The sequence below is a fragment of the Haliotis rubra genome, unplaced genomic scaffold (genome assembly GCF_003918875.1).
Source record: "Haliotis rubra isolate DU_JTF1 unplaced genomic scaffold, ASM391887v1 Scf156, whole genome shotgun sequence".
Classification (NCBI taxonomy): Eukaryota; Metazoa; Mollusca; class Gastropoda; order Lepetellida; family Haliotidae; genus Haliotis; species Haliotis rubra.
The window spans coordinates 1,081,202-1,225,380 of NW_025765514.1; the positions used below are offsets into that span (position 1 = coordinate 1,081,202).

Below are 144,179 nucleotides of genomic sequence, written 5' to 3' on the forward strand. Positions count from 1 at the left end.
ATTTTCATATTTTAAAAGTTTTGATATGACTCACTTTAACACAAATGTATGAAGACTGAAATATAATTATTTTTGCCATTTTAATTTTCTTCCTAAACGAATTCCTACAAAGTCCCTCACGATATGCAATACAACGTAGCATTCTTGAGTAGGCGTAAGAGGAGAGGTCAAGGCCACCGCCTAGACACAATCCTCGCTCCAACGTCATTGTTTTGACTGAATACAGTTGTGTGACGCTGTATTGGAAAACACCTATATTAACCCTTTGTCTCGCAGTTTCCATATTCTCCATGCATAATACTCATTTTATACATTCCGACCAGCTTGACGGGTTAATGGAGCTTATGCTAAGACATATTACTCGTAGACACAGATGACCTTACGGCATCATAGAGGGTGAGGATGCCGATGAATGAGTATGTGCTCTACAAGCATGTTATATATATACTGGCGTCATATGTACTTTAAATCCAGAAATATTGTACGTGGTATTTGGTGTTTTAGACGAGTTATTTTTTAGTGTCTTTACACAGGACACCAAAAATTCCTGGGTTTTTTTCAGGACAGGTTATTTTTGTTTGTTTGTTCGCTTTTAACGCCGCACTCATCTAATTTATATTCCGGCTATATGTCGGCGTTCTGTAATAATCACGTTTTGTCCCAATTCCAGGGACTGACATGAGCATCGTTCTACGCAATTCGGATACTATGACATACATCATCCTCTTACAACAAGAATGTGTTGTAGGGTAAATTCCAGCCAAGATCTTCACCATTACACTGAGGCGTTGGGTACAATTTTGTTATATTATAAATGCCCTGAGGACATCTGCTGACCTGGACATACATCTCCACAATGGGTACAATGTGTAAAGCCCATTCTTGGATTCAACATATGTTCCAGGGATGGGAGTTGAGTCCCATCCCAGATTAGAACCTCTCAGAGTAAGACACCTTATCGCCAGCACACAAAGGTATTGTATATACATTCTTGGATGTCAAGAATATTTACGATTGCTGAAACCGACGCTTAAGTATACTCACTCACTCATTGGGGACAGAAGGACATATTCTACGTGAATGCGTTCTAGACCAAATTTGTAGTTTTCCTCTGAACAATATTATTTCTAAACACGGCGTAAAAAGCGAACACGCTCAATAGAGAAACAAGTATGTACACTGGCAAGCTCTGCATGGTACACGCCCCACGTTACAGAAAGGCGGTACTGTGACGGAATGTGCGGTGACGCGGGGCTACACAGATGGGTTATCATTGTAGGTCTTGGGGGTGCAAGAAGAAACAATCATAACTGATTCTTCGAAAATGAAGGTTTAAGGTTTCCAAGTTGGAAAACATCTCTGTGTCATGGATGGTGGGCTGTTGTGGTCGTTACCGCCATTTTGGTCACGACCCTCTTGGAATCGAAGAAGATAAGAGGTGTTGGGTTGCTTCTAGCAGTGTGGGTGCTGCTGGTGAGGCTCTACATGGGGTGGCACTACACGCAGAAACAATACATAGTTCCGGACCATTCAACATGACTTAAGATGTGCGCTCCATTTGATTATTTCATGTTTCTGTGCCTTAACAAGCACTGTGTGTAGCTTATGTATAATATAAGTATTTGTGTACGGTTGCTAGTTTGTTTTCTACACCACACTCATCAATATTACAGCTATATGACAGATGTCGGTAAATAATTGCACATTCCATTAACTGATATCTGGATGTGATACGACATGCACTACGTCAGGGAGTCTGACCACCCGGTCCCGATTGGGGCATTACGAGAACCATAGGTTGCTAAAGGCAACTCAGAGCATATATTATGTGTTTAGTGACATTTGGTAGAAAATTGTTGTTTTGATACCATTTACACTGAAACCGAACATAAGCGCCATGTTCAAATGTTTCAGATTATCTATAATTCTGTCCATAAATATGAAACTGCTACAGGAGATATAGGAAAACGAAAGGGAATGTCTCAGGTGTTAGCTCGTGAATCTCGTCGGTGTAGTCTGGTGTTTTGAATAGGATGCGGATCAGAAATAAGACATTACCAATATATAAGATTCGTGTCGCCAAAACACCACCTGAAAGAATATTGATGTATAATCACTCACCATCTCATATGATTCGTAATGTCTCAGCATGTATGCAACCGCCTCCGTGGTGTAGTGGTTAGAGCGTCCGCCCGGAGAGCGGAAGGTCGCGGGTTCGATCCCCGACCTCGTCATACCAAAAGACGTTAAAATATGGTACTTGTTGGTCCCTGCCTGGCGCTCGGCATTAATGGGTACAACAAGGACTGGTCGGCTCGGAGTCAGTATAATGTATCTGAGTGGGTTATTCATGCTTCACTGCGGCATGGTATCTCAGTGGGCTAGCACTATAAAACCAGCTTCAGTCTGGGCTAGTACAAGCAGCCGCACATACACATACACACGCATGCACGTCGTCATATGAGCGAAATATTCTCAAGCATGACGTTAAACCCAATTTCACCTAATAATGAGAACTGTGTACAGCAGATACATCGTGTAAGTGACTGGAACGTCTCGAGCTCCTGTGTAGGCGTCTTGCACTTAAACTTAAGTTTAAAGTTTAAAACACATCCGATTTCCATAAAAGAGCATCACTTCACACAAATATAACACATCATCTTATAGACTAACGCTTAGTCTCTGAATATATGTAATTTGCATGGAAACAAATAATTACATTAAAGTTGAAAGGAGCCCCAGTGACATGGGAGAGTCAGAACCTGAGTAAATCTAGACTTCCTTCAGTTAGACTTTAGGGTTGCGGAAATGGCTGGCAGAAGGTAAAATAACGGGGCTCAGGGTCCGTGAGACAGGCTAATAATCATCATATGGAAAGTGAGAAATGTTCAAGATTTACGAATCAATCTAAACTATGTCATACACTCCCTGATAGCACGTGCAATTTACGTAAACACCAAGCTTATGGTTTGGCTGTAACCGTCGGGATTACCTCTCACACCATCATCTGTGTTTCGCCTCCCCAGGATCCCCGACAAGGCTGTACGGACCCCCCTTCAAGAGCCCTTCCCACAAACACGGCAAATTAGTTTGGTTTTCACAGTTCTCAAGACAGTAAGCAACAGTGAGGAATCTTCAAGTTAGCAAGTTTTTCTCTACCTCCACGATGAAGGACTTCCTTCTCGTCAGTCTCGTCTTGACCGCGTACATCTTATCGGATTCAGTGGGACAGTCAGGTAACAGAATATTGTTTAATATTTCCTAATATTCAGAAGGGTTACTGAGGAGTTCCTAATGTTCCTGACCTATTTCTCGCGTTGTTTTTCAAAAATTCCTCAGATGGTTCTCACATTGGTGTTCTACACTGTTCGACTTTTGTCCAACTCCTTGATTGATTAATTAGTAGAAACATGGCGTGTCAGTGAAACTTTTGAAGAACTCTACATCACATTCATTAAAACGGGTTGTTTTATTAGTCGAAGACTTACATTCATTTGAACAGAGACCATAAAATATTTATTATATGGTCTCTGATTTGAACAACGGAATTCCAAGTTTTCGCAACCTTTTGGTGATACTCTTAATGATTAGTTGTAATACTGATATTTCTTCTAAGAAAACATACAAATTTGTGGATAAGATTTTCTTGTATATTTTTTCTTCATCGTATCGTGACATTGTTTGTAGTTTGTTGGTCGCGGGTTTTCTCACTCGCTCTAGCTGTGTCGTGTTTTATGCAGATAAGATGGTTCTGCATTGTTTCAGTAGCTGATAATTTCACATTGTTAGGAATTTATTGTTCTGCCTGTAGAAGTGTTAGCATATTCCGAGATGTTTACCAAACAGTCTCTACTTACAGACTCGTCTTGTATTTATCGTCCAAGTGTGGGTGGGGTAATTGGATCTATATTGCGTTATCGTTGCCGGGGGGCTGGGGATAGGGGGTGAAGCTCGGTACTGGAGTGTTTACGTTGAGGGGAACCCGGTGTAGTGTGGTGTTGAATGACGCAGACTCGCAGGCAGCCGGGAACATCGGGACAGAACCGAGGGGGAAGAGGCGTTATCAGCTGGTAGAAATTAGTGTTGACAACTCGCACATCTGTTGTCTTGTTGTGGTGTTTCGTGCGTGGTATAGACTAACAAGTAGTCTGTCATACAAACCCATAAATAAATATATTCAAGAAAGTCCATGCAAGTCTAGATTATGTGGCAAGATTTCCACAGTTTCAGTCTGAAACTGAAGAAAATCTCTGGGCTCCTTTTTATTATATTTTGTGATCATAATTTAGGAACTGTTTTATTCTGTAAAATATGTACTAATTAACTAGCTTAGTCTCTGAATATATTCAAGTTTGATAGAAACAAATAATTCCTATAAACCTGAAATCCGGCACGGAGCAGGGCAACCGTCTTGAACGCGACGTTAAACACCGTTTCATCCCATCTCACTATTTGAGTCTGGACAAACGGTTAGTTTCTGAGTATATATAAGTCTGATAGAAACAAATAATTCTAGTTTATTGAAAAGTAACCCGAGGCAATCTAAATAAAGGATTTAGAATTGCAGAAAGGGATGGGCGGAAGGGAAAATAATGTAGTTCAGTGACTGTGAGACTATTTTCGAGGCCGACTCTTCCTCTTACGGCCTAACCCCTTATGTGGAGTCATCAATGACAAATTCTAAAACTGGGTACATTTCCGTTTTTAGGGAACTCTTTTGTTAAGAACGTGCTTCATGATTGTTCCAGATAATGAAGATGGCGCGGGGATACAGATGAGCTATACAATAGCCAACGGCGACAGCAACTCCGCGGACCCCGAACCGGCCGTCAACACATCCTCAAGGGCCCACACGAATGTAGGGGTGTGGAGGGCGAGATACAGAGGGTCACAGCATGGCCGCGATGAGACAGGCCGGGGAGGCGCAATACGACGGCACCGTCTGCGGATGCACCGGAGACGACGACCACGACTGAACCTAACGGCGTCAGCACATCCAGATAATCACCGCAGCCGCCCACAACGTCTCGGAAACGTCCAAAGACGCGCTCAGCAGCTTCGTAGACAGGGTGGAACGCGACGTCTTGTTGCGACAGGGTCTCACTCTCTTGCGACTGGAACTAGAACAAACACCGGGGGCGTAGACCCTTTCACAGCACTCCAGAATGGACACAGACAAACCGGGCCCTTCCAGGATAGACAGACAGCCTACGACTTCCTCAGCAATGGCGGAAACAGTTTCAGAGTCCGTAACGAGCACCAACGAGAACGCCGCGACGAGAACGCGCGAATGGCTTCCGTCATGTGCGGTGTGTTCGGGAAACAGTTCGTCCCAAGCGCGATTGGTGGCAGGTGCGTGGATCCGGCCTAGATACCACGTATCATGAATGCACACTTATGTATATATAATTAGCTTCTTGTTAATTGTGTACAGGTGGTGAGAGAGCTCAAATACACGAGTTTGGAGGACGTGATGGCAGGAACGAAATATCTTCATGCATAATGAAGCATAATGTGTATATTTTGCTTAATACAGGCAATTTTATATAACTTAAACGTGTTTATGGACAATAACTTCGTCTGTTGAATGTAATACTTATTACTGAAGAACACATGTTTGCATCATAAACTTTATTGGATATGTTGCTCAATTTATGGTGCACGATACCTGATTTTCATTGTTTATGACTTTATGTCACAGATGTTAATTTTGTGCCCAAGCAGTTGTAATAGGATCCTCTCCACATTGAACTTTTATATGAAACGAATGACGCTCGAACACAGATGGCAAACCTTTACATCTAACCAGGTCTTGTCAATAGGCAAAGTTGACTGATTTTTATCCATTATGCATTAAGTCTTTAAACTACATGGAGTAAATCTATGTACATACAAATTTGAGGACCACCCAATCAGGATATTGCGTGACAAAACCAGTAGTATGAACTTTTTTTAGTAGTATACTAACATGTAAAGGTCGTGATGGAAACTGAACTCCGTCTAGTGACGTTAGGATGCAGTTTTTCTATGGTGGTAGTACTTGCAGCGAAAAGTTTTAACGTGTAAATAATAACGTCATGTATACACTAATGCATTACTGAATTAGGTAAATTTACTTCTTCTTTTTTTTGTATCGTCATTCTGTTCACACGTACATAGTTACAACTTATTCATACTAAATATACCTCATCTATTAAAACGTTTACACTGACCGCCATTTTTGTGTTATTTTGGGACCTTCTTTTCACAGGGGCTTGTAACGCTAAAAACTGACATCAAGGTATATACTGTCACTGACGAGGTGTTAGTACTATATAAAGGATCATTTTATATAATACTAAGACCCCGTCAGTGACAGTATATACCTTGATGGCAGTTTTTAGCGTTACAAGCCCCTGTGCTTCTTTTTAAAAAAGCAGGTATGTAGACAGCTGGTGTACGCGTTTTGTAAACTCGGATGTTATTGAGGAGGGGGAGGGATAGGGTTATATAGAATTGTGTCTCTAGGTATTCGTTTGGAAAATGAAGTAATGAAAAACAAATTGTATTCTCCCTTGAATCGTGGGCGGTGGGGTAGGCTAATGGTAAAAGCGTTCTCTCGTGACGTCGAAGACGCGGGTCTATTCCCCACATGGGCACAATGTGTGAAGCCCATTTCTGGTGTCCCCCGCCGTGATATTGCTGGAATATTGCTAAAAGCGGAGTAAAACTAAACTCAGTCACTGCTTCGAATCGGTCATATCACAATAGACTTCAAGAAGAATACGTTATAACGTACTACTTACAAAAGTAACTGTCATTTCTCATTTGGGGCACAGATTCGTTACAGGATCTGATTAAGTGTGAAATATGTTCGTCACCTCACATCGGCGACACAGCGAGAAAGAAATAAGCGACAGCTACCATTAGTTCCGTGTTAAAGTACACAAGCTGTGACATGGCCGATGGTTAGGTACTTGAGTATACCAGCCCATAGAACCGGCGGGTTGCCTACCAGTTGGCATTGTTCCAGTATGTTTCTCAATGACGCGTTGCCAGAAGAAAACAGCAGAATACAGGCTCCCGCCATACATTTCAACCAATTGTTCGTTGATTGTATTTCGTGTGCTCTCTGAAGCGACACTTAATTTGATTTCTGGATGCTAGTCAAAACGACTTGTGTACAGACGTCTTTAACGTAACAAATAGGTGAGGAAAAGTTTCTTCATCAAAGAATGATGCGTATCCAGTATTTCACTAAAAGCGAGACAGTAAGGTTTTACGCCGCTTTTAGTAATATTCCAAGGGGCACACCAGGTAAAGGCTCCTTCACATGCTGTACCAAAGTGGGGAATCGAACCCGGGTTCGTGGAAGTAGTCAAGTTTGATTAAGAGTCACAACCACTCACATCAAACCTTCATCTGCTTTTTTCCCTCTCTTACAACACCTATGTTGCCGGTCTCCTCTTCCGTCACACCGGAAGTTACTAAGACATGGCGTTAGACTGGTTTTCAACAAGACAAAACTGCCGATTACCCTCAGATGGTCAGGCTCGCTGACTTGGTGGATACATGACACAGCTGGGATGTGACTGTGTCAAACGGTGTCCTCCCATTTGTGAGACACATTAATTAATGGTTCAGTGCACATAGGTGGCGTTTCCACATCCCCACAATAAAAGTGGGATCAGCCCAGTTGTTGAAGAGTACCCACAGGAGGCATAGTTCATTGACGAGTTGATTAATGAAATAGATTATCAAAGATTTTATTTACAAAGAAGAAATAGTTCATTAAATATTGTATTTATTCAGAAGAATATGTAATTATGATAACACATTTTTATTGACTATGGTGAAGTTTGAAAGTCATTTTGGTTTAAACATATTTTATTATCATTATCAAAGTTTAATTTTTAAGGACATTTACTGGAGTATGTTAATCAATTTATCTTATAAAGTTTCATTAAGTTACCTCCACAAGATTCAGTTACATAGCAAATCAGTAATTAGCTAGGGTTAATCCATTCTATCAGGCTGGGGAGTATGGTGTGTTTTCGTTGTTAATTACCTACTCCACTGTCTCATAACTGGGAGTCTCACAATTGGGAGTAGACCTGTCAAACAACAAATGAACGAATAAACACTGAGACACGGTCTTCATGACACTGATCACAAAGATAAGTCTCTTTAACTCATTTACTGACATAATACAAATAAAGAACCCATATCGAATGGAATCAAACATTATCGTATATACGATTAAAACAAAGTAGGGGATATTCCATTTTGCAAGCATACCACTAGCATATTAATATATATCCTTACAGATGAAACGTTTCCAAAGGAATGGAATTGATTGTCACATTTTCCCTTAATTTCTCTTCATCATTTGCATTTTATCAATCTTGTAAATCCAATATCCCCTACGGTTTTTTTAATGGTATACTATCAATCTACCCAAGCCGGGCCCTTAATCTGTATTTCCCACGGGAGCTGGAGCCTGGTAAACCGACAGTAATAGCACGTTTGATTACAATCACTCTTAACTCTGTTATGTTTACCAGTCCATTAACACACGAATTACAGAGACACCTTGTCACTCTTGTATCCGTGGAACTGGTTTGGGACCAACTTGCACAAAGCAAGTTCAGCCCGCTGACCACTGCCTTCCTATACCTACCCCCAAGTGAAGATCCGGGTTAGAATTGGTCTTCAGCAACCCATGCTTGTCGTTGGAGGTGACTAACGGGATCGGGTGGTCAGGCTCCTTGACTCCGTTGACACGTCATCGTAACCCAATTGCTCAGATCGGTGCACATGATGTTGATCATTGGATTGTCTGGTCCAGACTCGATTATGTACGGACCGCCGCCATATAGCTGGAATATTGCTGAATGCTGCGTTAAACAACCAACCAACCTTCCTCCAAGCTGGCTGCCCTTGGGCAACAGGCCATAGGACGGCGGGGCCCCTATACAACCTGAACTTCATTATCAATACAACACCAAAGTAAAACCAAGCAAAGGTCCTGTTGTCCATCATTTATTTACACTGTACAGTACAAGCAGTGGCAAAGGTATATGGACTTTTGGAGAGAGTCAGAGAGACATGGAGAGAGGGGGAACAGCCCAATGGCTGCCACTCTCAGCATACTGTGCAGAGCAGTGACCATTCCCAAAACGTGCCAACAAACAATTGTTCTCTACAGTTAAGCAGTAAGTTTGAACATATCTGTATAATCATCTTGTGATAAATTACCATTATATCCACACAAATGTCTTGGACTACGCAGGGAGATTACCTCGGATAACCTCTGCCTGCAGTCTCCCTAATGACCTGTTGATACTGTAACAACAAGTGAATCAAACATTTACCCCACATCATGGAAACTAGAAGTCCTTACATGACATCATGGATGCATCTGTGCAAGTCAAACTGGACTTTTTCTAAAACATTAAGCACAGTCCTTTGTCAAAGAAAAGAATGAAACGGAAAACATGCTATATTTGTGATTGAGTAACAAAAGAAAAACAGCATTACCTTAGCAAGCTGGGCCCGTTTCACAAAGCTCTCGTAGGCCTAAGATCTCGTAACTTTTCTCGTAGGATTCGTACCTCCTATACTGTGCTACTAGAAAAGTTACGAGATCTTAGGCTTACGAGAGATTGTGAAACGGGGCCCTGGACCACAGAGGAGATTGGATCCCATTCCAGCTAAAGTATGGGAGTTACGATCACCTTACCTCTATGCTCGTGTTGTGGAACGGGACCCTGGTTATTAACTCTAGGGGTGGACATAAATTTTACATCCCTGAGCAGTGAAGAAACAAGACCCATCTAGAAAACATTTTCTGCTTATATTATTTTAAAAGTAAATTGACTGTCCCCTCCCCTAAAATTTCAAGACTATCTCTGAATATTATACTGATCAGCCTCCCCTGAAGATCTCTACACCCACTCACTTGTTCCATAACCTACAATATACTGTTTGGCTTGAAAACATGTGCTGGTCATGAATGCTGCATGCTCCTAATTAAAGACCACCTGCTTGAAGACCGCTATCTCTTAAAGGGCAATCTCATAGTACAAGGTGACAGAACCCAAATGGATTCTGGCTATATACGTGGGTGATTCTGTATCAACAAGGAAATGATTGGAAAAGCAAACATGGTAAAATGTTCTCCCAGAATGAAATTGATTACTCAGTTTGGATTTTATAATTCATTCAAATAAGTGTTTGATATACACACTTACATCAAGTGTAACATTGGCACAATATATTAGCACTACTTGTACAAAATCTCATGAAACGAACAGGATAAAATATATGTTTAAAAAATGTACTCTGACAAATCCTGAAACCTGTGTGTTATTGTCATTGGCTCACACAAGCTTTTGATCTTTACAAACACTTTATTAACACAACTATTAAATCTTCACAAGACCATAACCTAATCTGAATTATTAAAATAGTCTGTGATAGTCAACATACATATAATTGGCTTGAGATTTACAATTTTCTAAAAAGGCCAATCCTCTGAATTTCACACAAAACATCTAGAAAATAAAACCCTGAAACATTTACACAAAAGACATAATTTTGACTTAAGTTAGAAAAATCATATAAACCCAATTTCTAACTGAGAACAAATTGATGTAATATTGAAAGCATGCAATTAACACTCCGGAAACCAATACATACACACTGAATCTTGTTTCAACCACGGAAGTCAACAGGCCATCACTTAAGGACATCACGCAGTCACATGTGTATTACCATCAGCCATACCACCTTGACTCTGGGCATTCAAGCAATACTGGGCCCTGTTCCTCAAAGTGATCGTAGCGCAATGACAGTCGTAAGTCTATGCCAAAGGATGGGAGTTACGATCATCTTAGCACTACGACAGTCGTAAGTCTATGCCAAAGTATGGGAGTTACGATCATCTTAACGCTACGACAGTCGTAAGTCTATGCCAAAGTATGGGAGTTACGATCATCTTAGCGCTACGACAGTCGTAAGTCTATGCCAAAGTATGGGAGTTCACGATCATCTTAGCCAGCCACGACAGTAAATAAGTCTATGCCAAAGTATGGGAGTTACGATCATCTTAACGCTACGACAGTCGTAAGTCTATGCCAAAGTATGGGAGTTACGATCATCTTAGCGCTACGACAGTCGTAAGTCTATGCCAAAGTATGGGAGTTACGATCATCTTAGCCTTCGACAGTCGTAAGTCTATGCCAAAGTATGGGAGTTACGATCATCTTAGGCTACGACAGTCGTAAGTCTATGCCAAAGTATGGGAGATCATCTTAAGCTCGACAGTCATCTTAAAGCCCTCGATCATCTTAGCCCTCGAAGTCTATGCCAAAGTATGGGAGTTACGATCATCTTAGCCCTACGACAGTCGTAAGTCTATGCCAAAGTATGGGAGTTACGATCATCTTAGCGCTATGACAGTCGTAAGTCTATGCTAAAGTATGGGAGTTACGATCATCTTAGCGCTACGATCGTTTTGTGGAACGGGGCCCTGGTAAATCATATGTTGATGTGATTTGTTTGATTTGAAAGTCTGCATCATGCGTACCTGGATTGTGACCTAGATATAATTTTCTGTTCATTTGCATTGCATATAATCTATATACCGTATGTCCTCTTCATTAGCACTGTAATTTCAATTGACACTGACCTCCAATAAACGCTGGGTATGAAGCAGTGTACAACACAATAGTGCTGGGTCTCTCATAATCTCTGGGTAAGTTAGATATAGATTATTGATCTCAGGAAAGAATAAAACATGGAAACTAAGGGTCCTGTTTTAGACAGGGATGAGAACGGGTATGAGTGAAAAACGAGGAAAATGAGCCGGGGTGCCAGGTCTCCTTGCCAGATCCAAGATGGACGATTCACAAGAATGACCCCAGTGTGATCAAATTTAGGATACGCGGAAAAGTCTCATCCCTGTTTAGAGCTTCCCAGTGTCATTTGTCAGTAACAGGGGCTAAAGCAACACTGCACTTAAAAACACTGGGTCTCTACTTCCTAATAAGCCTCTATAGCTCACAAGGTGTAGAATCTTGTACAGAGAAGGCGCTGGGGTAATTCATTGAGGAAACATGGTAAATAATCTTTAGAGTAGTGGTACACTTGTGCAGTTCAGTCTCAGTAAACTTGTCTTATCATATAGTGTGCAGAGATTCGGAGCACACTTTCCAGCTATAGTGTAAGTGATGCATCATCTATTTCCTGGTCTGTTTGTGAGACAGGCATAACCGTGCCATCATGTACAGAGTGCTAACCTGTTTAAATACTTCAGTCTTTGAGCATACACTTTTCATAGATGGTGTAAGATTTTATTGCAGGTTTTTATTTTCATGGTGTAACCTTTCATAATGGTAGCAGTATCGTCATGGTGTATCATTACACAATAAACATGGTATAATATCACACAGTAAGAATGGCATAATTTTACACTTTGAGGATGGTGTAACATTACACTATAAACATTGTATAACATTACACTATAAGCATGGTGCAATATTGACACTGTAAGAATGGTGTAACATTACACTATAAGCATGGTATAACATTACACAATAAGAATGGTGCAATATTGCACTGTAAGTATGGTGTAACATTACACTATAAGCATGATATAACATTACACTATAAGCATGGTATAACATTACACTATAAGCATGGTATAACATTACACTATAAGCATGGTATAACATTACACTATAAGAACTGTGCAATATTGCACTGTAAGTATGGTGTAATGCTACACACAATCGTCACGAGCAGCCACAAAGTACCACTCTACTAGTGATGACGACGACAAGATTTTGTGAACACAGTTTGCATTTGCCCCTCTTGAGTATCAAAAAGAAATTATCAAAATCCATTCACTATGACAATATTGAACATTTTTCATACAGGTATGTTAATATGTAGAAAAAAACAAGTACAACACTGCAAGGTATGTATCGATACTGTGTGCTCAGATGAGGCAGACTACCATGATCAGGTTTGTGTTCCTCTGACGTCTCACACACACAGATGTCCCTCTCCTAGACCCTAGAAAGCATATAGTAAAAATAGTCCTACTCAAGTCTGGAATGATTTGGCACAACTGAATTTCAGGATTGTTTTGAGATCCACTGGAACTGACTCTTTATTTTGGGAATTTTAATGCAACAACTATATTCCTGGGACTACATGTTTGCCAAATTTTGTTTTTCTCAAACCTGCGTCAGCAGAATCAGCACCTTTGTCAATGTTATAAAGATAGCATGTTGATAGCATGTCAGCTATCACTGACAGGGAAAGTATCAATGGTTAGTGCCCCTCTATGATCTCACTGTCGTGTAGAAGAACCAGCCCCAAATTGGTCGGGAGCTGAAGATCTCTTCCTCAGTCATATGATAGCTCTCAGCAAGGTTTACAATAAACCAAACTGACAACAGTCGGTGAGATTAGATGAAGACATGGAGGACAGCAGCTGACTGTTGTCCTGGTTACATACAACCTATCCCGGGACACTATCTACATGTTATACCTGTTGTGTCAGTGAGGCAGGATGGGAGGAACAAACACAAGCGAAGGATCTGTGCAGCTGACTGTTGCCCTGGTTACATACAACCTATCCCGGGACACTATCTACATGTTATACCTGCTGTGTCAGTGATGCAGGTGTGGGAGGGACAAACAACACAAGCGAAGGATCTGTGCAGCTGACTGTTGCCCTGGTTACATACAACCTATCCCGGGACACTATCTACATGTTATACCTGTTGTGTCAGTGAGGCAGGTGTCGGAGGAACAAACAACACAAGCGAAGGATCTGTGCAGCTGACTGTTGCCCTGGTTACATACAACCTATCCCGGGACACTATCTACATGTTATACCTGTTGTGTCAGTGAGGCAGGTGTGGGAGGAACAAACACAAGCGAAGGATCTGTGCAGCTGACTGTTGCCCTGGTTACATACAATCTATCCCGGGACACTATCTACATGTTATACCTGTTGTGTCAGTGAGGCAGGTGTGGGAGGAACAAACACAAGCAAAGGATCTGTGCAGCTGACTGTTGCCCTGGTTACATACAACCTATCCCGGGACAGTGAGGCAGGTGTGGGAGGAACAAACACAAGCAAAGGATCTGTGCAGCTGAACTGTTGCCCTGGTTACATACAACATCCCGGGACAGTGAGGCAGGTGTGGGAGGAACAAACACAAGCAAAGGATCTGTGCAGCTGACTGTTGCCCTGGTTACATACAACCTATCCCGGGACACTATCTACATGTTATACCTGTTGTGTCAGTGAGGCAGGTGTGGGAGGAACAAACACAAGCAAAGGATCTGTGCAGCTGACTGTTGCCCTGGTTACATACAACCTATCCCGGGACAGTGAGGCAGGTGTGGGAGTAACAAACACAAGCAAAGGATCTGTGCAGCTGACTGTTGCCCTGGTTACATACAACCTATCCCGGGACACTATCTACATGTTATACCTGTTGTGTCAGTGAGGCAGGTGTGGGAGGAACAAACACAAGCAAAGGATCTGTGCAGCTGACTGTTGCCCTGGTTACATACAACCTATCCCGGGACAGTGAGGCAGGTGTGGGAGGAACAAACAACACAAGTGAAGGATCTGTGCAGCTCTGTGACAAAACATTATCAGCTTTTGGAATTTCTGATGTTGAATACACCTCTGAGGTGAAGACAACTCTTAGTCAGGGATTATAGGTCTTAGTTGGGGAATATAAATCTCTCATTCAGAGAATATAGCTCTTAGTTCGGGAATACCAATCTCACTAAGGGACTATAGCTCTACGCTGAGGAACAGAAAACCATTCTGGTAATATGGCCCACTGTCGGGAAATACAAATGTCGATCAGGCAATGGAGCTCTTCATCAGGGAACACAAATCTGATCATGGACAATGACCTGCACGGCAACATAAGGGTCTTGATGTACAACACTATACAGTTTTGTGCATAAACATGCTAAGGAATTCATGCATAAGTATTGATAGTCACATGAGCACTTATCTGGGAGGTCCAGGTCGATGAGAGCAGAACCATGATACTTATTGCTTTCTATGTACAAATATTCACAAGTCTAAAATCCAACTTATATATTACAGATAGATGAAATATACAGTTTGATTTGTCTATAATATAAATAACAACAACAGTCCATTCCACTTTATTAGGATAGTCAGGAAATGTTAGTACAGCAGGTCCACAGACCGGGGGAGACACACTGCCCCTCCTACATGGGCTGACCGCCCCTCCTGCATGGACTGACCACCCCTCCTACATGGACTGACCATCCCTCTGACCGCCCCTCCTACATGGACTGACCACCCCTCTGACCACCCCTCCTACATGGACTGACCACCCCTCCTACATGGACTGACCATCCCTCCTACATTGACTGACCACCCCTCCTGCATGGACTGACCACCCCACCTACATGGACTGACCGCCCCTCCTACATGGTCTGACCACCCCACCTACATGGACTGACCGCATGGACTGACCGCATGGACTGACCACCCCTCCTACGTGGACTGACCACCCCTCCCTGACCGCATGGACTGACCACCCCACCTACATGGTCTGACCACACCACCAACATGGACTGACCACCCCACCTACATGGTCTGACCACACCACCAACATGGACTGACCACCCCACCTACATGGTCTGACCACACCACCAACATGGACTGACTGCATGGACTGACCACCCCACCTACATGGACTGACCACCCCTCCTACATGGTCTGACCACCCCACTTACATGGTCTGACCACACCACCTACATGGACTGACCACACCACCTACATGGACTGACCACCCCACCTACATGAACTGAGCACCCCACCTACATGGACTGACCACCCCTCCTACATGGTCTGACCACACCACCTACATGGACTGACCACCTGACACCATCCCCATATAGATGAAAAACATACAAAATGACCGGGTCACCTTAGGTCACCTCAGTCCGCCTTCTACCCAAATGAAGCTGACCCTTGACCTTGCACACTTACTACCATTTCTTTGGTTTGGCTACTGACAACTCACAGCAAAACCTGTTATGAAATGTATAACATCTGCATTGCCAGATACACGTGACTGTTCAATGTATGAAGTGGATCAAGGAAGAAAGATCTACAACAGATTCCTGATATGTAAACTGTGTCTCCCCCAATCTGTGGCCTATCATCAAATATGTTCTCGAAGACCTTCCTGAGTAAGTTACTGTAACAAGGGAATCAACTTTTCGGGATATAACGTGACAATAACTTTCAATAATAACTTTAACAGAATGAGACTAAGTTGAGTAATCCTCAGAGATTCTGCCACTCAATGGCAGTGAAGTTGCTGTTGAACTCCAGGTTGTGTGCGATGGTTTCCGGGATGGCGTGCGAGAACCACAGTTTCTGCAGACCTCGGTACTTCTCCTCACACAGCCGTAGAGGGTTCCCACGCCTGCAACAAACATGTTACTTCTCATGGTGACGTATGATTGTCAGTACAGTCTGCACACATATTTACTATTAGCTCAGCCTATGTGCTGACCCATACCAACAAGCATCAATACAAATCATTCTCTCTCATGTAGAACTGCTTGAAACAACTGCCAGGTATTATCCAGCTCTCAACAAAGCTTCAACTCGCTCAAACTATAATTTGTATTTTATATGATAGTCTGGTCACAAAAGCCTGATGATAGTTCTGTAGGGGAGAAAGAGGGTCGGGGGAGTGAAGACATGGGTGGGTGTACTTTATTGTCTTAGTTTCACTTTCAACTACATAAACTTTAACTGGAGATTCACTATATAAGTTATCACATCGTGTCGAGGGAAATACGGGGTTTGATCAGTCCCGAGTAAGGTTGTCGAGGGGAATACAACCTTACGAGGGACTGATAAAACCCCGTATTTCCCTCGACACGATGTGATAACGCATTTATCTAGCCGAATGTTTTTACTAAATCAAAAGAAAACAATACCCATCGAATCGACTTGTTTTTATTTAAGCGAGATGTGGCAAAACGTTTCCTTGCTGCCATGTTGACAACAGCTGATCGAGTGACCTCAATGCAGCGCACGTTACTAAAGGCTTGGCAATGCCCGCTTTTCTCACTTCGCGTGGTCACTGAGGCGTGGCGGGATAATCTGACTTTTTTACTCCCTGCTCGCGGATCGTGACGGGTGTACATGCTATTTTATCAGAGTCATGTGAACCAATAAAAACTCGACATTCTGACATGAGGCTGGATAATTGGATTTACGCAACAATATAAATTGACTTCATACGAGCTGATTTAGAAAATGCACTTGCATTTGAAAAGAATGTGCAAGGCTAAATAATGACCATCTCTCTATAGATGCTTTGAAAATTTAGACTCTTGGATTATTTTTGGTGCCGACTGACATTTTTGTATGAATTAAGTAAGACAAAGTCTTGTCATAAATTAGTTGCCAATTCATAACGAATACAAAAAAAATCAGAATGGCTGGCAGCTCTGCTGAACAATGCTGACAGTGTAGTGAGTTGACACTGATACCTGCACCCATGGCAAGATTCCACAATCAGCTGACACCATCTATTATAACATGTGACAGACTGTAGAACAAATACAAAATACTGAGGAATTAGGACGGGATCATCTTTTTTCTACCCTCATAGACATAACTATGTCTCGAATACATCGATAAGACAAATTTATTACTTGGTCCCCAGCGATTCGACTCATCAGGATTTGACTGTATATGAATTATGGAGACTTACCTGAGGCCTTGATCTGTCTCCCCGTAGTTGTCCAGATACGGGGGTGCTATGAAGCAGCCTTTGGTTTTACCTGCCAGCAGCAGTATCTGACAGTCCCGCACCCTGTAACAACAAGCAGCTGAAATAATACTGTGCATATCATAATTTGTCATATCCTAAATGTGCTCTGAGTGCCACATTTTTACCCCGTTCAGTGTGTCTGCACATTCAATCTCAGTTACATGGCCAACATACAAACCATGTTCCCTGGGAAGTGGTAGAAAGTTACCACCTCGTACTACCAGGTACCCTTTCAGAGCTGCATAAACAGTCACATTACCACCTCGTACTACTGGGTACCCTTTCACTGGCGCATGAACAGTCATATTACCACCTCGTACTACTGGGTACCCTTTCACTGGCGCACAAACAGTCATATTACCACCTCGTATTACTCGGTACCCATTCACTGGTGCACAAACAGTCATATCACCACCGCGTACTACCGGGTACCCTTTCACTGGTGCACGAACAGTCATATTACCACCTCATACTACCGGGTACCCTGTCACTGGTGCACAAACACAGTCACTTGCTTAAGAGTAAGTGAGTGAGTGAGTATGGTTTTACGTCACTTTTGGCAATATTCCAGCAATATCACGGCGAGGGACACCAGGCACGGGCTTCACACATTGTACCCATGTGGGGAATTGAACCCAGGTCAGCGTGATGAGTGAACGCTTTAACCATTAGGCTACATGCCTCTTAAGACATTGTGAGCTGTTAAGCACATGTCCTAACGTGAACTACCCATTGTTTGGGTTACTTGCTGACTTACCGCAGGAAGATGCCGATACCAGCTCCACACTTTGCGGCATGTTCCGTGGCAGCTCCGACCGACAGTCCATCCAGATCAGTCTGACAACAGTAGCTCTGTGAACACAGCATCCGGCCACATGCCAGGCACATTGTCGGGGCACGGCTGTCATCTCCATCTGACTTGGGGCACCTGTAACCAACAACATGTCTTACATCTCACTGTCAGACATCAGATATACTCATTACTGGCTGTCACTCACAAACATTATCAAGCTGGTGTATTGGGTGAAAAACAATGAATCGACACAGTGTGGTGGAACATTATATTAGAAAAGTGTTATGGTTACAAGGGAGTTAAACTAGCTTTCTGTGATTTTTTTGGACACACCTCATTAAATGTAAACAATTATACTATGGCACTGTAGACACTTAACAAAAGTTCCCTGCTGGGCCTTTCAAATAATCAATGTGGCCAAATATATTAACATAACGTGAAACAAGTAAACATATTTCCATAAACAGGTTCATGGGAACAAGCCAATGAAATATCAGCATCATTAGTCAAGAGGATTTTGAGGAAATGAAGTACACATGTGCCACATTTCACAACATTAACTTTGATCAATGAGAGTAATGGCTACAAACAGCCTTCAAACAGGTCGTTCCATATGCCGCTTGACTCCATGGCGTGAACGAGGTGTGTCCAAGGAATGTTTCGGGGTTGTGATGTGAAGATGGTTGGAACTGATGTGAGGGTACTCACGTGAAGGTGGACACCTGGTTGATGAGTTCGCTGAAGTCCTGGGGTAGCTCCACCAGGGTGTTCACCTGAAGGGGGTAGTGGACCAGCTGGACGCTGCTGGCCGACAGGCGTTCCTTCAACTTCCGACTGCAGCACCAACTGCGGTACACAAGAGCAACCAACATCATACACCAGTCAAACATTCATACTACACTCTCCCTATCTTCATTTGTGGTGGTGGTGGAATTGGGTTTAACGTCGTGCTTGAGAATATTTCGCTCATATGACGACGTGCATGCGTGTGTATGTGTATGTGCAGCTGCTTGTACTAGCCCAGACTGAAGCTGGTTTTATAGTGCTAGCCCACTGAGATACCAAGCCGCAGTGAAGCATGAATACCCCACTCAGACACATTATACTGACTCCTAGCCGACCAGTCCTTGTTGTACCCATTAATGCCAAACGCCAGGCAGGGACCAACAAGTACCATATTTTAACGGTTTTTGGTATGACGCGGTCTGGGATCGAACCCTTGACCTTCCGCACTCCGGGCGGACGCTCTAACCACTACACCACGGAGGTGGTCTATCTTCATTTGTGGATGAGACACTTCAACATACTGCAAGTAGGTCTATGCTTATTGCTGTTCAAATCATGAAAAGACATCTTGCCTCTGGATAAGAGTGCTTGTGATCTCTCCTTGCTTCTCAAACAACTCAGACATGGAGACTGGTAGAGCCAGGTACCGACACAGAATCTCAAACTCATGGGTCTTCTTTCCTGAAAGATACAAATTCTAAGTTGAATGTGTCCATTGTAGGAATCCTGTACCCTGCAAAGACTGACCTTGACACAAAGACGGACATCGGCCTTAATCCTTTAATGTATTCACATTAGTGGTGTTCCGATTAATTGAAATAATCGAAGATTGGTCAAAGTGACCAAACGACCAAGCAATCGATCACATTTTCTCATAATCGAACATAAACGATTTTGGAACTACTGTTTTAGTCTTTGCAACACTTGACAATGGAACATATCTCAGAAGTTGTCAGGGCCTGAAAACGTGTTTAACTTTTAGAAAACTGACTTCACTAACTGAAAAGTCATGACTGAATATTTCTCTAAGACTCCAGGAAGTTTATGTTCATGATATATTAGTCATCACTTTAAAGTAGCAAGTTGCATCATGTTATACATATCTGCAATAACAACCTGGATAGGAAAATCTGAAAAATGACGCTAACCAATTTTTTTGGATGATTGTTCGTTGGTAATGAAGCAATCATCAATTGTGAAATTTCAACCAATTCCCAACACTAATTCACATTACTATTTCATATACACTAGTTGAGTTATATTAATCTGACTTGCAAACATATACATAACTAGTGAACGGTTCTTGAGATATCTTGCTGACAAGAGTAAAACGTTAAAGTCCCCTTGTGACCTTGAAATGAAGGTCAAGGTCACCAAACCTGACTAGGACCTTTCTTATACTGTGATGAACTTAGGTACCAGATATGAAAAAAATCTAGTCAACGGATCTTAAGATATTCCAATTCGTACGGACGGAGCCTAATACTATATCCCCCGCTTCGCACTAAACGCGCAGCGGGGGATAATCAAACAACATTTGACTAAGTGGGAGACAGAAGAGAATATAATCCATACGGAAATATAGTTCTCAGAGACAGCAATACAAAGCTCTTCTTAATGTTAGTTGGTTGTTTGGTTGGTTGTTTAACGCCGCACTCAGCAATATTCCAGCTATATGGCGGCAGTCTGTAAATGATTGAGTCATGTCCAGACAATCCAGTGATCAACAGAATTTGTATCGATCTACGCAATTGGGATACAATGACATGTGTCAACCAAGACAGCATGCCGATCCCGTTAGTCGCCTCTTACGACAAGTCTGGGTTACTGAAGACCAATTCACACAGATCTTCATGGGTCTCTTAGTGTTGGACTGATTAGGGTTGAAGCATTGGATAAGTCCACTGTGACATACAAATATCAGTAACAGATAGATGAGGAGGTAAACTGTGTTGGCTGCTCACCCTCAATGTAGAGATCCTCTGGTGCGATGACGCCAGTGACATAGTGGTAGAGGATCGCGGCACAGCGGAGGAAGGGGAGAGCAGCACGGTGGATGTACTGCAGAAGCTGGTGGGGAGATGGAGACTGGTCCATCTTCGTGCTAGCAGATGACAAAAACACACATCACTGTCATGAACAACACGTAACGGAAAGTTAAACAATGCACAAGAAACGTACTACTCAAACGAGTTAAGGACCACACGATACTTTCATATTACTTTAGTTCATGCCATGCCAGATTATACAATAGCAATGAGAAAGAATCGAGTAGTCCTTCACAGTAGTATGGAACCATGCATATTTCTGTTGATACTTCTATAAATAGTTGGAAAAAAGTACTAAAACACCCAAATTATTATCAAAATATAATCTGTGATTCATTCTTAGCATTAGAGTCAGCGAATGAGAGAAGTTGTTTTATTGCTGCTTTTCTTTTAACAGTACTGGTTTATACCACAGTGTATCAGTTTTATGTGTGACTAAGCCTGTAGTGCTGCAGGCCTAAGATGTCTACCATGACTAAAGCCTGTAGTGCTACAGGTCTAAGATGTTTACCATGACTAAAGCCTGTAGTGCTGCAGGTCTAAGATCTTTACCATGACTAAAGCCTGTAGTGCTGCAGGTCTAAGATGTTTACCATGACTAAAGCCTGTAGTGCTGCAGGCCTAAGATGTCTACCATGACTAAAGCCTGTAGTGCTACAGGTCTAAGATGTTTACCATGACTAAAGCCTGTAGTGCTGCAGGTCTAAGATCTTTACCATGACTAAAGCCTGTAGTGCTGCAGGTGTAAGATGTTTACCATGACTAAAGCCTGTAGTGCTGCAGGCCTAAGATGTCTACCATGACTAAAGCCTGTAGTGCTACTGGTCTAAGATGTTTACCATGACTAAAGCCTGTAGTGCTGCAGGTCTAAGATCTTTACCATGACTAAAGCCTGTAGTGCTGAAGGTCTAAGATGTTTACCATGACTAAAGCCTGTAGTGCTACTGGTCTAAGATGTTTACCATGACTAAAGCCTGTAGTGCTGCAGGTCTAAGATGTTTACCATGACTAAAGCCTGTAGTGCTGCAGGCCTAAGATGTCTACCATGACTAAAGCCTGTAGTGCTACCGGTCTAAGATCTTTACCATGACTAAAGCCTGTAGTGCTGCAGGTCTAAGATGTTTACCATGACTAAAGCCTGTAGTGCTACAGGTCTAAGATCTTTACCATGACTAAAGCCTGTAGTGCTGAAGGTCTAAGATGTTTACACCATGACTAAAGCCTGTATGCTACAGGTCTAAGATGTTTACTATGACTAAAGCCTGTAGTACTACAGGTCTAAGATGTTTACCATGACTAAAGCCTGTAGTGCTACAGGTCTAAGATGCTTTACCATGACTAAAGCCTGTAGTGCTACAGGTCTAAGATGTTAACCATGACTAAAGCCCGGGATAGTGCAGGCCTGTAGTGCAGGTCTAAGGCTGCAGTCTAAGATGCTACTGGTCTAAGATGTTTACCATGACTAAAGCCTGTAGTGCTGCAGGTCTAAGATGTTTACCATGACTAAAGCCTGTAGTGCTGCAGGTCTAAGATGTTTACCATGACTGCAGGTAAACTAAAGCCTGTAGTGCTGCCTAGGTCTAAGACTAAAGCCTTACTACATGACTAAAGCCTGTAGTGCTGCAGGTCTAAGATGTTTACCATGACTAAAGCCTGTAGTGCTGCAGGTCTAAGATGTTTACCATGACTAAAGCCCAGTGCGTGCTACTGGTCTAAGATCTTTACCATGACTAAAGCCTGTAGTGCTACAGGTCTAAGATGTTTACCATGACTAAAGCCTGTAGTGCTACTGGTCTAAGATGTTTACCATGACTAAAGCCTGTAGTGCTGCAGGTCTAAGATGTTTACCATAACTAAAGCCTGTAGTGCTGCAGGTCTAAGATGTTAACCATGACTAAAGCCAGTAGTGCTACTGGTCTAAGATGTTTACCATGACTAAAGCCTGTAGTGCTGCAGGTCTAAGATGTTTACCATGACTAAAGCCTGTAGTGCTGCAGGTCTAAGATGTTTACCATGACTAAAGCCTGTAGTGCTGCAGGTCTAAGACGTTTACCATGACTAAAGCCTGTAGTGCTACAGGTCTAAGATGTTTACCATGACTAAAGCCTGTAGTGCTGCAGGTCTAAGATCTTTACCATAACTAAAGCCTGTAGTGCTGCAGGTCTAAGATGTTTACCATGACTAAAGCCTGTAGTGCTGCAGGTCTAAGATGTCTACCATGACTAAAGCCTGTAGTGCTGCAGGTCTAAGACGTTTATCATGACTAAAGCCTGTAGTGCTGCAGGTCTAAGATGTTTACCATGACTAAAGCCTGTAGTGCTACAGGTCTAAGACGTTTACCATGACTAAAGCCTGTAGTGCTGCAGGTCTAAGATGTTTACCATGACTAAAGCCTGTAGTGCTGCAGGTCTAAGACGTTTACCATGAGAAACTCATGAGCAGACTATGGCGTTGACAAACCTGGAAACATATGTCTGAACATTATGATATATCTAGGTGTGAAAGCAGTGACAACTTACCCAGCACACTCCCGCAGCTTGTTGTACACCCGGACCAATGACTGGCCCTCCATCTCTCCTTCAACTTCCATGGGGTCTGAAATGTCCACATGGCCCACATTATCAAATATTAACAATCATAAATACAAACCTCGGGGCCAATATACAGCCTCAAGTCTCCAGCAAATGTAGTCCTATATTAGAACAAAACATTTCCCAGCTCACTATGTTAAGGATAAAGTTAATGGTTTGCTGTGGAGGTGACTTGTATAAAATGGATAACAGTTCAAACATAGAGAAAACATATTTAATGCTTAGTTGAACAATATTCCATTGAATGAAATAACATTCAATGCTAAAATGCCTCAGAAATGAGAAAAAGAAACATTTGAACAATGTTATAAGTGGATTATACTAGACATACAGAATACATAGGGCAAATTTGTTACCATATTGAATTATGAAATGTTGCAACACAGGACTACGTCATCTAACTTGTGTGTTCATTAAATTGTATCTGTTAAAGGTCACAAGCAACGTAAAACACAACTTTGCAGATTCTGATACCTTTCGCTATGGACTTACCGAAACAAATCGTCAAAAATGCAAATTCAACTTATAAAGTTGAAAAATAACGCGATGAAAAAAAACGCCAAATCGAGAGTTCAAACGCTTTTACCAATTTTCCCACACTTTCTGGGGAATACGGGTTTCAACAGCTGGCTAAGCGCCATAGCACGGCGCAGTGAAATAGGTTCGCGCAAGAACTTGGAAGCCGGGCTGTCTGGTGAATACTTCGTGAAGGCTTTGGTGTGAGCTATTTTCATAATGTTTTGTTGATATCTCACAGGCCGAGCTTTTTTATATGTTATGACAGTAAATAAACTGTTTACATAATCTCATTTGTCTATTTCACCACACGTTCTTCTTACCGAGTCGCTTTCTCAGTTCGATACTTAAAAGCAATGTCATTATTTAGCGTTGACAGAATTTCTAACTGTGATATAGATATGTCGCTGTCACTGACAAAACTCAATGTCTTGTTTTATTGACACCTGTGTGTCTGCCTGCCTGTCTGCTAATGACAATATTCAATACACAACTGTGATCACTGACCACATGCAATTTGAACTTAACACCAATCAGGCTATATATACACCATAAACAAAACGCATTGATTTATGGCCCGAGTTCGGTCTCTGTCACATTATGTAATTACACAGACAAGCAGGTGTGATACTTGAACACATGACATGTTATGATGTCTGTTGATTGCAAAATGTTATACACAAAAAATGAGCATGTATTTACAAAACCCAACATCTCTATATATACACACACAATGAGCCGTGAAGGCGGCATCTGCAAATGAACCAGCGGTTACACTTGAGTGCACACCCACCCGCTCTGACTGGGTTCGGTATCCCGGCTGCTTCGTTTCGAGGGAGGTAAACCCAAGTACAAAATATTGCACTTTTGATTTGCGATTATACGCTTATAATTTTGTTTATTTGTTTTTTCATAATCAGCAATGCATATTATATGTCATGAAGAAGTGATAATTGTGTTTTAATTATGTTTGATTTTTTGGTTGCATGTGACCTTTAAAGTTTCATCCTCAGTTCATCTTCATCTAGCCTGTCACAACATACCTTGTGGCTGCTCGTCAAATGAAAGCATCAGCTGCGTGATGTGAGCTGTGAGAACCAGCTGCAGGGCATGTTTGTTGTTGAGACCACCCGTCGGCAGTGTCGAGATAGACTTCAGCTGCTCAGCATACAGTGTCGGCAGGGTCATGGTCAAGGTCACCAGATAGTGGAAGAGGTCAAGGTCAAGTAGACATGGCGATTCTCTGTTCCTCTTCTCCATTTCATTTGGTATCAAGGCTGAACACAAATCAATTACTTGATCATTAATCTGAATCATCACGTGGAAGTTACAAGTATATTCCGACATCAAAACATATGGAATATGACATGGGGAAAGGGGCCTCGCTGATGCACATTACATTAAGGTCAATGTAGTCTTCATCCCTTTTCAAAGGAGGGGGTTCAAACCTCCTGAAACCCCCCAATCCGTCAATGATAAAACTGAGTTCCAGCTAGATGTTTTAATGCAATACAAGACAAAACATAATCTGAAGGGCATACCTAACTATGCCTCATAATACAACCATTGAACCATTAGATCACATCTCACTTCTTGCTCCTGCGAAACAAAGATCTGACGACATAAAATTACCAGTCAAGACAGAACCCCCTTTTGTTTGACCAATCAATGCCTCGCTTACCAGACCAGGAATGTGATAGTTGGAATGGGATTTCTAATCATGCAACCTTGTAAAGGTCAACATGTGGTATTCAGAATGACAGTCCCAGGCTGTACAACTCAATCCATCAAAATCATTATTGTTTGTTTAGACTGGTGAAACAAATATACAGAAAGACTTTGTACAGGTAACAGTAAGAACTGCTTTAAAATCGTGTCTATCTATTACACATTCCAAACAATTTCTTAGTTCACTTTTCATGTTTTGAATTCAGAACTGTGCCCAAACTTCAAGGCAGAGTCTGGAATGAAAGTGGCCAGTTGGATTGATTGATTGATTGATTGAAGTTTTGCACTACTTGTAGGAATATTAGGTCGGGGTACACCAGAAATGGGCTTCACACATTGTACCCTTGTGGGGAATTGAACCTGGGTCTTCTGCGTAACGAGCGAACGCTTTAACCACTGGGCTTCTCCATCGCCCCTGTCCAGTTTGAAACGAGGGTCATACAGTCTGAGAGAGTCGCTTTCTGATACACTCATGTCAACTTCTTGTTAGTTATTTATATGGTCGCTCCAAAATGTCATTCTCATGTGACATCTAATGGGATGTCTTCTGGTGTACCCCACTGTGATATTACTGGAATATTACTAAAAGCGGCATAAAACCATACTCACTCACTCACTCACTAATGGGATGTCCCAGATCTTTGTTTAGCGTAAACAAGAACTAAAATCTCAATGTAATGAGAATGCGAGGGACAAGCTTATCAATAGATCTGCTTCCCACTCAACTTGATGGGCATTACACGTACAAACCAGAACTCATCAAGGGATGGGAAGCACATAAGTACAAATGTGATGTGAGCTCAACTGAAGTACAGCTACCTACCTGAGAGCAGCCTGACACACTGTTGCCGCACCTGGTCAGGGGACATCACTTGACTCACCACCGCCCCGAATCTCACCAGCGACCCCAGCAAGTCTGACTGCCGATTCGGCAGCGATCCAAACAGGCTCTTGTCTTCTGACTGAAGTACTTGCTCTGAACATACAATTGGGACGTTTATTTAAGCTGTTTCACACAATATTTCATAAACAGACACACACAGACTCATAATGTAATATGTCAAACATCGCTATATTTATCTTAAATTAATGTTTGTGATAAAATGAGTAATGGGTAAAATGATATGCAAGTAAAGGAATAAGGACACAACTGCCTTACTGTAGAGTTGTGGCCATTAGATAAGAGAGAACGCTGACTGTTTCCAGGTTTCAACACCTGTGGGTTTAACAAGAGTGATAAGCATGCAAGACCAGTATCACTTGAAGAAATGTCTCTGTATGACAACTGACTACCTACCTATAGCTTGTATAGTGAAGGCACATGTGCTCCACGCCATCACAGACACTCGTGGGTTTTCATCATCAGGATCCACATTCAGTCCAAACTGTAAACAGAAGTCACATTTGGCAACACGACCCGCCACAAGAAACTGATTGGCTAATAGAAATTTTCTGTCTAGAAATTTCAATCAACTGAAAAAGACTCTTCGTCAAAATCATAACTATTATTTGCAGTTCTTTTCTAAGCTGTTTTCACAAAGATAAGGAAACAATTTGTAAGAGCCATTTTGAAATTGAGGATTTCAGATTGGAGTGATAACCAGCATTGTGACAATGTATGACTTTACAGCCAGGAGTACATCTAATCATGGAGCCACACAACCAGCACTGTGTGACACATACTTCTACAGTAGTACATCTAATCATGGAGCCACACAACCAGTACTGTCATGACACATAGCACTCACATACTTCTACAGTAGTACATCTAATCATGGAGCCACACAACCAGCACTGTGTACATCTAATCATGGAGCACATACTCCTACAGTAGTACATCTAATCATGGAGCCACACAACCAGCACTGTGACATATACTCCTACAGTAGTACATCTAATCATGGAGCCACACAACCAGCACTGTGATATATACTCCTACAGTAGTACATCTAATCATGGAGCCACACAACCAGCACTGTGATATATACTCCTACAGTAGTACATCTAATCATGGAGCCACACAACCAGCACTGTGATACATACTCCTACAGTAGTACATCTAATCATGGAGCCACACAACCAGCACTGTGACACATACTCCTACAGTAGTACATCTAATCATGGAGCCACACAACCAGCACTGTGATATATACTTCTACAGTAGTACATCTAATCATGGAGCCACACAACCAGTCACTACTCCTACACAGTGACATAATCATGGAGAGCACACAACCAGCACTGTGACTCCTACAGTAGTACATCTAATCATGGAGCCACACAACCAGCACTGTGACACATACTCCTACAGTAGTACATCTAATCATGGAGCCACACAACCAGCACTGTGATATATACTACAGTAGTACATCTAATCATGGAGCCACACAACCAGCACTGTGATATATACTCCTACAGTAGTACATCTAATCATGGAGCCACACAACCAGCACTGTCCTACATACTTCCTACAGTAGTACATCTAATCATGGAGCCACACAACCAGCACTGTCACATACTCCTACAGTAGTACATCTAATCATGGAGTACCTAATCACAACCAGCACTGTCACATACTCCTACAGTAGTACATCTAATCATGGAGCCACACAACCAGCACTGTCATATATACTTCTACAGTAGTACATCTAATCATGGAGCCACACAACCAGCACTGTCACATACTCCTACAGTAGTACATCTAATCATGGAGCCACACAACCAGCACTGTCACATACTCCTACAGTAGTACATCTAATCATGGAGCCACACAACCAGCACTGTGATATATTACTCTACAGTAGTACATCTAATCATGGAGCCACACAACCAGTACTGACACATACTCCTACAGTAGTACATCTAATCATGGAGCAACACAACCAGCACTGTACATCTAATCATGGATATATACTCCTACAGTAGTACATCTAATCATGGAGCCACACAACCAGCACTGTGATACATACTCCTACAGTAGTACATCTAATCATGGAGCCACACAACCAGCACTGTGATATATACTCCTACAGTAGTACATCTAATCATGGAGCCACACAACCAGCACTGTGACATATACTCCTACAGTAGTACATCTAATCATGGAGCCACACAACCAGCACTGTCACATACTCCTACAGTAGTACATCTAATCATGGAGCCACACAACCAGCACTGTGACACATACTCCTACAGTAGTACATCTAATCATGGAGCCACACAACCAGCACTGTGATATATACTCCTACAGTAGTACATCTAATCATGGAGCCACACAACCAGCACTGACACATACTCCTACAGTAGTACATCTAATCATGGAGCCACACAACCAGCACTGTCACATATACCCCTACTGTAATATATCTAATCATGGAGCTACATCTAACAGACGTGTCGACATACCTGGCATCATCATACACATACTCCCAGAGCAGCTGGAAGTTCTTGGCGACACTCTCGGCCATCATGCGCGTGATGGTGGAGATCGGACATGGCTGGAACAGGGGGAAGTCTTCTACAACAGAAACACTTCATCACACATTCACATCACACAGATAGCCAAGATACATGTACTTGGTGAAGGAAGTGCTTACTACTAGTGTAGAAGTGCTCCATATGGAAGTTGTAGAGTATTTTGTGTTACGCTGTTGTCGGCAATATTCAAACTTTAACACAACCACATGTTCATAACCAAATACGGGCCAGGATGAATATATGTTTGAAAGGTCACATGCAACGTAAAACACAACTTTGCAGATTCTGATACCTTTCGCATGGACTTACCAAAACAAATCGTCAAAATGCAAATTCAACTTATAAAGTTAAAAATAACGCTGATGAAAAAAAAACGCGCGAAATCGAGTTCAAACGTTTCACTAATTTTCCCCGACTTTTCTGGGGAAAACGGGTTTCAACAGTTGGGCTGCGCCTCATAGCACGTGCACAGTGAAATAGGTTCGCGCAGCTTGGAAGCGGGTTGTCGGGTGAATACTCGGTGAAGGCTTTGGTGTGAGCTTATTTTTCTAATGTTTTGTTGATATCTCACAGGCGAGCTTTTATATGTTATGACATTAAATTAAGTGTTTATATAATTTCATTTGTCTATTTCACCACACGCTCTTCTTACCGAGTCACTTTCTCAGTTCGATACTTAAAAGCAATGTCATTATTTAGCTTGACAGAATTTCTAACTGTGATATAGATATGTCGCTGTCACAGACAAAACTCAATGTCTTGTTTTATTGACACCTGTGTGTCTGCCTGCCTGTCTGACAATATTCAATACACAGCTGCTATCACTGACCACATGCAATTTGAACTTAACACCAATCAGGCTATGCACCATAAACAAAATGCATTGATTTATGGCCCGAGTTTGGTCTCTGTCACATTATGTAATTACACAGACAGGCAGGTGTGATACTTTGTACACATGACATGTTATGATGTCTGTTGATTGCAAAATGTTATACACCAAAATGAGCATGTATTTACAAAACCCAACATCTCTATATATACACACACAATGAGCCGTGGAAGGCATCTGCAAATGAACCATCCGTTACACTTGAGTGCACACCAACCCGCTCTGACTGGGTTCAGTATCCCGCTGCTTCATTTCTAGGGAAGTAAACCGAAGTACACAATTTTGCACTTTTGATTTGCGATTGTACGCTTATAATTTTGTTTATATGTTTTTCATTACCACCACTGTATATTATATGTCATGAATAAGTGATAATTGTGTTTTAATTATGTTTGATTTTTGGTTGCATGTGACCTTTAAGCAAATGTTAACAGACTGGTGAAAATGACACACTTTGTTGTTTAATGCCAATATTCCATCTGTATGATGTCTGTCAGTAAATAACCAAGTCTGGATCAGACAATCCAGTGATTGACATCATGGGTACTGATCTATACGGGTACATGGAACATTGGTACATGACATTCATCAACCAAGTCAGAGAGCCTGACAACTCAATTCAGTTAGTCACCTCTTACCACTAACCTAGGTCTTCACGTGGGATACTTTTGTACAAAGCCAGTTAGCATTACGGTGACCATAACTTCCATATCTAACACAGACTTACAATATCCTTAGCACCAAGGTTGTTTTGTATGACAGAACCCTGGTCGCATAGTGCAACCAACTCAACCTTATTGACCAGCTAGTACAACAAGCATGGGAAGTAGGGGGCCAGATGAGGGACCATACGACTTCAGGAACACACAGTATTATGAAATAAGGTGACACCTGTTCTACCTTCAGACTCCTTGTCCTTGGTTTCCTGGATGCTATTCTGTACAGTCTTCTGGATGCCATCTAGCCAGTCATCATACTTTAGGTCCACCTCTTGCTCCCTGTACACAGCATATGAAATGAGGATGAACAGTGAGTGAGTTAAGATTTAAAGTCACATCGGCAATATTTCAGCCATATCGTGACTAAAACTAGATCTAAATTTATAATACATACATATAATATATAAAACCCTGTCAACGAAGGACAGTAAAACCACTAGATTATCACAGATTGAGTTAAAACTAGCTAGCATATATCTTTAAAAGTAGAAAATTATTTCTGGACAATACAATGTAAAAATGGGCTATAGATCGCCAACAACTGAAGGTAGATCACCATACTAGGGACCATGGGGACTTACAGTACCTTTGATACCTGCATGGACCCTAGTTGGATTTACACCATCCCTTCAGCTGCTGGCGATTGTAGGACAAGTTTAGCCGAAATTTAAAGGAACAAATATACTACGTTTAAAAATCGGGTAGGATGAACAGTGACCTACATGAGACAACACTGCCCTTCCAGGGGGTACAGTATGAACTGCTAGTGCATCAGCAACACATCAGCAACACCATGGCAGGGGAGCTTTGAAAGGACTTTTAAAATAATGCGGAAAGTGGAACAAGGCTGCTTGACAACAGTACATACATAGCACCGGGTTACATCAAGTGTCTAAAATAGCTGCCAAGTCTGTTGTGACAGGTTACATATATTCAAGTTAGTGTACATGTACTCAGTCAAAAAAACTTTTGCTTTGCTGGGAATATTGAGCAATTGTTGTCCTGCCTATTTGTTGTTCATTTTTGTTGTTGAGTGCGGCACTCAGCAATATTCCAGCTATTTGATGGCGTTTCACTTTGCAACTAGTAAAATCTAGATATTTTTATGCCCCCGCCCCATATATGGCTGGGGGCATATAGGGTTACCAACCGTCCGCATCTCCGTCCGTCGTACTTTCCACAGGGAATATACATTTGCTGAATTTCTATGATGATAGTGTAATAGGGATGAAGTCTATCCACTTCTCCACAAAAGCTGCTCAACAGAATTGAATGAACTTCTACATGTCTTCTTCGTAGGGACTCTAAAGGTGTGCATTTCATAATTTTTATGCAATTTCTTAATTTTGTCACTTTAACAGATGTTTTAACTTACTGTAAATGTACTTATTTTCGCTAAGTGGGTAATTTTTCGAATTGACAGTTTAGACTACATCGCTGTCAATTATTCCCGCCAATCAGTAATTGCCGGAACTGCCAGCTGTCTCTTTGGCTCGCAACTAATAGCAGTGAAAACAAACAGAGTGGCTTAACCTGTCAGGGCGTAGCGCTTATTGCTTACTCACAGGAAATCCCTATCTGTGCGATATACTAGTACACAGTAATCCGCTTACTCACGGAAGAGATGAAAACACATCAGTCTTATGTTCGAATTTGACGATCTGATCTAATTAACTCTACTACTGTATATGAAGCTCTTTTGTGATTTCAAACAAGCCAGGTTGTTGTGAATGAGATGATTGAGTGTGAAGTGACTATTCGCTTCATGATGTACTGGTAAATAAAATCTTAATGAATAAATAAAATACTGCTGTATTATTTCTTTCCGAAGTCGCTTCATGGTAATCTGTTTTTGTATCAAACCATCTGTCATGTGACCAATTTCCATGGCGGCCACAACAAACATTGCTGTTTTCGCTAATTCGCGATGGGATTTGGCTCATTATTTAATTATGTTTTGGGAAATACATTACAGCGACAGTTAAGTATGATTCTTTATGCTACTATCAGTCATTTTAAGATTCCCGTAGATTTCTGTCTTCAAACTTGATGTTTATGGTAACAACTCAGGGGCTTAGCGTGCTAGACTGACTGAATGACAGGTTTATTCAAGGGTGTATAAATTTTCGCTAAAATGTTTCTCTTGTGAAAATAAAACCCTGCGCCAAATATAATACGCTTACAGTAGTTGAATTTTGTTCTATTCAGCCTGTTCGTTACATCCAACAGGGGTGTATGTTATCCACTTCTCAAAACTACTTTATGGAATTCATTTAGTTTACACATGTGCTTTATAGGGACTCTAAAGGCGCATCCTCATATTTTTGATTTTGTATTTTATTTATTTTCCTCATTTTAATGCCGTTTGAACTTACATAAACTTTGTTGAATTTCTCTCTGAATATAGTGTTATAGGGGATGAAGTCTATCCACTTCTCCACAAAAGCTGCTCAACAGAATTGATTGAACTTCTACGTGTGTTTCATTGGGACTCTAAAGGTGTGCATCTCATCCAATTTCGTAATTTTGTCACTTCTACAGATGTTTGAACTTAGTTCTATTCATCCTGTTCGTCCCATACAACAGGGGGTGTACTTTATCCACTTCTCCTCAAAAACCACTGCACAAAACTCATTTAGCTTACATATGTCTTTTATAGAGACTCTAAAGGTGTGCACCTCATATTTTGTTTTTGTATTTTATAGTTTTTTGTATGTTTAGAGACATTTGAACTTCGATAAATTTTGTTGAATTTCTCTCTGATGATAGTGAAATAGGATATATTTATTTTATAATCAACCTTGATATTTATTTAGTAGAAATTAATCACCAGAGCACACTCAGTGTAGGGAACTCTTCCTACAGCAGCGGGGGCATCCGTGTCCCTGGACACAATTTTTTCTTGTTTATATTTGTATACTTATCCTGCATTACTCCTTAATGCATTTACTGCTTTCCTTTGACAAGACGAAGCTGTGCGATGGAATCATCGAAGAGAAGTTGTTCCAACTCAGCGAGGCGCCATACTGCCATCGCACTGCGACCACGTGACCCAAAAAGTGCTGACGTCACGTATTTTCACATTATTGCTGGATCGTAACATCTGAAGAAAACCATCATGAGGAGGTAGCACAGCGATGGGCGGGCAACGACACTCAGTAATGCAGGATAAGTACACAAATATAATGAGAATTACTCATGAGAAAAAGAAACCTCTCACATCGCAGGAGATAATCCGTCAGTAGTCGTGGTCGAAGAATCCAAGAGAGGGTGAGGAATGGAAGGCGCCCAGGTAGGATAGCAGTAAAACAGAAGCAAACGCTACAATCTGAAACTGACCTACCGAGCAAATGCAAACATCATGTAACCTGCTCGTCTAGGGTGACATACACCAAGAGAGTCACAAGGCTCGCTCAGGACTGGCGTGGAGTTAATGGTGATCGGGATTGGTAACCTGCTGTGCCACCACCAGGGGACCAAAACTGTGTACGCCCTCTACAACGTCCCTCAAGTAGTGACTGGCGAAAACTGTATCGGATTTCCAAAAGCATCCTTTCATGATGGAGTTAATGGAACAATTACTATGTTGGGCCATCGTGGAGGCTACCGCTCTGATCTCATGAGGGTTGTTAGCCCGCGGAGGGTCCAAGTCGGCAGCTTCATAAGCCTGGAGAATGGTGGCTCGCAACCATAACGCCAACGTGTTACGACTAACTTCAGCTTTGGATGTCTTGGAGACAGGAATAAAGAGCCGTTTCCTTGCACCACGATGAGCCTTAGACTGACAAACAAAACACCAAAGTGCACAAACCGGGCATAAATGAAGTTCTACGTCATCATCAAATCCCACAATCGAAGAGAGAGAGGTGGAATCGTGAAGATCTGTCAGGCTGTCCTGGGAGTTGATTTTTTGCAATGAAGTCCCAGCACAGTCCCAGGTGGACGACTCCATGAAAGGTCCGTTTAAATCGAACACGGGTGACATCGAGAGCATGCAGCACACTCACCCAAGTTGCCGTGGCCAACGCATGGAGAAAAAATCGTCTTCTTTGTGAGGTCGTAAAAATATGTGAGAGGTGGTGAGTCGCTCTGACCTTTTGAAGGGCCCTGGGTAGAAGTACCGGTGGTGGAAAAGCGTATGCGCTAAGGTTTTCCCAAGGAACGCTGACAGCGTCCCCAGCCCACGCTTGTGGATCCGGAACCAGAGATATGTAGGTTCGAATCTTGAAGTTCTGACTGGTGGCAAACAAGTCTTTGTTGGGACGGCCGAGAAGGCAACAAATGATGTCGAATGCCTCCGGGTGTAGCTTCCATTCTGTGGGCGCTATCCTGTCCAGTCTGGAAAGGTCTTCCGCAAGAATGTTTCTGCAACCCAGAATATGCTGGACGATGAACTTCAAGTCCAGGCGATCGACAAGATGAAAAAATCGAAATGCCCAGAGACGACGTCTCCCTCAAATGGGCTCCCCAGCCCTGGAGAGACGACCTCTCCCTCAAATGGGCTCCCCAGCCCCGGAGAGACGCGTCTACGGAACAGGCATAGAGTAGGTGTTAGCACAGTCAAGGAGACGCCTCCTGAGACTTTCGACTCTATCGTCCACCACCATAGGTACATCTTGAGGTGAAACAGTAGTGTGATGGAGACCGACTGATCCTGGTGCCTGATGAATGGGCTAAGAAAATTTGGATCGGACGTAGCTGAAGGCGACCTCTGGTTGTCAAAACCTGAGCTGACGTTAGTAACCCCAGAAGTACTTGCCACTACGAGATTGATGCAGCGCTGGATAAAGATGCTGCAGAATCTTGAGCCAGCGGTCCCTTGTAAAGGATAAGAGCTTCAGAGTGTCTGGAACAATCCCCCTATGAACTGTAGCGTGCAAGAGGGAGTGAGTTCCGACTTCTGCTTGTTGACAATCCATCCCAGCTGATGAAGCAGGCGTCTGGTGAAATCCCTGTGAAAGACAAGAGTTGACGGGTCCTGCTGATTGCGGAGACTGTTGTCGTTGTAAGACTCGAATGGAATGTTCCTCAGGTGTAGATAGGCTGCTATTGGCTTGGCTATTCGTGTGAAAAGCCACAGGGCCGAAGAAATTCCAAACGGGAGTACTGCCCATTGGTAATGGATACCATTGAAAATAAACCTGAGGAAACGCCTGTAGCTGGGGTGGATTGGCACATGCAAATACGCGTCATGCAAGTCGAGACAGGTAGTCGTGAGCGCTGATTCCGGTCCTGAGCAGTCTCAACGTTGTCATTTGGAAGTGAGGCGGGGGTTCCAGATAACGTTCGTTAAACCGAGATAGATTGTGGATCATTCTGAACTTGTCGGTGTCCAAGTCAGCCCCTGCACTATCTCTATGGCTTTCTTGTGTAACAAAATGTTTATATTGTCCAACAAGATGTGATGTTGGTTTGCGGGGGGGAAGTATGACGGCTCGCTTAGTTGGAACAACTTCTCTTTCATGATTCCATCTCACAGCTTCGTCTTGTCAAAGGAAAGCAGTAAATGCATTAAGGAGTAATGCAGGATAAGGTAAAAAATAGATTCAACTCTTGACCATTCAGTCCAGTGATTTATATTGTGAGCAGACAAAGTCACTCACCTGATTCATATAGTCAGATACATGACATAAATCAAATCATATTTGCCTCTTACAGCGAGGGACCTGTATTCCTACCTCCAATACCTGCAGGTCGAATGTTACAAGACATGTGACAAGTGTACGTACGTGTCTGCCAGCATGGAGACGAGAGGAGGGACGATGGGTATCACAGTGTTGCTGAGGCCCTCACAGAGGGGACATAAATATTCCATCTTGTCTATGTCGTAGCTGTAGCTGTGGCGGAAACGTAGAGGCCGCCGCCGCTCCTTGTTCATCACATTGTCAAAGTACCTGGGAATAAATTGCAAAATGTCAAGCAAACAAGTTTTCAAGATTTACTCTCAGTATTTAAAGCTTTATAACAGTGACAAAACATGAGTTGCTAAACCAGTACATACCTATTGTCACATCATCTGGATGACTACAGTGATGTTTATAGAACAATCCCAGTTCGTAAACCTTTTGGATTTGGATCCTAAAACCAGGCTTGTGCCAAGTAAATGCTGTCATACTTTCACTCGGATATAATGCTACATTATTCCAAAGAGTTAAACCTAAGGTGAAGAATTCAAAATGACTGTTTCATTCTGAGTGGGTTTACTGAGATTTCATAAACAGTTTGTCCAATCAGTATCGAGTAATTTCCAATTCAACGTGGAATATTGCATTGGATCCATCAAAATAACAAACAGTCAGGTGAGTTCTCCAAACAAATCAGACTTTGAGGTCATGTGAAAATACATCTTTGTAAACCAACTACTGATGAGTAAGTGAGTGAATCTTGTTTGCAGCCAAATTAAGCAATATACCAGAGAGGTTAACCAGTGACAGTGGCAACAAGATACATGCCCTCAGCACATGACAGCAGGCAATCATCAAAGATATTGATCAACTGATAGCACTTAACAGCTTTTCACAGCCAGGAGCTGGGGATCTAACTAACCCAGGTTCTGACTAATGATCCCAAACAATACTGAAGGGAAAGGGTATTATGTTCCTACCTCTGCCAGCAGTCATGGTGCATCACATGGCCACAGGAGCTGGTGTAGGTGCCGACGAGGAGGTCAGGGAGCATAAACATGGGGTCAAAGTCTTCCTTGTTCTCCGCACTCTTGCCCCGACACTGCGACAACACAGTGGATCTGAAACAGGTTCACACGTCACATGATACGCTAATACACATTACAAGATTCACATGTATACACAGAACTTGTAGTGACAGTACACACGGTACCATTCACCTTTTACTAGACTTTAAGACATTAAAAATCGGCAAAACGATCTGACATCACATTTTCTGACAATTTTTAGGCAGTGAGTATGGTATGGCCAATCTGGGGAAGAAATACAAGAAGTAACACTTCATACACTGTAAGGTAAAGAAGCAGCTGAGGATTGAACAAATATACCACAACATCAGTCTTGACTCGAGAACCCTATTACAGTGCAAAATAAGTGTGAACACCTTTTTTTTAAACATACCTCTGTACAAAAGCCGCAAGGACCATGGCTTTGCCGCTACATGTGACTTCCTGTTCCTCCTGACACAGGATACATGTGGCGTGGATGGGCGCCGTGACGACCGCACTGCTGCGACAGCTGCCCAGGGCTACAGGGAAGCCGACAGGAAGACTCTCACTGGAACAGAGGCGGCCCATGTGACAATTTATGTGTGAGTGAGGGAGCTGACACCTGCATAATGATTTGTGAGTGTTTGACTGTGCGTGTGTGAGACTCTCTCTCTCTCTCTCTCTCTCTGTGAGTGACTGTGTGTGTGAGTGACTGTGTGATACTCTCTCTGTCTCTCTCTGTGAGTGTGAGTGACTGTGTGTCAGAGAGAGTGAGAGAGTGAGTTATATGAATGCATTCATGGGTGGGTTGTGCTAAACGTACTAAGCAATATTTCACTTATATGAAAGGTATGATGTAAACAACCAAGTTTGAACCAGATGATCCAGTGACTGCTATTTATGCAATATTCTAAGATGCTTCAGTGAAAGATCAAAGGCGCCGACAGTACTTTATCAGACGATAATGTGCACTTTTTACATTAAGTCACATTGTAATACCATTCTATTCTGCCCCTCGTAATCGAACAAGTTTGCATTACGTCACAATGTAAAGCGATGTCACGATGCATGTCAGTTGCCATCCCCTCCTACAGTAAACTACTCCGTTGCATCCCGTTTCTTGGTTTGCAGTTGCTTCACCCAGCTAATATCACTGGTGGAAACATTGTGTTTATGGTTTCCGACGTTTTAAATGTCTCAATTTGACTCACAAGTTTTCAGCGACACGGTAACGTTCGCAATGTTTACATTCCCACAATGCAATCCTGGAATGTCGCGTGACTACTCAGCTTCATCTGAATGTACAGATGTAAACTTACTTTGGTAGTAGAAATGCGACGTTCATATTGCCCCATGTGGTTTACGTTAATCACAGATCTAATTAAAGTAATTTAGAGAAGATATTTAATCCGAACGTAAACCGACATCAAACTGTTTATCATTTGTATTTTTGGGAACATTCGTCTTAATGTGGGGGGGGAAAGACAAGGGGGCAAGACACATCAATGGAACAACGCGCCAGTTAGCCCTGTGCGAGGATTCTTAATTTAGGTCACCGACACCGTCGTTTGTTTTCTGCCTTAGATTAATCGTAATTATCCTGAGAAAGTATTAAATTTAGCATCTTAGAAAAGAATACCACCATGTATAGTGTAATAAAGCACACTTTCGCCCTGAACTATTATAGTTAAAGACGCGTGCTTTAGGCTACTACAGTGATGGTCTTGGCTACTACAGTGATGGTCATGAAGTCACGTGTCACTACCAGCACAGTGTGGTAGGAACCCATAGCGTTTGGCTACTACAGTGCGTCATCAACGTGATGGTCATGAAGTCACGTGTCACTACCAGCACAGTGTGGTAGGAACCCATAGCGTTTGCCTACTACAGTGCGTCATCAACGTGATGGTCATGAAGTCACGTGTCACTACCAGCACAGTGTGGTAGGAACCCATAGCATTTGGCTACTACAGTGCGTCATCAACGTGATGGTCATGAAGTCATGTGTCACTACCAGCACAGTGTGGTAGGAACCCATAGCGTTTGGCTACTACAATGCGTCATCAACGTGATGGTCATGAAGTCACGTGTCACTACCAGCACAGTGTGGTAGGAACCCATAGCGTTTGGCTACTACAGTGCGTCATCAACGTGATGGTCATGAAGTCACGTGTCACTACCAGCACAGTGTGGTAGGAACCCATAGCGTTTGGCTACTACAGTGCGTCATCAACGTGATGGTCATGAAGTCACGTGTCACTACCAGCACAGTGTGGTAGGAACCCATAGCGTTTAGCTACTACAGTGCGTCATCAACGTGATGGTCAGGAAGTCACATGTCACTACCAGCACAGTGTGGTAGGAACCCATAGCGTTTGGCTACTACAGTGCGTCATCAACGTGATGGTCAAGAAGTCATGTGTCACTACCAGCACAGTGTGGTAGGAACCCATAGCGTTTGGCTACTACAGTGCGTCATCAACGTGATGGTCATGAAGTCATGTGTCACTACCAGCACAGTTTGGTAGGAACTAAATTCCAGATTCACCAAGTGGACTTTATTTCTGTAGCTGAAGTTTGTGAGGTGAGGTGAAATGAGGTTTAACGTTGAACTTAACAATATTGAGGAAATGTTGCTTTATGCCTTAACATTATCAAAGTAGTCACAGTGATCAGGAATAAAATGTTAAAGAGAATTATATTTCCATGTCATCCCTGTAATGAAACCTAGCATATTCATCCAGCAAAACTAGAGATGTCCAAGTTCACTGCAGGCACAAAAGACTTTTGCGAAAATCACATCCTTATTGTATAGAGCATGTTACACATAGATAAACACATCTAGGGTGGTTTCCCTCAAGACTTTTAAACCATGGCACTTAATAGTGACCATTGGATGACACAAAGAACTTAATGAGATATGATCAAAGTGGTATAATCCCTGTTATCCTTTAATTCCATCCACTTACCTCAGATCCATATCAGAAGTGGCAGCCTTCAGGTCTGTGCTGGTGTTTTCAAACAGATCAGCATTCTCTGCAATAAAGTTCCTCTGCATCTTGGACATCTGAGCCATGACCCTTGCCCTGCGTTTCGCTGCCCGCTCGGCTTTCCTCTTCTTCTCTGCCTCTGTCTTGTGGTCCCGGCCACTGGCGATGTTCCCCAGCGTCCCCACATCCACAGAACTGTCCTTCCGGGTGCAGATCTCGGCAAATTGCTGCACAAAACATTCTGGAATAAGTACCTGCACCAGGGCCATGTATTTATGATGACCATAACCTTCACCCTTGAACATAGGCTTACAACAATCATGGTGATACCATTGCTTGAAAACTGGACACAGAAACTACATCTATCTGGCTTAAGTGAAGCCAATGTCATTTCCCAGGAATGGTCACATTAATTGTCATGAATCTGAGGCAGTTTTCTGGACAAAACACTGATCAGTTCGGCATCCTCAACACTTCACAAGCAAGTATTACATGATAATCTCTTACGGTCACAGCAAGCTTCCTTCAACACAAATTGTAAATGTTTCTATTTCAAGTCATCATTTTTTATCATTTCAAATACCCCCTAGATATTGAAAACACCAAATGTAATAGTAAAATGGGCACATTTGATCACATTTGTATTCTGGGTCACAGTTCATTACTGATCAAAATTACGGAAACAAATTGGAGTGACCACAAGTATCGTTTAATTGAGTGAGTTACTGAATACAGTACTACTCTGCCCTAAAAAAATTTGCAGCTTATCACAACAGAGAATACCAAATATTCTCTTTACGCTTGGTACCCATGTGGCATCCAATAATCAATCAGATTATCTGACACAATGAATATTTAACCACAAGGCTACCCGACTGCCCATTATCTACAGCATCCTACAGATTATGTCCAGTGTGACGCACCTTCAGCATCCAAGTAAGTAGGTCTTTCACCGGATCCTGGCTGACGTTCTGGTTGCCCACCAGGGTCTGCAGCAGCGACAACAAGCCATTGTCTGTAAACACAACAGTAACCTTAAACTTGTGTCACACAACACAGGCCAGTGACACAACAAGCCATTGTCTGTAAACACAACAGTAACCTTAAACTTGTGTCACACAACACAGGCCAGTGTCACAACAAGCCATTGTCTGTAAACACAACACAGTCACCTTAAACTTGTGTCACACAACACAGGCAAGTGTCACAACAAGCCATTGTCTGTAAACACAACACAACAGTCACCTTAAACTTGTGTCACACAACACAGGCCAGTGTCACAACAAGCCGTTGTCTGTAAACACAACAGTAACCTTAAACTTGTGTCACACAACACAGGCCAGTGTCACAACAAGCCATTGTCTGTAAACACAACAGTAACCTTAAACTTGTGTCACACAACACAGGCCAGTGTCACAACAAGCCATTGTCTGTAAACACAACAGTAACCTTAAAGGTCACATGCAACGTAAAACACAACTTTGCAGATTCTGATACCTTTCGGTATGGACTTACCGAAACAAATCATCAAAAATGCAAATTCAAGTTATAAAGTTAAAAAATAACGCGATGAAAAAAACCGCGCGAAATCGGAGTTCAAACGTTTCACTAAATTTCCCCAGACTTTTCTGGGGAAACCGGGTTTCAACAGCTGGGCTGCGCTCATAGCATGTGCGCAGTGAAATAGGTTCGCGCAACTTGGAAGCGGGCTGTCTGGTGAATACTTCGGTGAAGGCTTTGGTGTGAGCTATTTTCATAATGTTTTGTTGATATCTCACAGGCGCGAGCTTTTATATGTTATGACAGTAAATAAACTGTTCATATAATTTCATTTGTCTATTTCACCACACGTTCTTCTTACCGAGTCACTTTCTCAGTTCGATACTTAAAAGCAATGTCATTATTTAGCGTTGACACAATTTCTAACTGTGATATAGATATGTCGTTGTCACAGACAAAACTCAATGTCTTGTTTTATTGACACCTGTGTGTCTGCCTGCCTGTCTGCTAATGACAATATTCAGTACACAACTGCGATCACTGACCACATGCAATTTGAACTTAACACCAATCAGGCTATACACCATAAACAAAACGCATTGATTTATGGCCCGAGTTCGGTCTCTGTCACATTATGTAATTACACAGACAGGCAGGTGTGATACTTGAACACATGACATGTTATGATGTCTGTTGATTGCAAAATGTTATACACAAAAACTGATCATGTATTTACAAAACCCAACATCTCTATATATATACACACAATAAGCCGTGGAGGCAGCATCTGCAAATGAACCAGCCGTTACGCTTGAGTGCACACCCACCCGCTCTGACTGGGTTCGGTATCCCGCCTACTTCATTTCGAGGGAGGTAAACCCAAGTACAAAATATTGCACTTTTGATTTGCGATTATACGCTTATAATTTTGTTCATTTGTTTTTTCATAATCAGCAATGCATATTATATGTCATGAAGAAGTGATAATTGTGTTTTAATTATGTTTGATTTTTTGGTTGCATGTGACCTTTAAACTTGTGTCACACAACACAGGCCAGTGTCACAACAAGCCGTTGTCTGTAAACACAACACAACAGTCACCTTAAACTTGTGTCACACAACACAGGCCAGTGTCACAACAAGCCATTGTCTGTAAACACAACAGTAACCTTAAACTTGTGTCACACAACACAGGCCAGTGTCACAACAAGCCATTGTCTGTAAACACAACAGTAACCTTAAACTTGTGTCACAACAACTGACAAATCACACACACACAGTCCCTTTAAACTTGTGTCACAACAAGCCTGACATTGTCTGTAAACACAACAACAGTAACCTTAAACTTGTGTCACACAACACAGGCCAGTGTCACAACAAGCCATTGTCTGTAAACACAACAGTAACCTTAAACTTGTGTCACACAACACAGGCCAGTGTCACAACAAGCCGTTGTCTGTAAACACAACACAACAGTCACCTTAAACTTGTGTCACACAACACAGGCAACTGACACAACAAGACATTCTCTGCAATTTTGACACGGGTACAAATCTTTTTTGTATAGTCACCATAAACTTGTGTTAAGTTACACTGTCCTGGATAAAACACTTGCATATACTCTGGTTCTTGCACAGATTGGCCAACCGGTTGTGATTATATTTATTAGTGTTCTAATCTTTAGGACATCAGTCAATGTAGAGGTTCTTGAGGTCATTACTGTATCAATCTAACTGTGACAAAACAAAAAGATAGAGTCTTGAAATTACCTTTCACAGCCTTATTGAGGAAATCAAAGCTTGTGTTGTTCATGTCAATTGCTCTGCGCTGCTCATGGAGAGCTATTCCAATGATATATAGAATCTGAAAACAATAAACTACATGTTAAGATGGCTAACTGCGGCAACTGTGGTGGTGTGTGGTCCTGTGCATAGAGCTCAGGTCACAATCAGTTGAATATAAGCAATATTGGGCGTGTATAGTCTGTGGATGGGTGACCAGGTTTGGCAGCTTGACTCATGAGAGTTTCTAGGACTTCAGTCCTGCCCCACAACAAAGTACATGTGATACATGTTGTCTCACCTTAGGCAAGTGAGTTTGTTCAAAATCGCCTCTGTTCACCCAGTAGAAAATGGGTACCCAGTGGGATAAGTCATGTGACTATAACCTTCTAGCGTCTAACAGGCAGCTTTGATTATCCGGGGTAATAATATGCTGGGCTTTGATTGTTAGTGCTATGAACATTCACCTAGTGAATGGAGTTTAGTGCATTATAAATGCACTTATTATTTATTATTAACTAAGGCATAGACTACACATCATTCAACAATCAGTTGTCCTGCAAGGATAATATGTAGAGTAACACTTGACCAGCATTTCATCCTTACCCTCTCAAACTGGGCTTCTGACCATGACCTTGACCTTTGTGCAGCTGTGCGTGTGAGAACAACTCGCATGATATGCAGCATGACGTCACACTGTAGGATGTTGACCAGTGGCTGGAACTGTGAGGTTAAGGACGGAGGTACTGGAGGGGGAAGAGCTGCAACACAAGATGTCATGCTCAGTTTGTGTTTGTAGCTTAACGCCACACTCAACCATATTCCATCTATATGGCGGCGGTCTGTAAATAATCGAGTCTGGACCAGACAATCCAGTGATCAACAGCATGAGCATCGATCTGTGCAATTGGGAACCGATGACATGTGTCAACCAAGTCAGCGAGCCTGACCACCCGATCCTGTTAGTCGCCTTTTTACGACAAGCATGGGTTGCTGAAGACCTATTCTACCCCGGATCTTCACGGGTCTAATTGGGATATGATGACATGTATCCTGTTAGTCGCCTCTTACAACAAGCAGTGGTTTCTGCTGGATCTCCACGGGTCTCAAGCTCAGCAGATTGAAAACAGCATTAGTCACCTTCATTACATGGAGATATTTATAATCTAACTGATAATTCAGAATGGCAGAAACAGCATAACAACTGATTTTAGAATGAGGCAAATAGCGAAAGGACATTTGCATCATTTTATGAAGTTTTGAAAGGACATTCTACAGCACTACTAAACTTGAATAAGAAGTGGGGGTACTTGAGAATACAATCAGTTGATGTCCAAAAATGTGCCATTCTGAAATAACTGTACATATATATATATAACATTAGAAATCCTCCATTTACTTAACTCTTTGACTAATCAATGCTTATTAAACATAGAAAACATAATGTGTCCAGACAGACAAATATTTCCCACTTATTTTTCATAAAGAGTTTAAACAAACTAAACACATGTTCCAAACAAACACACATTAGACAAAATGCAGCATTTTAACACTTTATTTCTTGTTAAAATCACTCGAGTAAATCTGTATCCAAAAGTGGTTTGCCTAAAGAAAACACTGAACATGCCATGTTAGAGGCATGAACAGCAAACCTGACAAGTGGACATCTAGCACTCTCATCTCCCCCAGTACAGGCATCTTAAGTGTGAATTATCAAACACTCTTTGTCCTATGTGAGACTTGCGACTGATAAGAATACAGTCAAATCCTGACGAGTCGAATCGCTGGGGACCAAGTAATAAATTCAACTTATCGATGTATTCGAGACATAGGTATGTCTATGAGGGTAGAAAAAAAAGATGATCCAGTCCTAATTCTTCCGCCTAAGCATTTGTTTATCTAATGATTTCCATATCACTAATAGGGACACCTTATCAGTTCCAGTCTGATAAGCACAGACAGTGATTTCAGTAAAATCACTGATCTGCCTTTTGAACTCACCCATCAGTGGCGGAAAGGTGTGAGCCGCGCTGGTTTGTTAATTGGATCAGTTTGCTACACCAATCAACTTCTCATTGACTGACTTCGGCTTATGTATACAAGATTGCTGTTGTTTGAATCTCATGGGACCAAATTTCCTTCTCGAGTCATCGTGTGTATTTATGAGACGAATTCGTGTAACCGGTATTCAAATGATGACAACTATAACAGGGAATGGTCGGGACCGACAGGTACTTCGAGTTATGCATAATATTCGAGACACCGCATTCGACTCATCGGGATTTGACTGTAATTCATGTTATCAGTAAGTGGACACTCGACAATCCCTGTTTTTATCAAGTGTAAAGTTACAAACCTTGATCCTCATCTTGTTGCTTCTTCCTTTTTCTTTGGGTTTCTTCAGACTGAGGAGGAGGAAAAACAAAGTCAGTTAGAATTCCTGGATTTTTCTTGACACAGGTCAAACAAATCCACACAATGTGCTTGAAATATTCACCTCTCATCTTTAATAGTATCTCACACTCAAACCCCTGACTACAAAAACTGCCTGTAAAGTTGTCAGCGACACTTAAACTGATTAATGTACTGCTGGTTGACTTTAGTCCTCTCAGTTGTGTTACTTGAGAAGATCACTGGAAGCAGTCTATTGGGTACAACTGTCATTTTTTATTTATTGGATGGAATTTAAAAAGACATGAAACATGAAAAAATCCAAAAACATTTAAAAAACCCAAACAGTTGAGCACTTGATTGAATCTGTATATTTTAACAATATTAATATCAGAACTTGGGGTGTATCTTTTCAATGAAAGACCATACCTTGGACTGGTCTGTCTTGGTGTAGTGGTAAAAGTATGGGCAATACTGGCTGTAGAACTCCTCCTTCAACTCATACTTCCCCTTGTCAGTAGAGGACGGCTTCCTGTGGAGCAATACACACACACAATGACAGCGAGTATGGAGCTACAGAACTTGGAGTAGTATTGCATCATGAATTGTGATAATGCATAGAACTGGTCCCAGAGCCCTTAAAACAAATGGTTTGTAGAGGCAGGCAAAGCATGTAAACAAGACTACTTCAACATAACAGAGCCAACATAACATGACAAAAGTGTTGAAATCAATACTCTGGTTGTAACATATGTTATATTTGGGATTACACTTTCTTCATGAAGTACAAATTCTAGTACTTTTGTGGGGTTGAGTCCCATTCGGGATTCGAACCTACACCCTCAGAGTCAGGCACAAAGTCAGCTGCCTAATCCACTCTTCCACGTGGAAGTTGCGGTGGCTAAGTTAGTTAGGCGGCTGTATTTTATTAAGAAAGTGTAATCCCAAATATAACATATGATACATTTGACCACTTTCTAAAATGGCATCGTGTTATCATATTCTGGTTATGTTGGAAAATAAGCACAGTATTGGTACTGAGCTTACAAGGAGCATTTCTCACAGATTCAGACTGTGACTGTCAGTTAACAATCGATAAGTCTGCCTTAACTCATCATGAAATTTATGAGATTCTTGCAGAATTTATAAACATTTTCTGAGGAACACTGAAAGTCTGGCTGCAGAATTCAGCAGGGACAGATCTTACAGCAGTCATGGAATCAGCATACTGATGTCTGAGAGGAGTATCCATGATAAACAGAGACAAAGAATCTCTGCCGGCAGTAGCTCAAACTGGCGTAAGTCACACACAAGGCTATGCATGATGAAATGTAAGTAAAAGAATCCACAACGTCGTGTTAAACCCTATCTTGCTTTACCCATCTACATCATTGGTTTGACTGGCTGGTCAAATGAAGATGGAATCATGCTATCTCAGATAATTACAACAAATGGAAGAAAAGGGTGAAAACATCACCAGGAATAAACGAGGCTGTACACTGCCTGTTCTATCAATCTGAAAGTGAGTTTAGTTTTATGCCACTTTTAGTAATATTCCACTATTACCAAGGGGTAAGGCAAAAGGCTGACTGAGTTTGGTTTTATACGCCGCTTTTAGCAATATTCCAGCAACATCACGGCAGGGGACACCAGAAATGGGCTTCACACATTGTCCCCATGTGGGGATTCGAACCCGGGTCTTCGGCGTGACGAGCCAACACTTTAACCATTAGGCTACCCAACCGCCCTGGTAAGGCAAAAGAAAAGGGCTTCAAACAATGTAGCCATGTAGGGAACTGAACCCTGGCTTTGACGTGGTAAGTGAACACTTTAACCACAAGGCTACACTACATCCCCTTTTTCAAACTGAAACAGGACTTGTCCCCTACCTGAAGTTGGCAACCTCGCTGACAACATCTTCAACACCTGTCTCATTGTTGTGCTGTAAATATATATCACACAGTCATCTAGGATGGCAAAACATAACACCAATAAAACCATCTAGGTCCTGATGGCAAAACACTATACCTCAGAAACATTCTAGATCACTGAATGTAAACAATCAAAAGGTTAGGTGTCAAATATCAGCTGATGCTACTTGATAAAATCATTTAAGTTTGCTTCTATAGTCCTACCAGTATAAACATAGAGGCCTCAAAACCTCTACTACTTCTACAATCATCCATTATTTCATCATGTTAATAACTTTCCGAGTAAAATCTGTTGACTGATGCCTGCGGCAAGCAGCAAATATCTTCATGACCTTATTTTCTTCCAAACTGCTATTACTTATTATCAGGCTTGTGCATTCATCACATTCATTTCATATTTTGTAAAGGATATTATTCTTCATATGCGTCATTCAATCAGTATAACGTGCAAGATGTATACACTCACATCTTCTGGTAATGCCTTGACAAGTTCACTATGGGCCATCGGTGCTATACACAACTGATGGATTATCTCCCTTTTCACTACATCCTGCTGAGTGATCTCCCCTATGCCAGGCACATAGCGCTCCTCTGTGGACAGAAACCAAACGTATGTGAGGACCGATAATGACATGAGGCAAGTTAAATCCAACAGGACAGGCCAACTCAACACAGAATCCCTCCACTCACAATTAAGAACTGACTCCATTACAATCATACACTCACCACATACTGACCCATAGATGTCTGGGCCTAGATTTTCGTAGTTCTCTTAGCGCTAAGATAGTCGTAAGTTAATGTTAATGTATGTCACTTACGACTATCTTACTCTTAGCTCTAAGAGAGCTTCGAAAATCTAGGCCCTGGGCTGGAGTTGGTCTCCGGCAAACTCAAAAGCGGACCGATGAATTGCAATCTAACTCGAAAACTAATAAACATAAAATACTCAATGAAACGCTGATCATAATCAAAACATCATACCCACTCTGTGAGGGTTTTGCAGAATTTTTGTCCTAAAAATAAAAAAGTTGTTTAACAATCTATCATTAAAATATTGACACAGTTCACTATTTGTTACGAGGGAGGAGTGCAGAGAAAGAGACAGCCAGGTGTTCGAGAACGGATGGAGACGGCACAGCACAGGTTAATGAATAAATAACTTTGTCTGTGAACGTGCTTCTCGCACACCTGGCTGTCCCTTTCTCTGCACTCCTCCCTCGCAACAAACAGTGAACTGTGTCAATATTTTTATGAAAGTTTCTTAAAGAACTTTTTTATTTTTAGGACAAACATTCTGCAAAACACTTACAGCTGGAGTATTGCGGAATGTGGCATTAACCATGAAATACTAAGAATAGATATAGACAATTCGTCTCAAATGGACATCGTAATGATAATCTAGAGCTGAACCTCTGACATTCAGTAAATGCTGGAAGCACTATGCCAGCCAGCAGCTGTAGCGACTCACCCAGGACGATGATGAGGAGGTTGAGGAACTCCTCCGCTAGCATGACTGTCTGCCGTACAGAGTCCTCCTGCCCACCCGGGACATCATACTCAGGTCTACAAGGGGAAGCACCTCATGTTAGCACAGGACATGCATTTCCAACATATACAACTCCCGGGAATTAATTCAAGATTTAATCATTAAATTTTTCAAAATCATTCAAAATGTCAAATTCATAGACTTGGAAAAAAGCTGGAATAACTTGTTGCCAACTTACGTATCTCCAATGATCTACTGGATCTTCGATGCTGTCAGATTCTGGCTTCTTAATATTCACATTTCCTGTTGCACTTAAACGGTCAGGTTCAGCCACAAGGTCTTTCTCACAAACTGATTGTGTCAGAAGATTTATCTAAGATTCTACAGATCCATTCAAACTAGTTCCAATCAAAACTTTGCTTTCAGTACAATAGAGTAAAACTAATGTCGGCAGTATTGATCCTTCTATCAGTGACATACAAGTTACCTCGACACAGTCTTACCATTGGACATAACTTTTTTAACATGACGTAGGCCATTTGTAATGCCAATCTGGAAAACTAGCCCAAATAATCATGTTGCTTTACCACAATGTAAGTCAGAGTTCAACAATCTGCCTGTATTACCTGGCCCAGTGGAGTAGATTGAACTTATGCAGGAGAGACACAATGAAGTCGTCCGGGTTCATCTGTGAAGCACCAATCTACAACAAACACATTGGGACAGGTTGGCTTGTAGCAAATAGGATGTAACACATCATGGATGAGGAAACATAATTCTTTGGTTCTAATACACACACTGCTATAAAGATCCTCAGAGGGTTTTCTGACAAATGGAGTCGTCCAGTGTCCTGACACATGAATGGGTCCAGTGTCCTGACAAATGGGGCCCAGTGTCCTGACAAATGGGGTCCAGTGTCCTGACAAATGGGGTCCAGTGTCCTGACACATGGGGCCCAGTGTCCTGACAAATGGGGTCCAGTGTCCTGACACATGGGGTCCAGTGTCCTGACACATGGGGCCCAGTGTCCTGACACATGTGGGTCCAGTGTACTGACACATGAGGCCCAGTGTCCTGACAAATGGGGTCCAGTGTCCTGACACATTGGGTCCAGTGTACTGACAAATGGGGTCCAGTGTCCTGACACATGTGGGTCCAGTGTACTGACACATGAGGCCCAGTGTCCTGACACATGTGGGTCCAGTGTACTGACACATGAGGCCCAGTGTCCTGACAAATGGGGTCCAGTGTCCTGACACATTGGGTCCAGTGTCCTGACACATGAGGCCCAGTGTCCTGACAAATGGGGTCCAGTGTCCTGACACATGGGGTCCAGTGTCCTGACACATGGGGCCCAGTGTCCTGACAAATGGAGTCCAGTGTCCTGACAAATGGGGTCCAGTGTCCTGACAAATGGGGTCCAGTGTCCTGACAAATGGGGTCCAGTGTCCTGACAAATGGGGTCCAGTGTCCTGACACATGGGGTCCAGTGTCCTGACACATGGGGCCCAGTGTCCTGACAAATGGGGTCCAGTGTCCTGACACATGGGGTCCAGTGTCCTGACACATGGGGCCCAGTGTCCTGACAAATGGGGTCCAGTGTCCTGACAAATGGGGTCCAGTGTCCTGACACATGGGGTCCAGTGTCCTGACACATGGGGCCCAGTGTCCTGACACATGGGGTCCAGTGTCCTGACACATGGGGTCCAGTGTCCTGACAAATGGGGTCCAGTGTCCTGACACATGTGGGTCCAGTGTACTGACACATGAGGCCCAGTGTCCTGACACATGTGGGTCCAGTGTACTGACACATGAGGCCCAGTGTCCTGACACATGAGGCCCAGTGTCCTGACAAATGGGGTCCAGTGTCCTGACACATGTGGGTCCAGTGTACTGACACATGAGGTCCAGTGTCCTGACACATGTGGGTCCAGTGTACTGACACATGTGGGTCCAGTGTACTGACACATGAGGCCCAGTGTCCTGACAAATGGAGTCCAGTGTCCTGACAAATGGGGTCCAGTGTCCTGACAAATGGGGTCCAGTGTCCTGACAAATGGGGTCCAGTGTCCTGACACATGGGGTCCAGTGTCCTGACACATGGGGCCCAGTGTCCTGACAAATGGGGTCCAGTGTCCTGACACATTGGGTCCAGTGTCCTGACACATGAGGCCCAGTGTCCTGACAAAATGGGGTCCAGTGTCCTGACACATTGGGTCCAGTGTCCTGACAAATGGGGTCCAGTGTCCTGACACATGGGGTCCAGTGTCCTGACACATGGGGCCCAGTGTCCTGACACATGGGGTCCAGTGTCCTGACACATGGGGTCCAGTGTCCTGACAAATGGGGTCCAGTGTCCTGACACATGGGGTCCAGTGTCCTGACACATGGGGCCCAGTGTCCTGACACATGGGGTCCAGTGTCCTGACACATGGGGCCCAGTGTCCTGACACATGGGGTCCAGTGTCCTGACACATGGGGCCCAGTGTCCTGACAAATGGGGTCCAGTGTCCTGACACATGGGGTCCAGTGTCCTGACAAATGGGGTCCAGTGTCCTGACACATGGGGTCCAGTGTCCTGACACATGGGGCCAGTGTCCTGACACATGGGGTCCAGTGTCCTGACAAATGGGGCCCAGTGTCCTGACACATGGGGTCCAGGGTCCTGACACATGGGGCCCAGTGTCCTGCACAAAGTTGTAGTTTCCTGACTAATGCTGTGTAGTTTCCTGACTACCTGGGTCTGGTTTCCTGAACAATAAGATCCAGTTTCCACACTACCAGGATCTACACTAACAAGGTTTCAGTGTTCAGGAGTCAACTAGTTTCACTATAGCTGTTTGGGTCTACTGCCTATTTCCTTGGCAGATCAGTATGTGTCATTTTCTCATTCTCACCTGAAGCATTGCTATATCCCTGTCATACATCTCACCACGACATCGCACATTATGATAAAAGAAAATCTGAAAGAAAAACACAAGCAAATATTAATCTAATGGAATCAACACATTCATCTGGTTGCAATGTTGCTACATCAAGACACATCAATGGACTCCTGGTATGAGTTCTGCGTGCCCTACAGTGAGTGACCAGAGCTTCACCTGAATCAGCAGTTTCCTCCAGCTGTGCAACTCCTGCCTCACAATCCAGCACAGTGAGGACTCTGCATTGCATCACTGACACAAGTTCATTTGCATATCACATGACCAGACTTTTTTTCTGATTATATATAAACAAACACTCTCATACTAAAATCAGTTATCATTTTACAGTGATCTAGAATACTAGGTTTACGGAAAGGAACTCTAGGCAGGAGAGTGTCAGCCATTACCTGATTCAGTAGAGCGAATCCGTTCCTCCTCCACATCCCCGCCTGTGTCTGGGCTATCATCACCTGAGTTCGCAGCGGAGCTTCCATCAGCTCCATCGGCTCCAGACGTTTCTACAAGAGTAGTTCAACATGTGACACAGACACTGAAGTGTAAATATAGCCATTTACTTCAGGCAACTGTTCTAAAATAAATTTTGCAAAATATTCCATACTGATTAAAGGTACTGCTTACACATGAACTGATGTATTGTAAAACAAGCAGTTGACACTAAGGTGACATAATCCCCTGCCGCAAATTATCAAATCCAACTTGAAGAGTAATTTAAGTGAAGGTCGCAGGTTAAGATGAAGTTAAATGTCAACAAAAACATGACCAGTCAACCTCTCTTGATATCTTGCTCTGCTCTGTAGCTGTTCAAACACACAAATATTTTCAATACTGACTTTGACCTTGCCATGAATGTCATGGTGTATGAAATATGCAAACAAAGGTAATAGATAAACTGCTTATCAAAAAACATTCAAGAGAAGTCTTGAAAGTCTACAAAGAAGAAATCCAGAGAACCGTTCTTGAGATATCTTGCCGACAATCTTAACATACTGAAATCTTCAAAGTGTCGCCAAGACCTTGAAAATTAAGTGAAGGTCACCAAACTCAACTGAGCCCTGCACCTTCCCTCTATGAAGCCTGGTGTCAAATATGATGAAAATCCAGTGATCGGTACTTGAGGTATCTCGCTGACAAGCCTAACATGCAGGTTAACATGCTGAAATCTTCAAAGTATCGCTGTGACCTTGACAATTTAGTGAAGGTCACCAAAATCAACTGGGCCCTGCGCCTTCCTTATATGAAGCCTGGTGTCAAACATGAAGAAAATCCAGTTATTGATTCTTGAGCTAACTCGCTGACACGCTTAACATGCAGGTTAACATGCTGAAATCTTCAAAGTGTCGCTGTGATCTTGCAAATTTCGTGATGGTCACCAACATCTACTGGGCCCTGCACCTTTGCCAATATGAAGCTTAGTGTCAAACATGAAGAAAATCCAGGGAACAGTTCTTGAGATATCTCGCTGACAAGAGTAAAATGGTTAAAGTCCCCTTGTGACCTTGAAATGAAGGTAAAGGTCACCAAACCTGACTGGGACCTTTCTTATGCTGTGATGAACCTAAGTACCAAGTAGGAAAAGAATCCAGTCAATGGTTCTTAAGAGATTCGTACGTACGTATGGACGGCGCCAAATACTATAACGGGTTACGTGCTAAACAGGTTACGTGCGGCAGGGGATAACAAATTTGTGACGTTGAAAAAGATTATTGAGTTCAATAAATTATAAAAATCAGTGAAAATTGGCGAATTCTTCACAAAAATTTACACCAAAATGCAGCTGTACAATGCTTTTCAGCAATTTGATGCATGATCCTCGTGCAATTGTTCTGCAAAAGGTTTGCTCATGGTAAAAAAGGGCATTAACTCTCCCTTGACAGACATGAAGGCAGTCCTGTGATTGTAATTTATTCCACCCCAGACCATGACACTCCCACCACCCAAAGGTCTGTCTGAGCCACACACTCATCAGCATAACGTTCACCACGTCTACGCCAAACACGTAATCGGCCGTCAGCAGTACGTAGATGAAGACGTGACTTATCAGTGACTACCACACCATGCCATTGTTGTAACCTTTACTGAAAATGCCTGCTAGCCCATTGCATACACTCATTATGGTGTCTGTCAGTCAGAATTGGTCTAACTTAAGGACGTCGAGCATGGAGCCCTGTAGGGTGTAGACGGCATTGCATGGAGTCAGCGCTGATGACCCCTACGTCAACCTTGAACTAGTGCAGCAGTCCTGGCACTCAGCAGTGTTCAATCACTGATATGGACAAGGTTAATATGGCGATCCTCATGGAGCGTCGTAACACATTGTTGCCATGGTCATTGAAGGTCACGGGTGCTGCCTGTCTACTGATGTCGTCTATGAAGCCTAACGATGGTGGAGTGGCCAAGTCCAAGTTGTTGAGCAATACCTGAATCATGCCTAGTGCACGTTCTCTTTCGTGAGGTGTTAACCTCGGCATCTCTGTCCTTGTTTCACAATCGTTAGTGAAGCAATGAGAATCGGTTCTCATTTACACCTGCTTTTAATGTCACAGTCAGTATGATTTCAGAATGAATTTCACGTTTTTTTATGGCGTGGCTGCATGTTGATGCATTTTGGAATTAAGAGTCATACTGTGGACAGGAAGTTATTTCTAAAGCATTTTTTCAACTGGACATGCCCTTCGACTTCATGTTAGTTATATTCATTGATCATTGTCATGCTCAAATCCATCTTGATGAAAATATGGACAAGTTTAGACTGGTGCGTTTTCAATGATGTTCAGTATATATACATAACATATAGTGAGTGTTTTAAGTGAGTCTGAACTTTAGAAAGGAAGTATAGTAAGCCCTTACCTTTGTACTAAGCTCTGGAGCGTTGAATGAAAGTCCAAACTTGCCAAGGTGTAAGTGCAAAGCTGAAAAAAGAAGATAATTTCTTCTGAAAATGTTCCAGTAAATGTGAGAACCTCTATATTTATTCTGCCTTGTGCTAGGGAACATAACATCTTTTTTAGCTCCCACCATGTTTCTGGAAAAAGTGAACTGTAGCTAAATATACAGCATGTCATCAACAGTCTGTCCCTAAAGGAGTCGATCCCATGTCATATACTCGGTGCCCAAGAGTTCACATGAGTCAAGGTAACAGGGTGAAAGTAAATTCTCTAGATCCTCTACCATCAGTAGTTTATTAAGGGCTCACTGATATTGACATCTAAAAGCCAAAAATCAATCCCCTAGTACTATTATCTTCTCTTTCAAAATAAAAAAAACACCCAACAGCATATCATTGCTGAATCTCAAAACAAACTAAACAGTTGATCACTGATGCATCGACGCTGAGAGATGTTCCTACCTGACAGGAACCTTGTGAGGGGTAGATGTATAGACGTGGGCTGACTCGACACATCATACTTGACACATTTGGTGTTGTAGCCAGCAGCTGGAAGGACACACAGGGGTTCATACAAAGATACAGTCCACACACCACAATCATATATTGCTAGCCACTGATGACACACAAAGATACAGTCCACTGTTCATACAAAGATACAGTCCACACACCACAATCATATATTGAGTGAGTGGAGTGAGTTTGGTTTTGATGACACACAGCTTTTAGCAATATTCCAGCAACATCATTGCTAGCCACTGATGACACACAGGTGTTCAGAAATGGGCAGTTCACACACAATCATGTACCCATGTGATGATTCAAACCCATACAAAGATACAGTCCACACACCACAATCATATATTGCTAGCCACCGATGACACACAGGTGTTCATACAAGGATACAGTCCACACACCACAATCATATATTGCTAGCCACTGATGACACACAACTGTTCTTACACTGACAGAATTGAAGCTATATCATGGATCATGTGTTGACCACACGAACCACTGCTTGCAACAAATGCAGGGCCTATCCACCTGGGCCTCGTTCCACAAAGTGATAGAAGATGATCGCAACTCCCATACTTTAACACAGACTTACGAAGGTCGTGATGCGATCGAGATCGCTTTGAGGAACGGGGCCCTGGTCATGATGAAAAACACTCAGATATTGTGCCAATGTTATCTATAGATTGACACATTCTTACGACAAGCATTGGGACATTGGCATCTATTCTGCCCTGGAAATGTGTGGAATACCCCAGTGGGAAAGATGACATGTGATCAAGATTTACTGGCACTGACGCTGAAGCAATCCCTGTTGTGACCTGTTGGAAAACACAAGGCCTGAAACAGGTAAGATTTCACTACTAGTTCCCTGTAAACACAAAGTGTGGGAATCAGAGGACTGGTCTTACCCTCGCACTTCTCCCGTTTCGCTGAGTCCCTACACTGGTACAGAGCCTCTAGTGTTTCCTTATATGCTACTGTCAGAATATGTTTCTGAAATCAAAATTATTTCTGTTTGTACCATCAGCAGAACAGATTGTATTCTCCAGACAACACATTACAAGCATGACACAGCCGGGATTACTTTCTCCAACTTTGCACAAAGTTCACATTCTAGGGATGAGTGAAAACAACTGGAAGTATGATTTCCAAATTAAATTGCTCTTACAATTCCACATACACATGGTAAAGGAAATCATGAACAGTCAAACAAGGACATTATTTACTAATAACTTCTTTTACACCTTATTCAAAGGAGATTTTACTCAAAGTATGATATCCATATCTCACTGGAAAAAAATATTTGTTTATGGAGACAAAAGTAATGCTGGAACAATATAACAAACTCAGATTGTTTTAACAAATATTTACAAACTAAAGTTTGGGAAACAGCATTAAAAATGCTTTAGACAAATATCTTGATCTGCAATAGAGAGGAATGGGCAGTTTAGTTGTCTATAAATGTGTGTTCAGAGTTGTGTCCCTTAGTTTTGCCAGGATCCATTTCTGTTGACTTTGATGAGTCACTTGGGGGTCTCCTTTCACAATATACTGACACTCTATGACTGGACTATTAAACTCAGGCTGGTAAAAACCAAACAAGCCTATTTCAGACTTGGGCAGAATGAAAGTATCTCGATATTAGAGTTCTGTCAAAGTATACTCACATCCTCAGCACACCAGCTGGCAAACAGTTTGAGATCATCCTCCAGCTTCAGCTGCAGATTAAAGGCCCCCTCCCACTCCGGCTCGAACTCCAGGTGCTGTCCAGTCTGTCTCGTCACAGCATCCATCCCCTGTCACACAAAACACATTCAAGTCTTAACATATTAGGCACTGGGAATTCTCATTATACTATAGGTGAGGTGAAATTGGGTTTATCGTCGTGCTTGAGAATATTTCGCTCATATGACGACGCATGCATGCACAGCATCCTGCTTGTATCCCAGACTGAAGCTGGTTTTATAGTGCACCCACTGAGATACCATGCACATTGAATAAGTCAGACACATTATACTGACTCCGACTGACACCAGTCCTTGTTGTACCCATTAATGCGCAGACAGGGACCAACAAGTACTCATATTTTAACGTCTTTTTGGTATGACGCTGTCGATCGAACCGCGGACCTTCCGCTTTCCGGCGGAACAACCACTACACCCTGGAGGTGGTCATTATACTATAACAAGGATCACATGATTGTGCATGATCAGGTGTTGAGTTTCAGCAACAAAAAACGTCTGAATCAAATGCTTGTGAATCAGTCAAAGAATATATGTGGAATGTCATGGCACTACAGTCTCCTGTCTCATGATACATTGTTATCGATACAGATTGTATCACTAAACTCATTTCACAACAAATTTAAGCGGATATTTTTATTTCAAAGGCCTTAAACAATAATAATAAAGTTTCCTGAATGTCTAGTCTCATCTTATTCAATAATGTTTTGTAGAGAAAAACAGCAGTGTCAACAAAACTTCGAAAAAGACTACAACAGAGGCTTTTCATAACCAAAGGTTAGAACATCATATAATCAGGATCATTTACTTGTTCTCCAAATGAACGTGTTCGAATCAATTTATGCCCAGAGTGGCCCTTCCCACAGTGACCCCTGAGTTTTCATGCCTTGTTAACGACCCTTCCCAGAGTGACCCCTGAGTTTTCATGCCTTGTTAACGACCCTTCCCAGAGTGGCCCCTGAGTTTTCATGCCTTGTTAACGACCCTTCCCACAGTGGCCCCTGAGTTTTCATGCCTTGTTAACGACCCTTCCCACAGTGGCCCCTGAGTTTTCACGCCTTGTTAACGACCCTTCCCAGAGTGGCCCCTGAGTTTTCATGCCTTGTTAACGACCCTTCCCACAGTGGCCCCTGAGTTTTCATGCCTTGTTAAAGACCCTTCCCAGAGTGGCCCTGAGTTTTCACGCCTTGTTAACGACCCTTCCCAGAGTGGCCCCTGAGTTTTCATGCCTTGTTAACGACCCTTCCCAGAGTGGCCCCTGAGTTTTCATGCCCTTGTTAACGACCCTTCCCACAGTGGCCCCTGAGTTTTCACGCCTTGTTAACGACCCTTCCCACAGTGGCCCTGAGTTTTCATGCCTTGTTAACGACCCTTCCCACAGTGGCCCCTGAGTTTTCATGCCTTGTTAACGACCCTTCCCAGAGTGGCCCTGAGTTTTCATGCCTTGTTAACGACCCTTCCCACAGTGGCCCCTGAGTTTTCACGCCTTGTTAACGACCCTCCCTACAGTGGCCCCTGAGTTTTCACGCCTTGTTAACGACCCTTCCCACAGTGGCCCCTGAGTTTTCACGCCTTGTTAACGACCCTTCCCACAGTGGCCCCTGAGTTTTCATGCCTTGTCAACGACCCTTCCCACAGTGGTCCATGAGTTTTCATGCCTTGTTAACGACCCTTCCCACAGTGGCCCCTGAGTTTTCATGCCTTGTTAACGACCCTTCCCACAGTGGCCCCTGAGTTTTCCTTGTCAGTTTTCCTACAGTGGCCCTGAGTTTTCATGCCTTGTCAACGACCCTTCCCACAGTGGCCCCTGAGTTTTCACGCCTTGTTAACGACCCTTCCCACAGTGGCCCCTGAGTTTTCATGCCTTGTTAACGACCCTTCCCAGAATGGCCCTGAGTTTTCCGCAGACCCTTCCCAGAGTGGCCCCTGAGTTTTCATGCCTTGTTAACGACCCTTCCCACAGTGGCCCCTGAGTTTTCACACCTTGTTAACGACCCTTCCCAGAGTGGCCCCTGAGTTTTCACGCCTTGTTAACGACCCTTCCCAGAGTGGCCCCTGAGTTTTCACACCTTGGTAACGACCCTTCCTAGAGTGGCCCCTGAGTTTTCACGCCTTGTTAACGACCCTTCCCAGAGTGGCCCCAGAACACTTAAGTGTTCCCACACTGGCCTCTCTTAATCCAATCAGCTTAATTACCAGCAGTGCAAAAAATCTTGGGGCAGGTCTTGAAGGTACCATGGAAATGGTATTGCTCTTGCACAGCCATTGCAGGTTATCAACAGTAGCAAAACAAGAATGCTACTACTTCAGAAAGTCATCACCAGAAAAAGGTCTCTGTCCATTCACCATCTAGCTGGATATCTTCACCATCTAGCTGGATATCTGTTGCTGCTTGCTGTATCTGTGGAACTTTCTTATCACATTGTCTGTACAAACTCGACTTCACACTGTGAAAGAGCTTAAGATTTGTAGCAACTTCTAGTGGTGTTGCATCTGCTGAACCTGTGGCCCCGGAATTTGGTTGTTACGTAATAGACAGGGCGGGCCACTCTGGGAATACACCGTTCGAATCGATGATACAGGATCTAAATCAGGTCGATGTGAATTGTTTATTGTATCATGTAAGAATATTACTGATACCCTGATGTATTGCTGTCTATATTCCCTATTGACTGACAGCGATTAGTGTTCCAAATGTGAAGATCAGTTGCCCTGATTTAACATTCTGCTGCAGAAGAAGAATAGAGCATCAACCTGAATTGTAAGTTTCTCTCACTATAACTGACTGACTAAGTTTGGTTTTACGCTGCTTTAAGCAATATTCCAGCAACATCACGGCGGGGGACACCAGAAATGGGCTTCACACATTGTACCCATGTGGAGATTCGAACCCAGGTCTTCGGCGTGACAAGCGAAGACTTTAACCACTAGGCTACCCCACCACCCCCTCTCTATAAAACTTGTCACAAAGGTCAATACATCTTACCTGCATAATCTTTAACAAGTCCAGCAAGGCCACCACTCCATTGAGAAAGTTTGTGCGTAGTCCATCTGACCATTCTTCAGGACTGGTTGGCTTCGCAAGGAGTGCATATCTGGATAAAACAATGTCAGTGTAATGGAAGGGTCTCATCTGCACTGCCGTAACACTGTCAGTACATCCAGGACTGCTCCAACTACAACGTGTTGCAGAGTGGCCCAGTCATTTAAACTACTGAAAATCGTGGTGCAGGAACCTATGATTGTGGGTACATATTCAGGATGAACGGTAATATATTTCTGGGTCAGCAAGAAACTCATGCTTCATGATTTCACCAAAGTCACAAAGCTCTAATACTGGCATCACTGACTGACTGACTGAGTATGGTTTTACGCCGCTTTTAGCAATATTCCAGCAACATCACAGCGGGGGACACCAGAAATGGGCTTCACACATTGTACCCATGTGGGGATTCGAACCCGGGTCTTCGGCGTGACGAGCCAACGCTTTAACCACTAGGCTACCCCACCGTCCCTGGCATCACTGAGCCATCTTACTGTTACAAAACTGGAATAATGTCCAAAGTAGAGTTAAAAATTCATTTCGCTCACTCTGACTCTGAAATACTAGTTGAACTTTCTACAGATAACGGTAGTCCTCTATCAAATACCCAAAGCAAGTTTTCCATCATGGTGTTATTTGTTACCATTAATCCTAAGGTTTTGTCCAGTAGAACTTGAATATAGTTTCCCCATAATCTTTAACTTGTAACACTGTGTTCATTACAAGATCCTCTTGACTTTATTAATGAATTAATATTTTACTGTCACAATGTCCAGTCTAATCAATCTGACCTCGACTGACCCAACTTACTTGAGATCATACAGCATGTACCATGCCCTCTTATATACTGGATTGCGATCATTCCGGTCAAAACAAAGTTTACCATCTTCTGAAAAGGAGACACAAATGAACACCTTCAGAATAAAATATCATGATTATAATAACACTACACACTTTAAATAAAGTTAAAAAATTCACTATAGTAAAACAATGTAATTTTTATGATAATTTTTTTATTTTCATACTTATCCTGACTCATGATTATTGCTTATCTCCCTTCTCCTTCGACGGTCAAGTGGAAACCTTGAATCCTATTCAAATTCACTGAAGTGTCCGTACAATCACTCACCCTGAGTTACCTCCCTTATTCCTGCCAAAACTGGTCCCACGTGACCTGAGACTAGCTCTTATCATTCTCTCCTTTATCGCCCTTGCGACGGTCGGGCCGTCCTTACGGGTCCTATTTGCGGCAGATATCCTTTCATTTCGGCCTTATATTATAAATTTGTGGCTGCAGATTGTATTTAGATCCATATCAGATGTATCTAATAATAAATAAGTAGACTGACTTACTGTTTTTCTTGTTTTCACAAGGCCTGAGAAATGACTTTAGAATGACACTGAGTAGATCATACTCCACGATGAGGGACCGAGCCTGCAATATGGAGGTAAATGGTCAAGTTCACATACAACATGCAGCAAGGAACAGTTAGGATGACCATCTACTCATGGTCAGCTGGTTATACACGGGTTAACAGGAGATTCGGGACAAATATACTACCCATCAAAAGTTTAGACTCACTAGTGTAAATGTAGCCATTTACTTCAGTCAACTGTTCTAAACTAGATTTTGCAAAATATTCCATACTGTTTAAAGGTACAGTTTACACATGAACTGATATATTGTAAAACAAATTTGTAACGTTGAAAAGATTATTGTCATGAGTTCAATAAATGATGAAACTCAGTGATAATTGGCGAATTCTTAACAAAACTTTACACCAAAACGCAGCTGTTCACATGCACGATATTTGCACATGATTTTCAGCAATTTGATGCATGATCCTCATGCATTTCATCTGCATAAGGTTTACAGTTGGTTCCCCCAAGTTAGGGGAGAAATTCATCTTCGCTGTAACCACATATGTATACATAACATATAGTGAGTGCTTTAAGTGAGTCTAAACTTTTGATGGGTAGTATAGGGTGCTTCACAGTGTCACAAATATAGTCAAACATTTCAATTGTATCAATATTAAAAATAATTACAAATTTTGACAAAACTATCAATACATTTCAGATTTCATGTTTAAATATTCATGAAAATAATCAGTCACTACATTTTGAATTAAATAGCATAATTCAATAAAAACAGATGCCAAAATGTCTTAGGCATAAACTCGTTTCCAAAAAATGGAAGATCAAATGGAAAAGACTGTCTGTGTATCTGAACCACTGCTCTTCTAAAAAATGTACAACCTAAAATGTTGAAATAAGAAACATAAACCTCGAACATGTAAAAAAACGTGTGCCTTGTACACATGAACTGATAATAACAATAAAATATGACAAGTTTATGGAATTTTGTGCCATTAACATACTTAAAACATCTTATTAGACCTGAAAGGTGAATAGTAAGTTACGTTTGATGTTTTTAAAAATGAACATTAACAAACATTATTTTGATAAAAAATGAAATGAAGGACAATTCAGAACCAAATGTATGTTGAAAGTATTAGTACAAATGTAATCAACACAAACCTGCAATTCCAGATTGTAGATATCATGTCAGAGGTGACAATAAAGCGACATACGTACAGTGAAATCTTGTGAACTCAGTGCTGTTTGGATACCTAGTATTTATGGAATATTACAAGAAGCAGATTACAATCAGGACATACAGGTAAAACACAAACTACACAATGGTGTATGAGTTCTTGTATGATGCACAGCAAAAACTAATGTTAACAAATCCTTGAAAATCAGAAGTAGCCTCAACAGTCTTGTCTTCTCTTCAAAACAACAAGCCTTAATCAGTTAATGTACCACCATCTACTTACAGTCAAAACAGGGCATTACTTTCAGTCCTTGACCTTATTCAAGACAAATTCTTAAGATTCAACCATTTCCCCATGCTTGGGGAATTGTACCATTAAAGGTATTGTGCAATGAATGACACAACATTCCAAATATCTTCAGAGATGACCTTGACCTTTGATGGACATTAGACTCAGCAGGACCTTCACCTTTGTCTTATTTTGACCTAAACTCTTTCAGTGCCCCATCCTAAAGATCGTACATACTAAATTTATTGATACATGCATTAAAATTTTAAGAACACCAAGGTTTTGAGTGACATTTTGCTATTACGTGACCCAACAATTTCATGGGTGTGCAAATACTAGGGCTGCGCAATATAACCGGTTTACCGGTATTTACCGGTTCAGACATGAAAACGATACGTATTGCGATACGCTGATCGAAAAACGGTATTTTGACATGCATTCGGAAAATTTCGTAACACTCGGAAATCTTCGGATATTTCCGTTTATTAAAGTGTTCCTTTGCCTGTTTCATTAGTGCCAAATGTTACTTACATTTTTATTTTGTCATGAATAAAAGTTTTTATAAAAGGTTAATCAATCATAGTGATTTTGTTGTGTTTTTGCTTTATAATCAAGCATTAACTCGATTATAAGTAGTTTTTGTTAAAAAACTAATCCTTGCAATATATTGCAATACATATCGCAATATATGCTTCCGCATCGCAATATATCGTAATATGAAAATTCTCTGCAATACTCACCCCTAGCAAATACACTACTACACTACTCATGCTCAAACATGATCAATACATATGTACCTGCATCTGTCTAACCTTTACAAGCTTACAGTCACTTATCTCTCCATACATGATCAATACATATGTACCTGCATCTGTCTAACCTTTACAAGCTTACAGTCACTTATCTCTCCATACATGATCAATACATATGTACCTGCATCTGTCTAACCTTTACAAGCTTACAGTCACTTATCTCTCCATACATGATCAATACATATGTACCTGCATCTGTCTAACCTTTACAAGCTTACAGTCACTTATCTCTCCATACATGATCAATACATATGTACCTGCATCTGTCTAACCTTTACAAGCTTACAGTCACTTATCTCTCCAAAAACAAATAAGTATTTTAAATGAAAAAGACAATTTCAAGGTCATTGCAAAAGAGATCTAAGGGATGTAGTTATGAATAATGGCCAACATCAAATACCTACTTCAAAGCGAGTGAGTTTATTTTTATGCCGCTTTTAGCAATATGATGGCAGCATACTTCAAATTAATGACATCTGAGTTCACAAGGCTTCACTGTACAACTAAGTATTATCAGGAATATTCGTTGGAATAATTTTGGTGTCAAATCAAATTTTAATCAGCGGTTCACATAATAAATAGGAACAAACGGAATACAGCTGTTATCTATACAGCAATGTGCTCCAAGAACACTCAACTACATCTAAATGCTACTGCATATAGTTAGCACATTGGTGGCGTAGGCATACGATAGTCACATGACCATATGCTGCATAACCTACCAAAGTGGGAACTGTGAAAATTTGGACTGAGATACATGTTATGGACACGGATCGGTAATGGTCATCCCGTATAAAGTCCTTCATTACTGTTGAATAGTGCTACAAATATAAAACAGCAGTTTAAAAGTCAGAACATGTGAGGCCATTGACAGCTAGATTTTTATGTTCACCCTCCACAAGCCAAAATCTGAAATTTGAATTTCCCATAAATGATGGTGACATAAAAATCTAGCAATCAAAATACCATGGCCTTATTTGGAATTAAATTAGAATGATCACAGGCCAGAAATATGCCTTGAGGTTAGACTTCCTTTACCGGTACTTCTTCTGGTCCTTTTTTGACCAATGACATTATTACATTTTATTTTCATCTTTAAACAAGGCATATTGGTACACACCAATATCAGTCTCTTTGATTCTCCTCCAAAGAAATTATTCTCTTGTCCTGTGATCATTCTTGAAGTGAAGCATATAGAGTTTTGAGATTCTCCATGCAGAAGCATCAAGATATTATACAGAAAGCAATCAATTTGATCACTGTAATAAATGTCGATAAAACCGCCTGACGCCGATTTGAATTCTTCAAATAATCTCAGAACTCTCTGTGCTGTTTCTTCCCTCTAAGAAGGAAAGACGTGGTGTGATGGGAGATATCACGATTACCCGTCACACTCAACCTACCAGACTGGGCACTGTAAACATTTGAACTGTTAATGACGTAACAGACACGTCGTGATCATGGTCGTCTTTGCAAAAGTCCTGAAGAAGCTGATCATATCGCTGTGGAGAAGGCACAAAAGCATGTGACATCATCACAACCACTCTGAGAAGTACCGACCCTCCACCAACTACCCCCAGCGTAACAGTGTGTCTCACACAGCTATAGTCTATTGCACTCTGGAGTCCCGAGGCACAGTTACATTTGAAACATTTAGTAGCAGGGATTGACGTATGATTACTAACTACGCACCTTGGCAAGCAAATTTGGAAAACATTGTTGATGTGTTCATATTTCATTATTTCTTTGAAATGTAAGTTTCCTAAATTCTGAGAAATCTTGATAGTACATGCAATAATGTATCACCCAGCATCATCTTTCTCTATTGGTCCTGTTATGAGTGAGTGAGTTTAGTTTTACGCCGCACTCAGCAATATTCCAGCTATATGGCGGCGGTCTGTAAATAATCGAGTCTGGACCAGACAATCCAGTGATCAACAGCATGAGCATTGATCTGCGCAATTGGGAAACGATGACATGTGTCAACCAAGTCAGCGAGCCTGACCACCTGATCCCGTTAGTCGCCTCTTATGACAATCATGGGTTACTGAAGATCAATATTCTAACCCCGACCTTCACGGGTCCTCTTCAACAGGCTCTCACTTTAGTTATAACTATAACAGCAGGAAGTGGGAAGTTGATGAATACAATTTGGGAATTTTGACTGACATTTGCTGCCGACTTGTGGCCAAATATTGGCCTCTGAGTAAGTGTAGACAAACGTGCCAGACATGATGAATGTTTCCAAGCCAATACTAAACTGACTACATGGAAATGCAGTCTAATGATGTTGTTGTTCAAGTTTGTTTCAGTTTCTTACACAGTAAATTGTAAGAAGTACAATATTCTGTTCAAACTTGTATCTGATTGAACTGGAGATTGAACAGACTTCTACACTATACTAGCCATTTCAAAAGTGTTTAATGCATATCTTGCTGATGACAATGAGCGGAGACAGCAATGATCCCCACCAATCTCACATAACCTACAGATCATCAAGCACTGGAAAGTAAATCATGATCCACAAAGCGTTTGTAGTGCTAAGACATTCATAAGCCTATGGTAAACTATAGAGTTACAGCAGGTCATAACGTTACAAACGCTTCGTGTATTGGGATCCTGTTTTGCAATACATACATTACATTACATTACAGGTTACATTGACGTAAATATATGTGGATAATAACAGAAAGTCTTCATAAAAAAGTTTAGGCAGATTCTCGGATATTTCCTGATCGACTATAACCAACACTCTTCACAGTGGCCAAACCTATATATACTTAGGGAAACAAATAAGGGAACACATGAAAGCACAAGTGTTCCTATATTTTTTTCCAGATTTCTTCAAACACAGTGCGATACAAAGCTTTTGACAGACTGAGTTTGGTTTTACGCCGCTTTTAGCAATATTCCAGCAACATCACGGCGGGGGACACCAGAAATGGGCTTCACACATTGTACCCATGTGGGGATTCGAACCCGGGTCTTCGGCATGACGAGCCAACGCTTTAACCACTAGGCTACCCCAGCACCCCACAAAGCTTATGAAGAAACATGAAAAAAAATAAAGGAACACTTGTGCTGTCATGTGTTCCCATATTTGTTTCCCTAAGTATATTTCTCCCTACAATGTTCTATCCCTGCTGTCTGAGATTTCAAAACATATCACTCAGGATTGTGATTCACTTGAAGAAAGGGAGAGAATATGAACTATGATAGAATCCTCTATCAGGATACGAATCGCATCACATCAGTATTATTGGGATACGTACCATATCGAGTCTCATTGTATAGTTACCCTTCTACACACTACCAGTATCAGGAAATTCGTTGTGTTGTATAGTGTAAGTTGGGAAAGTGAGTGAGTGAGTATAGTTTTACGCCGCACTCAGCAATATTCCAGCTATATGGCGGCGGTCTGTAAATAATCGAGTCTGGACCAGACAATCCAGTGATCAACAGCATGAGCATTGATCTGAGCAATTGGGAACAAGTCAGCGAGCCTGATCACCCGATCGCATTAGTCGCCGCTTACGACAAGCATTGGTTACTGAAGATCAAATATTCTAACCCGCATCTTCACGGGTCAAGTTGGGAAAGTGTTCAGAAGAAACTTGTGAGGTAAAAACGTCTCTATTCACAGAATGGAGTTTTGAAAACAACTTGATCTTAACAGACTGTAGCGTACAGATTGAGGGAGAGATATCAGCTATTAATCTCCAGTGAGGCTGACAAGGCTCATCTTGTAATTTCAAGCCCAATCATAACTGTAGTGCTGGTTGAGATAGTTAGACAAGATTATCACTCCTTGTGTGTTCTCTATCTGTCAAGATCACTTGAGATAAGAAAGCATAGAGACTTTGCCAACTTGTTTGTATCTTACTGTAACCGGGTTTGTATATTATAGCAGTTACATGCCCCGAGATCTACCACTTGTACGCTGGAGGATTGAGTAGAATTTTCAAAGAAACCTATTCTTAGTTGTTTCTACCCTCATTTGTAGACTGTTCAGGAGCATGGTGCATCATACACTGCATGGTTGTGTAACCTTTGTTACAGTGATAGAAGCATGGTGCATCATACACTGCATGGTTGTGTAACCTTTGTTACAGTGATAGAAGCATGGTGCATCATACACTGCATGGTTGTGTAACCTTTGTTACAGTGATAGAAGCATGGTGCATCATACACTGCATGGTTGTGTAACCTTTGTTACAGTGATAGAAGCATGGTGCATCATACACTGCATGGTTGTGTAACCTTGGTTACAGTGATAGAAGCATGGTACATCATACACTGCATGGTTGTGTAACCTTTGTTACAGTGATAGAAGCATGGTGCATCATACACTGCATGGTTGTGTAACCTTGGTTACAGTGATAGAAGCATGGTACATCATACACTGCATGGTTGTGTAACCTTTGTTACAGTGATAGAAGCATGGTGCATCATACACTGCATGGTTGTGTAACCTTTGTTACAGTGATAGAAGCATGGTGCATCATACACTGCATGGTTGTGTAACCTTAGTTACAGTAATAGAAGCATAGTGCATCATACACTGCATGGTTGTGTAACCTTTGGTTACAGTGATAGAAGCATGGTGCATCATACACTGCATGGTTGTGTAACCTTAGTTACAGTAATAGAAGCATAGTGCATCATACACTGCATGGTTGTGTAACCTTGGTTACAGTGATAGAAGCATGGTGCATCATACACTGCATGGTTGTGTAACCTTTGTTACAGTGATAGAAATATCCATGAATGTACACACATATACACCAAATTGCATGCCAGTGACAATATATTACAACAAAGAAAACCGTTATACACATTTCATATGTTACTTGACATGTTAAAGAGGGGTGGTGGGGTAGCCTAGTGGTTAAAGCGTTCGCTCATCACACTGAAGACCCGGGTTCGATTCCCCACTTGGGTAAAATGTGTGAAGCCCATTTCTGGTGTCCCTCGCTGCAATATTGCTGCAATATTGCTACAAGCGGCGTAAAATCATACTCACTCACATGTTAAAGACATGTTTAAGAGTGTGTTGGGTTGAAAGCTGCTTTGAACATTATTCCGGTTACATCGCAGCGTGTCAGCTTGACGTGGGAGGTAAACCAGAACTGATGCAGATCCTGGTGTTTACCACTTTGGTAGGACCCACAGACACGGTGCTGACAAACCGTGAAATATGATGAGGGCAAACTAGGATTTGAACCCATGAGCATAGGTTTCTGGGGTGGCCAAGGGAGACAACTCTGCACAGAGAATTGTGACACCTTAGGTGTCTTGGATACCAGTGCCCCTAAGAAAAATAAATAGGTTTATGTCCGTGCAATTCATAAATCATAATAACAGTGATCATGATACTTGATTACTCTGTAATGTGTGTGTTAGAATTTACCTTGGTGAAAATGCCGGCAAACAGTTTCTTGCACTCTTGGTCCATGAGAGCACTGAAATAAAGGGACATAACTCATAAGTACTCTTTCAATTTGTGCTCTCTGGAGGCAAAACAGCTGCATAGAACAAAAAGTAAGCATATGTGTTTTAAGCACTGAATACCGACACATCACTGACATATAGTCTATATATCATCTGACGCAGACTACCACGTGGCTGTGTCTATCTACATCCATGCAAATTTTTAGCAATCAACGATCTGAAAGCCTGATGTGGATAGCTTAAGCCAAGGCTAATGACTTATTTAGCATTAAAATATACAACACTTTCTGTATTAACATCAATCATTCAAATAATATCAAAACATTGTTTTCTTGATATTATTATATTGACTGGTTCTTCAGCATGTTCAGATGCCATTTTGAAATTAAACAACAAAATAATGCACTCAATTTCTCTTGAGTCTGAAAGCTTGAAAAATTAATTGTTTGAAATGCCTACTTATGTACTTATTAGCGAAATTCATCTAAACATGATAATTCCATTGGAGAAATGTTCAACTTAAATACCCATGTTCCAAATGTATACTGCTCAAAACAAGTTAAGGACCACCCATTCCTTTCATATTACTATAGTTAATCTGTCATAGTAATATGACTGACTGAGTTTGGTTTTACGCCCGCTTTTAGCAATATTCCAGCAACATCACGGCGGGGAACACCAGAAATGGGCTTCGCACATTGTACCCATGTGGGGATTCGAACCCGGGTCTTCGGCATGACGAGCCAACGCTTTAACCATTAGGCTACCCCACCGCCCCCACAGTAATAAGAAAGAATTATGTGGTCCTCTACTGTTTTTGAGTACTGAGAAAGTCTTTAATTTTGTTTCTAGTGTAAAAACCTCAACAGAACCTATCTTTTCTGCATGTAACCTACAATGTCATTACAAGCTAACTGGCAAGTTACAGAGGTTGCCCTACTTTTAAGCGTTGGTTAGTACATACCCAGCCATAAGCAACTGATGGCTCTGAACTCGAGCAACTGAAAATACAAACACACATATACTGAGAAAAGGTCCTTGGTCCAGTGCACATATGTTAGTAGCTAGTGGATATTGTGGACTACATGGAGGCTTAAGATTTGATTTGATTGAATTCATATCCTACAACTTCCACCGGAATGCTGGTTGTTGAATCACAAGAAATACCCACATAAACAGTCACTCTGGGACACTTAACTAAGTGTCATTTGCAGTCAAACTGGGACAAATGTTTATTTTGCACAAAATGGAGTTACCATATTTATGTTTCTGAAGTTATGTCAAAATCGATGCCTTGTTTCATTTTGTCAGTGTGTGCTTTAAGTCTGCACTTTGCAACCTGGCAACACAGACTCCAAACAATTACAATGTCACATAGACAAGGGTAGGAGTAGCTTCCCTTTGATAAAGGTCACTAACTCCAGCAGGATGATCGATAGATTGCCAAGGCTCACTAAATACAATGATTATTCCTCTTAACGATATTTACCATCCAGAGTATGCTCATACAGCCTCTATGGCTACCTGCATGTGTGATCTGTAAGGGAACACTGACTGACTGCGTGAGGATCTACCAGAGAGCACTGACCTTTCCATAGCTGTGTGTCTGCCAGGAGAACCCGCTCCATGAGAGACAGTGGAGCATCCTCATCTTCCACCTCCATAGCACTGGCACTCGACCGTTTTGGCACCTGCATTGACAGCATGCAGAACAACCGCCGCAACCCGTCTGAAAGTATAGGCGATCCCAGGTCACACTAGGTCATCTCATATTCAACTAATACATACATACAATTAGCCCAACCATATATTCTGCAGATCCATCTTGTGGTGTCTCTGGCTTATATTTGGTTCTTGTCAAATCCTTGGTACATGTTCAATTTTTCCTTTAATTTGTACTGACAAATAGTGTTAAGTCAACTTTTTTTCAACATCAAATCCTAAAATATGAAGAAACACATACCAAAACCATATAAAACTTTAACATTAGAGTATTTCAAAATTTGGGTTGTCAAAATCACTTGATCATTGAACATTGATTGAAAATCATTTTCTAAAGATATTATTTTGATGCTTTCACAACAGAATCATGACATTGTAGCTTGTAACATTTCCTATCAATCCAGGTATTAAATCTTTGACAAGATTATGACCATAATCAATCGCTAACTATTTGCCACAATATAATTGATATTTACTGATTGTGATATTTTAGGGTGAATCCAAGAGAAAGTCTCACCTGATTTGGAGATGATGTTCTGAAGCCACTGTATCATCTTCATGGCAAAGTTCTGGTGGGCTACGACCGAGTTTTGCATCACTAGCACCTTCAGGGGCTTGCTCCCGTGACGTGAGGTGTTCCGCTGGCAACAGACACAGGTTTCAGACCACAGGGACAGACAGATGTTGTTAATCCTGACTAGCGATCATTTAGAGGACTGCATTTCCTCTCCCACAATCTACCAGAGCTCCAGATAAGGGCTGTATCAGCGTATGTACGGATATAAAATAAGCACGATACGATAGGAAACAATTTTAAAAACGTAGCAGATACGGACCACAGCAATGGTGTACGGTTTCAGAATCATTTACAGACGTATTTATCTGAAAAAGTATTGTTTTATTGTTTACTGACCTGTTTACACAAGAGTAGCAATGTTGTGGTGCATATATGAAACGAAACACAAGATTACTGATACGCCATTAAATTCCATTCAGTACTCATATTGTTTTCCAGTACTCCTATATTGAAAAAATAAGGAGTACGTACTCCTGATCATGAAAAATTATCTGGAGCCCTGATCTACTTAGGGGATGTACATAAGCTGCTTGTCTAAAGTGAGTGAGTGAGTTGGGTTTATCCCCACTTTAAACAGCAACTCAGTTGTATCAGGGCTTGTTGATGCTGGAAGAAAGCCCAATGTTATACAAGTCTTTCATGAAACCCCACAACCATGAGCGTTGTGGTGACAAAATAATTAACACTATCAGGGCAAAACAGAACAATTTGTTTATAAGCTGCAATCTCACCTCAATGATTTCCTTGGCTCTATCACATTCTGCCTTACTTCCAGTCCGGACATTGCTTCTTCCCTACCATGACAAATCATTGACAAAATATGTTAAAATTACTCCCAAATAGAATGCAATTGAAAGATATGCCTCCAATAAATTACCGAGTTATTTGGATGTTGTAAGCCAGGGCTCGATTTAGTGCTTTGTTACTTGCACTGGTGCAACCCAATATTATAAAGTGCAACCTAGTTATTACTCTAACTTGCACCAGGTGCAAGTCAATTTTTGAGTGGGTAAACTGCTGAATGAAACATCTAAGTAATTCAATAGCATATTTCTTTCTTTACATATTGCAATAAAAGCAGTGCAACTGGAATTTGGCTGGTGCAACTATGTTTTTATCTTAGGTTGCACCTGGTGCAAGTAGGTTAACATCTCTTAAATTGAGCCCTGTAAGCTACTTTCTGATATACCCACTGCTGAAATGAAGGCACACTGAATTGTGACATCTGAGCAACCCATGGAGCTTACCTCTCTGTCTACAATGGTGGCAAAGTCGATTGCCTGTCTTGGCGTACAGTCAATGGCTCGCTGGAGGGTTGTGATAACCTGAATAAACAAACAGCGGTGTTTGAATAGAATTCCCTATTACAATATTTGCTTGGTTAGGCCAATTTTTTGCATAAATCTACGATTGTACAGAAAAATCCTGGCCTTAAATCTGAACAAAAAATGATATTTCCTGACAATAGTTTCTGTTGAACAAGTACTCGGCCTAGATTTTCGAAGCTCTCTTAGCGCTAAGTTAGTCGTAAGTGCCATACATTAACATTCACTTACGACTATCTTTGCGCTAAGAGAGCTTCGAAAATCTAGGCCCAGTAGATGGCATATAATGAACAAGTTGACATTGAACTGACGGGTATAACAAACCACCTATTTAGTCCAGGCCAACTGGTGCTTATTTTAGTTGAAATGTGTTCATAACAAACTAAACTATATTAGTGGTTCCTCTAAGTTTGCTGTAACCATAGTTTACTGTTTGTCATAGTCAGGCTGCATTTGAAGTCCAGTCACTGTATCAACCTAAATAGCTTTGATCAGAAATTATACACATAACTGGAAAATTATAATCCCTGCCACAAGAAAACATTTATTCCTTGTGGGGCCGGGTACAGATGGAATCGTGTCCTATTTATTGGAATCGAGTACCCGGAAAGGGAGAGAACTCTGTAATGACAAGGGCAGATAATAACTTGTCTTTTTCATAATTGATGCAACACTCATTTACATCATTGACATTGTCCGATTAATGAAGGTTATTATTAACGACTGTAATTTATCTGCGCAGTGAGTAGTGAAAGTTACAGTAACAGCGGGAACGGAAAGTTCTGTGTTTCAACGATGAATGTAAGTAATGGTGTTACTCTCTATATGGTTAAGCAGATGTAAATTAAATAGCCTAAGATCTGTTTTAATGTCTTATTGCCATCCTTTTGAGTTTTCTATAATAATCTCTGTCAACTCGTGATTGAATATTCAGACAGTTGACAGAAGCGATGTATTCCTTACATTTCCGGGTACTCTATCCCGATTCGGGTAAGTACATGCGGTACTCAATTTCCATTATTTCCTACCCGTCCCAGCCCTAATTCCTTGGACAGGAATACCTGCTTCCTTTAATTAAATGCATTCACTAACAGTAATATACAGCAGCAGAGTTGACAGGTTAACGATGTAACATCTCACCTGATCGTATGTATGAACCTCATCATTGAACAGCATGCAGTGATAGAGGTTACTGTCCACGGTGTCCTCCGCCTCCAGCCCCCCGGGCAGACTGGCCGTCTCCTCCCAGGTCAGCATGTCCACACAGTAGGTCAGCGTGGCCAGGAACAGGGCACTGCCACGGTCAGTCAGCTCAACAGGGAGCAGGTCAATCGGGTTCTACATAGACCGAAAACTATTACTGGTGAACTGTTAAATAACTTGGCAAGTCTTGTAGCACAGTGTCAGCATGTTTGCAAGCCAGGGGTGGAAATAACTTTAAAATTGCTAGTGTACTCCGTTACAGTGGCACATGTAAAATCACTTGCCCTGATAATTTTTCCACTATACCGTCCGTTTTCTTGTTGATTTTTAAAAACCCACACAATTACTATTGGAAAGTCAACTGGACACTGGTACAGTGTGATATACAAATTTGCTTGCCCGACAGAAAAAAACACTGGACTCGGATGTCGGGCAATGGGTTATTTCCACCCCTGCAAGCTCTGGTCAGACATTGCATTAACATGACATTGTGACACACAGTTTTGATAGTTTTTACATCAATCAACAAAACATAGGCAAACTGTTGACAACAGGTTTAATACTGTAGTTTGGTATGAGATTGAACAGGCAGTTTTTCTATACATCTCATTTTGCCAGTGTGAAAGATAGTCCTTAAATAATATCACTATATTACATGATTTAGGTTCATTTACAGACACTGACAGATTATATTTAACAAGTTACCCAAGACTTTTTAAATTTTGTATTGACAGACAAATGTCTTATCAAAGGTTGATAAATTCAGGTGAATCTCCAGTATAATCAGGGGTGGAAATAACTTTAAAATTGCTAGTGTACTCCGGTACAGTGGCACATGTAAAATCACTTGCCCTGATAATTTTTCCACTATACCGGCTGTCTTCTGGTTGATTGTTTAAATAAACAACATAATTAACATTGGAAAGTCAAGTGGACACCGGTACAGTGTGATATACAAATTTGCTTGCCCGACAGAAAGAAACACTGGACTCGGACGTCGGGCAATGGGTTATTTCCACCCCTGATAATACTGTTGTATATATTAAAGGTATGACATAAGGCATCACCTGCTGATGGTTCTGGTCTAGAGATGACCTGTGTATACTGCAGTAAGGCTCCATCTTCCACGCCTCGATGTCTCCGCAGTCGCAGTACCCGTTACCCCCCGACGTGTGCATCTACAACACCAAACGTAATACAAGCTGAGGACGGAATGCATATTATCATTATTACACTCACATCTAAAAAATGAACACTTATTCCAGTCTATGGTTCCTGGTAAAATAAACGAACACCGGATGCACAAAACCACATATACCACAAGTGATACTGCCACAACTTTTAGAATTGAACACACAGAATCTGTGCTTCTATGATTCATGTCTTTAAATCAGGTTTCCAAGACGGCAACAAGTTAAAGAACTGCCACCCCTTGATTTAAATGGACTTACCCTGTATCTGTGCTGCCTATGGACGCTGTTCTGGAAGCAGTCAATACACAGCACACATGTCGGATCGTTGGCACAATCCCTGAAAGAAATCATGTGATGAGTTAGATAGTTGAAGCTGATAAGTTGGAAATATTTGTTTCTTTTGTTCTTTTGTTTGTTGACAAATATTCTAGTCATAAGGGATGATTTTATAAAGGACCATAATACTGACTGACTGAGTTTGGTTTTACGCAGCTTTTAGCAATATTCAAGCAATATCACGGCCGGGGACACCATAAATGGGCTTCACACATTGTACCCATGTGGGGATTCGAACCCGGGTCTTCGGCGCGACGAGCCAACACTTTAACCACTAGACTACCCCACCGCCCCAGGACCATCATAACCTACCAGTGATCCAGTATTAGGTATTACGTATCATAATTATACCTGATTATTCATATGACGCAGAAGAAAGTTCAGATTTACTGCCATCAATAATTTTAAAACTCCAGAAAATGCAAGACTGAAAACAAATTGGTTTGGGATATTTTGAAAAGGGAGTTATTCCATCTTCAACGTCCATATTTGTACTCCACTACAGTTCGGGGATGTATGTGTACACAGAAAGGTGCCTGTGCTGTAAATGGATCTATCACCACACACAGCCACATGGGTGAGATGTAAACATACCTGCAAGAATATGTTGGTTCTCCTGATTTGAAGACATGGCCACATATCTGAGAGGGTTGGTTTTTGGCCTTGAGTTGTTGTAAGACACTTTCTGAGTCGGTTGTACCACAAAGGAACTCCTCCATGGGCCTGAACAGGTACTTGTTGGCCATCTGCTCCTCCTTGCTGGAGTCATGGCTGGTGGAGTACACAAGCGGCGCGTACACACGGAAGTGTTGCTTCAGCCCCTCCAGGAGCTCCCCTTTCTCACAACATGCCCACCATGTCTAAAGATGGAGACAAACAGATTACAGCATACACACATTGTATAGGATACACACTTGTGAGTGAGTGAGTGAGTGAGTGAGTGAGTGAGTGAGTGAGTGAGTGAGTGAGTGAGTGAGTGAGTGAGTGAGTGAGTGAGTGAGTGAGTGAGAGAGTGAGAGTGAGTGCGATCGTGGAGTGGGTGCGTGCGTGCGTGCGTGCGAGTGGGTGGGTTGAGTGAGTGAGTGAGTTAGTGGGTGGGTGAGTGAGTGAGTTTACTGTCAGAGGAAAGTCTGGAGTGATGCTGGTCTCAGACGTTTACCACTATTGTGAAACCTACAGGCAAAGGTATGGTGCTGAGAACCCATGAACATAATCAGAGTGGACCTGGATTCTGGTGTGCCCAAGGAATGCAACTCTGCAGAGTTTATTGTGGCAACTCAGATGATAGATACACTTGATACACTAGACGGTGCCTCTGGTAAACAAATAGCTCTATCCCTCCGCTCGATATGACATACCAACGTTCATCAGGGGACAAAAAAGTTAGCTTGGTAGAGTTCATCTCCACTCACTATTGTCAATATTTCCAATTGAACATGTCAATATTGATATGGATCACTTATCAAAATCAAGAAATTCAATTATTACTTGCAGGGAATTACTGGGCAGTGTTCACGAATGGTGTTTCAAAGTAACAGGACATTGGGTCCTCTAAGTTTAAGATGTCTGTCTGACGCATTGAAAATTCACAGGACCCATGGAATAAAATTAAACACACATTTCAGATTTAACATTTCTTATAATTGGCATTGAAATTATTAACAAACATAAGAAAAATTAAAATAAAATAAACAGCAAACAAGTGTCACATGTCACATATAACAACTTCAGTCAAAGTCATTGTGTAATATAGTCAGACACTGGGGCCGGTGGGTTGTAGACTTCTATCGGATCGTTGGTGAATCTGCCGGATTTGTCAGAGGGTCAGACACTATTCGTGAACACTACTGGGCATAAGCTCCTTCAACCCATACACATGGAAATTGAAGACAGTTCATCCACTGGTACACCAAGACACATGTACACTTTTATAAATGAATTCGGGTATTTCAGATTTGTTATCCATCAAAACGGCAGCAAACTACGGTCACAACAAAGACAAAGCTGTCACTAATTTTAGTTTATATTAACCGTAGTTCAATCAACACATTCGGACCAAAACATACAGCAAGTGGTGGGACATAAAGACCCAACAGTTTTTTACATCCATCAATTTGTTGGATATGTGTATTTTACTGTATATACAACACTCCCAAGTTTTTCACAACATTCTGGTGCCATGACTTCTTGTTTCATTTCAGCTGGGCATATATGAAACTGTTACAAATGTATCGACCTCTGTGGCTGTGAGCCGCCTTTACCCTCAACATATACAAGCCATGAAGACCACTTCTCTGGCATGTGTTGTATACAGAATACAAATATATACAGTCGAGCACCGTTGTCTCGATATTTATGAGACCCAGTGTTCACGAAAAGTGCCTGACCCTCTGACAAATCCGGCAGATGCGCCTACTGTCAGACAGAAGTCTACAACCCGGCGGCCCCAGTGTCTGACTGTATATTTCACAATGACTTTGACTGAAGTTGTTTTATGTGACATGTGACACTTGTTTGCTATTTATAAATCTTATGTTTGTTAATAATTTCAATGTCAATTATAAGAAATATTAAATCTGAAATGTGTGTTTAATTTATTCCATGGGTCCTGTGCATTTTCAATGGGTCAGACAGACATCTGAAACTTACAGGACCCAATGTCCTGTTACTTTGAGACACCATTCGTGAACACTGCGAGACCAAGAAAAAACATTGAGTTCTCCGAACTTCGAGACAACTGACCAGGGCATATCATCACATATCACTATGAAAGAAAACAAAACGCTTCTCAGTATGTTTTGATTCAAAACTATAATCCGTTATCAGTAGTGTTTACCGTAGTCGTAACAGTGAGTACTTCCTAATTAACTCCTTCTTAGTTAATCCTAATTAAATAACAAACAAGTGACACCTTCAACTAAATTAGCCCTATTTAGTTTACACTACCCCATCCCTTTGATTCATGCCGCACCGTGTGGAAACGTGTGGGAACAACCTCAGTTCAGAGGGATACTTGCCCATGAATGGTAGGTGAATATCGAGATTTTTTGCAAATATCGAGTTAATTGGGTAATTTTGCTTGTTGGGACCATGAGATATGATATCCGAAATATCGAGACATCCATATTGAGTTAAAAGAGCTTGAATAGTGATAAATTATGATGGATTTTACCGGGACCAAGATGTTATATCGAGACAACAGAGATATCGAGTTATCGGAGTTCGACACAACGGTGCTCAACTGTACATGAATTTGAAATTCAGATTTGTTTGAAGTGCTTTTGTGAAGTTTTTAAATATATCATTAATGTACAAAATGTGTAAAGAATAGGGTAGTACATGTTGTGTAATATATCAATAGATTCATACAATATGCGTTTTGAACAATGTAAAATTGCTTATATATGCAGTAATGCGTGTGTGCATAATGCATGATAGGTGTATCTGAAAACATGTTGGGTTGTTTGAACCTAAGGATCTGTAACTCTCTGTAACAAATTAAACATGACTTTCAATGACGAAGTTTCATACATAACCTTGACCACTTGATATGTACCCAGAAACTCACTGTTGTTAGATTTCAGGTTTCACAGTACTACCCATTCTCTTCCCACAGAGGTTACTCCTGTCATATCTTCCTCACGTAACCTCTGTTCTAATCACGATGACCCTTTCATGGTGTGTGGCGTTCAAGACTTCGTGATTGGAGGTAATCAGATTTAGTTGTGCAATCAGCGGCGTTGTTTCAAAAGTGATCATTGGCAAGGCCTCGGTAATTTCCATATAACTCGAGAAAACTAAACCTCTTCCCCTGCCGCGATCTAAAAAGCGTTTCTTCTAGACAGAACTCAGTCATGTTATGGTGGGTCAGTGGCGTCTCCATCAGCCCTCATTAACAACGGACAAGCTAGCTATTAAAGGTCTTGTATGTAACAATATGTAAGTCCCGGCAGATGGGGATATTTGTGGCCTCACATTTGCTTGTGTTAGTCATGTTGAATCTAAGTCGGCGTAACACGTGTTCTGATTGGATAGAAAGAAGGGAGATAATTAGTGTTTAGCGATCTTTTGTCGCTTAGGGGATTTTACGAGAACCGGGAAATATGGTCAGTATTAGAACAGAGGTTACGTGAGGAAGATATGACAAGTAACCTCTGTGGGAAGAGAATGAGTACTACCACACCTTGTTCAGAAACAAAACTATAAAAAGCCATCCTGATAAACATACATCTTCATTGATTATGTCATATGTTATATTTGGGATTACACTTCCTCAGTAAAGTACAGATTCTAGTCCTTTTGTTAGGTGGAGTCCCATCCGGGATTCGAACCCACCCCCTCAGAGTGAGGCACCTAATCACCAGCACACAAAGTCAACCACCTAATTGCTCAGCCATGCTGATCAAACTGGTGAGTTTATTATATATATACATGTTATGTCATATCCACACCTCTGCATTCTATGCCACCTCAGTAATGAGGGCTTAATTCCCTGAAAATTGAATAATGACATTGAACTAAATGGTAGGTCATTCTGTTCATTCACCCCAGTTATGCTGCTCATTGTCCTTCAGGGATAGAAATACTTTTTTTTCTAAGTGTGCCTTAGGGCACCAGGAAATATTTTAGGTGTGCCTTTCAGAAATCAAGTGTGCCCACATGTTTTCAGAATCAATGACTGTAGCAAGGATGATGATCTTTTGAAATTTATTGTCAGAAAACAACAAATTTACCGGTAACCAGTTTTCGGTTATCACTGATATGTCTTCTGCTTAAGATGGCTTTCTTATGTGACATTTGTTCTGCTTTCCCATCACCTTTAATAGCTAAGAATCGTGTGAGAGGTTCACTTTTTTCAATATGTCTAACATACACAATTTACTCTTCACTAACCGAACTATCAGTACTCACAACACTCTCAATGGAAAAACAACCAGATTTCTTTACATCATCCATCATAATTCCAGTGATTTCCTGGGCGTAAAAGTCAATAAATGTTTTTGCTTGTTTGTCATTTGCTTAAAGGTCACATGCAACGTAAAACACAACTTTGCAGATTCTGATACCTTCGGTATGGACTTACCAAAACAAATCTTCAAAATGCAAATTTAACTTATAAAGTTAAAAATATAGCGATGAAAAAGCGAGGGAAATCGGAGTTCAAACGTTTCACTAATTTTCCCCGACTTTCTGGGAAAAACGGGTTTCAACAGCTGGGCTGCGCCATAGCACGTCTTGCGCAGTGAAATAGGTTCGCGCAGCTTGGAAGCTGGTTGTCGGGTGAATACTGGTGAAGGCTTTGGTGTGAGCTATTTTTCTAATGTTTTGTTGATATCTCACACGCCAGCGCAAGCTTTTATATGTTATGACAGTAAATTAACTTTATATAATTTCATTTGTCTATTTCACCACACGCTCTTCTTAATTGAGTCACTTTCCCAGTTCGATACTTAAAAGCAATGTCATTATTTAGCGTTGTACAAATTTCTAACTGTGATATAGATATATGTCGTTCTGCATCTGCAAATGAACCAGCCGTTACACTTGAGTGCACACCCACCCGCTCTGACTGGGTTCGGTATCGGCTGCCGTTTCTTGGGAAGTAAACCCGAAGTACACAATATTGCACTTTTGATTTGCGATTATGCGCTTATAATTTTGTTTATATGATTTTTCATTTCCAGCAATGTATATTATATGTCATTAATAAGTGATAATTGTGTTTTAATTATGTTTGATTTTTGGTTGCATGTGACCTTTAAGTGTTTTGTTTGGGGATTAAATGACTACAGGTGTGCTATGTCTCTAAAAAATTAGGCGTGCCATAAGTGCACCAAGAACATTTTTTATCTGTGCCATTTCGATATTTACCGTGCCATGGCACGCTAATACATAGGGTATTTCGAACCCTGTCCTTTATTACAGAAAAAGGCCAAAACAGATGAAAGTTTGTGCAAGAGAGATACAAGCACATTCACGTCAATTCAAAATGTTCCGTACCCAGAACTGAATATTACCAACATGGGTACTAGCATGACCAGTCCCATAGAAATAATAAATTCTGTTCTGATGCAGAAATCAAACACATTTTGAATAGTAACGCACAATATCTGTGCTCATAACATGTCCGTCAAAATTAAATCGAGAATATTCACAGCAGGCGTCTTGAAACTAACCCCAGATGTGTTTATCAATACCTACCTTCGGTGAATCAAACTGAAAACATTGAGATGTCATCATCAAGCAGCCAGATACAAAGGGGTAAACGAAACTCCAACCACCCAACTGGTCAGTTACCAGACCCTCCACAATCCTCCCCTGCCACTAGTTTATTCTGAACAAACAAACATCCTGTTTTTGCCCTCAGCTCTGAGCCCTGATATGCTTATTAACTAGAATGTCATTAAATCATTACTCTGTGAACAGCATAATTTTATGTCACACAAGCCTGTGTGGACGGAATATATGTTTTATTGTAAGGACACACTGAGTCACTGACGTTAAGATTTGGTAACATTAGAACCTATAATCATAAGCTTGTGCCCCTGTGACTCAACTCTGTGCGGGGAAGGTGGCGCCTTGACAACTGAGCCACCATGCCCCTCCAAGCCTACGCAGAAAATGGGCACAAGAACACGAAGCTGAGCCATTCATCTATGCCAACCATGTTATCAAACAAGAAGTCGAAGTTATGAAATTTTTCACTGAGACAGTAGAACATCAAACAATTACCTGATTCAGTACCAATGTGATGCTCATGTAATACTTGTAGAATCTTCACAATAAATATTAAAATGACACAGTAAGCGTATAATTTGTTTTGTGTAGTTGATTGATTTTTCATGCAGCTTTAGGACCAATTTGGCACAGCTTGCATGAATATCAATTAACATTTGTTGAGAACATGGATTGGATATGTACATTCTAACATGATCAATCACTGTAACTTGCTATTGATTACCAGTATATCTGTCACTGCTGACAATGTTGAGATGTGTAAATACACGGTTAAGGAGTACCCTAACTGGGTAAACTTGTAGAGCCTAGATCCAACACAGTATTTATGATAAAAACACTTCATTTGTATTCAAGTTTTATCTCACTTAGCAATGTGTATTTCTTATTATCCTGATTACATCAAACTTGCTTCTTTGTCGCATTGAAAACACAGTCTATGAAGACTACGCTAGAAAACACAGTCTATGACGACTACGCTAGAAAACACAGTCTATGAAGACTACGCTACAAAACAGATCCTGTTTTCAAAAGAAGCAAAAACTGTGTTTTCTGTGTCCATTATGTACTGGACGCACAAATGTGTGTCACATAAAACCCTGATATTGTGTTTTCAATGTACCGCTAACCTGTATATTTATATGCACTAAGCTGAACCTCCAACAGCGAAAATACCCTTTGAATGAAATATTTGTTCAATATTTCTTCCTTGTGCATCCGACAAGAAACTAAAATATGGAACACATTTGCTTCGAGGCTGTCATAATGCATAACACAAGAAGTGACACAACTCTCGGCACAAAAGCTCTCAACTGATAATTCTTTGTTGTCTCTGGAACTTCAAAAACATTCTCTTTAAAAATTAGCATTCAACTATGTTTTCTGCCATAAATGACTGACTGAGTTTAGTTTTACGCCGGTTTTAGCAATATTCAAGCAATATCACGGCGGGGGACACCAGAAATGGGCTTAACACATTGTGCCCATGTGGGGAATCGAACCAGGGTCTTCGGCGTGACGTGCCAACGCTTTAACCAATAGGCTACCCCACCGCCCCTGCCATAAATGAAACATCATGCTTTGTATGAAGACTGTAGTAATTGTTGTCGAATGAACTGTTTCAATTAGATGTGTTTTTATGATTTGAAACCTCTGGTCATCTTTTCAGCATTGTTTATTTTCCAGGTTCATGAATAACTGATATGTGTTTTGACATCACTAATAGAAGAAATATCTTAACACAAGATTTTTCTTCAGCATACTCACGAATTAGTGGTGAAAATTGTTTATGTTTATGTTTTCATGTTGATATACGTAAAACGTATCCAAGCAGGTAACCCAAGTGCTTAGCCTATGTTAATTATTATGTTAAATATGTTCGTAGAAAACATGCATTATACAAATACGATAGCAATATATAATATCTCTGTTAAAATAACTGCTTAATTATTCTGATAATGGAATAGAAATTCTTTGATGCTATGTTATCGGGTCGTTTTTAACTGAATCACCAGAAAATTGGACCAAAACATCTGTGCACAGCTGAGGCCTAAAAAAAAAAGCTTGTGGTTCCGATTTCCCGACCGACCCTAAATATTGATGCCGAGCCTAACAATTTTACTCACCACATAATAAATTAAATTTATTTTCTGACACATGAGTAATGTAAAAATATTTTGCCAAAAAAACCCAAAAACCTACCTACCTACCCTAGTTCTGAAATGTAGGAAATCGGAACCACAACATTTATTTTTTTGGGCCTGATTGCTATTTCCGGGTTAGTTGAACAACAGGTAGCATAACAGGAACAACAATTGAATTATAATGTCTAGTGATGTTTGATTGCAAGTTTCCAGTACATACATCCATGTTCATTTACAAAGTTTTATTTTTCACCTCCAACGATACGATCTAGGTTTTACTGGGCACAATACACAAAATAGCAGGTTTTTTTATGTCCATGGATGATACAAATTTACTTGGCCTTTGTTCTGTGTTATGTAATAGTTACTATAACGCGGGGGGTCATCCATGGACACCCGCGTTATGGCGAGGGATGACTGTAATCTGCAGCACAGAACAATTTTTTTTTCAAGATGTGAGTCCCTCCCATACACAATCTTTTATACATTCTATACGGTTTCAGTACCACCATTGTAGTTTGTGCAAAAATAACTTTTGAGCATGTTGAGTCTACAGCCTTGTCTACTGTCTCTTGACTTCCTATTTGGTACATGTTAGAGTTAGTCTATGGGTTTTAATTAACAAAGCTTACGAGACCGAAAGACATTTCCCCACTTGTTAATTTCTCAAAATATTTGACAAAAACATATTAATTTACCAAGATCAAGAAACATGTTCTATTTTGTCATGTATGTGATCAGTGTCATATTGCCCATGAAAATCAAAATATCACACAAACATGATCACAATCATGACACTGGGTTAATGTTACAGCAGAGACTATGTAATAAATTTTATTATCTGGTCTCTGGTTACAGTAAATCCAAACCACAAAGAACAGTACATGTGACATTCATGCAGTTAATAGATGGTATACATAGCATGATAAATAGCCACAGAAGTAATCAATATGCACGTATGTATCATCATGATCATGCAGTTTTGGTTCTCTCCAATCAGGCAGGTTTTCACAGAAGAATCTCACTCTCAGAATTGTTTTGCTCAACATTACTTGATGTAGTGATGTATACAAATCAAAGTAATGTATTCAGAAATATATACAGTATATATAAATAAATACAGTGTTTAAGATTTGTGAGTAAACCTCTTGAACCCATTAGCCTGTAATATTTTACATCAATATCACTGGGGCTATGACTTTCACGCCATATTTCAAGCACTATATTGCACTATGTACACTATATATAGACCTATTATCACATAGAGGGGTTCTGGGTAGAGTTTGGCATCTGCACAGTGACTGTGAGGGTCAAGTTCAATTCTACACCGAGTAATCTTGTCCAGTTCCCTCTGGTTTGCAGATTTTTTTGACATTATGGACAAACATTTCCAAATGAATATAGATGTCATGATCGGTTATGAAATTGCCTTTTCAGTTTCTACAACAATCTAATAATTTGATAATCGTTGGGATCGGATGTTTAGGTCCTCATGGATATTAGTAATCATAGAGTAATGTCACAAACTGGGTCACTTCCAACTGTCAACTGGTGCATTCAATCAAACCACATAAGTTATTGAAACCGCTCAACATTAGAATTAAATAAGAATCCGCTAGTTACCTCTTGGACTGTTCTTGCGTTAAATTCGTGTACAACTGTATGTCCACCTGTGATCTGCGCCATCCCTGTTTATTTTGATCAGAGAGTTTTCATTTGTCCTCCATCTGTTTCCCATTCGGTCAGACAACAGTCGCTTGTTTGGCAATCGAGATTGCGGCTACTTTAAATCGATCGCCTACTGCTACACCGATGCTCTTTGAACTAATAGTATTATCAGTATATGTATTATATACAACAAATTGCCCATTAATTACATTAAACAGTTACTTCGTCACAAAGCACCATTTTCTGCAGTATTTCAGTTGTGTACGAAACTGCGGCTAAGATGGGTGCATTGAAAATAGGTACTCGAAATAAGAGCGACAAGTGAGTACCAGTAACAGGTTTCTCATAACTTCTTGAGCAAGTAGCCTTGCATTTATTCAAACACCATAGTTAATACAAATTAGTAGAAAATAAGTAATACTAATTATGCAATGTAGCGTTTCTAATACATGTACATCTGTTTCAACACTTTAATTAATTAATTTGAAATACCCATTCAATGGGCGAATTCATTGATAACAAGGTATCCAAATAGCACAGTATCTATGTTCACTCAGAGCGTGGTGATCATAACTATGCTGCCCAGTGATCAACTATGTGCCTTCCACTTAACTCACGTTTTATCTTCATACAAATACTACAAGCCAGTTACTAATCTCGTAAATATATATATGTCGAACCATCTCTTTCCTCATTTCAGGTTTAATTTACAGAATCTTCATATCGTTTAATATTAATAATAGGATACAAAGGGTTTTATTATTTTTAAAAATGTCATCGAGTTTCGGTTATATATATTTACCTTTAATAACTAATATCAAATGTCATTAGTGTGTTCATGAAATCCTAAATCCTAAATGAAAAGTATCATTTGTAAACCTAGTTTCTAGTGAATTATATTACAAGAAGTATTTGTTCAATCTGTCAAAATCTGTCAGACAATAATCTAATGCCTACATCAAACCGATCTTTGCCAGCTTAATTTATAAATATACTGTTTGCTCTAATTTCATTAGTTTCCGAAGTCTTATTTCCTATGCTACCAAGGGCAGATAATGCTTTCATAATAACAATCATTCGTCACCACTCGCCCCTTTCCGTAACCTCCAAGGCTATTCGGCTTGTCCGGGAATAACACGAGTTGGATGAATAACAATATCATGTTTGCGCGATTTTTGTACGTTCCCGGACACCGTTCCATAAAGCACAGTAGAGACGAATCACATCAAAACAGCCAAAGGGTCACAGAAGAAGAACGATCTTCTGCAACACTTTCTTGTCGTCAGATATATATATTTTGATTCGGTCTGAAAATGATTTTTCCCCAACTAGGACAAATCGAAAAGGCAAAAACAAAAAAAGGATCTGTGGAAACAGCGCCACATATAGTGATATTTATCATCCACAGAAGAAAGATTTCATGTAAAACAATAAAACCTATTAATTTTTCATGCACCATGTATTTGATTAACACAAACATCCATGCATACTAAGATCCAAATTTAAACTCTTATAATATGTCATTTTGGTCCATCATTGTTTGATCGGCATTAATTAAACGTAATATATTAAGCACATATTCTAACATTCTATGCATTAGTTACAAGATTTCCACATGCATGCTCTGCGCAAATAGCACCCTGATAAACACACCACACCAATATCAACATATAGGTATCTACTATAATACATATACTTATAAGTATTTTATCCATAAAAGTGCCATGTATTCACTTATACTTATAGTTGTCAACAGACTAGTTAACCATTATAAACACTAATTGTGCCGGACCGCCTACGTGGTGTAGTGGTTAGAGATTTCTCAATTGTATTTCTTTCGCAAACTGTCCAAGATTTTATTAACTGTCTTTCAATAAGCAATGCCATTTAGAAAGTGGTCAAATTTAACATTTGTTATATTTGGGATTCCACTTTCTCGGTAAAGTACAGATTCTAGTACTTTTATTGAGTCTCATCCGGGATTCGAACCCACACCCTCAGTGTCAGACACCGCTAGCACACAAAGTCAGCCACCTCAACCCACTCAGACAGCGTCCACTAATGGTATCTGTACTTTACTGAGAAGTGTAATCCCACATATAAATTAGGGGTGGGTATTGCAGAGAATTTTCATATTGCGATATATTGCGATGCGGAAGCGTATATTGCGATATGTATTGCAATATATTGCAAGGATTATGTTTTAACAAAAACTACTTATAAAAGAGTTAATGCTTGATTATAAAGCAAAAACACAACAAAATCCCTATAATTGATTAACCTTTTATGAAAACTTTTAATCATGATAAAATACAAATGTAAGTAACATTTGGCACTAATGAAACAGGGAAAAGAACAATTCAAAAAACGGAAATATCCGAAGATTTCCGAGAGTTACGAAGTTTTCCGAATGCATGTCAAAATACCGGTTTTCGATCAGCGTATCGCAATACGTATCGTTTTCATGTCTGAACCGGTTAATACCGGTAAACCGGTTATATTGCGCAGCCCTAATATACATGTGTTGAATATCTTTCACAAACTGACCAAGATTCCTCAGTGAAGTTGACTTCCATCTAGAATTTACCTAAACTGTCCCTATGAATAATATCTACATGTTGCATTAATAAAACCATATGTTGTCACCGACTGTCCCCAGATCGATTCCCACATGGGTACACTATGTACAACCCATTCCTGGTTTCTTTCCCTTGATACCTGACGCGGTGGGGGTAGCCTAGTGGTTAAAGCGTTCGCTCGTCACGCAGAAGAGGCCGGGTTCGATTCCCCACATGGGTACAATGTGTGAAGCCCATTTCTGGTGTCCCCCGCAGTGATATTGCCGGAATATTTAACATTGATAAACGTGGCGACCCTTTACTCCCACCCAACCCCCACCCAAATAAAAAATGAATGGAATGGGTGGGTGGTGGTGGGGTTTGTAGGGTGACGCGCTAAAAAGAATTTAACCCAAAGGCCAAAGTTACAGACGTTATCGAGACAGAAGTTATCGAGTCGCCAAAACACAACAATGATTACTGTATCAAATACACAAACAACCAATGGCTATTTCTTGTGTTGTTAAATTTCTTACCTTTTTGTCAATACAATGATTTGTATTTTCGGTCTTCAACGAAGCATACAATGCCGTTTTATGTCATATGATGGGCCTTTGGCACAATAAATAATAATCACTTTTAAAAGCTGGTGAGAAATAACAAAGGCAAGATATTTTATGGATGACAACCTCATTATTCTATCACGATGCAACGTCTCCGTACATATCCTTATATCAAGCAAGAGTGATGTGTCTCACTACCCGTGCTGGGCAGTTTATTTTGAAACATTCGCCTGCCACAAAATCTTTCAAACTAGATAATGCGAAGTCTGCTACATGGCTAATGAGCCGAAGGATTAAAAAGAAAATATTCACTCTATTTCTATTTCCCATCTGTTTGCAAGGCTACTCCCTTCATATTTTGCAGATGTTGATGTTAATCTTTCACGTTTGGTATGCAGATGAATTATTGAAACAGTAACATGACTCATAGTCATATAAACGCAACACATAGAAAGGACACTCGTTTAAAAAACATCGTAACAGCTTTAATATTGGAGAGTGCCACTAAGTTACCCCCAATGTACAACAAACAAAAGAATCTCGACTTCGCACCACGTTTTCTAACCGAAGAACTGTGTTTATGGATTTTGAACAATCGTGAAAATACACCTCGCCTGAATGTCCTCGTTTGAGTGTTCTCGTTGAGTGAGGCATTTCAATTCTCGTGAAAATGGATGACATCAAGGATGTCAGTGTCTGTCCTTGTTCAGAATCTCTCTACATAAAACCAATGAAGATCAACTATAAACAGGTTGACCATCTTTTCATCTGAAAAGTGTCTAGCCTTGATATGGCTAAGTGTTGGTAAAACACCGATAGGCGACACTGTGCATCACGTTATGGTTTTGTCAGCTCAATCCGTATCTCTACTGGACACTTTGTACATGTATTTGAATATACATCGTGATCCCCATGAGTTACTTCAATATGTTTGAAGTTTGGTAATGCTAAAATGTTATTATTATTATTGTTATTATAATAACTATTTATATCTTAAGTCGACGACCGGTGACGGTCCGGGTAGAATGTATACATTCAGCAACCGGTGCTTGTCGTAAGAGGCAACTAACGGGATCGAGTGGTCAGGCTCGCTGGCTTGGTTGACACATGTCATCGGTTCCCAATTGCGCAGATCCATGCTCATGCTGTTGATCACTGGATTGTCTGGTCCAGACTCGATTATTTACAGACCGCCGCCATATAGCTGGAATATTGCTGAGTGCATTGTAAAACTTAACTCACTCACTCAAGCCTACAACAAGTGTAACTCATTACTATAATTACTCTTTTTGTCTTAAGGCGACGTATGAATTCACAAATTCTCATATTGTTGAAGTCGATTGCAAATTGGTCCACACTATCAAACATAGACTTTCTCCTTTATATACTTCAGAACAATGAGATTCGTTCTTGGGACATTATTAAAGAACACGACGAGTAAGTTGTAAAAGTGTGCAGAATGAAGCTTTGATTAAAACTAGGTGTGAATTACATGGGATGGATTTCACGTCTTCAGTTATTGTCCCACTATTGCAGATTGAAAGCTGAAACTCAGGACAGATTTTAATCTTCAGCTTTCAGGACGGCAGATTGAAGTCTTGAGTTATTAGATGGGTTCAGTAAAGTTAGGATGGGGAAACTGGATAGGAATTAAAGAGAAGCAGTAATGTCATTGCAGGTCTTATATAGCGTGATATGTTGTGTTTGTAGAATGGAATACAAAAAGCATGGGATGCTATGAAGGTTCATGATAGGTATGTGTTCAAACATTTATCACTTTCACATGATGCCCTTGCTGTAATATTGCTGAAATATTGCATAAATCGGGATAAATCCCAAATCACTTAACCAAAGTGCAGCATTTTGCTGTACAGAGTTAATCTAGGGCATTCAAGGGGCAGTGGGGTAGCCTAGTGGTTAAAGCGTTGGCTCGTCACGCTGAAGACCGGGTTGAATCCCCACATGGGTACAATGTGTGAAGCCCATTTCTGGTGTCCCCTGCCGTGATGTTGCTGGAATATTGCTAAAAGCGGCGTAAAACCAAAACTCAGTCAGTCAGTCAGTCTAGGGCATTCAAGAAACCAGTTATTCTGAGTTTGAATCCTAGTTTGCTCCAATTATGTTTCAAGGTTTATCAGCACCATACCTTTGCTCCTGAGTGTCATTAAAGTTGTAAAGATCTCCGATATGCATCACTTTGGAATTTTACCTGTATTCGATGGGTGAGTATGGTTTGACGTGGGTTTTAGCAATATTCCAGTTACATGAAAGCATGGGACACCAGAAATGGGCTTCTCACATTGTACCATCATACACTGTGAGGAGAGTCAAACCCAGACCTTTGGTGACATGAGGGCACGCTCTAACCATGACGCTACCATGCCACCCATCATCTGTATTGATCTGACATCATGCGTTCCTGGAATACTGTTCATAGCAGTGTTAAAACAGCACTCTCTTCAGTTTAGGACGACCGCCTCCGTGATGTAGGGGTTTAGAGCATCCGTATGAGAGCGGAAAGTCACGGGTTCGATCCCCGACCTCGTCATACCAAAAGACGTTAAAATATGGTACTTGTTGGTCCCTGCCTGGCGCTTGGCATTAATGGGCACATCAAGGACTGGTCGGCTCGGAGTCAGTATAATGTGTCTGAGTGGTATTCATGCTTCACTGCAGTGTGGTATCTCAGTGGGCTAGCACTATAAAACCAGCTTCAGTCTGGGCTAGTACAAGCAGCCACACATACACATACACACGCATGCACGTCGTCATATGAGCGAAATATTCTCAAGCACGACGTTAAACCCAATTTCACCTCACCTCAGTTTAGCACAGAGCCCCAGTTGGTTGTATCCCTGCTGGGTTAGTGGGGTAGCCTAGTGTTTAAAGCGGTGGCTTCTCACGCAGAAGACCCGGGTTCGATTCCCCACATGGGTACAATGTGTAAAGCCCACTTCTGGAGTCCCCTTGCTGGAATATTGCTAAAAGTGGCGTGAAACCATCCTCACTCACTGTATACCTGTTGTTGTAGCTTGCTAAGCTTGAGACTGAAACGGTTCCTATGATGCATGTATCCATACAACTATCTGTATTAGAGGGCCATTAATCTGTTTGTCCTTATCTGAAAGTGTTGATTGTTTAAAGTCTGTCTTGATGTAATTGAAGACTTGTTGACTGCTGGGTACAGCAACTCCTCACTAAGGTGAGGTGAGGTGAGGTGAAATTGGGTTTAACGCCGTGCTTGAATTTTTTTTCGCTCGTATGATGACGTGCATGCATGTGTATGTGTATGTGTGGCTGCTTGTACTAGCCCAGACTGAAGCTGGTTTTATAGTGCTAGGCCACTGAGATACCATGCCGCAGTGAAGCATGAATACCCCACTCAGACACATTATACTGACCCCGAGCCGACCAGTCCTTGTTGTACCCATTAATGTCAAGCGCCAGGCAGGGACCAACAAGTACCATATTTTAACGTCTTTTGGTATGGTGCGGTCGGGGATCTAACCCGCGACCTTCCGCTCTCCGGTCGGACGCTCTAACCACTACACCACAGAGGCGGTCTTCATCACTAAGGGGTTGGTGGGTTAGCCTTGTGGTTAAAGTGTTCGCTTGTCACATGAGTGACACCTGGTGTCCTGGCTGATATTTCTGGAATATTGCTTAAACCGGCATAAAACCATACTCACTCTCGTCATTACTTCAATATTATAGATATGAATGTTTTATTTTACACACACTCAGAGCTACAGATAACTTTTTGGGTCGTTGAGTTATGTACTCGCTTGTGTTAATCTCAATTGGGTATCCTAATGTTCCTTTGAGTAACCAAATAAAGTGTACCCACCTCACTCAAACTCAATTGGGTATTTTGACATTTTCCATTAATTGTAAAAATATATTTAAATTTAAATGTTGGTTTACGTGTTTGTTATTTATATTTGATCTGTAATATGAGAAACAATAAGAAAGACTGCAAGTTTCCAAGTTCATGTGCTGAAATAGAACCTCTCAATATTCCTCAGTTATTTTATCTATATACCGGTACGCAAGCTAAGATTTGACATTTTTGTGTGTACACATGTAAGATCAAATTGATTGAGTATTTACAAAAATTCAAGCGTACTTGTATGCAATAGACTTAATAGGAATTGAGTATTCACATAAATGTTTGCGTAATTTACGCAGATACGCAGCTTATCTGTACCTCTGCACACCCTGCTACTTGCCTGCAACTATTTCTAGTTATATGTGAGACCATGTGTAAGTGTGAAGGATATTTAATGCTTATTATGGGAGGTGGGGTAGCCAAGTGGTTAAAGCGTTTGCTCGTCACCCCGAAGCCCCGGGTTCGAATCCCCACATGGGTACAATGTGTGAAGTCCATTTCTGGTGTCCCTGCCGTGGTATTGCTGGAATATTGCTAAAAGCGGCATAAAACTAAACTCAATAATGCTTGTTATTGCTGTATGACTGGTTCAGTAATGTGAAAAACATGCAGTTTTGCTCTGCCAAGTTGTATCCATTCACACATCAGAAACCTACCGGCATTTCTGTTGGTTTGAGCCGCCATGTAGCTGTAATATTGCTGAGTGTGTCGTTAGTGAGTGAGTTGGGTTTACGCCTTCACCGAGTTGGTTTGAATTCCGAAATTCACCCTGGTTATGTCTTTAGGTTTGCCTGCACCATACCCACAGGTATGGATTCTCAGCAAAATAGTAAATTCTTGAGACTAGATCACTTGGGGCATTCCTTCCACATAATGCTGATATGCCATGTAAAAACTTACATACTGTCCAAAATGGCGAAAGATCTAACTCGCCAATATATCTGGGTCAGTTGGTCGGAGCAGTGTTGTTATTGATAGCCTGATATGTGAATCAAGAGTGGGTGAGTTAATTGCTACGTCAACAGTCTCTCAGCCATTGGTGGTCATTCCATGATATTGATATACTGTAATTTGAAGAACTGTAAGATCAAATGAAATAATATTGTAGACCATATATTACTATTCTAATATGGCAACTAGTAATGCATTTCAGCAAGTAGTACGATACTGTACTAATTGAGGTTGTGGAGAAGCCAAGGGGTAAAGCATTCATGTTGAAGGTCCAGCTTCGATTTCCTACATAGGTACAATTAAGCACATTTCTGGTGTCTCGAGTTGTGATATTTCTGGAATATTGCTAAAAGCAGAATATAAACATTCTCACTCACACACTCACTGCAAATATTTGTTGTGTAGAGATTTATCATCCAAACCTGTGTTGCACAGGAAATATTGCTTGTGTGAGATCAAACGATATCTCGAAAAAGATTTTGTACAATGCCCTGACAACGCTATGACATCATGAACTTTATGACCTCACAATGCTATGACATCACTGCACTGCAAGTTTAGTTGTTCAGAGATGGAAATTTTTCATTGAAAACTAATGAAGAGTGATTTTTTCTGATAAATAGAATCTCACCCTCGTGTCTTCTGATACCAAATGTATGAACACTCATTGATAAAAGTAAAAATATCCTCGGCAAGCTTTGGATATTTGTAACTTTATCAACTTGTGTTGATATAATTTATATCAGAAGACACTTGTGAGATTCTCTATATCCTCTGTCATGACAATGAATAGTATGTTTACTAACACTTTTTAACTGATATTTTAACATGTGATGTATGAAAAAGGGACTGTGATTTGATATTTTGGGGAAAGTGGGAGCGGCAGTTCTTTTATTTAGTAATTTCTTCCTGAAAATAAGAAATTATGAAAATGTATTTGGGTGAAGGTCCTTCCCAGATTTTCCCAGTCAAGCAGTTAAGACATCATGCTGAAAAGGCTTCAACCAAAGACTCCCATGCTTGTCGTAAGAGGCGACTAATGGGATCGGGTGGTCAGGCTCTCTGACTTGGTTGACACATGTCATCGGTTCCCAATTGCGCAGATCGATGCTCATGCTGTTGATCACTGGATTGTCTGGCCCAGACTCGATTATTTACAGACCGCCGCCATATAGCTTGAATATTGCTGAGTGCGGCGTAAAACCAAACTCACTCACTCCCTCAACCAAAGGCTGAGTTATTCCGATATGTTTCTGTTTCAGTGTGGTCATAGTGGTGTACAACAAAACAAGAAACGTCTTTGTTTTAGTGAAGCAGTTCCGTCCAGGTTAGTGGATTTTGTATGATCCCGTTGTTAGTTAATCATAGAAGTATTGTTGTTTTGTGAGCAGGGTGCCCAGATGCCACAACATCCTATGCATCCCTTGGGTGTGACAGAATCCGATGATTGTGGTTTGGAATTGCGATTTGCCATGATTGTGTTTGTATGTTTGCCAGCACCATACCTGAGCTTGTAGGTTTTACTACACTTGTACAGTGTGCGAAAATTTTCCAATTTTTGCTTGCCAGTCGGGCTAGCTATGTCTGAAAGTTACTATCCCACAAAATTATTCACTAGCCGGAAATTTGAATGTAGAAACTAAGCAAATGATTACAAAAATAGATGAAAAATATAGTTGCAGGCAACGATGAGGGCTCCTTAGCTTTAGTTGTATCTGAGGGCTAGAAATCATCGTCCAAAACGGAGCCAGAACACATTTTTGACAGGCGAGCGGATCATCCAAATACAGCCGGGGTCGCGGGGGTGATGTACCTTTTAAGAAGTTCCTGAGAAGAAATAGTTCCCTCTTTAAAAGGCTGTGTCTCAGTTGTTCTTGGGTCTACGGTCAAAACAATTAGTATTCTGGAATCACCAAGCCTTCATCTACCACACTGGCACTTTTTGTGCAGAATTTGCACATTTTTGGAGCAAACTACTCAGAAAACTGCTGAAAAACATGGCCAAAAACTGAAAACAAAAATAACTGCCAAACGGTACGTTTTAGCGACTTGACCCGTCCAGACAAAATTGTTGGGAATTCGATTGTGCATCTGTACAAGAGATTTGGAAGTGTTGGAACAATTAGTTCTTGAGAAATTTTGGAATTACTTTTGAATTATCTCCCCTTTGCTATTGGGCCTAGAGCCTAGAGCCTAGAGATTTTTAAGGGAAATATCTACACCTCGGTGCACATCTGTTGTGATTTTTTGTAAGCGATTTGGAGCATTGGTTTAGGAGTTATGTTTGGTACAAAAATCGGCGGAATAATAAAAAATAATAATAATAATAATGTTTAAATACGCAATACAAATTATTCACAGGGTGTTTGACAAACCTCGTGTCATCATACTGCTCTGCTAATGAATTTTTTTTATAGAGAGCAGAAGGGAGCGAGAAAGGGATGTTGGGGGTGCAAGGATCAACTTCTTGTACAGAAAATGATTTTGGAAGAGGCTAAAACATATCACCGCAACCTCTCCATGTGCTGGATACACTACAAAAAAGCATACGACTCTGTCCCTCATGAATGGATTCTGAAGTCTCTTTGTTGTATTGACCTCCCAGAGCAACTACTTGATTTACTCAAGTCTTTAGTGAGTTGCTGGTCGACTCAACTTGAGATGTACTCGCAAGGGCAGGTGCAGACTTCGGAATCTATTCCAATCAGAAGGGGAATTTTCCAGGGGGACTCCTTCAGTCCTTTGCTTTTTTGTTTGTCTCGAAATCCTTTGAGCGTTCTGCTCAACAGAGAGGAGGGTTACCATTGCGGACCTCCTCAGCACAGATCCCCAACACCTCTTACTCATCTTCTTTACATCGAGCTCCTTGCCAAAGGAGATACCAATTTGAAAGAACAGGTTCTCCTAGTCGAGTCCTTTTCCAATGATATTGGCGTGACATTTGGACTCGACAAATGTAATACTCTTCATTTGAAACGTGGCAAGGTAGTTAATGGTGGATCGGTCAAGTTACAGGGGGGAGGAGTTATTGAGCATCTTGTGGAAGATCAGGCCTACACCTGTCTTGGAATGCAATTTCGAGACAAGCTCCAGAATGCCCAAATTCAAGAAAACCTTCGGGCCGAGTACAAATCTCACTTAAAGAAAATCTGGAGCTCAGAGCTAAATGCTCGAAACAAGGTCAAAGCCACCAATACTGTGCCAGTCTTTTCCTATTCCTTTGGAGTAGTTGATTGGACAAAACAAGACATCCAGAGTCTTGACCGCCTGACCAGAAGGATCATGTCTGATAACAAAGCCCACCACCCTCGTTCCTCTCTTAACCGTTTATATAGGCCAATCAATTCTGGAGGTCAGGGTTTGATTAATGTGGAGGCTCTTCATGATAGAATTTTAATGTGTACTTTTGCACATATTTATTTATCGGATGATCCTCTGGTGATGCATGTGAAGACTCATGATGAAAGCAAGGAATTCCACAGTTATTTTATGTGTGCCAAGGTTGTTGGACAGAATCTGAAATTTGAGGTTGATGGCGATGTACTGCTGGACGGTACAGCGATGGGAGTAAACCAGGTGAAGTCCTTCACCAAGTCTGCCCAGAGTCGGTCTGTGGTGGAGAAGCTTTCTGAGAAGCCATTGCTTCGTGTGTACATGCAGTGTGTGGAACAGAATAGCAATCCCACCGACTACTTCGCCTGGATGAAGTCGGCTGGTCTTAAATGTGAAACTGAGGGCTTCCTTTTTGCTGCTCAGGACCAGTCACTTCCCACTCGCAGTCGCCTAAATGTGATTCTTAAAGAAAATATCAATATGAAATATCGTCTTTGCAATGAATTCACGGAGACTGTCCAACACCTTGTCAGTGGATGCCCTTCCTTGGCACAAACAGCATATCTTAAACGACATGATGGCATGGCTCGTTGTTTTTACTACAGTCTCTGACATACCTGTGGCTTTGAGTCTGAGGTCCATCCATGGTACGACCCTGAACATGTCCAGGGCATCATGGAAAATGATGCTTTCAAACTTCTCTGGAAAAGGCCCATATACAGCCTTAGAAGAATTCCTGCCAACAAACCTGATCTTGTCCTTTTTGATAAAGCCAATGAATTTATATATATCATTGAATTTTCTGTCCCTTTTGACACCAAAGTGATTGGCAAGATTCAGGAAAAGCATACTAATTATGTGGACCTCACCTTTGAAATGGCTCGCTTGCATCCCAAGCACACTGTCGTCAGGCTCCCCATTGTTCTCGGTGCCCTTGGTTTGGTACATCCAGATCTCTTGGCGCAAATCAGGAGAGTGCCCAGGTTCTCCACTGGGAGTACGGCCCTTCTGACACTCTGGGTAATGCAGAAGGATGCAGTGTTGGGGAGCCTTCATATTCTCCGGAAAGTTCTTGGTGGGTTCGACTAGGCAGCGTTTCCTGGGAGAAGTCCCATTCACTGTCTGGGCTGCGTGTAGAGGGGGCGAGGGCCCAGAGCTGATGATGAGCCTTACCAGCCTGACTGTGCCAGGATCACCCGAACCTTCTCTGCTGCATACTATCTTTAATCTGTAAAATAATAATAATAATAATCCGAACGATTACAATAGGTCTCCTGTCTAGAGGCAAGGAGCCCTAATAAGATATATGTCAGCATGACACAGGTTTCATCATTAAGCTCCTAATATAATGAACATTTTTATCAGGCCATAATCTTGCATGATTTGAAAGTATAATTGTAACTTAACAAATCAGAGAGAGTGCTTAAAAAGGCAAATGTATAATTCTTACCCATCTGTGAATGGAGTGTGTCTAGTATCTGATCATTTCAGCTATATACCTCACCTGTGCTGAACCTGAGGAGAAGGATGGCGTGACAATCATTGACACTTCCAAATATCCAGGATCTCTTGGTGTCACTTATGAACTTTGTGCTGGCATCATTGACAAGAACCACAGCACACAGGAGATAGCCCAGATGGAACTACTTGAGGAATGTGGCTACAAGGTGCCCCTTGACAGCATAGAGATGGTGGCTTCCTACAGGTGAGTGACATGGTGAATGTGGCTACAAGGTGCTCCTTGACAGCATAGAGAAGGTGGCTTCCTACAGGTGAGTGACATGGTGAAGGTGGCTACAAGGTGCCCCTTGACAGCATCGAGAAGGTGGCTTCCTACAGGTGAAGGTGAAGGTGGCTACAAGGGGCCCCTTGACAGCATCAAGAAGGTGGCTTCCTACAAGTGAGTGACATGGTGAAGGTGGCTACAAGGTGCCCCTTGACAGCATCGAGAAGGTGGCTTCCTACAGGTGAGTGACATGGTGAAGGTGGCTACAAGGTGCCCCTTGACAGCATCGAGAAGGTGGCTTCCTACAGGTGAGTGACATGGTGAAGGTGGCTACAGGTGCCCCTTGACAGCATCGAGGTGGCTTCCTACAGGTGGTGAAGGTGGCTAGTGACATGGTGATGGTGGCTACAGGTGAAGGTGGCCCCCCTTGACAGCATTCCTACAGGAGGTGAGGTGGCTTCCTGAAGGTGGGTACAGGTGCCCCTTGACAGCAAAGAGAAGGTGGCTTCCTACAGGTGAGTGACATGGTGAAGGTGGGTACAGGTGCCCCTTGACAGCAAAAGAAGGTGGCTTCCTACAGGTGAGTGACATGGTGAAGGTGGCTACAGGTGCCCCTTGACAGCAAAGAGAAGGTGGCTTCCTAGGTGAGTGACATGGTGAAGGTGGCTACAGGTGCCCCTTGACAGCATCCAGGTGGCTTCCTACAGGTGAGTGACATGGTGAAGGTGGCTACAGGTGCCCCTTGACAGCATCGAGAAGGTGGCTTCCTACAGGTGAGTGACATGGTGAAGGTGGCTACAGGTGCCCCTTGACAGCATCAAGAAGGTGGCTTCCTACAGGTGAGTGACATGGTGAAGGTGGCTACAGGTGCCCCTGACAGCAAAGAGAAGGTGGATTCCTACAGGTGAGTGACATGGTGAAGGTGGCTACAAGGTGCCCCTTGACAGCATAGAGAAGGTGGCTTCCTACAGGTGAGTGACATGGTGAAGGTGGCTACAGGTGCCCCTTGACAGCATCGAGAAGGTGGCTTCCTACAGGTGAGTGACATGGTGAAGGTGGCTACAGGTGCCCCTTGACAGCATAGAGAACGGTGGCTTCCTACAGGTGAGTGACATGGTGAAGGTGGCTACAGGTGCCCCTTGACAGCAAAGAGAAGGTGGCTTCCTACAGGTGAGTGACATGGTGAAGGTGGCTACAGGTGCCCCTTGACAGCAAAGAGAAGGTGGCTTCCTACAGGTGAGTGACATGGTGAAGGTGGCTACACAGGTGCCCCTTTCTTCTACAGACATGCTAAAGCAGAGAGGTGGCTTCCTACAGGTGAGTGACAGGTGACATGGTGAAGGTGGCTGGTGACACGGTGCCCCTTGACAGCAAAGAGAAGGTGGCTTCCTACAGGTGAGTGACATGGTGAAGGTGGCTACACGGTGCCCCCTTGACAGCATCAGCAAAGAGAAGGTGGCTTCCTAAAGGTGAGTGACATGGTGAAGGTGGCTACACGTGCCTTTTAACAGGATAGAGAAGGTGGCTTCTCACTTCCTATTGCAGTTATGCAAGTGCTGGTCCCAACTGATTTCGGGACATGGACAGAGATGGCCAGGGAGGACCAGAGAGGACAGGACTGTAAACTGATGTTGAGCTAGGAGTTTCAGACACCACCGCCACTACCATTAAGTGCTGACCCTGGCACGTCATTGTTGTTGTATGCAGTTGTTATGTATAGGTTAACACAATGTTAAAACTGGCACTTGAAGAGAAACTGGCTTGATTGTATCAACCTTGGTTTGTCCTGACTAATGTGGATATCTAGTACGCCTAGGCAGTGTCATCAACTTCATGCTGTAATGGCTGCCATGACATATACCCCAGGTGGTGGGGTAGCCTAGTGGTTAAAGTGTTCGCTTGTCACTCCGAAGACCTGGGTTCGATTCGCCACATATGTACAATGTGTGAAGCCAATTTCTGGTGTCCCCTGCTGATAAATGGTGGAATATTGCTAAAAGCGGCATAAAACTACACTCGCTCACTCATGTCCACCCACGATGTGTGAATTCAGGAGCAATGTGTTACCTTGATGATTGTGATGCATTTTGGCAACATGCTATCAACCATCTGTTTGCCTCATCCTGCCTTGAACATTTAGACTGCACGGATGATGCTGAAATAGATCTGACTGAATCAGTCAGTAATCACACTCCATCACTGTCTCAATCCATCAGTCACTCAATCCTTTCACTCAGGTTTTCACTCAGTCTCTGACTAAAGTGTCCATTAGCTTCATTAAAGGAACTCATGTTAGTCATCATACAAGGCAGGGCTCCAGATAATTGTTCAACATCAGGAGTACGTACTCATTATTTGTTCAATATAGGAATACTGGAAAACCTTAAGTGTACATGTAGAGTACTGAATGGAATTTAATGGAGTATCAGTAATCTTGTGTTTCGTTTCATGTATGCACCACAACATTGCTCGTCTTGTGTAAACAGGTCAATAAACAATAAAACAAGACTTTTTCAGATAAATACGTTTGTAAATGATTCTAAGACCTTACACTATTGCTGTGGTGCGTATTTGCTACATTTTCTAAATTATTTCCTACGGTATCGTGCATATTTTTTATCCGTACATACGCCGATACGGCCCTTATCTGGAGCCCTGCAAGGTATGGTTGTCTGGATATATAGACTACATTATTGATTAGAGATATATTCTTTTTCTGATTGTCTCTGTTTTTATTAATTTTGTTCAGGAATGGAGTTGGAACAACAGGAGCTGTTCAGACGATGTTCTTCGTGGAGGTGACGGATGCGATGAAGGTGGGCGAAGGAGGGGCCGTGGCACAGGAGGGGGAGTTGATTGATGTCATAGAAGTTCCTGTAAAGGAAGGAAGAGATTTCATCAAAAATGAGAAATATAATATTCCATTACCAGTGTTATTTGGAATCAACTGGTTTTATGAGAATAAGTCAAGTCAGTATTGTTAGGAATCTTATTCAAATCAGTGTTTATCATCATAAGACATCTGACTGAAGAATCATGTCTGCTTGTCGTGGGTCCAAAGCAATGATTTTTGCTATTTAATGGTGCCACACTCATAAATATTCATAAATGACGTGGCTGCAGACAATCCAGTGATTCACCATGATAGTTTGGATAGGATGAGATGCAGTGAAGTCTGAGACTGACCACCTAATGAGGGTGATTGCCTCCTAACGCCAAAGAAAGGTCCCTGGAGACATGTTCCTATAGGAAATCCCCATGGGTTCCAAATCAAATGAAGTAGTAAGTTCAATAGGTTCTGATCGGATGTCAAACAAGCTTGCAAGATGTGAATAAGTGGTGTTCCGATGAATTTAAATAATCGAAGATTGGTCTCAGTGATCAAATGACCAAGCAATCGATCACATTTTCTCATAATCGAACACAAACGATTTTGGAACTGCTGTTTTAGTCTTTGAAACACTTGACGATGGAACATATCTTTGAAGTTGTCAGGGCCTGAAAACTTGTTTAATTCTTAGAAAACTCACTTCACTAACTGAAAAGTCATGACTGAATATTTCTTGAAGACTCCAGAAAGTTTATGTTCATGATATATTAGTCATCACTTTAAAGTAGCAAGTTGCATCATGTTATACATATCTGCAATAACAACCTGGATAGGAAAATCTGAAAATTGACGCTAACCAATTTTTATCGATGATTGTTCGTTGGTAATGAAGCAATCATCAATTATGAGATTTCAACCAATTCCCAACACTAGTGTGAATAGGTTGATGTAAGATTTTCCGTGTACATGTATTTAGTAGTACAGTGTAATCTCTGACCTTTTTGACACAGTTCTAACTGCCGTTTGTTAAGGTTTTGTGTTTGATGTCATGTATTCTAAACAGAAAAGTCATCATGAGCAACATAATTGAAGAAATTGTGATACACTATACGGGAATAAAGACAATGATTATATTCCAAGAGTTGTTACTCTGTCAAGTGCCCCATATTCACGTTAGACAGGATTGGGGCGCGGTGGGTGAGCTGGCTAAGGCGCCAGGCTACAGAGGTGTGAGGTTGAGGTGCTGGGATCGAGCCCACCTGTGACCGGGTGAAAAAACGTTGTGTGCAGACTCTTTCCGTGTTGTCACGATCCCTAGTGTACAGTACACAACCTTGTGCACTTAAAAGAACCCACGAATCCGTTGGTATATGACCAGATGGTGGCCACATGAATACGTGCAAACACCTAGTTGCGGGTGCAGTGAACTTGACAGGACAAAGTACTGTGACTATGTGTCCCAATCCACCCAGCTGTGAATGGGTATCCTCGTTAGGATGAGAAAGCCACAATAACTTGGTGCGCCTAGTGGCAGCAAGAGTTGTATACTCCCCAGGGAGTTGAGATTGATAATACGATGTGCCGTTGAGATTGACATCCAATGATCGAGGGGAAAATACCAGCGCCTTGAGCATGCACTAGTTGCGTGGATATGTGCTATATAGATATCCTAAATATCCTATAAAGTAAAAGATATTAATCTTTCTGAACCTGCTTGGTCCTATGTGAGAGGACTGGTCGGCAGCAAGGGTCGGTAAATTCTGCCTGCTATATTGGATTCCTAAAGTGACAACGGTGTCTGAACGTTGCGATATGCATAAGGTATTGCGGGTTATCATAGTCTGCACTCTATACACTAATAGTATAGTATGACCAGGAATTATTAAAATTTTAGGAATGTGTTTAATTAGATTTCTAGTATAAACAACCTTGACCAACTATTAAGTGCTTGGTTTCATTCAAGAGAGACAACTCCGTTTATCCTTTTTCATTAGTTTGTGAAGAATTATCCCCCTTTGTTTACTTGCTAGCAGACGACATTTTTTGTGATCCTCAGTATGGATGATTTAGAGAAGAGGAAGGTGATTTTAGAGTATTATAACAAGGACATCAGATCAGCTAAAGTGATTTCAAGTAGAACAGGCATCCCTTTGTCCACTGTTTAACGTGTTTTGAAATATATTGCAAATGGATATGGCATTGAGCACCAGGGAGGCGCAGGTAGGCCCAGAAAATTGACTGTCGGTGACAGGAGGCGGCTTGGTATTCTTGTTTCTAAAAACAAACGAAGGAGTTTAGAAAACTTAAGGCTGGATATGATTGATAGAGGAACTGTGGCTGTCTGTAAGGAGACAATTGGAACTGAGCTGCATGCAATGGGGTGGCAGAAAAGTCGAGGAATTACATCACCGATCATGAAACCTGAACAAAAGGAGTGAAGGTTGAACTAGTGCTTACAGCATAGAAATTTTAACTGGGACAATGTGATTTTCTCAGATGAAAGTTCTGTGTTGCTGTTTCCTAATACACTGAAATTCTGGACCAAACAAACTGAAAAACCTTTGTATCAGCGCCCAAAGTACCGTCCGAAATGAAACGTGTGGGGTGGCATATCTGTGTTAGGGGCAACGCCCCTCTGTGTATTTGAAGGGAATATGAAGAGTGAGCGATACACAGATATTCTCGAGGGACATTTACTTCCATCTGCTCACGTGTTCTATTGAAATGTTAAGATTTTCCAGCAGGACAACGACCCAAAACATCCTTCAAAGCATTCACAGGCCTGGTTTCGGACCCAAAATATGACATTATTAGATTGGCCAAGCTATAGCCCTGACCTAAATCCAATAGAAAATGTTTGGGGACTTATGAAGGAAAGTGTCAATAAGAAAAATCTGACAAATATTACTGAAATGAAAGAAGAGGTGGTCCGATATTGGGACAGCATGGACCACGACTTTCTAACTTCTTTGATCAGTAGTATTCCCCGCCGCATTGAAGCCTGCATTGCTGCCCATGGTGACTTGACAAAATACTAACTGTTCACCTGTCTTTGAATCTGGAGTTATGTTCTGCTAATATTCACATTTAATACTTGAGTAATGAGTGAACACATTTGTTTTTACAATCTTTAAATTCTCAATAATTTCTGTTTGTACTGTAGTATAATAGCACCTTTTTTGTGTTGGATTCCCCCAGCTCCCTTTGTCCAAGATCCTCCACAATCATACAAACAACCAGGGAAGGACTTTCATAGAAAGTATTTGAAGCAGGTGGGATTCATATCATATGGATTCCATCCAAAATTGAGGGATTGTTTCAACGGAGCTTTTGGAATCCCAAGAAGAACCATGTTCAATACTGTCAACTTTATTTCAACGTATTTGAACATTTTTTTGTTTTGATTTACAATTTGTTCATGATATTGACATGAGCTTCCAAAGAGCTACGACAGTTACACGGAAGATCGGTCTAGCGCCAGAAAGCAGCGTACCCATTATTTAAATAGACCCAAAGCTAAAGGCCAATGGGTGTATTTCGTCTCATACTTCCAGTGATCACTGTTGACAGGTGTAAGCGTGCATGTGCTGTAAGTAAGATATCTTATATTCCTGGATATAAATTGTCAGTGTAACTTTACGACTGAAACGACAGTTGCAGGTATGTCGGCATGCAACAGGAGAACAGCCTGTAACCGACATTAAATACTGCATGCTGCCATGTCACAGTAGACAGACAAGGAGGAACATGTGGTTTCAGGTCATCCTTCGCTCTTACCAGTCTGACTGATCTTCAGTAACCCATGCTTGTCGTAAGAGGCAACTAACGGGATCGGGTGGTCTGGCTCGCTGACTTGGTTGACACGTCATCGGTTCGCAATTGCGCAGATCGATGCTCATGCTGTTGATCACTGGTTTGTCTGGTCCAGACTCGATTATGTACAGACCGCCGCCATATAGTTGGAAAATTGCTGAGTGCGGCGTAAAACTAAACTCACTCACTAACTTACCAGTCTGAAGTCAAATGATTCAAGGACTAACAACGGTTGTATGGGCCCTGGAAGACAAATAGTGCGTGGTGCGTTTACGATAGTTTGAAACATCAGCTGCTTGACTTGGTTGCGAGAGTTAATAAGCTTTATTCCATATAATATTAATGCATGTTGTTTAGTCAAATACACCGCCTACCCGTGAAGATCCTGGTTAGAACTGGACTTCAGTAATCTAACGTGATCGGGTGGTTTGGCTCGCTGACTTGGTTGACACATGTTATCGTATCCCAATTGCTTAGAACGATGCTCATGATGTTGATCACTGGATTTTCTGGTCCAGACTCAATTACAGACTGTCGCCATATAGCTGGAATATTGCTGAGTGCGGCGTTAAACAACAACCAACCAAATACATTTCAGACAGTGTTGAATATGAAGTGTTGACGAACTTTGTTTTTTTTCGTAAATGCAAAATATATACTAGTATCTAATCATACATGACTTTCGGTATGTGCGTGCGTGCGTGCGTATGTGTGAATGTGCCACTCACTGAAATATACACGAGGACATTACGCTTGTGTACATTAGAATTATGAAGCAGAATGGGACAACAAAATAATCAAATACTATATGATATATTTCTACTTATCACTATATGCTTTAACTCTTTTCCAGTGTCAGTCTTGAGAAAACATATTTCGGAGTAAATCTGCCTTATGAGAAATTAGTACCAGTGCTAATTTACTTGATTGTTTTGTATTTCAAATACTACAATATATCAAACAGTCCGCATGTTTTTCTTAACACAGACATAAGTAAGGTAAGGTGAGGTGAGGTGAGGTGAGGTGAGGTGAGGTGAGGTGAAATTGGGTTTAACGTCGTGCTTGAGAATATTTCGCTCATATGACGACGTGCATGCGTGTGTATGTGTATGTGCGGCTGCTTGTACTAGCCCAGACTGAAGCTGGTTTTATAGTGCTAGCCCACTGAGATACCATGCCGCAGTGAAGCATGAATACCCCACTCAGACACATTATACTGACTCCGAGCCGACCAGTCCTTGTTGTACCCATTAATGCCGAGCGCCAGACAGGGACCAACAAGTACCATATTTTAACGTCTTTTGGTATGACGCGGTCGGGGACGCTCTAACCACTACACCACGGAGGCGGTCACAGACATAAGTAATGTTTTAACTATCTATATAGACCATTAACGCACGGATCAAATCAGCTGCTTTAAGCTGAGGTAACAGGAGGGACAATTTGCGTGCGTGGTTTGGGATATTTCTTAAAAAAAACCGACGTAAATAATTTGAAAAGTGTTTTGAATGTGACTTACAAGTCACAAACTTTGTATACGTGTTAGATAATAATCCTAATTCACCAGCTGTGTACTTTCTTTTACACGTCAGTTTATGTGTATCTCCTTCCGTCATGTCAATACTGTTTGACAGCAGAGACCATATAATAATTCTATTATATGGTCTCTGTTGACAGCATGTCTGCGATGTACATGAATGTATTAAAACGCGAGTTTTGGGGAATTAGCTCGCTTGGCAAGAGCTCTATCCACACCAACCCACACACAACACCACAGCTGAGTAAATAAACAAGGAGTTTATTACACAGCAGTCACTGAACGATTTTGCATAATCAGTCAATAATAGCATAGTTTACAATTAATTATTACAACATGTTCACACTGCAATCAGATATCAAAGTGCATAAACATCACATGTAGATTCGTTATACACAACACATACTACATTAATCGCGATACATATTCCAATGTACACAACAATAGTTCAGTACACTACACATCACCCCAGTGGGGGTTCATACAATCTACATTCTGTAACTTTCCTAAACAGCATAGTATTCACAACGTAATACAAAAGTTAAAATATACCACACACTCTATACATTTTATAAAAGTCACAAAACAGTGTAGTGTCAATCAGTATTAAATAAACAATCCTAAACTGTACTACAGAGTAATTGTGAGATATATTAAGCGACGCCACGTTCCACATAGACCTAACGGATGTGCCAAGGGTAACAAATAGTAAAGAGATGTCCAATAGATTAACGTTATCATAGAATATCAATGCTTAAGATTTATCGAACTTGAAGAAAGTAAAGCTTCTTACCTGAGTGAATTTACTAGACAGCCACCCCCTGATTTGTGACTGTCATCCCAGTTTTCAATAACATATATCGTTATAAAATATTGGTAAAACTTTGTCTAGTTTTTCCGTGTTAATAAATGCATCTATTTGCACTTATACACAAAGAACTAAGTAAAGCACCCGCTGACATATCTCACGATCTCTTAACCCTTTGGAGCATATCTGGGACATGATTGGTCGTCGTGTGCAACAAAGGGATCCTCCTGTACAGAACCTGGTCCAATTGGAAGCCGCTCTACGCGTGGAATGGCGTAGACTGTCCCTTCAGAGGATCAGGAGTCTGACGGGGTATGAGGAGGAGCGCGCTGGCTGTCATACAGTCACAAGGAGGTTACACTCGGTATTGACCTTGAATCGTGTAAGACACGCAAACTGACATTTTGAATGTTCACATTCACCAATAAATTCAACATTAAACATTCCAGGGCCATACTTTTACAGACATGGTTTTGTATGAAAATCAGTGGGGTTTTTTTTCAAATGAGCAATTATCATAATAAAATCAACATGGATTCAAATCCTTTTGTCGTTTTTATGAGTCAAAGGATCATACGGGTAAGAAAATTTCATGATTTTCCATGTTGTCACCAGCAGAAGTTTTAATATACATGTTGAAAACCTATCATTGCAAAAATACAGGGAGTGCTTAATTAAGTTATTTGTATATTATATGTGAACTGTAAAACAGAAAAATACCTAACGTATCATTTTTTAATGCATCAAATGGATTTTAGAGTTTTTTCGATCTGTTTTAAAACACTGTGTCCCTCATTTTTTATCATGACCTCTCTATATATAAGTACATTCAACTCTTTGTAGCTAACGACGAGAATATGATCTGTTACCTCTCAAGTTCATAATCTTGAGCTTGCCTTTCTCTTGTATTCAAGATTGTGTATCTGTATCGGAAATGGTATGTTTTTAATATTAAAGGTTTTGCAGATTGTGTCGCCACTTTTCTTTAAGTAGAACTTGGCGAAACATTAATTCATTAAGGAGTATATGCTAGAACAATTTTGTGTTTTTTTGTAGTTGGATTTCAATATAAAAAAATAGTTATCTCTCCAAGATCTGTTTTATGTTTGGTACTAATAGTATCAGCTATTCGCTGACATTTGGAGACCATTAGATACACCTTCTTTCAAAGTAGAATAGTTCAAGTAGGTCATTTCAATTAGATTATATCCACTGAGATGATATACAGTCTGTTAATAATAATGTATACTCGTGTTCTAATATTAATGACAATAAGTCGTGTATCTGTGTACTAAATACATTCCTAAGTACTCCAAAATCTCAAGTTCTCATCTTCACCTTATCGTATATCCCCAATCATCACCTGTTGCTGCAAGCATGATTTAAAAAATAAAAAAATAAATTAAATACATTGATTTGCCATCAGTTTATTGTTCTCATCTACACATCTCTGTGATCATTGAATTCATTTAACGTCGGTGTGTGTTTTTGTCCACTATCTTCAATAATTCATTTTGAACTGTAAAAGGTATACGTATGGAAGTGTCTTCTGGGACTGTGTCAAATTGTACCCCCAAACCAATCAGCAATAGCATCCTTTGTCAATTTGGATTCGTGTTTAGTGCGTGATATCATAGTGTCAGTGTGGGTTTTCACCATTAAAATCCGAAGTGGACCTCTCATTCCATCCGTTATGCTGTATACTGAAACTATGTCTGATACTTTGGAGGGGAGATTGAGAATAGATATTAGTGTATCATGTAAGTGTATTATACACAATATAATTGGTATTCTCTGTTTAGCGACATACGCTTGTGTGTATAGCCGCTGGAGCCTATTGGTTTATGGAGAGTATGCTAGTCTTTGGATAAGGGTAATCGATTGGTTGTTGGTTGGTGTGGTGTTTAACGCCCCGCTCTGTGATGTCCAGCTATAGGGCAGTGGTGTCCAACAGTGGTCGAAGGCGTGTTTACAGTTTATTTAGCCCCAGAGTCAGTTGTACGATTCCTACCATTATAAATGTCAGTCTCTGAATCACGATCAAAGAGTGATGATATCAGGAGAATTCGGACCCAGCTGTGGCAGCTGACACAAACACACGCAAAGGCAAATCAGTTGTGCACACACACGCACGCACGCACGCACACACAGACAGACACACACTGATACTGACAGCCGATTATGAATTTGAAAATACAATCAGACAATAGATCAACAGATAACACATACAGACAACACCCACTCAATGATCCCTGCATACTGGCCGTACAATGTCTTTACCATCTGTCTTCAGCAACCCATGCTTGTCGAAAGAGGCGACTGACGGGATCGGCTGGTCAGGCTCGCTGACTTGGCTGGCACATGTCATCGTATGTATTCAAGTTGGGCCAACCCTTGTTAAAGCGTTTGCTCTTCACGTCGAAGACCCGGATTCGATTCCCCACATGGGTGCAATGTGTGAAGCCCATTTCTGGTGTCCCCCCTACCGTGATATTGCTGGAATGTTGCTAAAATCGGCATAAAACTTCACTCACTCACTCACTCTATCCGTGAAGGTCCGGGTTAGAATATTGGTAACCCATGCTTGTCGTAAGAGGCGACTAACGGGATCGGGTGGTCAGGCTCGCTGACTTGGTTGTGACGTCATCGGTTCCAAATTGCGTAGATCGATGCTCATGCTGTTGATCACTGGATTGTCTGGTCCAGACTCGATTATTTACAGACCGCCGCTATATAGCTGGAGTATTGCTGAGTGCGGCGTACAACTAAACTCACTCACTCACTCACTCACTCTTATCCAAATGAGGAGGATCGATGCTCATGATGTCAATCGTCGGGATGCCTGACCAGAGTCGATTATTTGCAAAAGAAAATATAGGTGGAACATTGCGTGCATCGTCAAACAAGGAAGCAAACGTCCATTGCTCTTGTATTTCCTGTACGGTTATTTTCATCCATAACTGGCTCGAACTGATGAATTAGTTGCGGGTATATTAGAGAAATCTCTACCATAAAGTGTAGTAGATAGTTAAATTACATTTCAGTTCAGTCCGTGTAAAATTAAGAAATGTCCGATACCATGGTAACGGTCGTGTCCGTCTGAGGATGAAGATTAACATCACTTTTTATTTGTTCATTTAACCTATTAACAACCGAATACTGAATAAAAGTCTTGCTGCTTAAGGCCGTGCAGTAGCAATCTATGCAATCGGAAACGTATTTTTATTGTTTAAGCTCTGATCAGGCATTATTGTCTCCGAGGACGGTTTTGAAATAAAAAAAAATATATGCAATAAAAGAAATGAATTCTGTTTAAAAAGTCTACAATGTACAAGATGTGTCTGGGGGCATTGTCTTTTATTGATCGATGCTTTAAATGAATTCTTTCGAACACTGGTAAGGTAAATACTCTAAAGGATTATGATGAAATGTTGAGGAAAGCTTGAAATATTTATTCTAGATAATGTTTGTGTAGGCCATGTCTACACAAATAGCACCACTACCACTTCCGTAAAAATGGGGAAAATATTACAAGTATATTTGGTAGCAACGTATGAATTGCGTCTTTGAATGGCATTTAGAATTTGTATTTAGAATGCATTTAGAATGGCATTTTTATGTTGGTATGGGGGCCTGTCTGCTCGCAACAAAAACAATATTTTCAAAATTATTAATACTGCCAGCAAACTTACTGGAGTGTCTTTCGAGTATATTCCCTTTATTTATGAGCGCCAATTTGTCAAAAAGCAACTAAAATTAGATTTGATAGTACCCATTTCTTATCTCACCATTTTCAACTACTTCCATCTGGACGCCGCTTTCGATCACCTTCCCTTAAACAAACAGAGCTCGACAGTCCCTCATACCATCCAGTATCCGTGTTGTTAATGCAACAAATGTTGGAATAATCATCACACATGCGGTATCTACTAACTTAGCCTCTTTACATATGTGGTTAATTATTATCAGCATTCATTTTGTGCATGTAATTATTGTGTATATTTTTGTGAAATTTGTATATATTCATTTTGAGGCCGTTTTTGATACAAAAAGAATTTCATCCGGGATAATAGAGTTTCATCTTATCTTATCTTAGAATTAATTCCATGTGTTTTTCTTACCTGTTATTAATTGCCACATTGTTATCTCAGCATGCCTGGATTAACAATCCCCGGCTTCCCTTGTTTATCTGTCATGTTGTGCCAAGTAACTACTGGTTTCCCTTGCTATCTCATAATGTTGTTGTTTTAACATGTACATATAGAGTTGTCTGTTTCCTAATGCTTTCATTCACCTGGTGAAGGAGTAAGAATATACTTCGAAACATCGTGGCCATCACAATAAAGAAATTGACATTCTTAAAATTATTGCCTTTAACGGATGAATTATTTAGAAAAGATTAAATTTGGACTTTTGAGTGCTTATAGTTTCATATAAACTGCGTGACCAATGATTTTATAGTGATGTTTGATGGCGGCTTAACATGAAATAGACAAGAAGGATACATTCGAGGGTGATGTTTTTGTACAGGTATCCCAATGCGTAGATCGATGTTCATGCTGTTGATCACTGGATGGTCTGGTCCAGACTCGATTATTTACAGACCGCCGCCATATAGCTGGAATATTGCTGAGTAAATATTGCGGTGTAAAACTAAACTCGCTCACACTCAATGTACAGGTATCATAGCTGAGCCTCGAACCTTAAGTGTTTGTAGTGTTTCGGGGGCGGTGGGGTAGCCAAGTGGTTAAAGCGTTGGCTCGTCACGTCGAAGACCCGGGTTCGAATCCCCACATTGGTACAACGTGTGAAGCCCATTTCTGGTGTCCCCCGCCGTAATGTTGCTGGAATATTGCTAAAAGCGGCGTAAAACCAAACTCAGTATAGTGTTTCGGCAACTCTTTTCAGTCCGGTAACGTTTTGACAACGTTTTAATGTTTCCGGCAAATCCAGTTGTGTAGCCGTGCCCTCACTGTGCCAACTTTTATAAATTAGGGGATTAAGGAATGAAGGGGTAAATTTGGCATGGGGCCTGGTGTAGATAAAAAAGGACATAAGCAACTTTGACTGTTTATTGTTATTTTTTTTTACCATTTTACAATATTTTTAGAATAGAGGAAACCATTTTTTTGGAGAATTTATCAAAAACATTGTTTCTTTTGGATATATATTTTTCAACCATGAATATGTCTTTTAAAATCTTTATAAAGTTTTGTAAGATGGGAATTGGATAAGTTGGACACATGCTTTCATCAGCTTTATTACAGAAAGTACATATTAAATTGTCAACCAGTTTCATTTTCAAAAGTTCGCTTTTGGTATAAACAATTCCATGCAAAAATATAAATTGAAAATCTAAAAGTTTAACATCTTTTATATTTTTATCTCTATAGATTAAAGATCAAGGGCTATTCAAAATCGATATCTTTGAATCCATTCCCCAATTATAGCAGATATGTGGTATAACACTGTCAGATAGCAATTTTCTTGAACCTTTATCTGAAGTAGTTAGTCATGAAATGGATTTGTAAAGAGTTGATATTAAGGTCATTTGTATACATATATCTGTAGTCTTTTAAGGTCATTTTCCATGATTCAGGTAAAATATATACAATATCTTCAAGATCTAAATATGTAGCTCTTATCCCAAATGTATTTCGCAAATCTTCAAAAGAGACCAAACTTTATTCATCATACAAGTCCTTAACATTTAAATTCATTTGTTAGCCCAGTGTCTGTTAAAATGGTTAGAGTTTTTAAAGTTATGATTGAGCCTTATGGGTTGCGATAAGATTTTATTTATGTTTTCATCTTCAATGGTGTTTTCAGTACAATATAATTTCCATGCCTTCAAGACATTCCTCCAAGAAGGATTTTAAATTTCAACAATATTATGAAAATTTGCCCCATATTTTAGGATACCGTTTAATGGAAAATTGCATGGTTTACTTACTTTTATTTGCTTTACAATGCGTGAGCCCATTTTAATGTCGTACAATGCACACACACACACGCACATTTCAGGTGTCGTGATATGAAATATTGGAATTAGGAGCAGCGAAAGCGGGAGAAGGGCGAGTGGGCCACCAACCTATCTTCAGGACTATGTGTGTGAGACTTCGCCTATTCCTGACACTGAGGACAAGTGTGTTCATCCTGGATCATTGGAAGAGGATTTAGGGGCAGTAGGAGGACTCAGTCTTATATCACAGGAGTTAACTTATAAAGCCAGAACCGGCATTGACCATTTTTCACTGCCATTGAACGTTGTGGCACTATTGTATATCCCCATTACTGTTGTATTGGTTTGCGAAGTTAGTAACATTGAAATGTTAAACGCTGCATGTAAGGTGTCGGTTCCCAAAGACCAAACAATGGTAACCAGGAATCTGTTCGTAATAGAATGCAGTGTGAAACCAACAGCAAAGACATGAAACCGACACTTATAGTATGACCAGAAATTATTGAGAATTTTAGGAATATGTTTAATTAGGATTTCTAGCATAAGCAACCTTGAGCAGCTATCAAGTGCTTGGTTTCATTCAAGAGAGACAACTCCGTCAATCCTTTTTCATTAGTTTATGAAGAGTTTACTTGCTGGCAGACGACATTTTCAGTGATCCCCAGTATGGATGATTTAGAGAAGAGGAAGTTGATTTTAGAGTATTATAACAAGGACATCAGATCAGCTAAAGTGATTTCAAGTAGAACAGGCATCCCTTTGTCCACTGTTTATCGTGTTTTGAAAAATATTGCAAAATGGATATGGCATTGAGCACCAGGGAGGCGCAGGTAGGCCCAGAAAATTGACTGTCGGTGACAGGAGGCGGCTTGGTCTTCTTGTTTCTAAAAACAAACGAAGGAGTTTAGAAAACTTAAGGCTGGATAAGATTGATAGAGGAACTGTGGCTGTCTGTAAGAAGACAATTAGAACTGAGCTGCATGCAATGGGTTGGCAGAAAGGTCGAGGAATTCCATCACCGATCATGAAACCTGAACAAAAGGAGCGAAGGTTGAACTAGTGCTTACAGCATAGAAATTTGAACTGGGACAATGAGATTTTCTCAGATGAAAGTTCTGTGTGGCTGTTTCCTAATACACTGACATTCTGGACCAAACAAACTGAAAAACCTTTGTATCAGCGCCCAAAGTACAGTCCGAAAAATTTAACGTGTCGGGTGGCATATCTGTGTTAGGGCAACGCCCCTGTGTGTATTTGAAGGGAATATGAACAATGAGCGGTACACAGATATTCTCGAGGGACATTTACTTTCATCTGCTCACGTGTTCTATGGAAATGTTTGGATTTTCCAGGAGGACAACGACCCAAAACATCGTTCAAAGCATTCACAGTCCTGGTTTCGGACCCAGAATATGACATTATTAGATTGACTATATAGCCCTGACCTAAATCCAATAGAAAATGTTTGGGGACTTATGAAGGAAAGTGTCAATAAGAAAAATCTGACAAATATTGCTGAAATGAGAGAAGAGGTGGTCCGATATTGGGACAGCATGGATCACGACTTTCTAACTTCTTTGATCAGTAGTATTCCCCGCCGCATTGAAGCCTGCATTGCTGCCCATGGTGACTTGACAAAATACTAAGTGTTCACCTGTCTTTGAATCTGGAGTTATGTTCTGCTAATATTCACATTTAATACGTGAGTAATGAGTGAAAAAAAATTTTTTTTACAATCTTTAAATTCTCAATAATTTCTGGTTGTACTGTAACATGCTGCGTTAACATTTCTTCATTAATTATTCTTACATTACAGGATAGGATAAGCTTACTCACTGCATCCATTGTTCATGGTTCAATTTAAACAGAACTTATATACATGAAAAGGTTAACGTAGACAAATGACTACTAGACGAATACGAAGTCCTGAGCACCGGATATTGTAACTGATTAATCACATTGTGTAACTGGTATACAATATGTCATCCGTTAACCTGTACATGAGGCTATGTTTATATGAACTGGCTCCTGGATTGATGATTCGAAATTTCATTTCGAAGTATTTCAACCAGTTTTTAATGTTACAGTGTGTTTAAGTCTATAGGACCGCCTCCGTGGTGTAGTGGTTAGAGCGTCCGCACGGAGAGCGGAAGGTCGAGGTTCGATCCCCGATCGCGTCATACCAAAAGACGTTAAAATATGGTACTTGTTGGTCCCTGCCTGGCGCTCGGCATTAATGGGTACAACAAGGACTGGTCGGCTCGGAGTCAGTATAATGTGTCTGAGTGGGGTATTCATGCTTCACTGCGGCGTGGTATCTCAGTGGGCTAGCACTATAAAACCAGCTTCAGTCTGGGCTAGTACAGGCAGCCGCACATACACATACACACGCATGCACGTCGTCATATGAGCGAAATATTCTCCAGCTCGACGTTAAACCCAATTTCACCTCACCTGCTGATCGTTATGTGACGACAACGCCAGAGAGTAACCAGCCTCGATTATCCAGCTTCCGTTCGTGCAATAGCGGTGAAAGTGATGTGAACGAGTCACTTAAAACTAGTAATGACACAAGGTATGTGTGCTCATAACACAATCCAAAATGACAACGCAGCATTATGCAACAGTTCACCCGTTTTTGTTGTTACTGTTGTTTTTTGTTGTTTAGCGGTCCGCAGTAATTCAGCTATGAACTGTGAGCGATCGACTCAGGACCAGACAATCCAGAGGTTGACATAATGAGCATCAGTCGGAATACAAGGACATGTATCAACCAGGCTAGTAATACTGACCACCCAAGCACGGCGTTCTGAAGACCAATCCTACCCATATATTCGCATTAAGTCGTCTTTGTCTCTTGTTGTACATAATAACCTCCTGGATGATGGCGATTCCATGGTCAGTCACGTGACCTGTCGGTGGGTTGTGTTTCCAAGCATTCCTTTATTCATCAGTAATATATTCAAACATAAGCAATACATCACCAGAAAACACATGTTGGAGAATGCGTTTAATGTTTGTTAACACTGTTTCTTATTGCTTTTTTAATAATTAAACAAAGAATTAAACTAGGCCCTTCAGGGTAGGTAGTTAAGTTTGAAATTATAGACGATCCGTGCATACTATGGTGAAAGAGACAAAATCTTTGAATACAAAATCAAAGAGTTACCTCCCTTCCCACATCGACCTGGCTAAGACTTCTTTGCTATTTCAGAATCTTCACAACGGGTGTTGTTATACACGTCTAGTTTTATTTTAAATTCAATCGTAATACAAATATTATGAACCTGTACACACAGAAACACACAGGTCGCCCAAGCCAAGTCACATTCTCTCTATAAACGAAATCGAAACAAGTGAGGTGAGGTGAAATTGGGTTTAACGTCGTGCTTGAGAATATTCCGCTCATATGACGACGTGCATGCGTGTGTGTGTGTATGTGCGGCTGCTTGTACTATCCCAGACTGAAGCTGGTTTTATAGTACCAGCTCACTGAGATACCATGCCGCAGTGAAGCATGAATACCCCACTCAGACACATTATACTGACTCCGAGCCGACCAGTCCTTGTTGTACCCATTAATGCCGAGCGCCAGGCAGGGACCAACAAGTACCATATTTTATCGAAACAAGTAGTCTAGTGGTGGTGAGGGTAGTTTTACGCCGCACTCAGCAATATTCCAGCTATATGGCGGCGGTCTGTAAATAATCTAGTGATTAACAGCATCAGCATCGATGTACGCTTGGGAACGACGATATGTGTCAAGTAAGTCAACGAGCCTGACCACCCGATCCCGTTAGTCGCCTGTTACTACAAGTATGGGTTGCTGAAGACCAATTTTAACCCGGATCTTCACGGGTCCGAATCGGACCAAGAGGAAGCGACACAAGTTAGGGAAACACACGAATGTGAAACACTTCACTCTGCGGCAGGCTGGAAACTCAAAAGGTAAAAGGTTTGTTCTTCAAGTTAATGCCAAAGGTGACACATGTTCAAGATTGGCAAACTACTGAAGACAATTTTAACCCGGATCTTCACGGGTCCGAATCGGACCAAGAAAAAGCGACACAAGTTAGGGAAACACATGAATGTCCGACTTCACTCTGCAGCATGCTGGAAACTCAAAAGGTGAAAGGTTTGTTCTTCAAGTTAATGCCTAAGGTGATACATGTACATGTTCAAGATTGGCAAACTACTAGTATATTACAGCGTGTGGGCAGCTGTAGTCTATGATCGTCTATACCACAAACTGCATATTCAAAGGTCGGAAAGGCAGTCCACACTCCCAGCATAGTTAAGTTTCCTATATGCCATGCTATTTTCTACAACTGAAGAGTAGATGATCATACTGGCCTTTAAGGTGCAGTTTTATGCCGGTTTTACGCCGCTTTTAGCAATATCGTGGCCGGGGACACCAGAAATGGGCTTTGCATATTGTACCCATGTGGGGAATCGAACCCGGGTCTTCAGCGTGACATGTGAACGCTTTAACCACGAGACTACCCCGCCGAGCTGCATGTGCTTTGCGTGCTTGCACGCTGCGTGTGAACAAAATATCGGACAAGGAAACTTATTTCTGAAGGAAAACATCACGACTAAGTCCAATGATACTCCAGCAGCCATGTAAATTCGATGTCAACGTCCGAGGATGAGGCCCATTCCTTTGCCAGTATTAAACGGTTGGAGTTCAAGGGAGAGAAAGAAGGAGACTGGATCAGGAAGACCTTCGATCGCCACAAATATGATACGATTATGGATGATCGACGCCTCACTACACGTCATATACAATAGGCACCTCTCATGCGGGAGTTGACCACCTCCGTGGTGTAGTGGTTAGAGCGTCCGCCTGGAGTGCGGAAGGTCGCGGGTTCGATCCCCGACCGCGTCATACCAAAAGACGTTAAAATATGGTACTTGTTGGTCCCTGCCTGGCGCCCGGCATTAATGGGTACAACAAGGACTGGTCGGCTCGGAGTCAGTATACTGTGTCTGAGTGGGGTATTCATGCTTCACTGCGGCATGGTATCTCAGTGAGCTAGCACTATAAAACCAGCTTCAGCCTGGGCTAGTACAAGGAGCCGCACATACACATACACACGCATGCACGTCGTCATATGAGCGAAATATTCTCAAGCACGACGTTAAACTCAATTTCACCTCACCTAACCTCACCTCACCTCACCTCATATAAGGGAGTTGAGAACATTCAGAGGAATATAATGTTTCATTACTGAAATTTCACCAGTGTGTGCTTCAGAGCTTCTAACGCAGAAATCTCCAGGTTCTCGTGTGCAGTTAGGTCAAGCGTACTTCGATGAGCTATTTGGAGCCATGGATTACAGGTGCGCTGACCGCTATCCACCACATACAAAGCAACAGTCAAAGCAATGGAAACGTGGAACGTCTCCTCCGAGCGACCAAGTCAAATGCTCAAAAAGCTCGCAAGGAGAGGGCTTAGGATTTCTGTGATTTAAAGTAATCCTACACGTGGACTACCTATGGCCAAAACTATGCTTTTCTACTCGTGGAACTGCGTGACAAAATCAAGGCAAACTCGTGCACAAATCAAATGTCACCATAACTGCAATGCATCAATGTGGCTTTGAGTTCGTTGACCATCCTCCGTGTTCATCAGCCTGGGCACCCGTTAGATATCCTCCTCTTCCAGAACATAAAGAATGAACTGTCTTGCAGGCATGTTGCAAATGCAGCCGATGTTGTTTCTGCTGCAGAGACCGACCATGCCACCAAGAGGAAGCCTTCAACAGTAGTGGTATCAATGGTTTCCAACATAGATAGTTGAGCTTGTGAATCTTTGACGGCAAAGTGCTGACAAAATAATGAGTAAGAAGTTCCGTCATGGTTAGAGTCGGATATTTTCTGTCAACCCATGTATCAACGATCATGCGAACATTATCTCAATCTATTTAACATAACATACTTTGAACATATTTGAAGCCAAGATTATTAACGCTTGTTGGAATAGCTACCAATCATGGGCTGAGGTTTGTTCCAAAATGCTCTCGCACTCAAGTATCTTAAAAAAGGAAAAAAAGTAATTGATATATTGCTCGCGGACACTTCACCTTTTCATCTCATCGGCAAGACCACGACGATGATACATGGAGTCGTGAAAAAACGACGTCCTTGGCTTTCTAATGGTTGCAAGTACCACGTTACAGCCTTAAAATGGTAGTGGGAGGCTGGCGCAATATAGACATTAAATGTTTAAGTGCGGCTCTTCGGGATATACAGTGACAGTGACATCAGGTCACACTGACATGTCCACAGTACACGGGTAGCAGGACACACTGACATGTCCACAGTACATTATATCGTTTTCATTTCATCAGATGTCACAGACTGACATGTCCACCAGTACACATCAGGTAAACACTGACATGTCCACAGTACACATTAGGACACACTGACATGTCCACAGTACACATCAGATCACACTGACATGTCCACAGTACACATCAGGTCACACTGTCATGTCCATAGTAGACACCAGGGCACACTGTCATGTCCACAGTACACATCAGGTCACACTGTCATGTCCACAGTACACATCAGGTCACACTGTCATGTCCACAGTACACATCAGGACACACTGATATGTCCACAGTACACATCAGGTCACACAGACATCTTCACAGTACACATTCGGTCACACTGACATGTCCACAGTACACATCAGGTAACACTGACATGTCCACAGTACACATCAGGACACACAGACATGTCCACAGTACACATCAGGACAAACCGTCATGTCCATAGTACACACCAGGACACACTGAAATGTCCACAGTACACATAAGGACACACTGACATGTCCACAGTACACATCAGGACAAACCGTCATGTCCAAACTGAAATGTCCACAGTACACATAAGGACACACTGACATGTCCACAGTACACATCAGGACAAACCGTCATGTCCAAAGTACACATCAGGACACACAGACATGTCCACAGTACACACCAGGACACACTGAAATGTCCACAGAACACATCAGGTCACACTGACATGTCCACAGTACACATCAGGACACACTGAAATGTCCACAGTACACATCAGATCACACTGACATGTCAACAGTACACATCAGGACAAACTATCATGTCCACAGTACACATCAGGTCACACTGAAATGTCCACAGTACACATCAGGACACACTGAAATGTCCACAGTACACATCATGTAACACTGACATGTCCACAGTACACATCAGGTCACACTGACATGTCCACAGTGCACATCGGGACACACTGACATGTCCACAGAACACACCAGGACACACTGAAATGTCCACAGTACACATCAGGTCCCACTGACATGTCCACAGTACACATCAGGACAAACTATCATGTCCACAGTACACATCAGGACACACTGAAATGTCCACAGTACACATCAGGACACACTGAAATGTCCACAGTACACATCAGGTCACACTGATATGTCCACAGTACACATCAGGTCACACTGACATGTCCACAGTACACATCGGGACACACTGACATGTCCACAGTACACCTCAGGACACACTGAAATGTCCACAGTACACATCAGGTCACACTGAAATGTCCACAGTACACATCAGGACACACTGACATGTCCACAGTACACATCAGGTCACACTGACATGTCCACAGTACACATCAGGTAACACTGACATGTCCACAGTACACATCAGGTCACACTGACATGTCCACAGTACACAACAGGTCACACTGACATGTCCACAGTACACATCAGGACAAACTATCATGTCCACAGTACACATCAGGTCACACTGACATGTCCACAGTACACATCAGGACAAACTGACATGTCCACAGTACACATCAGGACACACTGACATGTCCACAGTACACATCAGGTCACACTGACATGTCCACAGTACACATCAGGTCACACTGACATGTCCACAGTACACATCAGGTCACACTGACATGTCCACAGTACACATCAGGTCACACTGACATGTCCACAGTACACATCAGGTCACACTGACATGTCCACAGTACACATCAGGTCACACTGACATGTCCACAGTACACATCGGGTCACATTGACATGTCCACAGTACACATCAGGTCACACTGACATGTCCACAGTACACATCGGGTCACATTGACATGTCCACAGTACACATCGGGTCACATTGACATGTCCACAGTACACATCAGGGTCACACTTGACATGTCCACAGTACACCTCAGGTCACACTGACATGTATTGGACAACTACAGAAGACATACCATTTGCGCAGCATACAATCGAAGCGCTCATTGCCATGTCCAAAATCCAAACCCAACCTTGATAAGTAAGTAAGAAATCCATATTGTTTCATAATGTGAAAAGAGGCGGTAAGTTAAAAAATGATTTTATATCAAATGACATAAGAGGAAAACAATTCCCATGTCTTGATCTAACAAACGATCACTCATTTTTACAAATTCAACATGTTCACATTCTAATTATCCAATTTTTCGATATTATTGTTTAAATCATAATTCAAATTCTCAAATCGTGACCATTGTTTATGTGTTTCGTGCGTGCGCCTCCACTGAAAGCGCCCCCATAAGACTGTGGTCTTTTGGTTGTAATTACGCTGTGTGTTAAACACCCGAGAACCGTTCCCCCTCATTTTGTTCTTTCATCACTGGATAGCTGATAATTTACCACAGCTTTTGTTCCAAGATATCCGTTGGGCAGGAGGAAGGCGTTACATATTGGGAGGGTGTTTTGTTTTGTAGAAGACCAACAGCAGGGGGTTAGGCAAGGCGGGCAAAATCGCAGCTGAGCCGCTGACAATTAGCAGCAAATATGGCTCATTACTCGTTCTCAGTGACTGATTTCAAGAGAATAACGTGGTCCGAGTACGGTCTGCCCAGAATACATGTATTTATATGCATCCACGCTAGTTAGGTGGGAGGAAGCCCGAATGGTGCATTACATTTGTGGTATTGTTGAGATAATTCGATTACGTCCACCAAGGAACCATTCAGGTTGAAAAATGAAATTAAACAGCCGAGGCATATGTAGTTGATGTAAAATGTTGCCACAATGCAGATCTCACGCTGTCTCACTTGGGGGTTCCGGGTTAAAATAGATTCCCAATACCTTGTCAGACAGTAATTGGGTGTTCACACACGGAGACAACCACACAAACAGTTTTCACTATCTACTAATTAGTAATTGTAGTGACATCATTAACGAAGAGATTCGGAGATATTGATAACTGGTATATTTACCTGTGTGTCGGCATATTTACATTCATGTTTTCATGAGAGTTATTGTAATTATAAGCTTTGCCAGAGACCAGAATACCGTCTCCCATGCACCCGGGGATTCCACAGTGGCGAGTACCCTGTCACAGGTGTAGGTACACACTGCCGAGACTAGACTACATTTGTACAGTATGGGATACTTTTCAGAGTTATTATCTCCAAAAAGGGTGATCTTGCAGTGTTAAGAATGAAGTGGTAGTATTAAGGTAAGCAGGTTGAGGCGATGAGTGTTTTATGTTAGCTATCGCTTCTGAATCTTTATTATGAGGAACACAAAGTTTTGGAGTATATCCTTACTCCTTCATCCGGTGAATGAATGGTATGAGACAGATAGCATATATATGTACATGCAAGAACAACAAAAGTAATAAGACAACAAAGATGCAGGCAAAACAATGGAACAAATAGAAGCCAGCACTTAACAGTTAATTAGCACTGAATGGACGCCAACACTAGTTAATTGGTGCTGATAGAAGCCCACATTTAACAGTGGACATTTAGAAGCCAATTGCCCTTTGTCCATTCTCCACATATTGGCTTCTAGATGTCCACTGTTCATCACCTATCAACACTAATAAACTGTTAAATGTTGGCTTCTATCAGCACTAATTAACTAGTGTTGGCGTCCATTCAGTTAGATATACCTGAAGTTTACGTTAAACTTCTTGCTTTGTTTTGTCAGTACAAACTGAAATTCCTATTCATCTACACAGAGAAACAGATCAGTGGTAAGGGAAGCGCAATTGATAAGCACTGATAGACATTTATATTATAGAGAACCATCACATATGCTATTAACGATTCTCGTCCTAAACATTCGATGATAGACCATATACTAGTGTTGGGAATCGGTTGAAGTCTCACAATTGATGATTGCTTCATTACCAACGAACAATCATCGAAAAAAATTGGTTAGAGTCATTTTTCAGATTTTCCTATCCAGGTTGTTATTGCAGAAAAGTATAACATGATGCAACTTGCTACTTTAAAGTGATGACTAATATATCATGAACATAAACTTCCTGGAGTCTTAGAGAAATATTCAGTCATGACTTTTCAGTTAGTGAAGTGAGTTTTCTAAGAAATAAACATGTTTCCAGGCCCTGACAACTTCGAAGATATGTTCCTCTGTCAAGTATTTCAAAGACTCAAACAGTAGTTCCAAAATCGTTCATGTTCGATTATGAGAAAATGTGATGGATTGCTTGGTCGTTTGGTCACTGCGACCAATCTTCGATTATTTAAATTAATCGGAACACCATTACCATATACCGACTAAAATATTTTGCGTTTCCTTTAAAAATATCATATTTTGTTCTACTCGTAATTATTAGATTTTGATCGTTTGTTGTTTAACACCATTCTCTGCAAAATTCCCAAGATATAACGGCGGTCTGTAAATAATCGAGTCTTGACGTTTGAAAACACGTTGTCTTTAAGTTCATATCGATGACCTTTGATATCTGCACGATTCGTTTTTCTGGGACGAACATTTGTTACGAGCAAGTCGTAGAAATGAAATGGCGACAGAAACGATTTCATAATCATAAAATACGGGCTTCTTGGTTCCTTGGACAGTAGGTACATGTAGGCACCCAGGCCTGCCGTAGGCACACACGGTACCACACTTCACGGCGGCTAACATACAGCTGTCAAAAACAGAATCAATGATACAGCGACTTTATCCTAAACATGTTTTTAGAAGTCACTCTCAAATAGGAACGGTGCCAGGTATTCGCGATAAGGTGAGCGTATCCTGTTCCGCTGGTTTCACCCGTCTGAAACTTATGCTAAGGTCACGTCAGTATGGTATGAACGAAACACGGAATTGTGTCGGACTTCATATTTGGCAAATTTAAATGTCCTCTACATGTCTGCCATTCGAAAGCTTGGTCTTGTTTATTGCAATTCCCTGATCAATCAAATATTTAGATGTATGGCGCTCTTCGAAACCTTGATTTTACCTCACATTGTGAAATGTGACTACCACGCTTCCTGTCTTGTTTACGAACCATTCCGAAACTTTGGAAATCTTAATGTAAGCACTGAACGTGAGACAGATTGCTGCAGGCGAACCCCAAAAATGGCGAGTCACAAGCATCAATGTCAATTTCTACATTGCCCTAAGCATAATTTCCCGCCTTTTTGGCACCATCTCAACATTATGGAGGTCGTCATAGATCATAGCAACCACGCATCACCATAGCAGCACTGGACATTCACCTTCGATACAGGACACTCTGCAGCCTCACTCTGGTGCAGTAATGTCGCTGCATTACGCCAATGCCACAGGCATATTGTCATGTGACTGGATCTTTCTCTTGTAAACAAATGCGTTAATGCTGAGTTGTCAGGGTTAATGGAAGCCTGGCAGCGCTATTTACAAATTGCATCCCTCTACAAAAGAGAAGCCCATGACAAACTATCTGCACACATCAACCCCGATGTGTTCTGTGTCTGTGGAGCAGTACCACCATTGTAAAGAGAGTATAAATACCAAAATTCATCTTTTATGTTTTATGATATTTTCTCAATGAAAGTAAACAATAGCAAGTGAAACTGACTACAAACAAACATATTTTCCTGAATGGACTTTCCAAGATGAGACTACCGAGTAGGTTGACCATGTCACTGCACCATACACTGCAGTAGTGTACCCAACGCTGACGTAGAGTTTGGTTCAGTGACGAAAATCTCGTTTCCTTGATGGGCGGATTCGAGAGTATGGGCGACAGAATGAACCGGATGTTGAGTACAGGAAGTAGACAGATTCGGCGGAGGAAGTGGTTCAGAGGAAAACATCTCTTACTGGCGAAGAATGGATCCTGTTCGTATCAGGGCAACTCATCGTAATGAGGTCAAAGTCACCAGAGCGTAACCCAGCTGAGCCGGATCTACCACCAGTACGTCGTAGCATGGGCTGTCATTCCAGAGAATGCCACCCTCGTTTTTTTTTTGTTCCATGGGTAGTACCATGGGCACACGCGGCACCATACTTCACGGCGGCGTACAAAGTGACGTCACTGGCACATGCCAAACGTCTCCGTTATCGTTTGATGATCTCTGTGTAACTTTGTAATCTTCCAAACACATACATTTGCCACAGGTAGCTGTTAAAGCCTTGCAGATATCATACAATAAATCTCTTGAAAACATTAATGCGTTTGATTCTTTATCTGGGGCGGTGGGTAGCCTAATGGTTAAAGCGTTCGCTCGTCTCGCCGAAGACCCGGGTTCGAATCCCCATATGGGTACAATGTGTGAAGCCCATTTCTGGTGTCCCCCGCCGTGATGTTGCTGGAATATTGCTAAAAGCGGCGTAAAACCAAACTCAGTCAGTCAGTCAGTTGATTCTTTATCTTGGGTGGTTGTGGTTATATATACGAGAAGTGAGTGTACAGTTCTAACCCTAATTATGACAGACGGAGTGCATGGTTGCTGAATAATTTGTCGGCGCTATCATGTCCTCCACACAATTCCACCACCGATGGTGTTTCTAGATTCCACCAGAGACCATATAATAGCCCTCTATTATATGGTCTCTGATTCCACTGATCTAGAATGATTCCTTTTGGTGGTATACAACGTCTCAACAACGGAAATGACGTCATCATCTTTGTTTACACTTGCCAGACTATTCTTCAATTTTTGGGAGGATGTTCAAATCTAGCCATATATTGCAACCTTGGCAACAACAGATAATGTCACATTCTTCTATATATTCTTCTTTAGTGAGTTTTTCATGGCCTTCAGCCTTTATCTTTGCACGAGTGCTTAATCTGTTATGCCTTTTTTTCCCCAGCTCGTGTTATTCCGTGACAAGCCGAATGTTCCGGAAAGTTGCGAATGGTGACGGATGGTTATAGTTCATTTCAACTCTCTCATGAGATATGACTACTGGATTGTGACAAGTGATGAAGCGTCCATCATAACCATTCATATCATGTATTTGACTAACATATTACTGACTGTTGTAGGTCCTCCTGATTTAAGATAACATTCGAGCCTCTGTCTTCCAATCCCAAAATACACTGCGCTCCTCTGAACGGGATCAAAGGATGGACACGATAGATGTCTGTCGGTCTTTGTCAACAGAGGACGACAGAGCTCTGACCATTCATTTTCCCAAACATCACTTACAGAGAATACATTGCTGTTACTGTGATGCCTGCCAAAATTCGATGCCTGGTTAAGTACTTGATCCAATGCAGCCCCAAAACTACAGCTATAAAATATACATTTAAACAATGATTCTAGATTTCTTTAAATTTGGTGTCTTTCCAACAGTCTGAAGCATGAATTTTACCTGCGAAATACCTGCGACAGTTTAGTTTAAAATTGTGAAAATTGTGAAATTCCCCACCATCCTAAAATATTCAAAATAGTCAATATTCTTTCATTCCCTGGTGATATACCTTGTGACTAAGTAACAACATGAGGCAAAGTGAATGTTTATAATTTTTCTTTCTGTCTAATTGCACCGCTTTTCTCTTTAATTATTCATATGTTCCATTATTTTCACAAGCCTTTGATTCTTGTGTTATGATTAAAAGAATACGCTAAATGTGGAAACATAAAAGTATAAACTTAATAATAGTTATTAAACCTTCATATTACATTAGGACAACCATTTATTTGCATCGTACACATACAATGTTATTACATGACCTAAGGTTTTGCAAAACATGCCTACTGATTTGTGTGGTGATTACTCTAAGACGGGCAATCTACCACAAATGGTGTGGATAATGTTTCATTTCGGCATTACATCAACGAGGCGATTTCCAGACAAAATCACGTTTGATGGATGTAATTGGCAATAGTGATGTGTGCAGGCTTCAAGGAGGGTGGCGGTTATAGATGATGTATCAGCGGAAGATGAACTAAAACAAAACTCATTAGCTTTGAATTAGCTTCCAGCCTTCCGACAGGAGGCTTTTTTAATATCTTAAAATGTCAAACAATCCAGGTGTCCAAATCTCCTCACGTTTTAACGATCTTTTACGGAATATTAAAACTCGAAAGAAATATTTATTAAAATAGCTGATGCTCAGCAAACTCATATGACATCGAAAGACAATAGCCTTTCGTTTGGTTGAATTTCGGCAGTATTCGTTTCGCGCACATTTCCAGGACTAGTCTGTCATTGTCTCACTTTTTATGGCGGATCTCGCGTCAGTGAGACCAGATTGGGTTGCTATCAGTTCCGGTGGGATATGAAATAAAGTTAATTGCCACCGGTGAAGTAGCCCTTAGTTTCTGCTGCTCTAACGCCTACAAAGACGGCAAAGAGGAACAATATTTAGTGGATTAAATATCATACGTTTAAGACCCGAGGTCCCGTATGATTTTTTAACCGGCAAACAAAATGATATTTCTTGGTTCTTATACGAAATGATAATATTCAGAGGGTTATGCCCTTAAAAGTGATATAAGGGGTTTATATTTAACATATGCACGTCATTAATATTGAAAATATTTGTTTGCGTCGTAAAGATAGATCTGTTATTTTTAAATTGATATACAATTGCCTTTAAGGCTCGTATATAACGCGGTCGTGTCTTTTAGGCTGATATATAAGGGGTTGTGTCTTTTAGGCTGATATACAAGGTGAAAAGATTTTTAGGCTGATATATAAGGGGTTGTGTCTTTTAGGCTGATATATAAGGGGTTGTGTCTTTGAGGCTGATATATAAGGGGTTGTGTCTTTTAGGCAGATATATAAAGTGTGAAGTTTTTTAGGCTGATATATAAGGGGTTGTGCCTTTTAGGCTGATATTTTAGAGGTTTGCGTCTTTCCGGCTTATATGTAATGTGGTTGTGGTTTAAAGGCTGAGAAATACTGGGGTTAGGTCTTTAGGGAAATATTGAAGTGGTTTGTGTGTTATAGGCCGATATGTACTTATTGTTCCGAGAACGGCACCTTTCTTTAAGGACTGTTCATTATATAGTATTGTAAGTAGGATATATCACTGGTTAAGGTATGTTTGTTTTAACATGTAACCAGAGGCCCTAAACTCCATTAAAGTGATTGCTTGGTATTGTAGTTTGTTCGACGTTCGGACCTTAATATATATAATATGCTTTACGATGTTTACATACACATCGCGTTTCCTCGGAAAATGATGAAAATGTGTTTCCATGCTATTATCTACGTCTGAAGTATATGTGGATCACTGACCAGTGGTCACATTCCTGCCCCTCCGTAGCTGACATTTGAACTTTGGAATTTGTCAAGTCTACATTTTTATATACACAAGAAGTAAGAATTTCAGGTTGAATGACTCGTATAAACAATTACTGCTTCAAAACAAATATGTATCCACACTTAACCTTTACTAAATACAAGCTGTCGTCGCCCATGCGTGGACGTAGCCACAGTCTTCATACTCTAGGTTTGTGTCTCACTGTTCACATTAATACAAAACAATGGAATCTTCAGTACCAGGAAGTACATGTTTCACGGGAATATGTTTTTAACAATGAAATTACGGGGAAACTTGAGCGAAATAACGCAAATACATGCTGTCGAAAATAGGCTGTTAGGGTCGCGTTTCAAATCAAGTCATGTAACTCGGTAAACAATTAACTCAGGTTTGAAAAATCATAATGGCACAATTAAATGTATTCTGGTGAATTGACAATGTGTTTGCTGTGTGTTTCCGATACTGATGGAAGCGTCTTATAATGTTCTTCCCTTGGTGAACGCCCGCGTCTTTTTCCATCGAGCATTCTTTATTGTTCTCTTGGATCGATATAACATGGCTCGCCACGGACAGAGAGAACCACTTCAACAGTGTACAGTAGGTAGGTGGGCGGGCTTAGATAGAGAGTGGATGAGTGAGTGTGTGAGAGACATGAGAGAGAGAGAGAGAGAGAGAGAGAGAGAGAGAGAGAGAGAGAGAGAGAGAGAGAGAGAGAGAGAGAGAGAGAGAGAGAGATGAGAGTGAGAGAGAGAGAGAGAGAGAGAGAGAGAGAGAGAGAGAGAGAGAGAGAGAGAGAGAGAGAGAGAGAGAGAGAGAGAGGAGAGAGAGAGAGAGAGAGAGAGAGAGAGAGAGAGAGAGAGAGAGAGAGAGAGAGAGAGTGAGAGAGAGAGAGAGAGAGAGAGAGAGAGAGAGAGAGAGACGAGGCACAGAGAGAGAGAGAATGAGAGGAAGGAAGGAGAATGGCAAGATTAAACCTACAAAGTATATATGAACTTTAATATCAAATATTAAATATGCAAATTAAAAAGTCATATGTGACCTAATATTTTTGTGTTTTTATTTATATTTCTTTTCCACACACAACCTCATTTCCATGTGTTGTTCATCGCTGTGTAATATGAAAACAGAAGACGCAGTTTTAACGGCCAGATTGTTGGGCACGTTTACAAACAGTTCCATCCCAAAGATTCACGAAAAACATTCAATATTTTTTTCTCAACCCGATCCAATATGGTTTTTTTCGGGGCATGTTTTGCAATTTGGGTTTGCAAAGTGCTTTTGATATATTTAGTTTTATATTGAACGTCATTGGTAGCCTCAGATAGGGACAAAACGGTTTTAACTTTAATGTTATGAAAAAAAACCAACGTATTCGCGAAATGATAAATTTGTTTATTCTCAGACATGTACAAACTGCTTTAAAATTTATTAAGAATATTATTAAGAAAGCATATTCACGAAGAGATAAATTGTTACCGATGAGGTCTTATCAAAACGCTGATCGTATGACCAAAACCATCATGTCCAGTTGGATACAAAATTCTTGGGCTCAATAGCGCGGTGCCAAGAGTTAAAACTGTGGACGTTTGCCATAAGGCATGTCAACGTAATGACTGTGATCAGAGGGGTGTGGCCACGTTCTACAACCCACCGTGGAATGACAGCTGACTTGCACCTCCGACAAATACAAGTATGATCGCATTAGAATGAGCAAATTTCCGCTACAGCGTCCAACCAATTTTCCAATTATCCCAGCACGTTTGGTTAAGCCCAGTATGATTTCTGTGTGTGCTCCTCTTGGACAGTCCAGTCTGTTAATTACTGTCGCCCGGAGTAGCCAACCTTTGACCTCGCCCACCTGCTCACACCAGCGCTAAGCTCAGCTGTAATTTAAGGTCAGATATGAGAGGTCAGTCTGGCCTTTCCCCCTTCTATGGACAGGGGGAGGGAATGGCCAGAGAGCGACAGAAGTATGGGAGGAGATTTGAAGGGTCAATTAAATGGATACTATGACTTGTTGTTATGGAGGTATCGACATCACAGTCCATGCTGTGAAGGACACATCTTCTGGTGGCTTCCATAGTATCATCTAAACACGTTTGACAAGCCATGTCACATATTTGTAAACGGTAGATAATTTAATTGAATTAATGACTAAAACATCGTGTTTTATTAATGTCCCCCCTGTCGAGTGATTTATCTAAATGATATGTATATAGGTATCCATCAAATTGGGTTTGGGATTTCCCATGTGTAACCCTCTGCGTCACAGTTATTAAATACCTTGTGTTAGCTTTTATGCCTTGTGTCACCATCTATCCCTTGTGTCAGCTTTTATGCCTTGTGTCCATGTATGCTTTGTGTCACCATCTATGGCTTGTGTCACCATCTATGCCTTGTGTCATCATGTATGCCTGGTGTCACCTTGTATCCCTTGTGTCAGCGTTTATGCCTTGTGTCACCATCTATGCCTTGTGTCACCTTGTATCCCTTGTGTCAGCGTTTATGCCTTGTGTCACAATCTATGCCTTGTGTCATCGTGTATGCCTTGTGTCATCGTGTATGCCTGGTGTCACATGTATGCCTTGTGTCACATGTATGCCTTGTGTCAGCACGTATGCCTTGTGTCATTATGCATGCCCTCTGTCACGACTTATTCCTTGAGTCTGTGCTATGGTGTGGATATGCCTTCGTCCGGCTCCTTACAATGGTTTGCCAAGTTTCCTAAGGGTTCCTAAAATTATCCACCCCTCCCCCACCCCCTCGCTTAGCATACACGCCCTCGCATTCATTCCGCCACTACCCTCAACCCCGACCCCTCAGGGCCCTTTAAACACCTGTGTTTGGGTATGTGTGTTTTTGCTGGCTTTAGCGCGCAAGAGCGTGCGTGTGTGTGAGTGCGTGCGCGTTTGGGCGCGCGTGTGTACGTGTTTCCACACCTTGCGTGACACCTATCAACATATCGGCTTACTATGGAATATGAGAGCTTGTTTGGGTTGGGGTGAGGAAATTTGGCGGTATAGGGTTGCCCTTTGTTATGAATTGCTGTGTTAAATATCTTGTGTTGTTGGATGCGATATGTGCGTGTGTGACAGCTCTCATTCAGCAAGGAAGGCTTACCGTACACCAGCCACTGTTTGATACTTTTCCTACCGTACATGGATTTATAAATTAAATTACATTAAAAGGGATCCGTCAGATGAAATTGCACAAAATAAATACTGAGTACTTTGATGAATTACACATGTGATATTTTGATAAATATTAAGCACTTTGTTATTATGTATTTTACCAATATTTAATTCCAGAGATCAAGACCAAGATCAAGATAATTTATTGTACATAAGGCCTCCTTGTAATGACAGGCAAAGTGTGGACAGGAAACAGTGGAATGCTTTCCACTATGCTAATATTACATTAATCCATGTTTCGGCTCCAGATAAGGGCCGTATCGGCGTATGTACGGATAAAAAATATTCACGATACGGTAGGAAATAATTTAGAAAACGTAGCGGATACACACCACAGCAATGGTGTACAGTCTTAAAATTTACAGACGTATTTATCTGAAAAAATATTGTTTTATTGTTCATTGACCTGTTTACACAAGAGTAGCAATGCTGTGGTGCATATATGAAACGAAGCACAATATTACTTATACATGTACTCCATTAAATTCCATTCAGTACTCCTGTATTGAAAAGATAAGGAGTACGTACTCCTGATGTTGAAAAGTAATCTGGAGCCCTGTAAAATCCTATAATCAAAATATAAAATATTTTCGTTTGTAAAACAGTGGTAAAAAGTTAGATCCTGCCGAAATGTCATAGTGTGGTCCGTGCCCTTGCTTTTGGGTGAAGGGTACAGGGAGGCAGGGGGGGGACATATGAGGGCAAGGGTCGTAGCGGATCCGCTGAGATGGGTGGGGCTTACGATGAGGGATGCTTAAGAAACTTCAACCCTCATCCGGGTACCTAGCGACAGAAGACTTCTATTAAAAGCGAGCCCGAGGAAAATTCGGAATGAGAAACAAGTGGTGATTTAGACCGGCGTTCCGGCAAACGCACAATGAGGTAATTAGCTACCGCAATGGGGGGCTGGGATTGAGTTTGGCGGCAATACACACTCTATACAGGGCCTATTTACCGCTATATCAGCTCATGCAGGGTGGATTTCTACTCAAAGCTAGAAGCGTCCATGTGTTATATCTCCATTGTATGCTCGGTGACGCCGACAGCGGTGGAGGTACTGCACGTGACCTACATTGCCAACAACATCACCCGTCACGTCACTAAGTAAACCAAATCTTCAGAGGTTGACAATGACAGTTAAACGTACCTGTTGCATGGAGAAAGGTGTAAGGGAAATATGTTTTCTTTTACGTTCAGATTGTTGTGATACTGCTGTACACTTTGAAGATTTAGATTACATAGTAAACCGATATGTTGACAGGCGTCACATCAGGTGTGAAAAAACTCACGCACATACATACACACGCACACACTCAGGCATACACACTCACCCATTCTTACACACCCACACGTCAGCATATCTGGACCGGATAAACGAGTCTATATTACGTAGCAGCGCCTCCTGCGTATATACGTTTATGGCAGTAATGGCTAAATTTTATATATTATTGTTTATAATTACAGTAACTTAATCTCTGCAGCTACCATTTTTCACCAAAATGGCAAAAGATTTCAGAAAAAATGCTATCTCTTGGTAAGTGGTGCAAACGATAGGCTAGTATGTTAAGGTGAGGTGAGGTGAGGTGAGGTGAGGTGAAATTGGGTTAAACGTCGTGCTTGTGAATATTTCTCTCATAAGACTAAGTGCATGCGTGTGTATGTGCGGCTGCTTGAACTAGCCCACACTGAAGCTGGTTTTATAGTGCAAGCCCACTGAGATACCATGCCGCAGTGAAGCATGAATACCCCACTCAGACACATTATACTAACTCCGAGCCGACCAGTCTTTGTTGTACCCATTAATGCCGAGCGCCAGGCAGGGACCAACAAGTACCATCTTTTAACGTCTTTTGGTATGACGCGGTCGGGGATCGAACCCGCGACCTTCCGCTCTCCGGGCGGACGCTCTAACCACTACACCACGGAGGCAGTCTAGTATATTAAGAGAATTTATTTATTTGACACACAGAAAAGTAACCCCGAGTAGACACAATAATATTTTGGGTTCACGAAGGTAAACTGAAAAGAGCATCAGACGAATGCATGAAACATTTAGTGTAATTTAGTTGAGATTCAACAATAACAGTATAGACTTGATTTAAGTCTAATTTTAAAGACGTAACAATCGTAACATATGTATGGATGATTCGGGTAACCTTGACCTGTGGGTTTACTCTTTATGCCGATTTCATTGATGATGACAGAGAATATACGTCCCACCCATGTCCAACAATATTGTACACATGAAAACATATGCACATGTACCGGGCCAGTATTACATAACCATTCAAGAGTATAGTTTACACAGTTTTCACATTAAATTATCTGTTTCGAAATATGCACGCAAAATTCACCAAATACAAAACACTAGCTAGATGTATTTTTCTTTCTGTAATAGATCAGTTCCTTGATATCATTCGATAGATATTTTGGCACCGGCGAGACATGTACATTCGTTAACTTTAGAAAGCCGAATGTCTGTACATCAGTTAGAACGACTGACGTAGTATTTGAAAAAGCTAAAGGGTCAAGATTCATACGTAGATTAAAATACGTAGGGCAGTTGACTAAGACGTGCGCTTCATCTACTGTACTGCTGCTAGTTCGGCTATTAAGACAAAAGGGTTGCTGGATCGGGTTTTCGTATTATAGGATAATCCGCGATACGTGAGGCATCCGTGGGGAGACATTATTCCGGTATATCACCATTACAGATGTTCAAGGTTGACTTAGAATATTATTACCATCTTAAGAACTAAAATGAAATGTACCTTGCAGAAGAATGTCGCTTGTAGATATTTTTTCTGAAGAAACGATACTTAAATACACGTTCAATTTCACAGATATAATAATGCTCTATCTTCCCCTTTTTCAACAAAAGAAAAACAAAACAACCTTAAGCGCTAGACGTAACTGCCACCTTTTTCACTTTGCTTTCACAATGTGTTTCTGTCTTTCCTAATCCACCAATCACGCTCGATTAAGCACACTGTGAGAAATGTGAAACGTATCTGTTAAAAATCTCGCGTAAGATGTAAAGATTGATTGTAAAGGTGAAAATTGTGAATTTTTCCTGTTATTCATCATTCCATGCCAGTCATCACTATATATCTACCTTTCAAGGGAAGTAGTTGTGATTACAGTTATTCTACGCATGTGTCTGATCTAGATTACGGGAACGATACGAAATGTGATGCATGTTTTGACGAAACATGTACACACACGCACATAGAGAGGACGCGCGCGCACACACACACAAACAAACACATGCACGCACGCACTCACAAACGCATGCACTCACGCACACTACGGTTACGTTAGACTACGTATCAAGATTAAGTATGAATGAAATATAATTTCTCATGTAGTTGACAAATTATGAAATTAATTCATACATAATGATAGTGGTCATATTTCAATAATAAGTTTCGTATGTTTATCAATATTATATCCTACAACTAGCAAAGCCAACATATGATGTTGGTCACTTGTTGTCCACGTACCTGACCATCAAAAGCCATTAACTGTTGATTATGTAGAGCACAGGTCAGTTGACGAGGGAAGGGTTACGCCCAACCAGTATCCTTCATCTACTCTTTCAGTGACCGTTAAAGCATAAAAAAAAGAAATATAAATCTGGAGCGTACTTTAAATTTCATTTTGTTACTGCAAGCATGAGGACAAACCAGTATTTTTAGAATTGCACATAACTTTGTACTATTTAAATAAGGATCACCGAATATGCAATATAATCCTATATTAGATAGACATTACTATTTACAAATGGTTTGATAATCTGGAATACTGTTATTCCGACGATATTATTACAGTGGAGTACCGTCCGGATTACCAGGCTTTCGCTGTCTAAAGTAAACCTCAGATAAATTAAAGCTTACATTAAAAGCAATTTAAAAAAAAAAGAAAACCATGCACCCACTGACGCAAAAATAAATTGTCCTTGAAAATAAAATGAATTTAATAAAATAAATTAAGTTATATATGTGTAAATGTAACAACAACCCACATTCATACATACGAAAACAGGTGTGCGTCAACATGTGCGTCTTGTTACACCTGACGGCTTACAGAAGTCCTTAAATGCTTTTAACGAGTATTGTATTATGATGAAGTTAAACGCTAATATTGCGAAAACTAAAGTTGTTATATTTGGAAGCGGTCCTGCTATATCATCAAAACTTGCCTTTTTCACGGTAAAAATTGTTTAGAGATAGTTGATTCCTATACTGATCTTGGAATTAACTTGCATAGAATAGACGATTTATATATGCAATAAAATCTCTATGCGAAAACGCACAAAAAGCAATGTATGTTCTACTCAGGAAGTCTCGAAATATCAACTTACCGCTGGACTGTTTATTATCAGCATTTGACACTTTGGTTGTTCCAATTTTAACATATGGCTCAGAAGTTTGGGGTTTGGAAACCTACACTTAATTGAACAAGTTCATCTAAAATTTCTTAAGCTCGCTGCCGGCCTACGAAACTCTACACCAAATTTTATGGTATATGGGGAACTAGGAAGAGAACCTTTATATATCAAGATATACAAGCGTATGTTACATTTTTGGCATAAATTACGTTTCCAAATAGGTGTAACTAAGTTCTCTCAAATAATGCTTCGATTTGTTCTGTAAAATTTTGAAATTAATAACAATGACTACCCATGGCTAGCGTGTATACAGCATATCTTTTACAACATTGGTTTAAACCATATTTGGAATAATCCATGTGGGTACTCCACCCCACGGTTAGTTCGAACGTTGAAAGAATTCTAAAAGACCAGTTCTTTCAAAATTGGAAAGGCGATATCTCTGCAAGCTCTAAAGGTTTATATTATTGTTATTACAAAAAGACTTTTGGATTTGAACCATGCCTTCTTCTTCCTAAGACGTTATCATTACAACTGATGAAATTGCGAACATCAAACCATAACTTCCCTGTGGAACCAGGCCGTTGGAGTGGAGTACCAAGAGCTGAAGACTCTGTCCTCTCTGTAGCTCACCTGCTATAGCAGATGAGTTCCATTACCTTTTCAAGTGCGAAACCTTCACCCAAGAGAGACCTATATATATTCCCAAAAGATTCTGCCAATTCCCAAACTTATCTAAAATGGCAATCTTTCTTCAATCAAAAGAGACAAGCATCCTACGTAGCCTTTCCAGATACCTTAAATTAATATCATCAAAACTTAGAAGACAATCCCTACATTCCGTAAAAATCTTCCACCCGTTACTTGTTTCCACGCCTGGTTTATTCGTATGACATTTGTGTGTATATCTGATATGTTTGACTTATCCATGCAGATGTATTCATGTTCGATCTGACTCAGAGGTATAACACATGACTTATAATTTATATTCATGTATGTTCTGTCATCTTGATGTTTACTGTATATATATGTGCCATAATGTCTCTTGTACCGCCGTGGGTGGTTTCGAGAAATAAATGATGATGATGATGATGATGATACATGAAGGGTCACAGAACAAACATTAATATGTTAGACATGCTTGTTAATAAAGAATTACGTTGATTGATGATATTTTACACTGATCCTTGCAAGTACATCGACGGAATTGCCTCGTTATGCGCCACATACAGGTTAAACAACAGTCGATATATGTGATCTCTAACAAGTAAGTGATTGCCCTGGCTTGTGAGTCTCAGGTCTATTAAGGAATCATCATGGATGCGCAGTAGATATTCAGGAACATCTCTTTGGATGCCGATACTCAACCGGAAAGTGAAGTTACCGGGGCAACGAGGTCTGGATTTACATCCTCTTCCGCATCCGTGATTAACAGCAGTAGATGCGGTCTGTGCAGTCGCAGCAACCTCTGCTGCTCACATACCGAACATTGACACATCTGGCTATCTGAATGACATTAGTAAAATTAATAAACACGGGGGATGTAAATTAAAACAAATTGCCATTGTCATCCAACGCATTTTAAGCAGCATTCTGGTGTACAGCAACAAAAAATATCTCGACTAGATTAATCTGGGAATTATGACTCTGTAACATTTCTGTTATGCGATATTTCCACATCCTAATGATTATAAAGAGTGTGTGTACATTTCATAAGGGTATATGTAATTTTACATGACGCATAAAAACAGCAGGACAGATAGAATTTAATGAAACATTTCATTAACAATTCCATATCGCAATCTGAATCCGAACGGACACTGAATGGCATTTAATCTTACTTCCATTCATGGTATATTATTCGACTTAAACATGGAGTCGTCGAGTATTTCAGGTCCCTCACGACGAATTTTCTCATGTGAATAATTCCTATGCTAAGAGAGAAGCCCATTAAACAAATGCTATCTGGCCGTACACCCGTGGAGCGTTGTATCTTCACCCGTTAGATAAACTGCCCGGCAAACGAAAATATACACGAAACGTTATTATCTACAGTCGCTGAAACGATACAAGGTAAACTTTGATACCCGTGTATAAACATCCCCATGGAATAACCATTTCATGTATATTTCATTTAGACACTATTAGACACGGCTGAATACTTTAATTTCCCAGGAAGTTTTTTTTGTATTGGATATATCTAAGATAGGCAGTTTACCTGTTGACAAGCCAGTTTTTGTTTTTGATGATAAAACATTGTTGAAACCACCCCATGATCAAGGATGTTATTTGACTCACCAAGGGTCATAATTGAAAAGATTTGGGATTCGAAGCTACTGGCATGACAAATTGCCCATCCGCAGCCCCTATAAGTAATTAGCATGAAGTAACTGGAATCATTGAAGTAATTAGATGTCAAAACGAATGGGGGAGCTATAAGATATGTATGTTATACCTCACACTCGTTCATCCATGATGCAACTGGAATCATTGAAGTAATTAGATGTCAAAACGAATGGGGGAGCTATAAGATATGTATGTTATACCTCACACTCGTTCATCCATGATACAACTGGAATCATTGAAGTAATTAGACATCAAAACGAATGGAGGAGCTATAAGATATGTATGTTATACCTCACACTCGTTCATCCATGATGCAACTGGAATCATTGAAGTAATTAGACATCAAAACGAATGGGGGAGCTATAAGATATGTATGTTATACCTCACACTCGTTCATCCATGATGCAACTGGAACCATTGAAGTAATTAGACATCAAAACGAATGGAGGAGCTATAAGATATGTATGTTATACCTCACACTCGTTCATCCATGATGCAACTGGAATCATTGAAGTAATTAGACATCAAAACGAATGGAGGAGCTATAAGATATGTATGTTATACCTCACACTCGTTCATCCATGATGCAGTCTCGCGAACAAACTGAAACACATGTTTTGACATCAAAGTCTCACATGTATGTTTATCGCTTGTCTATCGGGAATGATCTCAGTTGGAGCTGTGTTTTGTAAGGCTGAACGAGGAGGCTTTGGCAACGCCACCCATCTCCACCTTCCCCGTCCGCTTGTCTCACACCTGGCTATTTCCTCGTGTCCATCAAGTGGGAAAATATAGAGTGTAAGAAAATTCGCATGCAGTATTAATTCCATGGACATTGTCCAGCAACGGGCACCGCCCGACTGGGACGAGATCCAGTGATTTGGCCACAGAGTGCTGAGTTCATCTTAAGCACCGACCGTATCTTGTATTCTACTCTCCAGATAAAAGCCACGCGCTTCAACAATTTTCTATATTATCAAAATCTTTTCATTTTGTGTTTTTGCCCTGAACTCCGACTTGTATGATACGCGCGATCATCAGTTAACAGCGATCGATGCCTCGAGCCGGGAAATGCTGTGTATTGAGTTTCTGTCTTTGAGTCATTTTAATGGAAAAAAATATTTCTATCTACCTGTGAGAAAGACCAGGTATGTACACGGTTGACTTGCGCTGTCGAGCTTCAGGCCAGAAAACATATTCCTCCTTCACAAAGGAGTTTTCTTGTGATCTCAGGGAGTTCGCCGACATCTTCATGGGCAATTATTTCTCCTAATTATTTTTTTCTGATGACAATTTATTCTTTATGGATTTAATTCTTTTCAAAGTTAGTGTCTCAGGGAATATGAGAGTTAATTAATTTTCAGTTTGTTTGATAAAGGCAGATGTACACAGGTACCGGGCAAAAACAGATGACTGGTGGGGGTCAGGTAGCGGAAGAGGCACAGGAGTCCGTCGGGTGGGGATCTAGGGTGATTTCTGTGGTCGCAATGTGCATGTGTTTGGTAGTATAGTTTTCTTTGCTATCGTCATAATTAACACACACACACATGTGAGAGGGAGGATAGAAGGACAGAAGGCCGTGACACCTGTATGGAGAAGGACAGAAGGCCGTGACACCTGTATGGAGAAGGATAGAAAGACGTGGCACCTGTATGGAGAAGGATAGAAAGCCGTGGCACCTGTATGGAGAAGGATAGAAGGCCGTGACACCTGTATGGAGAAGGACAGAAGGCCGTGACACCTGTATGGAGAAGGACATTGAAGGCCATGGCACCTGTATGGTGAAGGACAGAAGGCCGTGACACCTGTATGGAGGACATAGAAGGCCGTGACACCTGTATGGAGAAGGACAGAAGGCTGTGACACCTGTATGGAAAAGGACAGAAGGCCGTGACACCTGTATGGAGAAGGACAGAAGGCCGTGACACCTGTATGGAGGACATAGAAGGCTGTGGCACCTGTATGGAGAAGGACAGAAGGCCGTGACACCTGTATGGAGGACATAAAAGGCCGTGACACCTGTATGGAGAAGGCAAGAAGGCTGTGACACCTGTATGGAAAAGGACAGAAGGCTGTGACACCTGTATGCAGAAGGACAGAAGGCCATGGCACATGTATGGAGAAGGATAGAAGGCCGTGACACCTGTATGGAGAAGGACAGAAGGTTGTGACACCTGTATGGTGAAGGACAGAAGGCCGTGACACATGTATGCTGAAGGACATAGAACGCCGTGACACCTGTATGCAGAAGGACAGAAGGCCATGGCACCTGTATAGAGAAGGACAGAAGGTTGTGACACCTGTATGGAGAAGGACATAGAAGGCCGCGGCACCTGTATGGTGAAGGGGATAGAAGGCCATGGCACCTGTATGCAGACGGACATAGAACGCCGTGACACCTGTATGCAGAAGGACAGAAGGCCGTGACACATGTATGGAGAAGGATAGAAGGCCGTGACACCTGTATGGTGAAGGACATGGAAGGCCGTGACACCTGTATGCAGAAGGACATAGAACGCCGTGACACCTGTATGGAGAAGGACAGAAGGCCGTGACACATGTATGGTGAAGGATAGAAGGCCGTGACACCTGTATGGAGAAGGACAGAAGGCCGTGACACCTGTATGGAGAATGACAGAAGGCCGTGACACCTGTATGGTGAAGGACAGAAGGCCGTGACACATGTATGGTGAAGGATAGAAGGCCGTGACACCTGTATGGTGAAGGACAGAAGGCCGTGACACCTGTATGGAGAAGGACAGAAGGCCGTGACACCTGTATGGTGAAGGACAGAAGGCTGTGACACATGTATGGAGAAGGACATAGAAGGCCGTGACACCTGTATGGAGAAGGACACAAGGCCGTGGCACCTGTATGGAGAAGGACATAGAAGGCCGTGACACCTGTATGGAGAAGGACAGAAGGCTGTGGCACCTGTATGGAGGACATAGAAGGCCGTGACACCTGTATGGAGAAGGACAGAAGGCCGTAGCACCTGTATGGAGAAGGACATAGAAGGCCCTGGCACCTGTATGGAGAAGGACATAGAAGGCCGTGGCACCTGTATGGAGAAGGACAAAGAAGGCCGTGACACCTGTATGGAGAAGGACATAGAAGGCCGTGACACCTGTATGGAGAAGGAGATAGAAGGCCGTGACACCTGTATGGAGAAGGACAGAAGGCCGTGGCACCTGTATGGAGAAGGACATAGAAGGCCGTGACACCTGTATGGAGAAGGACATAGAAGGCCGTGACACCTGTATGGAGAAGGACATTGAAGGCCGTGACACCTGTATGGAGAATGACAAAAGGCCGTGACACCTGTATGGAGAAGGACAGAAGGTTGTGACACCTGTATGGAGAAGGACATAGAAGGCCGCGGCACCTGTATGGTGAAGGGGATAGAAGGCCGTGGCACCTGTATGGAGAAGGACAGAAGGCTGTGACACCTGTATGGAGAAGGACATAGAAGGCCCTGGCACCTGTATGGAGAAGGACAGAAGGCCGCGGCACCTATATGGAGAAGGACAGAAGGCCGTGACACCTGTATGGAAAAGGACAGAAGGCCGCGGCACCTGTATGGAGAAGAACAGGAGGCCGTGGCACCTGTATGAAGAAGGACAGAAGGCCGTGGCACCTGTATGGAAAAGGACAGAAGGCCGCGGCACCTGTATGGAGAAGGACAGAAGGCCCAGGCACCTGTATGGAGAAGAACAGGAAGCCGTGGTACCTGTAACTAGAAGGACAGAAGACCCGTGGCACCTGTATGGAGAAGAACAGGAAGCCGTGGTACCTGTATGGAGAAGGACGTTGAAGGCCGTGGCACCTGTATGGAGAAGAACAGGAAGCCGTGGTACCTGTAACTAGAAGGACAGAAGACCCGTGGCACCTGTATGGAGAAAGACAGAAGACCGTGGCACCTGTATGGAGAAGATCTTCTTCATAGTTTGTAACGACATTTCATGGCTTCAT

At 41.3% G+C, this 144,179-nt stretch overlaps 3 protein-coding genes and 1 long non-coding RNA gene across 5 annotated transcripts; 2 read left to right on the plus strand and 2 right to left on the minus strand.

Annotated features, from left to right (window-relative positions):
• Window positions 1–3,053: 3,053 nt before the first annotated feature.
• Window positions 3,054–6,212, plus strand: LOC124270951. The gene is made up of 2 exons (XM_046706018.1): window positions 3,054–3,236; window positions 4,749–6,212. The coding sequence occupies exons 1-2, from the start codon at window positions 3,167–3,169 to the stop codon at window positions 5,369–5,371; spliced, it is 693 nt and encodes a 230-aa protein (XP_046561974.1). The 5' UTR covers window positions 3,054–3,166; the 3' UTR covers window positions 5,372–6,212.
• Window positions 6,213–12,319: 6,107 nt separating this feature from the next.
• On the minus strand, window positions 12,320–14,148 carry LOC124270953. The gene is made up of 2 exons (XR_006896909.1): window positions 13,625–14,148; window positions 12,320–13,510 (listed from the first exon to the last, which is right to left on the minus strand). It is a non-coding gene; the product is annotated as an uncharacterized LOC124270953 (long non-coding RNA).
• Window positions 14,149–16,028: 1,880 nt separating this feature from the next.
• Window positions 16,029–87,068, minus strand: LOC124270952 (E3 ubiquitin-protein ligase UBR2-like). The gene is made up of 46 exons (XM_046706019.1): window positions 86,754–87,068; window positions 77,347–77,612; window positions 76,675–76,753; window positions 76,291–76,401; window positions 75,161–75,358; window positions 73,943–74,020; window positions 73,427–73,489; window positions 72,636–72,759; window positions 71,985–72,125; window positions 71,361–71,397; window positions 70,356–70,407; window positions 66,349–66,447; window positions 62,641–62,722; window positions 62,098–62,176; window positions 61,231–61,339; window positions 58,170–58,298; window positions 57,411–57,495; window positions 56,449–56,535; window positions 55,950–56,011; window positions 53,489–53,599; window positions 53,055–53,120; window positions 50,784–50,860; window positions 50,140–50,234; window positions 49,138–49,262; window positions 48,630–48,682; window positions 47,170–47,272; window positions 46,706–46,754; window positions 44,956–45,110; window positions 44,338–44,431; window positions 41,992–42,083; window positions 41,048–41,295; window positions 38,491–38,646; window positions 38,010–38,150; window positions 37,135–37,299; window positions 31,587–31,684; window positions 29,656–29,834; window positions 27,615–27,702; window positions 27,141–27,293; window positions 25,633–25,866; window positions 24,002–24,077; window positions 21,399–21,538; window positions 20,007–20,115; window positions 19,357–19,494; window positions 18,613–18,783; window positions 17,796–17,897; window positions 16,029–16,490 (listed from the first exon to the last, which is right to left on the minus strand). The coding sequence occupies exons 1-46, from the start codon at window positions 86,814–86,816 to the stop codon at window positions 16,349–16,351; spliced, it is 5,304 nt and encodes a 1,767-aa protein (XP_046561975.1). The 5' UTR covers window positions 86,817–87,068; the 3' UTR covers window positions 16,029–16,348.
• Window positions 87,069–90,516: 3,448 nt separating this feature from the next.
• LOC124270954 (uridine diphosphate glucose pyrophosphatase NUDT14-like) lies at window positions 90,517–103,295 on the plus strand. 2 transcript variants are annotated; one of them, XM_046706021.1, is made up of 5 exons: window positions 90,517–90,670; window positions 91,313–91,356; window positions 96,022–96,086; window positions 99,584–99,797; window positions 102,568–103,295. In XM_046706021.1, the coding sequence occupies exons 1-5, from the start codon at window positions 90,590–90,592 to the stop codon at window positions 102,800–102,802; spliced, it is 639 nt and encodes a 212-aa protein (XP_046561977.1). In that variant the 5' UTR covers window positions 90,517–90,589; the 3' UTR covers window positions 102,803–103,295. The 2 variants fall into 2 exon arrangements, with proteins under 2 accessions (XP_046561977.1, XP_046561976.1); XM_046706020.1 differs by lacking the exon at window positions 91,313–91,356 and adding an exon at window positions 91,630–91,673.
• Window positions 103,296–144,179: the final 40,884 nt, after the last annotated feature.

Excerpts from the sequence above, each read along its gene's own strand:
- LOC124270951 (XM_046706018.1), top strand. The coding sequence starts at position 3,167 with ATGAAGGACTTCCTTCTCGTCAGTCTCGTCTTGACCGCGTACATCTTA. Across the intron at positions 3,237-4,748 it reads GGATTCAGTGGGACAGTCAG|ATAATGAAGATGGCGCGGGG; the intron begins GTAACAGAATAT and ends TGATTGTTCCAG.
- LOC124270954 (XM_046706021.1), top strand. The coding sequence starts at position 90,590 with ATGGATGACATCAAGGATGTCAGTGTCTGTCCTTGTTCAGAATCTCTC. Across the intron at positions 91,357-96,021 it reads ATTATTAAAGAACACGACGA|TGTGGTCATAGTGGTGTACA; the intron begins GTAAGTTGTAAA and ends TTTCTGTTTCAG. Across the intron at positions 99,798-102,567 it reads GAGATGGTGGCTTCCTACAG|GAATGGAGTTGGAACAACAG; the intron begins GTGAGTGACATG and ends AATTTTGTTCAG.
- LOC124270952 (XM_046706019.1), bottom strand. The coding sequence starts at position 86,816 with ATGGCGCAGATCACAGGTGGACATACAGTTGTACACGAATTTAACGCA. Across the intron at positions 58,299-61,230 it reads ACTTGTTAAAGATTATGCAG|GGGATGGATGCTGTGACGAG; the intron begins GTAAGATGTATT and ends TTTGTGTGACAG. Across the intron at positions 24,078-25,632 it reads ATTTGACGAGCAGCCACAAG|ACCCCATGGAAGTTGAAGGA; the intron begins GTATGTTGTGAC and ends TGGACATTTCAG.